Here is a 121,776-nt window from a genome sequence, read left to right as displayed (position 1 = left end):
AATTGTACAGCGCTGCGTAACCCTAGTAGCGCTCTAGAAATGTTAAGTAGTAGTAGTAGTAGTAATGAATGAGAAAAATGCAATTAAAAATTATATTAGAAAGCATGAAGTTGCCTTGGTTAACTTCTGCTTTATATCAACCAGTAGTAAATAGTAATAAACAAAAATATTAAGTGCATGTTTACCACTGCATTCTTCAAAACAGAAGGAGCAAGTTCCCACAAACCATCTAGGCACAGGTATAAATAAATAAATGTCAAATGCTCCCAGGTTTCAACCTAATAAATGTTAAATGTGGGATATGATAGAAACTCTGAATGTTAAGCACCTGATTCTCATAACATGATATGTGTTTTAGTGACCTATTACCAGGATACAAAAAAAAAATCTCTGCAGGAATATAACACGTGCTAGGGTGTCCCTGTAACCAGCCCTCCAACTGCCCACTGATTAAAGATTTATAACAAATTACTACTCTACCTATGAAACGTTACCCCGTTTTTATGGTTCCTCTGTGTACATCCGTATGCTGCACAAGCTGGCATGTTTGAAACTGTAAATGTTAAGTAGTAGTAGTAAGTGAGATTAAATAAAAGTGCTACCAACAACAAAGAACGACAACGCAGATGCAGCAGCTCAAAGGTTTGCTTGCTTTGTTTTGAGTATACGGGGATGACGGCTGGGCGGCGAAGGGAAAACTCAGATTGACCTAATTTGGCTTCAGCGTTTTGACGTCACTTCATCTCCTGTCTATTACACCTCCTTGCTCATAATGGTCTAGATAGGCTCGTGACGTCTCCTGTTCTCAATCTAACCTCCTTGGGTTAGATCTCTTTGTCCGCGTCCCACGCCCCCCCTCCCCCCCCCTCTCTCTGTCGTCCGCCTTTCTTAAACGTAACTTCTTCCTGTTTCCGGCGGAAGCCACTTGTATTGCTGCTGCTGCCGCCAGCCACCTCCGCACTGAGTTTTCACGTTTGAGGGTAGGAGGACGGAGGGTGAAGGGGGTTCAAGGAACTATGCCAGCCCTTGGAATGCATGTGAATAGGGTGCTGTGCGCGTGAGAAAGGAATGAGGTGGGAAAAGGGAAAATTGATGGAGTGAGAGAGACGGTGCGGGGTGGGGGGAGAGGGAGCCTAGAGGACTAGAAAAGCACCAGGATAAAAGGAGCTGCAGATGTGTTGTTAAATGGTGCTACAGAATTCTTAAATTCTTGTTGCATAGTAACATAGTAGATGACGGCAGAAAAAGACCTGCACGGTCCATCCAGTCTGCCCAACAAGATAAACTCATTTTAGTTGTTACATTTGTACCCCACATTTTCCCACCTGTTTGCAGGCTCAGTGTGGCTTACATGGTACCGTAAAGGCGTTCGCCAGTCGGTTGATAACAGATACAAGGTTGAATTGTGGTCGAATGTGCTACTTTTTGTGTATACCTTACCTTGATTTGTATCTGTCATTTTCAGGGCACAGACCGTATAAGTCTGCCCAGCACTATCCCTGCCTCCCAACCACCGGCTCTGGCACAGACCGTAGAAGTCTGCCCAGCACTATCCCTGCCTCCCAACCACCAGCTCTGGCACAGACCGTAGAAGTCTGCCCAGCACTATCCCCGCCTCCCAACTACCAGTCCCGCCTCCCACCACCAGCTCTGGCACAGACCCTATAAGTCTGCCCACTACTACTACTACTTAACATTTCTAGAGCGCTACTAGGGTTACGCAGCGCTGTACAATTTAACAAAGAGAGACAGTCCCTGCTCAAAGAGCTTACAATCTAATAGACAAGTGAACGGTCGGTCCGATAGGGGCAGTCAAATTGGGGCAGTCTGGATTCACCGAAGTGTAAGGGTTAGGTGCCGAACGCAGCATTGAAGAGGTGGGCTTTAAGCAAAGACTTGAAGACGGGCAGGGAGGGGGCTTGGCGTAAGGGTTCAGGAAGGTTGTTCCAAGCATAGGGTGAGGCGAGGCAGAATGAGCGGAGCCTGGAGTTGGCGGTGGTGGAGAAGGGTACTGAGAGGAGGGATTTATCCTGTGAACGGAGGTTACGGGCGGGAACGTAAGGGGAGATGAGGGTAGAGAGGTAGTGAGGGGCAGCAGACTGAGTGCATTTGTAGGTAAGAAGGAGAAGCTTGAATTGAATGCGGTATCTGATCGGAAGCCAGTGAAGTGCCCAGCACTATCCCTGCCTCCCAACCACCGGCTCTGGCACAGACCGTAGAAGTCTGCCCAGCACTATCCCTGCCTCCCAACCACCGGCTCTGGCACAGACCGTAGAAGTCTGCCCAGCACTATCCCCGCCTCCCAACTACCAGTCCCGCCTCCCACCACCAGCTCTGGCACAGACCCTATAAGTCTGCCCAGCACTATCCCTGCCTCCCAACCACCGGCTCTGGCACAGACCGTAGAAGTCTGCCCAGCACTATCCCTGCCTACCAACCACCGGCTCTGGCACCCAATCTCGGCTAAGCTTCTGAGGATCCATTCCCTTGGAACAGGATTCCTTTATGTTTATCCCACGCATGTTGAATATTTACTTTAATCGGAGCTGCTGCACTTCCAGCAGCAACAACAACAACCCCCCCCCCAAAAAAAAAAAAAAAAAAATCTAGTAAGTATCAAGTACAAAATTCTCCTTTAATTTTTTTAAATCAGATACTGTCTTTTGCTATTTTATCTAAGGGAAAGGATTTGCTCACATCTGCCCGACATCAGCAATGTATTTCATAACCCCAGTTGAATGGGATCTGAACAGGAATTGCACTTGTATTTATGCTTAACAATAATTTACTTGCAGTGAGTTTAAGCTGCTTCAATAAATTATATATACGTACATCCTCCCCCAGTTGACTGCAAATAACACTAGGAGAATTATTGGGACCGATGCAGATAGCCTCATGGTACAGCCTGTTTAATGTGCAGCTGTACTGCAAAACTCCAGCTCCACAACAATTGTAGCATGTTACAAGTAGCGAGCATGCAAATTACTATCACATTAAAATCGTAGCAGTAGGGGGTCACGTGATGCTGTGTGCAGCAGAGGACATGCACGAAGTGTGCTGCTGTGGAAACTCCCTGCCTTCACTAATTTCTTCTACTCTAAAAACAGAGATTTAACAAAATATTGATTTATCTAGTGGACCAGAGTATATGGACAAATTTTTGACTAAGATAGAGCAGCCAATGTCAATTAAACCGCTAAGAAGAGGTCCGGACCGATTGCACCCCGGCGAAGACAAAATGTCGCCCTCCCCGCCGGCCGCGCAGCCTACTTTGGATTTCATCCTTGAGCTTACAGAAGCGGTGGTGAAGGCGCTAGATGCCAGATTCGTACAGCTTTCTGAGCAAATATCAGGGATGGTCCAGGCTACTCGGAGTCGGGAGAGCTGGAGTGCAGAGTCTCTGACGCAGAAGATACGTTGCAGGCCCATGCTGAAAGCATAGAACGCCTGGAGGCGTTGACTCACACACAACAACTGAAGATCAGACTTGGAAACAGGGTGAGGCGGGAGAACCTGCGGTTTGTGAGATTCCCGGAGACAATCAAGGAGTCGACATTGTTATCATGGTTAGAGGCCTGGTTGCTGGAGAAATTTCCATCCATGGGGGAATGAGGAGCAATTCCGCTGGACAGAGCGCACCATGTGGGACCAGCTTGTGCAACTGAAGACAGGCCAAGAGTAGTGATAGCAAAATTCCATCGTTATTCTCAGAAAGCCCAGATTTTACGTCAATATAAAAGCAAGTTGGAGGAGATACAATTTGAGGGCCGCCCGGTCCGAATATTTCAGGATTATCCAGCGAATCTTTCACTGAAACGAAGAGCTTTTTCTACGCATATGCGGTTCACCCTGCAGTACCCAGCCACACTAAGGGTCCAGCACAGCAATAGTTGGTATTCCTTTAACACTCCGGAAGAGGCCAAGTCTTGGGTGCAATCCCTGGAGGGGCCAGGAGAGCTGACTTGACCGTTATAGATCAGCGAAGCGCCTGATAACACTGTTAGATCATCAGGAAGACAGCTAAGCATGTGTATCTGGTTATCATATGATTAAGAGAGAACTGTTTAAGTTTGTTCTTTAAAATGAAGGGAGGGGGTCTTGTGGTCCGTTCCCCGGTTGGGATCGCGACACTGTTTTTGATAATTGGGGTGGAATGGGGGGGGGGGGGAAGAGAAGAGGGTGGGTGGGAGGGAGGGAAGGGGTGGGTGTTGGGCAGATTTGGCTGGAATGGAGTGCGGGAGAGTATGTTTGTGGAAGTGCAAGTTTGTAGTAGACTGGAGAGCATGGCTTGGTGGCTCCTCGCTTTGGCAGAAATGGGCACATCCCTGGGGGAGGCTGGGCTTCCGGGGATTTCTTTGAGAAGGTTGGGACAGTTTTGTAGTTTCTTTGCCCAGAGAGAGGATAGGTAAACCCAAACTTCGTATAGTGTCTTGGAATGTATCGGGAATTACCTCTCCGGTAAAACGTTACAAAATACTATTGCAACTCAGACATCACGGAGCTGCTATTGCCTGTTTGCAGGAGACTAAACTGTCAGATATTGAGCATGTGAAATTGCGCCAACAGTGGGTTGGGGAATGCTATTATTCCTCCTCCGGGAATCGTCGGAGCGGAGTAGCTATCTTATTGAAGAAAGGCCTGCCATGTAAATCAGAGCTAGTGTATAAAGACTCAGAAGGACGGGTACTTTTGATTCAACTTCATTATCAAGGGCAAAAGTTTTATCTATGCGCGGTTTATGGCCCTAACACCTATTGCCCCAGGTTTTTTCAGTCGCTTGCAGCACTGGGATTTCAATACGCTGATGCACCTTAGGTTTGGGTGGGAGATTTCAACCATGTGATAGACCCTACCTTGGATAGGTCGTCTCCCCGGGCTTTCCCTGCGGTGGGAGGGGGGAAGGGGCTCCCGACATTGTGTAAAACCCTGCAGTTAGTAGATCCTTGGCGCCTGCTTCACCCCACCATGCGAGACTACACCCACCAATCAAAAGCCCATCAATCTTGGTCGCGTATTGACTATATTCTTCTCTCACAGGTGTGGTTTTTTTTAGAATTAGTAGAGCTGTCATAGGACCAATTGAGATATCCGATCACTCCCCGATTTGGGTGGATTTGGAGCTGGACCCTGGGGGCCCAGCTTCTAGATTCTGCCGATTTCCCTCTTATCTATATCAAGATAGAATTCTCTTGGATCATATCAGAGAACGGTGGAAATTTTATGATGATATAAATGCGGAGTCTTGCGAGTCACCGATAATTTTTTGGGAAGCTTCTAAAGCAGTCCTACGGGGGTAAATAATAGCCTTTATGTGTGCCCGGGCTAAACGCTTGGCAGCAGGGGTACTACAATTGGAAGGGGTTTATAGAGCAGCCAAGAAAGTATGCATAGCTAACCCTACACAGGGCAGTAAGGAGAAAATGATGTCAGCATTAGTCGCTTTAAATTCACTCATACACGAGCAAACCAAGAAGAACTTGCTCGGCGGTTACATTTCCAGCGGTTTGGAAATAAATCTGGGAGGTTATTGGCTCAGGTGGCTAGGGCAAGGGCACCCCGCCAGTTCATTGCTTCTCTTAAAACATCCACTGGGGTGCATCTAACTCAATCAGATGAGATAGTAAAAGCTTTTCATAACTATTTTAAAGCAATGTACTCTACACAGAAGGGAGAACAGGGATCTTTAATTTGGGATTACCTAGTAGATGCAGGAATGCCACGCTTAGAGCAAGTAGTCCAAAAGCAGTTGTCCTTACCCATACATGCGCAAGAATTACAACAAGTAGTTAAATCTCTCCCTCTGAGGTTGGCTCCCAGCCCAGACGGATTCTCCAATGAGTACTATAAAATGCTGTCACACCAACTATGTGGCCCCGTAATCGCGTATTATGATTCGGTGGTTGAAAGAGGGTTTTTTTCCCCCGAGTGAGAACGAGGCTCTTATTACTCTCATCCATAAACCGGGCAAGCCGCTTGACCAGGTAGAATCTTATAGACCGATCTCATTGTTAAATGTTGACATAAAAATTTTAGTGCGGGTGTTGGCGGATAGATTGGCCCAGCATATCCCATCCCTGGTGGGAGAACATTAAGTGGGATTTGTCTGAGGCCGACATGCCACTCTAAATGTTCGGAAGGTTCTTCTTTCCATTGCCCATAGTCAATCTCTTAAAGACCCACTATTGTTAGTAAGCTTAGACGCAGAAACAGCGTTTGATAAAGTTCAATGGGAATACCTATTCTAAGTTCTAAAATATGTTGGATTGGGAGGGTGGTTCATGGAGGCGCTTGAAACGCTATACCGTGGTCCCTCTGCCAGTCTGTTGGTCAATGGGATTAAATCTCTGTCTTTTGTAGTTCAGAAGGGAACTCGACAGGGGTGCTCCCTCTAGCCACCACTATTTGTTTTATATTTAGAGCCGTTATTAAGAACAATCTTGGCAGACCCAGGTATTGTCGGGGTATCGTTACCAGCGCAGCCGGTAAAAGTTTTGGCTTTCGCTGATGATGTGCTCCTCACTCTCACCCAGCCAAAGGCATCTATCACTCAACTATTAGAGGTGCTAGATGAATTTGGTTTTATCACTGGATTTTCCTTGAATTTTAAAAAATCGGTGGCTTTACCAATTCAACCCGAGATTAGAGAAATCTGGGAAGGCCCCTTTCCCTTTCAGTGGGTGTGGGATGCAATTAAGTACCTGGGAGTCTATGTTCCTGCAGACCTGTCTCAGCTTTATGCTGATAACATGGGGCCTTTAAAGCGGCGAGCGACTGAAATCTTACAGGGGTGGCAAGCGCTGCCAATAACTTTGCTAGGAAAGATCGCGTTATATAATATGATTCTTTTCCCAAAATGGATCTATATATTTCAATTGCTCCCTCTCCTGCTTCACTATAGGGATGAAAAGTGGCTTTGGAAGAGACTAAATTTTTTCCTATGGCAGGGAAAGCGGGCACGCATGATGTTACCCAGGGTGATGCTCCCGCGTGCCATGGGGGGATTGGGTCTTTTGGATCTTCGCTTGTTCTCAATAGCCAGCTGCATGCGACACCTTTCTGATTGGTTTCGCTCTACCCAATTTTTTTCCTGTACACCTAAAGAAACCTCTCTGTTATGCCCCTTCAACTTTGCATATTGGCTACATGCTTCTGCAGACAAATTAGCCCCGTTAGGATCCTATAATTTTATTTTCCGATCATTACGCTTGACGTGGCGGTGGTTATGTAAATTCTACAAATTGAACAGAGAGGTTTCCCTATTGCTTCCCATAAAGGGCAATTTGGCATTCCTGGCAGGCAGTTCCTCCCTTTCTTTTCACAAGTGGGCCTCTTGTGGGATACATTATTTATATCATGTGGTGACGGAGTGAGGAGCTATCAAGTCTTTTGAAGTGTTGTGTGATGAATTTGGCTTGGATAATAGAGATGTATTTGCCTATCTTCAAATTCGTCACTATGTTAACTCTTTGCCCTCAGCTTCATTGACTGTAGAATCCTGGGAAAGCCTCAATGAAATGCTGGGGCTAGATGCTCAAATGAGGGTACCTCTAAGATATTTCCATAGATATTTACGAGACTCAGTTGACTCGTATGATTACTGTATCGTAACCTAAAGCTGGAATCAGGAATTGATGATGAAGCTGCAACCGGAGCAAGTGGAGGCTTCTCTAAAGTCCATATATGATATGACAGAGAATGTTGCCTGGTGGGAACTACAATATAAATTGATATTTCGTCTACACATCTCCCCGCACAGAGCTTTTCGGGCCACACTGCGAGAAGCGGACAATTGTCCAAAGTGTACGGGCAGAGATGCAACTTTGGGTCATATGTACTGGAATTGCCCTTTGGTGCACCGTTTCTGGGTTGAGTTGAATAGTCATGTCTCATATATTTGGAACACCGCTTGGCAGCCAACTCCTGGACAGTTGTTTGACCATTTTAGGGTACAGAGAACAGTACCCGTGGGTTTTAAAACCTTCTTAAAAAGAACCGTCTTGATGGCAAAGCGGGTGACTCTACAACTATGGCTAACCCCAGAGTCTCCAAGTGTGTCACATTGGAAGTCGGCTATGATACAGTGTTGCTCCTTGGAGAAAAGGGGAATAGTAGACTTAGCCTCCAAGAAAGGTGATATGTTTTGTAAGACATGGTCTCCCTTCTGGGACTCTCTCACTCCAGTCACACGAAGTAGGATCTTGAATTGTTAAGGGGTGGGGAGGGAGGAGGGGGGTGGGGAGGTTGTGGGGGCTGAGGGAGTAGGGATAATCTCTATATATAAAAGGCAACCCCAACGTTCTAATGAATCCTCCTCCTCCATGAGTGTCTGCACCGCCCTCGCGTCAAAACGTGATGACGTCGAAGGCGGAGCAATGACACTCGAGGGCCGAAATGGAAACGGCACAGGCACGGAGGCGCAGCAAAAAAAAAAAAAAACCCTCCCCACACAGAGCGAACCACGAACAATCCCAATCCCCCCCCCCCCCTGTTTTGCCCTGATTACAAAAAATTAAATCTGGTGGCACCCACCTCCCACCAGCACTTCCCTGCAGTTTCCCATACTTCAAACAAAGCAGGAGCAAGTCCTTCTTGCTCCTGCCTCAGATGCCGCCATCTTCAAAATGGCAGCACCCTGCCCTACTTAGTGCATCCCTGGCTTTCAGCCCCACGTGCTTGAAGCAGTAGATCAGGGGTTCTCAACCCAGTCTTTTGGACACACTCAGCCAGTCAGGTTTTCAGGCAATCTACAGTGAATATGCGAGAGATTTATTTATTTGTTGCATTTGTATCCCACATTTTCCCACCTATTTGCAGGCTCACTGTGGCTTACATTATGCCGTAATGGCAATTGCCATTTCCGGAATGAGAAATACAAAGTGGCATTGCATTAAAAGTTCATAAGTGATAGAGTAAATTAAGCAGTCAAGTATAGAGAGTTTATTTCCGAACAAGAAATAAAGTAGTATTGTGTTAAAGTTCATTGGTAACAAGGTAAATGAAGCAGTCAAGTAAAGAGAGTTCGGTATTTGTCCAGTTCTGGTATAAGTTTCGTTGTCTGGTATTTAGGATGGATCATTGCGGTATGCCTTTCTGAACAGGTTGGTTTTTAGTGATTTTCGGAAGTTTGTTAGGTCGTGTATTTTATGGCGTTTGGTAGTGCATTCCATAGTTGCGTGCTTACAGTGGGGGAAATAAGTATTTGATCCCTTGCTGATTTTGTAAGTTTGCCCACTGACAAAGACATGAGCAGCCCATAATTGAAGGGTAGGTTATTGGTAACAGTGAGAGATAGCACATCACAAATTAAATCTGGAAAATCACATTGTGGAAAGTATATGAATTTATTTGCATTCTGCAGAGGGAAATAAGTATTTGATCCCCCACCAACCAGTAAGAGATCTGGCCCCTACAGACCAGGTAGATGCTCCAAATCAACTCGTTACCTGCATGACAGACAGCTGTCGGCAATGGTCACCTGTATGAAAGACACCTGTCCACAGACTCAGTGAATCAGTCAGACTCTAACCTCTACAAAATGGCCAAGAGCAAGGAGCTGTCTAAGGATGTCAGGGACAAGATCATACACCTGCACAAGGCTGGAATGGGCTACAAAACCATCAGTAAGACGCTGGGCGAGAAGGAGACAACTGTTGGTGCCATAGTAAGAAAATGGAAGAAGTACAAAATGACTGTCAATCGACAAAGATCTGGGGCTCCACGCAAAATCTCACCTCGTGGGGTATCCTTGATCATGAGGAAGGTTAGAAATCAGCCTACAACTACAAGGGGGGAACTTGTCAATGATCTCAAGGTAGCTGGGACCACTGTCACCACGAAAACCATTGGTAACACATTACGACATAACGGATTGCAATCCTGCAGTGCCCGCAAGGTCCCCCTGCTCCGGAAGGCACATGTGACGGCCCGTCTGAAGTTTGCCAGTGAACACCTGGATGATGCCGAGAGTGATTGGGAGAAGGTGCTGTGGTCAGATGAGACAAAAATTGAGCTCTTTGGCATGAACTCAACTCGCCGTGTTTGGAGGAAGAGAAATGCTGCCTATGACCCAAAGAACACCGTCCCCACTGTCAAGCATGGAGGTGGAAATGTTATGTTTTGGGGGTGTTTCTCTGCTAAGGGCACAGGACTACTTCACCGCATCAATGGGAGAATGGATGGGGCCATGTACCGTACAATTCTGAGTGACAACCTCCTTCCCTCCGCCAGGGCCTTAAAAATGGGTCGTGGCTGGGTCTTCCAGCACGACAATGACCCAAAACATACAGCCAAGGCAACAAAGGAGTGGCTCAGGAAGAAGCACATTAGGGTCATGGAGTGGCCTAGCCAGTCACCAGACCTTAATCCCATTGAAAACTTATGGAGGGAGCTGAAGATGCGAGTTGCCAAGCGACAGCCCAGAACTCTTAATGATTTAGAGATGATCTGCAAAGAGGAGTGGACCAAAATTCCTCCTGACATGTGTGCAAACCTCATCATCAACTACAGAAGACGTCTGACCGCTGTGCTTGCCAACAAGGGTTTTGCCACCAAGTATTAGGTCTTGTTTGCCAGAGGGATTAAATACTTATTTCCCTCTGCAGAATGCAAATAAATTCATATACTTTCCACAATGTGATTTTCCGGATTTAATTTGTGATGTGCTATCTCTCACTGTTACCAATAACCTACCCTTCAATTATGGGCTGCTCATGTCTTTGTCAGTGGGCAAACTTACAAAATCAGCAAGGGATCAAATACTTATTTCCCCCACTGTATGTAGGAGAAGCTGGATGCATATGTTGATTTATATTTTAGTCCTTTGCAGCTGAGGTAGTGGAGATTCAGGAATGTGCATGCTGACCATTTTGTGTTCCTGGTTGGTAAGTCTATTATTATTAATGACGTCTGCACGCATTACTTCTATTCTATGCAAAGGTATCTCACGGAGGATATTCTGAAAACCTGGCTGGCTAGGTGTATCTCAAGGATTGGGTTGAGAACCCCTGAACTAGACTACTCTTGTCAGCGTGAAATGTCTAAATAGGGAGCAATTGAAACATACAGACAAGACAAGATGGGTAAGGCAAGGGCACTGGATTAAGTAAGTGATTAGGCTGAGGATAAATTACGTATACTTTTCAATAAGGTATATGACGCTGGTCTCAGTTACAGTGTGTGGTATAAGCTAGTCCAGATGCAGTGTGAGTGATTGGATAGTCAACTCACCACAGCCATTAAAGGCTTGGGAGAAGAGCCATACTTTCACCTGTTCCCTGACCCTTGAGTTAGACGTAACCCTTTATGTTATGGGGGCTACTCCTGAGAACGCTTGCTGAAGGGTGTCATATCATGTGATTAGACTATAAGAATTGCCATATAGGGTCAGACCATCCAATGGTCCATCTAGCCCAGTATCCTGTTTTCAAGAGTGGCCAATCCATATCACAAATACCTGGCAAAATCCCAAAGAGTATCGAGATTTCCATGCTACCAATCTCAGTGATAAGTAGTGGTTTCCCCATGTCTTTCTTAATAGCAGATTATAGACTTTTCCTCCTTGAACACGTCCAACCCTTTTTTAAACCCAGATACGCTAACTGCTTTTATCACATCTGTCAATGAGTTCCAGAGCGTAACTATTCGTCAAGTGAAAGAAATATTGTCTCCTATTTGTTTTGGAAGACAGTCTTCTCTTAAAAACAGTCCAATTGATTTATTATTATTATTTTTTTTTTTTTTTTTGTATTAAGCCCATGTGGAGGTACAGACTTTTCTTTTAGGAAATTATCCAAATCTTATTTTCAACCCTGCTAAGCTAACTGCTTTTACCACATTCTCTGGCAACAAATTCCAGTTCCAGAGTTTAATTACACGTTGAGTGAAGGAATTTCTTCTCTGGTTTGTTTTAAATATAGTACTTTAAGTAGCTTCATTGCATGCCCCCTACTTCTAGTATTTTTGGAAAGAGTAAACAAGCAATTCATGTGTACCCATTCCACTCCACTCAGTATTTTATAGATCTTTATCATATCTTCCCTCAGCCATCTCGTCTCCAAGCTGAAGGAGCCCTGCATACAGAAGTTCAGGTTCAGAATTTTTTTTTTATATATTGCCTACAACCAAATATCTAAGTAGTTCACAGTAATTATAAAAATAATGCGGTGACGGTCAGGGAAATATCTAGGACAAATGGAGAAAACTACACACTCTTGACTGTTTTTCCCTCTCTTGTATGCAGTGACTTCCAGCTGCTGAAAATTGGATATAATATTAGCATGCCACAATGCTGACTGACACTGTTTTTACTTCAGGAGAAAAAAAGGCAACTTATCAGTGAGGTGCGTTTAGAAATGTATTTTGATCAAACCAGTGGCATCTAAAACAGTTGGGAACATTTGTCTTTCTGCTGCAGTTTCTTAGTCTCCAATTGCCTGTCCTGGTGCTTGAGGATGTTTTTTTTGTGGGATGTCTTGTGTGTTGGTGATACAACTACTCACCATCAAGCTCATTTTCAAAGCACTTAGCCTCCCAAAGTTCCATAGAAACCTATGGAACTTAGCCTCCCAAAGTGCTTTGAAAATATGCCTCCATGTCTTCTTTTTCTGTTTCAGTAATCTTAGTGCAATTGAATGTATGATTTTTTTTCAGCTGCATTTGTATTCCAATTATTCCATGTAATGCCATTTAATCAGCTAGTAAAGCTCAGCACAACTCTCCTAATTTTTTTTTTAGCTGTGTCTTGTCGAAACCAAAATGTCAGATTCTGGTAAAAAAAGAAAGCCAAAGGTCATTCGCACTGACGGGGGTCCTCAAGAAGGCAAGCGATCCAGACCTGATTCTGAGCAGGTAGAGCACTCTCTCATGTTAACTAAAATGGCTTTCTCGTTTGGGAAAACCCCCTCCCCATTGTATTAATTTAAAGCATCCTCACTTCTGTTCCCTGACTTTTGACCAGAGACATCGCATCCAGAGAAGTAATGTTGGCTGAGAGCAGGGAAGAGAGCAATGGCTTTGGTCAGGATGATAGCGGACATGGGGCTGCGAATGGTTTCTCTCTGAAGTCTGTATATGTTGCTGTTTGCAGGAAGGGAGATACTACATTGAGGAAGCAGAAGTGGATTTTCGGGACCCCAACAAAGACTATGAGCTCTACAAGCAAACCTGTCAGGAGCTGCAGAGACTAATGGCCGAAATCCAGGACCTGAAGAGTAAAGGCAGTAAAGAGAGTGTAAGGAACAACTGGATTCTATAAAAGTCACACACAATAATTAGTGGGTTCAATGATTTAATTATTAGAGCTAACGAGCACTCAGTTGGCACTGATCATGATTTGGGCCAGGCTACTCACTTTTCTGTAACAATAGGTGTCTAAATTGGATCATGTGTATCTCCAAAAGGGAGTGTGGCCATGGGCCATGGGAGAGGTATGGGTGGGTCAGGGCATGGCCACCGAGAGACTTCCCCCCCCCCCCTCAGACCACTGCGACACATTTGCCCCCCCCCCTCCCCCCCCCCCCCCCCCCCCGCTGCAACACCACATACCTTGGCTGGCGGGGATCCCCAAGCTTCGCAAGCAGAAACCTTCCTCCAGTGCTGTTCTCCACTGAGGAAAAGCAGCCGCAGGGCAGGCAATGCAGTGGAGAACAACGCTGGAGGCTTGGGGACCCCCGCCAGCCAAACCAGAGGCCCCAAAGCCCTGTGTCTGCTCCTCCTCAGCCTCTAAGGGGGGGGGGGGGCCCAACACCGAAGTTTTCTTTCTCCTGCTTCTGTCGGGACACGATCACCCGGGTCCCGTCAAGAGCAGGAGAGAGACAGACCCTGACACCGGGCACCCCTTAGAGGCTGGGCCCGGAGGAATCTTTCCCCACCCTGCCCCCCCCCCCCCTCTCGGCAGCCCTGGGTCAGGGGCGTTCACAACTGATACATGCAGTGTTACAAAATAGTGGGGATCTGCGTCCAATTTGACGTAAGTCCTCGCTTCCAAAGTTCAGTGCCAAAGTCAGTACCCGATGCTGCTCCATAAAGAACTCTCATCCCGAGGAGCCCTTTATAGAATAGTATTGAGCGCCAAATTTTATTGATGCCACTTATAGAATTTGACCCTTATTGGGGTAAATTTCTCAAAAGGTCGCCAACAATTTAGGGGCTTGGATGATGAGCACTGGGCCCGAATTCTATAACAGCAGTTCTGCATGCAACTGCCATTATAGAATACTAGTGTAAGGCTTCTGATCGCTCCTGTTGCCCCGCTCGCCTTCTGAATGCCACTGCTCCTGCTGCCCGGCCTGAACACATGCTCCTGCCTGCCCCGACACTACCTGTAAGTCCCTCTTCCCCCCCACTCTGACGAGGCCTGTTTCTTCTCTGGGTCCCATTCCTCCCCCCCCCCCCCCCCCCCCCACAAGGTCAGGGTCACTTCAACCTCTTCACACAGCTCCCTGCTTGCATGCTTGATCTGTAAGTCGGAGCAGGCAGGCAATTGGGGGGGGGGGGGGCAGGAGGGAAGAGAGGAGTCACTCACAGCCTGGGTGATTGCATTTCTCTTACCCCCCTCCCCAGACTGTGTGCTTCCTTTTCTTTGTTTTATCGTGCGATCAATCGCGCGATTAAAGATTTTAATCGAACTGCAGCCTTAGTAAGATTGCATTTTGCAGCTGATCTTATTCTATAACTCTTGTGTACCAGTTTGCATGCTAGTCAGAAATTTGAGCATGTAAGTTTATAGAATGAGGGGCATTGTGTGCTGGGGGACACAAGGAGGTTTCTGAAACCTCTTCCCCAATTACAAATCTTTCTAGGATGTTGTTCGTCTTCATTTTATTTAATATACTGTCCAAGTTGATGAATCTAAGTGGTTTACACGATTAAAGGGGGAAAGGGAGAGACAAAGACAGATACAAGACAAATTAAGAAACTTGGAGAAGAGATAATACAATATTACATGAGAGGGAGAATTAAAGAAAGGAGAAAACAGAGCGGAGAAAAAAGCTTTCTTACTCTGAAGTATGGGGTGTTAAAGTAGCCTGGTATCAGCTCACTTTGTGGTTCCGAGCTAAGTTGGAAGTGGCCTTGGTTAGTATGCAGGCCCCATGAGTCTTAATTTCCACTTCTCCAAGGATTTTCCCTCTTACTTTACATTCCCCCCCCCCCCCCCACCTCCCAATTTGCCCAACTATTGCAGCGATGGCAACTCTTGGCTGGGAGTTCAACACCAGGGACCCTGCAATTGTGGTCTCTTATGTCCAGTTACTAGGGGTGGTCTTGGAACAATGGATGATCTCCCTCCTTCCTTAGCATTTCCAGTCCTAGCTAACCTGTGAGTTAAACACAAATTGGCAAGCCAACAGATGCCACAGGGCCATGACAATAAAACTTCTCTGTCTTTGTAAAAGAATTGTAACTACATTATGGAACTTCTGTTTCCAGAGATGATTAGAGTTTAACATACTGTTCTTTCAAGCTTCTTTTTCTATCCTTCAGGCTGCAGAGATTGAGGAAAAACGCGTCCAGAGCTGTGTTCAGTTCATGAACTTAAAGAAGTTGAATCGTTTGGCTCATATCAGATTGAAAAAGGGACGCGATCAGACCCATGAGGTGGGTGTTGGGGGGGCTAGAAGGGGGGGACAGGATAGATGCATTAGGTGGGAGTAGAGGAGTCTAGGCCTATGAGCTGGAAATGGGTAGCTCCAGTGGGAGAGAGTATAAGTAGTAGTGCTTTTTTTGTAGAAAAAAAGGTGCCGGTACTCATTATGGGCGGGGTCGCCACATATGGCTCCACCCCTATGATAGCCACACCCCTTATATCAGCTATGGCACATATAAACAGACATCATTGAAAATATTATACTAGTCTAGGAGGAAAAAAACAATGTGATTTTTTTTCATTATAAATAATTTTTATAAGCTGTTACAGTGCAAAATAAGACAGCAGATGTAAGTTCTGAAATTGGACATATTTCAAACGCTAAAATGAAAATAAAATGATTTTTTTCTACCTTTGTTGTCTGGTGACTTTGTTTTTCTTTCCATTTTGGTCCCAGTCTCTGATTCTGCTTCCTTCATTTTTGCTTAACTCTTCTGCGCCATTTGTAATTTTTCTCTCCTTTTTCTTTGCTTTCTTTAATATTTTTCTGCCTCTCTGTCCAGATTTAATTCATTCTTACTATCCATTCTTTAATTTCCTTCATCTACCTATGGCTTTTCATCTTTTTCTCACCCTTGTTCTCCCCATGCCCCTTCCTCTTATTCTCCAGTCTTTCTCTACTCCCCTTTTCCATCCAGCAGCTCTCCTTTCTCTCCCCATCCTTCCAGTGTCTCCCCTATTTCTTTCTGCATTCTTCCATCCATTGTCTCCTCTTTCTCCCTACCCTTCCATCCAGCGCCTTCCCTCTTTCTCTCGCCATCCCTTCCACCCATCTACCTTCTTTCCTGATCCTTCCATCTAATGTCTCTCTCCCCCTCTTTCTATCCAGTGTCTCTCTCTACCCTTTTCTGTTCAGTGTCCCTTCTCTCTCCACATCCTTCCAGTTTCTCCCCTTTCTCTCTGCATCCATTTGTCATCTCCCCCTTTCTCTCCCCAACCTTCCATCCAGTGTCTTTCTCTCCCCATCCTTCCATCTGTTTTCCCTCTCTCTCTCCCCATCCTTCCATCTGTATTCCCTTTCTCTCCCCATCCTTCCATCTGTTTTCCCTCTCTCTCTCCCCATCCTTCCATCTGTTTTTCCCTCTCTTTCTCTCCCCATCCTTCCATCTGTTTTTCCCTCTCTCTCTCCCCATCTTTCCATCTGTTTTCCCTCTCTCTCTCTCTCTCCATCCTTCCATCTGTTTTTTTTCCCTCTCTCTCTCCCCATCCTTCTGTCTACCCCCCTCTCCCGATTCTTCCATCAGTGTCTTTCTCTCTATCCCCTTCTTTCCATCCAGGCCCGCCCACCTACCTGCCTGCCTGCCAAGTCTCCTGCGAAGCACGCGGCGCCAGCTCCCACCTCCAGCCGCTGCTGCTTCTCCTGTTCAGCAGCAGCGGCCGCTACAAAAAGATAAAGATCAAAAATGTTTTTAAAAAGCAAGGGCGGCACCGCAGACAGCCATCAGGCATTGGCTGTCGGCTCTGCAGCCGCTCCTCCTCTCGCCTCTCACGTCGCTGCATTCCTCCGGGGTCTTACTCCAGGGGCAGTGACGTGGAGGCGAGAGGAGGAGCGGCTGCAGAGCCGACAGCCAATGCCTGATGGCTGTCTGCGGTGCCGCCCTTGCTTTTTAAAAACATTTTTGATCTTTTTCTTTTTGTAGCGGCCGCTGCTGCTCAATAGGAGAAGCAGCAGCGGCCGGAAATGGGAGCTGGCGCCGCATGCTTCGCGACTTCACAGGGGACTGAGAGGAAGTGCAGGACTCAGGGGAGGGGGGCAAAAAAAAGGTACCGGCACAAAAAAAGCACTGATAAATAGTATAATATGGAAAAAAAAGTTACTGCAGCTTTTGACTCAGGTAGATTTCTAACAATGGTCCCCTCTATTGAGTGTTCGCTCTCTGATGCTTCCACCTTCTCTTGCAGGCAAAACAGAAAGTGGACGCATATCATCTGCAGCTGCAGAATCTGCTCTATGAAGTGATGCATCTGCAGAAAGAGATCACCAAGTGTCTGGAATTTAAGTGAGTGGGAGGCAGGTGTAGCGTACCTTCGGCTCTCTCAGGAGTACGCTTGCTTTTGATTCCGTCCTCTGTGTGTCCACATTCTATTAGGATTCTAAGTTTCTATTGAAAGTCGGACATTGAAGGCCTTATTTTTGAGATATTTCACCTTAAAACAGAGAAGACACTGTGAATGAGGTTCTAGGTATTAACTAATCCAAAACTTCTATAAGACACCTCTTAAGTTTCCAGTGGTAAAACTGCACTCACTATAGGAAAATTCAGCACACAAAGGTTAAGATGCCTAACTTGATTTTCCAAACTCTCCAGCCTTCTATTTAACACTTCTTGATCTTTAATAATAGCGACTTGCATTTAAAATTTTCCAGACTCTTCTTTCAGAATGGTAACATGATCTTTAAATTCCTTAACACTACCTTCGTGTGCCTGAGCCAACATTTGTACCAGCGAAGGAAGTTCCAGAGAACAGCACTGTATGGGAGCTTCTAAGCGAACCAAGGCCTCACCCAGAGTCTCGAGTGTAAAACTCTTGGAAGAAGCCGAAACAGGGGGGTCCCTTGCCTGGAGAAACCCGAGGATCCTCCTTCGGGGTCGTGCCTTGACCCGGCAGTGATGAAACTCCAGATGCTACGTCTCCAGAAGACATTCCACCTGCATCCACCTGCCGATTTTCCAACAGCAACTTCCGTTTCAACAGTGTCCCCCACAATGGCGGTTGGAGATACCTCCTCCTTCCTCGGGGTTTCTGCAGCCAACTATGTGGCCTTCGTCTGTTGGAGCAGTGGAGGAATCTGGTCGGAGAGGGACAGAGATATTTCTCACGGGACTCTGCCTGCGTCCCATGCTGAGATTCCACCCTTGTTACCTTCCCACCATGGGAGCACAAAAGAATCCAACTTCTGCCGACCAATAGGGGTAGAGGTGGTCTCGTGGGGGATAGAATCTGAGCTTTCCCTTACATTTAAAAGGTATAATAGCAATCGGGAAACAAAGATATGAGCAGAGCTAGTTCTCATGCGTCCTCTCAGTCAAACATCTTGCTCCGCCCCCTCCCCTTCCTAGTGATTCTTGACCAAAGATTATAATAATACTTGTACAATAAATCAAATCGTTCAAGTTTATTTAATATTTGATGTGTTGTAAATTGATAGCGCTAAGCAGTTTTCAATAATCATAATACTATAATAGAGAAGAGGGAAAGAAGAGAGTAAAGAAAAGCTTAAAACATGGTTTTCTACATGTTTAAAACCATGAAAGATAGGAAAGGAGAGAAGTCCTTGTTCCGTAAGCTCCAGGCTCAGTCCTCACATCCTCGAAATAGTCATCCGTATAACAACGTGAGAGAAGATGCTTCTGGATCAAAAGCTTTTATAAAGAAGTATGGTTTCAGGCCACTCTTAACTTACTTCCAGCCTCAAATGTGAGGACAGGTTATTCCCTAAAGATGGATCAAAAGCTTTTATAAAGAAGTATGTTTTCAGGCCACTCTTAACTAACTTTCAGCCTCAAATGTGAGGACAGGTTATTCCCTAAAGATGGATCAAAAGCTTTTATAAAGAAGTATGTTTTCAGGCCACTCTTAACTTACTTCCAGCCTCAAATGTGAGAACAGGTTATTCCCTAAAGATGGATCAAAAACTTTTATAAAGAAGTATGTTTTCAGGCCACTCTTAACTAACTTTCAGCCTCAAATGTGAGGACAGGTTATTCCCTAAAGATGGATCAAAAGCTTTTATAAAGAAGTATGTTTTCAGGCCACTCTTAACTAACTTTCAGCCTCAAATGTGAGGGCAGGTTATTCCCTAAAGATGGATCAAAAACTTTTATAAAGAAGTATGGTTTCAGGCCACTCTTAACTAACTTTCAGCCTCAAATGTGAGGACAGGTTATTCCCTAAAGATGGATCAAAAGCTTTTATAAAGAAGTATGTTTTCAGGCCACTCTTAACTTACTTCCAGCCTCAAATGTGAGGACAGGTTATTCCCTAAAGATGGATCAAAAACTTTTATAAAGAAGTATGTTTTCAGGCCACTCTTAACTTACTTCCAGCCTCAAATGTGAGGGCAGGTTATTCCCTAAAGATGGATCAAAAACTTTTATAAAGAAGTATGTTTTCAGGCCACTCTTAACTAACTTCCAGCCTCAAATGTGAGGGCAGGTTATTCCCTAAAGATGGATCAAAAACTTTTATAAAGAAGTATGTTTTCAGGCCACTCTTAACTTACTTTCAGCCTCAAATGTGAGGACAGGTTATTCCCTAAAGATGGATCAAAAACTTTTATAAAGAAGTATGTGTTCAGGCCACTCTTAACTTACTTCCAGCCTCAAATGTGAAGGCAGGTTATTCCCTAAAGATGGATCAAAAGCTTTTATAAAGAAGTGTGTGTTCAGGCCACTCTTAACTTACTTCCAGCCTCAAATGTGAGGGCAGGTTATTCCCTAAAGATGGATCAAAAGCTTTTATAAAGAAGTATGTTTTCAGGCCACTCTTAACTAACTTTCAGCCTCAAATGTGAGGACAGGTTATTCCCTAAAGATGGATCAAAGCTTTTATAAAGAAGTATGTTTTCAGGCCACTCTTAACTAACTTTCAGCCTCAAATGTGAGGACAGGTTATTCCCTAAAGATGGATCAAAAGCTTTTATAAAGAAGTATGTTTTCAGGCCACTCTTAACTTACTTCCAGCCTCAAATGTGAGGACAGGTTATTCCCTAAAGATGGATCAAAAGCTTTTATAAAGAAGTATGTTTTCAGGCCACTCTTAACTAACTTTCAGCCTCAAATGTGAGGACAGGTTATTCCCTAAAGATGGATCAAAAGCTTTTATAAAGAAGTATGTTTTCAGGCCACTCTTAACTAACTTTCAGCCTCAAATGTGAGGGCAGGTTATTCCCTAAAGATGGATCAAAAACTTTTATAAAGAAGTATGTTTTCAGGCCACTCTTAACTAACTTTCAGCCTCAAATGTGAGGACAGGTTATTCCCTAAAGATGGATCAAAAACTTTTATAAAGAAGTATGTTTTCAGGCCACTCTTAACTTACTTCCAGCCTCAAATGTGAGGGCAGGTTATTCCCTAAAGATGGATCAAAAACTTTTATAAAGAAGTATGTTTTCAGGCCACTCTTAACTAACTTTCAGCCTCAAATGTGAGGACAGGTTATTCCCTAAAGATGGATCAAAAGCTTTTATAAAGAAGTATGTTTTCAGGCCACTCTTAACTAACTTTCAGCCTCAAATGTGAGGACAGGTTATTCCCTAAAGATGGATCAAAAACTTTTATAAAGAAGTATGTTTTCAGGCCACTCTTAACTTACTTCCAGCCCCAAATGTGAGGACAGGTTATTCCCTAAAGATGGATCAAAAACTTTTATAAAGAAGTATGTTTTCAGGCCACTCTTAACTTACTTCCAGCCCCAAATGTGAGGGCAGGTTATTCCCTAAAGATGGATCAAAAGCTTTTATAAAGAAGTATGTTTTCAGGCCACTCTTAACTAACTTTCAGCCTCAAATGTGAGGACAGGTTATTCCCTAAAGATGGATCAAAAACTTTTATAAAGAAGTATGTTTTCAGGCCACTCTTAACTTACTTCCAGCCTCAAATGTGAGGGCAGGTTATTCCCTAAAGATGGATCAAAAACTTTTATAAAGAAGTATGTTTTCAGGCCACTCTTAACTAACTTTCAGCCTCAAATGTGAGGACAGGTTATTCCCTAAAGATGGATCAAAAGCTTTTATAAAGAAGTATGTTTTCAGGCCACTCTTAACTTACTTCCAGCCTCAAATGTGAGGGCAGGTTATTCCCTAAAGATGGATCAAAAACTTTTATAAAGAAGTATGTTTTCAGGCCACTCTTAACTTACTTCCAGCCTCAAATGTGAGGACAGGTTATTCCCTAAAGATGGATCAAAAACTTTTATAAAGAAGTATGTTTTCAGGCCACTCTTAACTAACTTTCAGCCTCAAATGTGAGGACAGGTTATTCCCTAAAGATGGATCAAAAACTTTTATAAAGAAGTATGTTTTCAGGCCACTCTTAACTTACTTCCAGCCTCAAATGTGAGGGCAGGTTATTCCCTAAAGATGGATCAAAAACTTTTATAAAGAAGTATGTTTTCAGGCCACTCTTAACTAACTTTCAGCCTCAAATGTGAGGACAGGTTATTCCCTAAAGATGGATCAAAAGCTTTTATAAAGAAGTATGTTTTCAGGCCACTCTTAACTTACTTCCAGCCTCAAATGTGAGGGCAGGTTATTCCCTAAAGATGGATCAAAAACTTTTATAAAGAAGTATGTTTTCAGGCCACTCTTAACTTACTTCCAGCCTCAAATGTGAGGGCAGGTTATTCCCTAAAGATGGATCAAAAACTTTTATAAAGAAGTATGTTTTCAGGCCACTCTTAACTAACTTCCAGCCTCAAATGTGAGGGCAGGTTATTCCCTAAAGATGGTCACACAGTGCAAAATCTCCTGCCCATGGCAGTACCTGGGTCATTGAATAGTGAAGTTAGCCACCAGAAATCAGGATTTTGACACTTACTGATGCAAGAACATAGTGGTGCCCACCCATACTTCAGCTTCTCCCAGCACCAGACGCTTAATGGACCAAAAGATGGATCCAGAATTACTCACCCACTTTTGCTATATCGTTTTCAAATTTGTCTTTTTATAACTCAACAAAATCTGAGCGTGTAGACTGCTCAGTGGATGCAGTGCACGCAAATGTCTCTCACCAATATTCATTGTGGCTATTTTGAAAACCTGACTGGCTGGGGTGTCTCCAGGACCAGGTTTGGGAGCCAGTGAAATAAGGTGATTTAATACAAGGGCCTAATCACAGGTTCTTTTTCTTGTCATCAAAAGCATGCTTGATCTGTATTCCAGATGATTTTGACTGTTAAACGTAAACCACTTAGAACTTGTCGGTAAAGTGGGTTATAAATGCCAAATTAAATATGTTTCAACGTAATCAATACTCTTAGCTTCATGACAAACACACGATTAATTCCTAATATGTTAAAATGTTATAATTAATTATCTGACTATTATATTTTTGATGTTTTTTCTTGAATGTAAGCTGCAAATTGGAAATTAAATGCCCTTTATATTGTGTACAACAGTTCTTAACATTCAGGAAATTATCTGTATGCCCCTGTTTGTACATTTTTCCTGTATTGGAGAAGAGGTGTTTCTTACCCATAAGTACTTAAGTATTGCCATACTGGGAAAGACCAAAGGTCCATCGAGCCCAGCATCCTGTTTCCAACAGTGGCCAATCCGGGTCAGAAATACCCGGCAAGATCCCAAAAATGTACAAAACATTTTATACTGCTTATCCCAAAAATAGTGGATTTTCCCCAAGTACATTTAATAACGGTCTGTGGATTTTTCCTTTAGGAAGCCATCCAAACCTTTTTAAAACTCTGCTAAGCTAACCGCCTTTACCACATTCTCTGGCAACGAATTCCAGAGTTTAATTACAGGTTGAGTGAAGCAAACTTTTCTCCGATTCGTTTTAAATTTACTACATTGTAGCTTCATCGCATGCCCCCTAGTCCTAGTATTTTTGGAAAGCATGAACAGACGCTTCACAACTACCTGTTCAACTCCACTCATTATTTTATAGAGCTCTATCGTATCTCCCCTCAGCCGCCTTTTCTCCAGGCTGAAGAGCCCTAGCCGCTTTAGCTTTTCCTCATAGGGAAGTCGTCCCATCCCCTTTATCATTTTCGTCGCCCTTCACTGCACCTTTTCTAATTCCACTATATCTTTTTTGCTCTGCTTTTTCTCTTATTTAATTATTTTGCTTTTTATGTGTTTAAACGTGTGCTGTAGAGCTGTCCTAATCTCTGTGTCATTTTAATGGGCAGTGTGGGGGTGCAATCGAAAAGAGATGCTCCAAGGCTATCCACCCTCGTGCCATTTGTTTGCTTAGGGTTGAAGTATACACAGGAACCACTAGTGACCAAATTTTTATTTTTACCTGTCTGGATATGATTTGTTCCTTCTCTGCAGGTCAAAGCATGAAGAGATTGACCTGGTGAGCGTGGAGGAGTTCTACCGAGAGGCACCTGCCGAGATCAGCAAACCTGACTTTACCATAGGAGAGCCCCACCAGCAGACCCTTGCTCGCCTGGACTGGGAACTGGAGCAGCGAAAAAGGTACATTATGGAGAGATGTACTTTCTGCTCTGACAGTTGGTTGTCTTCTCTTTTTCATGCTTGTTCTAGTAGGATGAGCTCTGCAACGTGTTTTGAAATAACTGCTAGCTCAAGTGTAAGATACAGCAGTTGGGTTGGAATAGTTGAATTTATTTGGCATTTGATATACCGCTGTGAAGAAAGTGTGTTTTAAGCCTGTAAAATGTATTGGAAATTTCCTGCATTGATTATGTTCTGAAGTGTATTTCCCCTATTTGGCCAAGAGATGGTGCATGTTTATGCTTAAAGCTGTTACAGAGGACTGACTTCTCTTTCTTTTAGTTGGCACACAGATAATAGGAAGTTCCTATAGTGATGTAACCAGTTCTTATTTGAAACGTGACTGTTCTGGGCTCCGATTGGCTTGGAGTTTTGAAATTACCCAGCAGTGGCTGGTTGTTGCTTCAGTTTCAGTCAGCGTTGCCAGGTCTGCGGGTTTCCCGCCCAATTGGGCGGCTTTCCGCGACCCGTTGCGGGCAATTTTTGCCGGCTGCGGGAAATTGGGCGGCTTTGAAAAAGCCGCGTTGCGGATTGGGTGGTTTTCTGGGGCTTCTATTGGTCCAATTTGGTCCAAAAGAAGCCCCGCAGAGGCTGGGTTAACGACGTCGTGGGCGGGGCTAGTGATGTCGGCGGCTACGTCGGGGCGGGGTTAGTGACGGCGGCTACGTCGGGGGCAGGGTTAATGACGGCAGAGGGTACGTCGGGGGCGGGGTTGATGACGTCGGGGGCAGGGTTTACCTTTGGGCGGGGAAAATGTTTTCAACCTGGCAACCCTGGTTTCAACCCAGGAGGAAAGAGAGACAGATCTCTTTGCTGAGGCTCTGTGAACAGTTATATATCCTGACCTTCCCAGGTACTGTTTAGACAGAATATAGATGCTTAGTTAGTCTTATAATTGATCCATTTTTCAGTTAACTGTTATTGTTTGCTGATTGCACATTTTTTGTTCCAGTGTGAGAGTAAACACATTTGTTCTGCCTGTCTGGACTGATAAAGAATCCTAGTGGTTTGTGTGTTGGGTCTGTGAGTGCTGTCTGGGAACTTTGGGACCACTGGGAGTGTGGCTCCAGTAACCTAGAAATCACTGGGGAGAGAGGAAGACTTGCCCAGAGGTGGTTGTGACCCAGTCGGTGGGAGAAGGGTGCTAGTGTACAGCACAAAATGCAGGTGCAGGTGGACCTGAGCTGTGCTGGGGATAGACCCTCTAAGTGGCCATGGGGTAACCCCAGGCGGGTGGCTAGGCATTTCGTGACAACTGCCTTTTGGTAAAAGCAATCAAAACACTTTACAATAAAATATAAAGTGGAGAACGTGAAAAGAACTACAAAAATCCATCAGTGCAGGGGAAAAAGAAATAAAATACAGCCAAACATCAATCGTACAGAGTGCACTGGAATGCTCCATATTTCAAAAATTGGGAAGTGCTTTGTAAAATAGGTGGGTTTTAAGGGCAGCCCTAAAACGAGGAAAAGACTTTTCAGAGTGAAGCTCGATTTAGAGGGAATTCCAAAGGGAGGGAACAACAAAAAATGAAGGCTGGGAGCAGTGTATCGGGGGAAGGAATAGATGGTAAGCAAGGGCTTAGCATAGGGCATGCACTGGGGTGTAAGGAGTGATGAGGGAAGAAAGGTACAAGGGTGTGCTGGTATGGAGTACTTTGTGTGTTGGGGTAAGAATCTTGAATTGGACATGCGAGGAAATAAGGACCCAATGGCTAGGAGGAGAGAAACATGATCAGACCAATGAGCATGGGAGACGAGCCGATTGTAGTGTTCTGGACAGTTTGTAAGTGCTTGAGCAGTATATTAGGGAGACCCAAAAGGATGATATTACAGTATTCGAGACGAGAAGAGTGGAACAAGAATTGTCATCAAGATACTCCAGAGAGATCGAATGTAATGAGGTGAGTTAAAATGTGACCTAACAATGGAAGAAATATGAGAGCTAAAAGACAGTTGCATATCGAGAGTTACCCCTAGATGTTTCAAGGAGTCATCTAATGCTATTGGAGTTTTCCAAATTGATGGGACCATGAAAGGAAAGGAAGATCGACCAGTCACCCTCAGCACTACAGTTTTCGAAGGATTCAATACTAACCTATGCAAGGGGAGCCAATTGTCTATGGCATTTAAGCCCAACTGGATAAGTCAGGATAATAAGGATCTTGAACAGAGAGTAAGAAAATATCATCTGTGTAAAAATGTGATTTGATGGAGAAGGACTGAATCAGTAATGCCAAAAGGCTCAGAAAGGTATTGAAGAGCAATGGTGAGAGCACTGATCCCCGGGGAACCTCACAGGGAAAGCGGGTAGGCTGCATAATGGGAAGAGAAACTGAGGAGTGTCCTGAGAGAAAAGATGTGAGCCATTTAAGAAGCAGTCCGGAGATACAATTGAAGTGAATGGCTGATCAAATCAAAGGCTGCTGTGAGATTCGGGGAAATTTAAAATTGTGGCACTGCCACAGTCAAGAGCAGAATAAAGATCATTAAGGCAACAACAGTTTCAGTTGAATGTCTAGGTCTAAAGCCTGATTCAAAAGGGTGGAGAAAATTTTGATGCTTCTATATGTTGTCAGTTGTTTGAAAAACATTCGGTTAGTTTTGAAAAAAAAAAAGGCTAGATTAGAGAGAGATCTGTAATGAAAGAGGGAAATGGGGTCCAGGAAGGGCTTTTTTCAGGATCAACTTGACTCCATTGGAGACATGGCAAGGGGCAGTAGGCCATGTGATGTAATGCTGATCCAGGAAGATGGGATGGGGTCAAGAAGGAATGTTTTCCTAGAGGACGACACCACTTTCTGAAACGGAGTTAGAGACAGAAGGTTAATTTGAGACCAGCTATGAGCAGAAGAGGTGGAAGGGACCAAGTTAGGGGGTGGCAGAAATGGGTAGAGGGTGACAAAGTGGAAGAGACAGGAGATGTCAAAGATGAAGGAGGTGAGGAAGGAAAAGAGGAGCGAAGTGACTTGGGTAGCAAATGCAATGGTATCCAGAGAATCAGGGTAGGGAAAGAAAGGAGAGCTGGGAAACTAGACTAAATAGCTTCTTTGAGCACTTAGAGGCCTGTGAGATGAGAGTGGTATAATACTGTCTTCTATTAAATTTAACCTGGGAGCGATAGGAGTGAAGTATGTGTTTATAGCAGTCATAGACGTCAGAGGATTTAGTCTTCCGCCAAACACATTCTGCTCTACAAAGTTGTCTTCTAAGAAGATGGAGATTGCCTTGATACCAGGCTTTCTTTACTACAGGAACGAAGAGGAATCTGGGTCGCAACCATTGTTTGAAGGGTAGAATTCCACAGGGCAAATTGTTCACACAGGGAACAAGAGACAAAGTCCTGGAGAAAAAAGGAAAATAGAGGACAAAGTGACTCTGGGTCTGTGACGCGGAAGGAAGAGTGACAGGACAGGCTGGAATAAGAATTAATGGTCTGTGAAGGAGAAGCATAAAGCTAATGAGGAAATGATCTGACCAGGGCAGCACCAAGGCAGATAAATCAGAAAGGGTAAGAGAATCTGAGCGACGAGAGAGTACGAGGTCCAAAGTATGGCCAGCTGTATGAGTAGGAAAAGGAACATGCTGCAACAAGTCCAGATCTGAAAGAAAACATATACCTATCTAGGGGCCTAGAGAGCACGGTAATGAACATTGCAATCACCCAGTATAAGCAAGTTGGGAAATCTAGTAACTGCGTCCCAATGGCAGAGCATCTTGGATACAGCTGTCAGGAGCAGGAGGTACGTAAAGCAGGAGGAAGAGAAGAGGGGTAGAAGTATTTATACGCAGCAGGTGGGGAGTCAGGGAATGGTAAGAGCTCATAAGTCAGTAATGGGGAGCAGAGGTGGGAGCCAGTAGCACCACACCTCCTCCCCTTTTGTTGGTGAACCTTGGGGTAGGCAGTATAGTCTGCTGGAAGACGTTGTGATAAGATTGCGTCTTCGCCCAAGTCAGAAAAAAGAAAGCATCAGAGTGTATAGTAAGAAGATTACGAATAGCGGCAGTCTGAGCAAGCAGCAATTCAGGAGAAAGAGAAACTACAATAGGGTCAATAAACGGGCGTGTGCAATTTTTTTTTCACAGCTTTGATATTTTTCATGTTCTACAGCCTAAAAACATCAGGTACCTAAAGTGGGGTGTTTGATTTCAGGGGTTAATTGCTTATTTGTATTGATAAACATTTCTCATTTTCTAAAAACGTAATTAGTCCATATTTGAGGTTGAAATTTTGCAGAGTTATAGCTGATATCCCTCTATCTTGTGGTATAAATAATTCACATATTCCGCTTTTGGTACCTTTTTCATTCAGCATGTCCCTATATATAAAATTTAACTTTTTATATTTCAACGGTTTTTATTAATGATGTACCACATCAAACAAAACCAATAAAGTCAAACATTTTGTAAACATTCAGTCATGTCATAATTGTACATGTGCATCTAGTCTAACATCATCATCATTATTTTACATCCTTTCCTCCCCCTCCCCCTCCCAACCTCCCCTTTATTTTACTCCTTTACCTTTATCTCCTTATTTCATGGTAATTAACAAAGATCTTTCTTTTCTTTGGGTTACCGTAAGCCTCCCTGGCCTCCCAGAGCATTAGCTCATGGAACCTATTTCTCCAGTACCAAAATAAAATTTAACTTTTTATATTTGCTGTCTGTTTGAAGAAATTCACCCACATTTTTTAATCCAGCCAAGTATGCAAAATCAAGGATGCTTGTGATTGGAAGTTGGGTCATTCTTCTCAGTATTTAATAGGCATATTGAATGGACTAAGTGGGCTTTATTTAATTTATTTATTCTTAGAAATTTATATTCCATAGTTCATGGGGGATTAAAATTCAAAAACAGACAAAACATAATTAAACCAATAACGCTACATATAATCATAAACGTAAAACAAGAGATGAGAGCTTTTTATCTGCTGACATCTTCAGCTTGTTCTGCCTTCAGACTTCTGTGGGACCTTGCCATTTTTCAAGGTGACAGGATTATAATGGCATAGGAGTCTGGGTGTAAAGTGAAAAACTGGTTTCTTACAGACACTATTATTAGAGATTTCTGCTCTGGTCTGCCTGACCAAAGTAAAAGGGAAACAGGCGATACTGTGTGTTTTGCTTACAACTGTCATGCTAACGATGTAGGTCCAAACTATTAATTTCTTTGCTTATCTTTTCTTCCCCTTTTGCTTTCTGGAGTTGAGTCTTCAATAACAGTTTTCAAGGAATAGGACATTTAGTAAAAGAAGTCTTGGACATTTCAAGCATTTACTACTACTACTACTTATCATTTCTAAAGCGCTACTAGACGTACGCAGCGCTGTACACTTGAACATGAAGAGACAGTCCCTGCTCGACAGAGCTTACAATCTAATTAGGACAGACAAACAGGACAAACAAGAGATAAGGACAAAGAGTAGCAAGATTCCGGAATCCCAAAGAGTAGCAAGATTCCAGAATCCCAAAGACTACTACTACTACTTATCATTTCTAAAGCGCTACTAGACATACGCAGCACTGTACACTTGAACATGAAGAGACAGTCCCTGCTCGACAGAGCTTACAATCTAATTAGGACAGACAAACAGGACAAACAAGAGATAAGGACAAAGAGTAGCAAGATTCCGGAATCCCAAAGAGCAGCAAGATTCCAGAATCCCAAAGACTACTACTACTACTTATCATTTCTAAAGCGCTACTAGACATACGCAGCACTGTACACTTGAACATGAAGAGACAGTCCCTGCTCGACAGAGCTTACAATCTAATTAGGACAGACAAACAGGACAAACAAGAGATAAGGACAAAGAGTAGCAAGATTCCGGAATCCCAAAGAGCAGCAAGATTCCAGAATCCCAAAGACTACTACTACTACTTATCATTTCTAAAGCGCTACTAGACGTACGCAGCACTGTACACTTGAACATGAAGAGAGAGTCCCTGCTCGACAGAGCTTACAATCTAATTAGGACAGAAGTTATCAAAGAAACACAAATGCAAACAATAAAAATGCCGGTGGCATATGAGCACAACTTTAAAAAATCTCCTATCCCAAGAACCCCCCTCGCTTGCAAATCATTGTTATAACTTGTAAGCTGGTACTTCTTGACTGCTGATCTCATATATCAGTGGTATTTGCAGCTGGTGGATATGCCTCCAGATGCCAAAAACGAAAAGAGATTGCACAGAACTGGCAAAGCCCATTTCTCCCATTGAGTCTCCTAGTGAAAAGATCAGCTGCTGTGATCCTCTGTACCCTGATCACTTGAAGAGATCCTAAAACTTAGGAGGAATCTGCATTTTATCCACAATGATTAAAAATTCTGTCATTCCTCCTGCACAGGTTGGCAGAGAAGTACAAGGAATGTCAGGCCAGCAAGGAGGAAATCCTGAAGGAGATTGAAGTGAAAAAAGAATACCTGAGCAGCTTGCAGCCTCGCCTTAATGCAATCATGCAGGTAACCTCCAGGCCACGAATCTGTCCTCAGAGTCTCTTACCGTGCATAAGGCTGGATTTTCCAGTGTGTGTGTGCACATTGCGGAGGAGCCGATGCAGTAAAGAGTGCCAGGTCCTACTTTCCAACTGTTGGAGTCGAAACCCTCTCCAGCCCATCCTGATCTGTCTTACCATATAGGGAACACAGACCGTAGACGTCTGTACAGCATTGGCCTCACTTCCCCGCTGCTGGCGTTGCTGTCAAAGCTCACTTCAGCCCATCCTGAAGTGGGTTTCGACGGCAACTCCATCAGTGGGGGAAGTGAGGCCAATGCTGGAAGGACTTCTCTACGGTCTGTCCCGTAAACGGCAAGACAGATCAGGATGGGCTGGAGTGGGTTTCAACTCCAGTAGTTAGAAAGTAGGACCAACAAAGGGCAAATCGTTTTGCGATCTGAGCCCTGAAAATGACTGGTACAAATCAGAATCAAGTATGCATATTTTATACCACATTCATATCATTTATGTATTTATTTAACACATACCCCACATTTTCCCACTAGTTGTAGGCTCAATGTGGCTTACACATAACCGTAGGTAGGCTACAGTTCAGAAAAGTACAATTAAACAGTGTAATAGAAAGATAGTAATCAAATAGGTATCATATAAAGCAGCAAAGATATAATACAAGATAAGGGTCAATGAATTTTGTTGAAACCAAGAAGAGGTAATTTAGGTTGAGTCTGGAAGGTAAGCCTTCTTGAACAAGGTGGTCTTCAATAATTTTCTGAAATTTAGATGATTCTGAGTTGATTTTAAGATTTTGGGTAGTGCATTCCAAAGTTGTGTGCCTATGAAGGAGAAGTTGGATACGTAGGTAGATTTGTATTTTAGGCTGCTGCAGCCTGGATAATGTAAATTTAGGTAGGATCGGGAGAAACTGGAACTGTTTCTGGGTGGCAAATCAACCAGATCTAGCATGTATTCAGGAACTTCTCCGTAAATAATCCTATGAATCAAGGTACAGACCCTATGTCTCAGTGGGGGAGGGGAAGACATCATAAAGCGAAACTCGGCAAGTAAAATATTGGTTCAGTAAAGATTTGACAATGACTGTGATTGTTGGGCAGACTGGATGGGACCATATTGGTCTTTATCTTCATAGAAAAATGAAGGCAGATAAAGACCATATGGAGGCATATTTTCCAAAGCACTTTGGGAGGCTAAGTTCCATAGGTTTCTATGAAACTTTGGGAGGCTAAGTGCTTTGAAAATGAGCTTGATGGCCTATCAGGTCTGCCCATCCCTTCCTCTCCTTTAGAGATCCTATGTACTTGTCCCAAGCTTTCTTGAATTCAGAAGATATAGTTTTCATCTCCACCTCCGTCATGAGGCCCTTCCACAAATTTGTCACCCTTTCCATGAAGAAATGCTTCCTTAGGTTACTTCTGAGTCTTCACCTTCATCCTATGCCCCTTTGTTCCAGATTTTCCTTTCAATTGAAAGAGACTCCCCTGCTGTGCATTTATGCCGTGTAGGTATTTAAATGTCTATCATATCTCCCCTCGCCTGCCTTTCTTCCACAGTATACATATATCTTTAAGTCTGTCCCCATATGTTTTATGATGAAGACCACTAACCATTTTGGTAGCCACCCTCTAGACCGACTCCATCCTGTTTTATATCTTTTTGAAAGTGGTCTCCAGAATTGTATACAGTAAATAAGGTCTCACCAGAGTCTTATATAGGGGCATTATCACCTCCTTTTTCCTACTGGCTGTTCCTCTCCCTATGCACCCAGGCACCGTCCTAGCTTTCACCGTCGACTTTTCTACCTGTTTGGCCATGTCTGTCTAGAACAGAAGTTCTCAACCCAGTCCATGGGACACAACCAAGCCAGTCAGGTATTCAGGCTTCCTACAATGAATATGCATGCATTAAATTTTGATACAGTGGAAGTAGTACATGCAAATCTCTCTCGTGTATTTATCATCCTGAAAACCCGACTGGCTAGGTATGTCCCGAGGACTGGATTGAGAACCCATATTCTAGAGAGAGTTTTCTTGCAACTTGTTAATGGAGAGTTTTCTGTATTATATTAGATATTACATAATACACAAACAAACGTTTCAGTCCCTTGCCAGAACCATTGTCTGAGTATAGGACCACACTGTTAGACTGTGTATTTATGTAATTAAGGTTCATTTTCCTTACCTCTGGTGTGCCTGGACAGCTGCTAGTTAATTAGACATTGGTCTGGTTTGAGTTCTCCAGTTGCATCCAGATTTTTATAAGCTTTCTGAGGAGACGCAGCTTGAGTGCTGGCACTGTTCACCTTTGTTCTGTATTTGCATTTCCTAGTCTACCTACTCAGTTCAAAAATGTTTTGCCCTTAACACACAGTACAGGGTTCCCAGTCCACTGCATTGATTATAAAATGATACAGTATATAATTTAATTAGCAATTTAAAGCCGTTATGCGTTTCCTGGCATTTTGGTTTTGAGACGCTATTGCTGTTCCAAATGCATTTTTAAATGGTCCTTCTACTTGGCCTCTTTCTTACCTGTTCCACATATCACACACTTCGCATGATTTTGGCGGGTATTGGAGGAGCCGCTCTCTCTTGCTGCCTTTCAGGTAGCAGGCATCACATGACCTCCCCAGCTCACCTAGAATGTAAACCGCACCGAACCCTGGAAAGGGGATATTAGTGGAATACACGAATTGATTTGAATTGAATTGAAAATATAAACTGTTGTAGTAATCTACTCTAGACAAAACCAGACTTGAACCACTATTCGAAAATCAGCTTTATATCAGGGGCTTAATTTTGCTCACCACATGTAACTTGATAAAAGCAAATTTGAACAACTTTAGCCACATATGCTTTTCAAGTTCAGCTGTGAATGCAGTGTTACTCCAAGGCTTTACAATCTGACCTTCAATTGGAATATCACATTCTTGGAATCTTACTGGAGGGAAAGTTGTATCATGAACCCCACGTCTTGCCAATATAATTTCAGTTTTTCCTAGATTCAGAGCTAATTTATTTTCACCCATCCAACATTGTGTGCTCTAGACATTACTGCAGTGTAATATACTCCCTGTCTCTACTAGGCCTCACTACCCGTACAGGAGTATCTGGCCATGCCTTTCGACCAGGCCCACAAGCAGTACAAGATAGCGCAGCACCTGCCACCGCCTCTCTACGTGCTGTTCGTTCAGTCAAGTTCCTACAGTCAAGCTTGTGGTGAGTACTGGAGCAGGAGAGAAAAAGGGAAAAGTTAAGGGATAGGAGTTAAAACAGAGCATGAGAGTGGGGGGAGGAATTATTGCTATTCCTGGTGTACTGGAAATGCCAGATACTGCTGTACCATCTGTCGTAGCTGACTTGATTCTGCCTTCTGACAGGATTAGTCTAGAGATGAGCTCCTGTCTCACTACAAGATCAGTGAGAGGATCAGTGCTCATCTGAATCCAAGAGAAGCCATGAAACGTATTCTGCTCGTGTACTTCCTATGATCGGGACTTTGTGAAACGCTTAGAAATGTTTTAAGAGGCGGGTGTGTAAATATAATAAATGAAATGAAATGCAGACACCAGGTATGCCCCAGACATAACCGAGGAATATTTGTCTCGGAGCGCCTAACAACCACCTGGGGCTAACCCTGCGGCCACATAAAGGGTCTGTTCCCAGCACTGCTCAGCCCGCCTGCACCTGTGCCCGTGCTCTACATTAGCCAACCCTCCACCCCACCGCACTGAGTTCCACTTGCTCTGGGCGAGTCTCCCCACCCATAAGTTATTCCCCGGTGATTTCTAAGGACACTTGGGCCACAGTCCCAGGGGTCCCACAGTTCTTAGAAAGCACCCACACACAAACTACCAGGACAGGATTCTTAGTCCAGGACAACAGAGCTAATAAACTAATGGGTTTACTATCGGAAAAGTAGAACAGTGAACAATATAAAACAGGGAGAAAAACAACAAGTAATATCAGGTAACTGAATAAGGATCAATAAGTTATCTAAACAATTTGTTACTACCTGGGTAACACCTGGGGAGTTGCAGGAAAATAACTGCTTACAGGTCTTGCACAGGGTCTCAGGGCACAGATGTTTACTCAGTGGAGTTTTTTTTTCACCCATATGATGGTGAGCCAGGCCTACGCCTTAGAACTGCGGTCGGCTGGGTGGCTATACTGATGCTTTTTTTTCCCTCCACTTACGACTGTGAGTAATTCTGTGTGTTGCTCTGTCAGTGCACCGACTTGAGTAATTATAACTTTATACAGATTTCCTGATATTTATTTTGGGGGGCTTTTGTGGACTTTTCATCACAGTAGTATGACAGCATTAGTCTGTGATACAGGTACTCTCAAATGAGTTCTACCTTTGAATCCAGTTTCAGACCCTTTGAAAATGTAGTCAAGTCTTATATGCCTCATAACCCTTTAAACCAATGTGATTTGAAAAGGGGAAAGGATTTAGCTCCCACACACCTTTATCAATAGTGACTCAATGCATGCTACATTGAAGTACAGTATTTCCCTGTCCCCAGAGGGCTTGCAATCGAAGTTCGTACCTGAAGCATGGGAGGTTTAAATGACATGCCCAAGATCACAGGAAGAGATGGCGGGATTTGAACGCTGGCTTCCCTGGTTCTCCGCCCTCTGGTCTAATCATTAGGCTGCTCCTCCTTTCAGGCTGGGGTTATGTCATATTTAAACATCATCTCTCTGATTTACTTTCTGCTTTCTTCTTTTTTTCCATATCTCTCGTTTTCCACTTTTTTTTTTATTTTCTCTTCTTTTTTTCCAACCTTTCTCTTCACACCCACACCTAACCTCTGACCTTTCTGTTCCATTTCTGCCACTTTTCTCATTTGTCTTCACTCCCTTCTCCATGTTCCTTTTCCTCACATCAGCCCAGCTGAAACACTCGTCCCAGCCCTATAGGCAGGGTGAGTATATATCTTGTCTTTGAATTTTTTGTGTATGAAAGCACAGAGTGAGTTGGAAGGTGTGCGGGGATATTTCTTGGTGACACTACTCTTTATCCTGCTGGCCTTATGTCTTTAAAGCTTTCAAGTATTAGAGTTGTACAGTTTTCCTCGGGGCTTACTATATAGTCTGTGTCTAGACCAGGGGTTCTGAACCCAGTCCCTGGTGCACACTCAGCCAGTCAAGATTTTAGAATTCCAAAATAAGTATGCATGAGAGAGGTTTGCATGAACGCTGTCCATTGTATGCAGATCTAATGTTTATGTTTGTTCATTAATTTGATATATCGCCCTATCAGCATTTGGTCAAAGCAGTTACATTTATAAAATTCATAAAATCACCAGAAAAGAATGTAATTGAAATTGATAGAAAAGTTGACAGACTCAAACTTAGGATAAAGAAGAAAGGGAAAGGGTAAAACATGGAGAAAAGGGGGTAAGGGGAAGAGATTGCTCACAAATCCTTCAGACATAGCAGAACCGAAGAGAGAGAGAGCGAAATCAGGAACTTGGTGATCCATAAGCTAGTTCAAGGTAACATGTTTTCAAGTAGGATTTACATTTTGACAAGGAGAGTTCTGATCTAAGTGCGTAGGTCGTTCCATAGTTTAGGAGCTAAATACTACTACTACTACTACTACTACTTAACATTTCTAGAGCGCTACTAGGGTTACGCAGCGCTGTACAATTTAACAAAGAGAGACAGTCCCTGCTCAAAGAGCTTACAATCTAATAGACAAGTGAACGGTCGGTCCGATAGGGGCAGTCAAATTGGGGCAGTCTGGATTCACCGAACGGTAAGGGTTAGGTGCCGAACGCAGCATTGAAGAGGTGGGCTTTAAGCAAAGACTTGAAGACGGGCAGGGAGGGGGTTTGGCGTAAGGGTTCAGGAAGGTTGTTCCAAGCATAGGGCGAGGCAGAATGAGCGGAGCCTGGAGTTGGCGGTGGTGTGTTCAGAGAGGAAAGGGCGAATTTTGCTGATGTTAAAGAGGAAGAAGCGACAGGTCTTGGCTATCTGCTGGATATGCGCAGAGAAGGAGAGAGAGGAGTCAAAGATGACTCCGAGGTTGCGGGCAGATGAGACGGGGAGGATGAGGGTGTTATCAACTGAGATAGAAAGTGGAGGAAGAGGAGAAGTGGGTTTTGGTGGAAAGACGATAAGCTCGGTCTTGGACATGTTCAGTTTCAGGTGGCGGTTGGACATCCAGGCAGCAATGTCGGATAAGCAGGCCGATACCTTTGCCTGGGTCTCCGCGGTGATGTCTGGTGTGGAGAGATAGTTGGGTGTCATCAGCATAGAGATGATACTGGAAACCATGAGATGAGAGCAGGGAGCCCAGGGAAGAGGTGTAGATTGAGAAGAGAAGGGGTCCAAGGACCGATCCCTGGGGAACACCAACAGATAAGGGGATGGGGTGGAGGAAGATCCATGAGAGTGAACTTTGAAGGTGCGGTGGGAGAGATAGGAGGAGAACCAGGAGAGGACAGAGCCCTGGAACCCAAATGAGGACAGTGTGGCAAGAAGTAAGTCATGATTGACAGTGTCAAAAGCGGCGGATAGATCGAGGAGGATGAGGATGGAGTAGTGGCCTCTGGATTTGGCAAGGAACAGGTCATTACAGACTTTAAATAAGAGTGCCGATGCTCTAGTACCTTCATAGTGCTCCTTCTTTGGAGCGGGAAGAGTGAGACGATGACCATAGAGAGAACATAAAGAGTGTGACGGGGTTTAGGGAATAACCACGCTTGACAAGTAGGAAAGAGTATCTAAGTGGTAGGCCTTAAAGACCAAACACAAGATCTTATATTGGGAGCAAAAATTAATTGATAGACTGTAAACACCTAGCTGCCATATGGCAATTTTGTGGTATATCAAATGAAATAAAATAAGTAAGTAGTAAGGGGGTAACATGATCATTTTTTTTGGGGGGGGGGGGCACAACATAGGAAACGAGTGGCAGTATTGTGTAAGGTTTGTAAATGTCGCAATTGTTGTTTGGTAATACCTGTATAAACCAAGTTGCAGTAGAGAAATTTAAGAGACTACGTAAAGAATGAAGGTGATGAAGTGTCAGAAATCCAAGTTGTACCATCGAGAAATTTGTGGTTTAAAGGTGAGATGAGAGTCCAATAATACACCTAGGTAGAAAAACAACTACAGGTGGTTATGTCCACGTCAAATAAATGTAGAACCAAAGACGGTTGTGGATGATTGCCAGGCATCCAAAAGGTTACTGTCTTTTCTGGATTTAAGACTACTTTATGTGTGTGTAACCAGTGAGATAAGGCTGACAGGCAATCTTGCAGTGGTTTAAGTTCTAGTTTATGTTATCCAAGTCTGTCAATGAGGCTGTCTCATCCTATAATGCTATACTCTCGCTCCTCCCATTCCCCGTTCTGTAAAACGTACCAAACCCCAGCTTTGGCTGACCTGTAGAATCCGCTACCTATGTTCCTGTGCCCGCTCTGCCGAACGCCTTTGGCTGAAATCCCATGCTGACTTCATACATTTCAAATTCTTGCTGAACTCCTTCCAGTCTGCTCTTTTACTTGCCAAACAGGACTGTTATATCCAGTTGACAAATTCTCTTGGCTCAAACCCTTGACGTCTGTTTGCCACACTGAACTCTCTCCTCAAAGTGCCTTCACCTCCAACTTCCCCTTCACTTTCTCCCCAGACTCTGGCTGAGTACTTTCATGATAAGGTTCACAAGATTAAACTTGAATTCTCAACCAGGTCACCTCCATCGCTCCTTCCCTTAGTCCTTTCTCTCAACCCTCCAACCCCTGCCTCCTTTTCTTCCATTTCTGAAATCACTGAAGAGGAAACTACACATGTTCTTTCCTCCTCGAAACTAACTACCTGTTCCTCTGATCCTATTCCCACCCATTCCTTTTATCTGTCATATCCTCAATCTTTCACTTTCCACTATGACTGTTCCTGATGCCTTCAAACATGCCGTAGTCACACCACTCCTTAAAAAACCTTCATTGGACCCTACCTGTCCTTCCAACTATCGCCCCATCTCCCTCCTCCCTTTCCTATTCAAGATACTTGAACGTGCTGTTCACCGTCGTTGCCTTGACTTTCTTTCATCTCAAGCTATTCTTGATCCACTTCAATCTGGCTTTCGCCCCCTTCATTCAACTGAAACAGCGCTTCCTAAAGTCTCCAATGACCTGTTCCTGGCCAGATCCAAAGGGCTCTATTCTATCCTCATCCTTCTCGATCTATCTGCTGCTTTTGACACTGTTGATCACAGCCTACTCCTTGATACGCTGTCCTCACTTGGATTTCAGGGCTCTGTTCTTTCCTGGTTTTCTTCTTATCTCTCCCAGCGTACTTTTAGTGTATACTCTGGTGGATCCTCTTCTACTTCTATCCCACTGTCAATTGGTGTACCTCAGGGATCTGTCCTGGGACCTCTTCTTTTCTCCATTTATACTTCTTCCCTTGGTACTCTGATCTCATCCCATGGTTTTCAGTATCATCTTTACGCTGACGACTCCCAGATATACCTCTCCACATCAGAAATCTCAGTAGGAATCCAGGCCAAAGTATCAGCCTTCCTGTCTGACATTGCTGCCTGGATGTCTCACTGCCATCTGAAACTAAACATGACCAAGACTGAGCTTCTTATCTTTCCCCCTAAACCAACCTTCCCCTATTCTCTATTTCTGTGGATAACACTCTCATCCTCCCTGTCTCATCAGCTCGTAACCTTGGGATCATCTTCGACTCCTTCCTGTCCTTCTCTGCACATATTCTGCAGACTGCTAAAACCTGTCATTTCTTTCTCTATAATATCACCAAAATTTGCCCTTTCCTTTCTGAGCACACTATCAGAACCCTCATCCACACTCATATCACCTCTCATTTAGACTATTGCAACTTGCTTCTCAAAGGTCTCCCACTTAGCCATCTATCTCCTCTTCAATCTGTTCAACATTCTGCTGCATGACTAATATTCTGCAAATGTCGCTGTGCTCATATTAGCCCTCTCAAGTCACTTCACTGGCTCCCTATCCGTTTCCGCATTCAGTTCAAACTCCTCTTATTGACTTATAAATGCATTCACTCTGCAGCTCCTCAGTACCTCTCCACTCTCATCTCTCCTTACACTTCTCCCCGGAAACTCCGTTCGCTGGGTAAATACATAAGTACATAAGCACCGCCATACTGGGAAAAGACCAAGGGTCCATCAAGCCCAGCATCCTGTCTCCGACAGCAGCCAATCCAGGCTTCAAGAACCCGGCAACCCCCCCCCCCCCCCCCCCGGAAAAAAATTAATAATATTCAATGGACTTTTCCCTCAGGAATCTGTCCAAACCCCCTTTAAATTCCGTAAGGCCAGCTGCTGTCACTACATTCTCCGGCAACGAGTTCCAGAGTCTAACTACACGCTGAGTAAAGAAAAACTTTCTCCTATTTGTTTTAAATCTACCATATTCTAGCTTCATCTTGTGTCCCCTGGTTTTGTTGTTGTTTGAAAGTGTAAACAAACACTTCACATCTGTCCGCTCTACTCCGCTCATTATCTTGTAGACTTCTATCATATCACCCCTCAGCCGCCTTTTCTCCAAGCTGAAGAGACCTAACCTTCTCAGCCTTTCCTCATAGGGAAGTCGTTCCATTCCCTTTATCATTTTCGTCGCCCTTCTCTGAACCTTTTCTAATTCCTTTATATCTTTTTTGAGATGCGGCGACCTCTCTTATCTGCAACCTTCTCCTCCACCGCTAACTTCAGACTCCGTTCCTTTTATCTTGCTGCACCATATGCCTGGAATAGACTTCCTGAGCCGGTACGTCAAACTCCAAGAATAGACTTCCTGAGCCGGTACGTCAAACTCCATCTCTAGTTGTCTTCAAATGTAAGCTAAAAGCCCACCTTTTTGATGCTGCTTTTAACTCCTAACCCTTATTCATTTGTTCAGAACTCTTATTTTATCATCCTCACTTTAATATTCCCTTATCTCTTATTTGTCCTGTTTGTCTGTCCTAATTAGATTGTAAAATGTGTCGAGCAGGGACTGTCTCTTCATGGTCAAGTGTACAGTGCTGCGTACGTCTTGTAGTGCTCTAGAAATGATAAGTAGTAGTAGTCTTTGGGATTCTGAAATCTTGCTATTCTCTGGGATTCTAGAATCTTTCTACTCTTTGGGATTCCGGAATCTTGCTACTCTTTGTCCTTATCTCTTATTTGTCCTGTTTGTCTGTCCTAATTAGATTGTAAGCTGTGTCGAGCAGGGACTGTCTCGTGTTCAAGTGTACAGTGCTGCGTACGTCTAGTAGCGCTATATAGAAATGATTAGTAGTAGTTTTAGAGTCAAGGTTGGATAAAGTAAAAGGTTATCATCAGCATAATAAAAGCTCTAATTTTATAGTCCTGGACTAACTGAGGAAAATGATGAATAGTAATGGGGAGAGAATTGAGCCTTGGGGAACACTACAGGTGAGTTGGTGAGAGGTAGAAGATTGTGTAGTGGTATGAACGAAAAAAGAGTGATTAAACATGTAAACCAATCTTAAACAGTGCCCCAAAGCAATATTGGAGAGCCGCGATAGTAGTAAAGAAAGATCCACAAGATCCATTATTTATTAGGGGTGGGAAGTTAACATGTTGATAACGCTATTAACGTGTTAATATTTTAACACATTAAAAGCGTTTTAATGCCGGCTGATTTTTATTTTTATTTTTTTTTACTCAGACCCATCCCTCGCCTCGCATTTACTACTACTACTACTACTACTACTTATCATTTCTATAGCGCTACAAGGCATACGCAGCGCTGTACTCCATACATAAAAGTCCCTGCTCAAAGAGCTTACAATCTAGGTAAGACAGGTAAACAGAACAATTAAGGGCAAGGGAAAAAGAGGTGAGGATAAAGGACAGGGCAAGTGAGTTAGGAATAAAAAGCAGAGGTAAAGAGGTGTTTACCTGGGCTCCAGTTTTTCCCTTCTTTCTTGCTGCACTGGAGTGGAGGAGTGGCCTAGTGGTTAGAGTGGTGGACTTTGGTCCTGGGGAACTGAGGAACGGAGTTCGATTCCCACTTTAGGCACAGGCAGCTCCTTGTGACTCTGGGCAAGTCACTTACAGTGGTGGAAATAAGTATTTGATCCCTTGCTGATTTTGTAAGTTTGCCCACTGACAAAGACATGAGCAGCCCATAATTGAAGGGTAGGTTATTGGTAACAGTGAGAGATAGCACATCACAAATTAAATCCGGAAAATCACATTGTGGAAAGTATATGAATTTATTTGCATTCTGCAGAGGGAAATAAGTATTTAATCCCTCTGGCAAACAAGACCTAATACTTGGTGGCAAAACCCTTGTTGGCAAGCACAGCGGTCAGACGTCTTCTGTAGTTGATGATGAGGTTTGCACACATGTCAGGAGGAATTTTGGTCCACTCCTCTTTGCAGATCATCTCTAAATCATTAAGAGTTCTGGGCTGTCGCTTGGCAACTCGCAGCTTCAGCTCCCTCCATAAATTTTCAATGGGATTAAGGTCTGGTGACTGGCTAGGCCACTCCATGACCCTAATGTGCTTCTTCCTGAGCCACTCCTTTGTTGCCTTGGCTGTATGTTTTGGGTCATTGTCGTGCTGGAAGACCCAGCCATGACCCATTTTAAGGCCCTGGCGGAGGGAAGGAGGTTGTCACTCAGAATTGTACGGTACATGGCCCCATCCATTCTCCCATTGATGCGGTGAAGTAGTCCTGTGCCCTTAGCAGAGAAACACCCCCAAAACATAACATTTCCACCTCCATGCTTGACAGTGGGGACGGTGTTCTTTGGGTCATAGGCAGCATTTCTCTTCCTCCAAACACGGCGAGTTGAGTTCATGCCAAAGAGCTCAATTTTTGTCTCATCTGACCACAGCACCTTCTCCCAATCACTCTCGGCATCATCCAGGTGTTCACTGGCAAACTTCAGACGGGCCGTCACATGTGCCTTCCGGAGCAGGGGGACCTTGCGGGCACTGCAGGATTGCAATCCGTTATGTCGTAATGTGTTACCAATGGTTTTCGTGGTGACAGTGGTCCCAGCTGCCTTGAGATCATTGACAAGTTCCCCCCTTGTAGTTGTAGGCTGATTTCTAACCTTCCTCATGATCAAGGATACCCCACGAGGTGAGATTTTGCGTGGAGCCCCAGATCTTTGTCGATTGACAGTCATTTTGTACTTCTTCCATTTTCTTACTATGGCACCAACAGTTGTCTCCTTCTCGCCCAGCGTCTTACTGATGGTTTTGTAGCCCATTCCAGCCTTGTGCAGGTGTATGATCTTGTCCCTGACATCCTTAGACAGCTCCTTGCTCTTGGCCATTTTGTAGAGGTTAGAGTCTGACTGATTCACTGAGTCTGTGGACAGGTGTCTTTCATACAGGTGACCATTGCCGACAGCTGTCTGTCATGCAGGTAACGAGTTGATTTGGAGCATCTACCTGGTCTGTAGGGGCCAGATCTCTTACTGGTTGGTGGGGGATCAAATACTTATTTCCCTCTGCAGAATGCAAATAAATTCATATACTTTCCACAATGTGATTTTCCGGATTTAATTTGTGATGTGCTATCTCTCACTGTTACCAATAACCTACCCTTCAATTATGGGCTGCTCATGTCTTTGTCAGTGGGCAAACTTACAAAATCAGCAAGGGATCAAATACTTATTTCCCCCACTGTAACCCTCCATTGCCCCAGGTACAAATAAGTACCTGTATACAATATGTAAGCCGCATTGAGCCTGCCATGAGTGGGAAAGCGCGGGGTACAAGTGTAACAAAAAAAAAAAGTCCTTTTTCTTCCCCTACACGGCCAGGCTCTGCAGCTACATGAGCCACATTGTGTAGGGAGTTGGGGAAAGTCTCACGGTTTCAAGTCCTTCGAGACTTCCCCAACTTCCTCCACAATGCAGCTCATGTAGTTGCAGACCCTGGTCATACAGGGAAAGAAAAAGGACTTTGAGGCAACGAGAAAGAAGGGAAAATCTGGAGCCTGAGCTGTTGAGGTAAACGAGAGGTGGGGGTAGGGGGCATGAGAGAATTTGGGTGAAAGCTGGTGAAGGGGGCACATGAGAAAGAAACAAAGGGTGAGAGAGAGATGATTGTGTTCAATAAGAGAGAGCCAGTAGGAGAGGGCGAGAAATGTCCAAAATGCATGCTGTGATTAATCACGATTAATCGTGTGATTAAATTGGCGCGATTAACTGCGGCTTTGCTTTCTTTAGGTGGTGCCCACCCCTATTATTTATCATGGATAGTCAGAAAACCTGACTGGCTGGGGTGCACCCGAAGGACTAGGTTGAGAACCACATGTCTGTAGAGAACAGTGTGGAAGAAATTGTCACTGTCTTTAGAAAGCAGAAATGTCATCAAGGAAGAAATCACAGGTTTGGCCTCTGAGGCTGAGACTTTTTTCACTGTCAGTAGCATGATAACATGAGTAGGGCCTGTATATCTGACAGTCACTGTACCATGAGCCCTGAAAGAATCTCAGGACTTAGTATCCAAATCTGAAAGCCCTTTTTTGATTGGGAAGGAGGATGTGAAGACAGTTTGGTAAAAAGAGGAGAATTCTGAGAATCTTCAAGAAGAGGCTGAAGTGTTCACCACCTCCACCACCCAGTTTTGTAACATTGCCTGTCTCCAGTGGTACCCTTTCTTTCTTGAGCCATTCCATTTCTGGCGATAGACTGGTGTCCTGATTTTCTTCCATGGTTATTTCATGCCTCTTGTCTGTCGTTCCCTGCAGATAAGAAGTTGACTGTCACAATAGAAGGGAACGTGGAAGAAGCCAAGGCGCTCTTCAAACCTCCCGAGGATTCTCAAGGTAAGCAAGCTGTAGCTTGACGTTTCGGCCTTTCCTTACCACCATCTACCTTCATACCTTTTTTCTTATGACCTCTGTGTGTTCCTTGGCCTCAGTTCCAGTTAAACAGTCATTGCACTATCTGCCTTAAAAACTCTGATATTGATATTCAAAAGCATTTAAGTAGATTGTACCCAGTGCAGTGTAACTGCATAATTGCTTTTGAGTAAACTCACACTTAACCAAATACATAATTTTGGGCCCGACAACTTGATGTCCAACCAAATGCCATCTATCTAGGAGAAGGAGGGGCACGGGCAGGACCAAAAATTATCTGAATTTTTGTGGAGAAAATTATCACACAGGTAAACATGATAGAGGTATATAAAATAATGAGTGGAGTGGAACAGGTGGATGTGAAGCGTCTGTTTTGGTTTTTTTTTTTTTTTGTTACATTTGTACCCCGCGCTTTCCCACTCATGGCAGGCTCAATGCGGCTTACATGGGGCAATGGAGGGTTAAGTGACTTGCCCAGAGTCACAAGGAGCTGCCTGTGCCTGAAGTGGGAACCAAACTCAGTTCCTCAGTTCCCCAGGACCAAAGTCCACCACCCTAACCACTAGGCCACTCCACCACTCCAAAAATAGTAGGACTAGAGGGCATGCGATGAAATTACAGTGTAGTACATATAAAACAAATAGAAAATTCCTCAGCAACCCTCCAGACCGGTCAAGACACTTGGGTTATGCATGCCTACCAGCAGAGGGAGACTGAGAACACTAACTTCAAACTGAGTACATATAACCTGTGCTAGCCCTCTATCTCCAGTATTTTCTCTGTCTCAGCAGAGGGTAGACATGCAGCCTGTGCAGCTTGTCCGGTCTGGTAGGAGTTAGGTTCCGTTTTGTGAGACTAGTTAATTTTTCCTGATTTTCTGGGGATAAGTTGGTGAAAGAACAGTTACTCCCTGTGCCTGGAACGCTGTAGTGTGCAAGGGGTTGGTAGGTCCGGTGGGGCCTGCCATTGTCCCCTCTGGGGTGTCACACCCGGGTGGCCGGGTCCCTCCCCCCGACTGGCTCTCCCGTTTTGGCCAGCGTTGTGCCTCGGCTGCAGTGTTAATCCTGCAGCCTTGAGTGCCATTCAGATTATAGCAGCAGGGCTCAAATAAAGTTGAAAAAAAAAAAAAAACCCACCTCGTGTGGAGAGCTGCAGGAGCTGCACTCCGGTGTCTCCGGAGTTGTTCAGCCGGCCTGGGAGAGCTGAGTCAGTAATCTAGCGCTGGTGAGTGTTGTTTTGCTGTCTTTTAACTTCGCCGGTTGTAATCAGCTGTTTTGTTGTTAGGCGCGAGTATGTCGGGGAAGTTACTTTGTTGCCGGCTGTGCGCGCGTCGGGGTGTTGACGCGGCTGGCGGTCCCTGCCGGTTTTGTGGAGAGCCCAAGGCCCCATCCCTCGCGCCACCGGTGTTAGCTGCGGAGGTCCCTTCTGTGGGTTCGCAGGGGAGTTGTGCAGCTCAGGTTGGCGCTTCAGCGGCGGTCCCGATTTTGGCGGGAACCGCCGCCATCTTGGATTCGGGTCTTTTGGGCGCTGAGACGGTCGTGGGGCCGCAGCCTCTCCCGATTTCGAGTCCCGCTGGGGGGGAGGCCTCAGGCAGCATGGGGTTCCCTCCAGAGTTTGTTTGGAGTTTGTTTCAGGCTTGGAAGGCGGGCCCATCGGGTGCGGAGTCCCTTAGCCCTAGGTTGGGGGGGGGGCTGCCGCTAAAAGACCACGAGTGGAGTGCTCTGAAGATGTAGAGGTCTTTTCTCCTCCGGATTCTGAGGGCGATTTTAGCCCCCTGGAAGAGGAGGAGGGGTCGGTGGCAGGGCAGGATGGGGACCTGTCTTTGCCTGGGGAAGACCCCTCAGTGGTTAGGATTTTTCACAGGGATGAATTATCGGATCTCATTGAGCAGGTGTCTGCCACTTTAAGGTTTGATCCTGCGGCAGCTCCCATTGGGGATGGGAAGCAGGTGGATCCTTTGGTCAAGGGGATCAGGCGGGTCTCTCGCTCTTTCCCTATGAATGCGGACTTGAGAGATATGATCACGCAGGAGTGGCATTCGCCGGAGGCTCAGTGTAAGGTGGCTCGAGCTATGACCAAACTCTATCCTCTTCCTCAGGAGGACAGAGAGTCTCTCAGGCCCCCGACTGTGGATGCCGTTGTTACGGCAGTGACTAAGGCTACGGCTATTCCTGTGGATGGGGGGGCCGCGTTGCGGGATCCCCAGGATAGGAAATTGGAGACCTTCCTAAAGCGGAGTTTTGATCTGTCTGCCTTGGCGCTGCAAGCGTCGGTTTGTGGAGGTCTAGTGGCTCGGGCTTGTTTTCGCTGGGCTGAGAGGCTCCTGGATAGCCCGCAGGCTGATAGGGCTTCTCTGGTTCAAGATCTGGCCAAGTTGGAGATGGGGTCGTCGTTCTTGGCGGATGCGCTGTACGATTTGTTGAGGGCCTCGGCTAAGAACATGACCTTTGCGGTGGCGGCTCGGCGGGCCCTGTGGTTACGGGGCTGGGTGGCCGATGCCGCCTCCAAGACTAAACTTTGTTCCCTCCCTTTTAGAGGCTCCTTGCTTTTCGGGGAGGAATTGGATAAGTTGGTGAAGGGTCTTGGTGATGCTAAGGCCCCTCGGCTTCCTGAGCTTCGTCCCAAGGTGTCTAAGGGGGCAGCAGGGCGGGGGCGTTTTCAGGAGGCTCGGCGGTATCGGCCCGGTAGGTCCTCTGGGGGGACTAGGGGTCGGTTTTTCCAGAGAACCCAGTCCTTTCGAGGTGGCCGTCGCGGGGGGCGAGGCGCCTCTTCGGGAGCGTCCGGTACGTCCCCGGTGTCTCAATGATGGTTTGGGGACCCAGCCTCTGGTTCGCGTGGGGGCTCGCTTACGCTTGTTTTACCAGAGGTGGGTCCAGATCACGTCAGACCAGTGGGTACTGCAGATAGTGCGAGACGGGTACGCCCTAGAATTCGACAGTCCCCTCTCCGATTTCTTTCTCGTGTCTCCCTGTCATTCAAGATGCAAGGCAAGAGCAGTACGGGCCACTCTGTCGCGTCTAATCGGTTTAGGGGCGGTGGTTCCTGTCCCCAGGTTAGAAAGAGGTACGGGCTGTTACTCCATTTACTTCGTGGTGCCCAAGAAGGAAGAGGGTGCCTTCCGGCCCATTTTAGACCTCAAGAAGGTCAATGCGGCCCTAAAGGTTCCCTCCTTTCGGATGGAGACATTACGCTCAGTTATTGTAGCGGTGCAAGAAGGAGAGTTTCTGACGTCTCTAGACCTGACAGAGGCTTACTTACACATTCCCATTCTAGAGGCGCACCAGCGTTTTCTTCGCTTTGTGGTCTTAGGGAGGCATTTTCAGTTTTGTGCGCTGCCATTCGGCCTGGCGACAGCGCCTCGCACCTTCTCCAAGGTGATGGTGGTGGTGGCGGCGGCGCTGCGCTTGCAGGGTATTTTGGTTCATCCGTATCTGGACGACTGGTTGATTCGGGCCAAATCAAGGTCAGAGAGCGAGGAGGCCACCGGCCGGGTGGTGACCTTTTTGCAGTCGCTCGGTTGGGTGGTCAATCTGGCAAAGTGTCACCTGGTGCCTTCCCAGTCTCTGGAGTATCTGGGAGTTCGCTTCGACACGAAGAAGGGCCGGGTGTTTTTGACAGCTCCTCGCATCTCCAAGCTGCAGGGGCAGATCCGGCGGCTCCGAGCGCAGAGAGCGCCTTCGGCTCGGGCGTATCTTCAGGTGTTGGGTCTGATGGCAGCAACAATAGAGGTGGTTCCTTGGGCCAGGGCCCATATGAGAGAATTACAGAGAGCTTTGTTGTCTCGTTGGTCCCCTCAGTCTCAGGACCTGGAGGAGAGTTTTCCTCTGTCGGGGGTTGCCCGTCGCAGCCTTCGCTGGTGGCTCCACTCTCCGAATCTGGCGACGGGCATGCCGCTGGACTCTCCCAATTGGACGGTGCTGACCACGGATGCAAGTCTCTCGGGCTGGGGAGCGCATTGCCTGGGTCAGGTAGCCCAGGGACGTTGGACGTTGGAGGAAGCATCTTGGTCCATCAATCGCCTGGAGACTCGAGCAATTCGGTTGGCTCTTCGGTCCTTTCACAGTCTGTTAGAAGGCAAGGCAGTCAGGGTGCTTTCCGACAATGCCACGGCCGTCGCATATGTAAATCGGCAGGGGGGAACGAAGAGCCAAGCGTTAGCTGTGGAGGCGGCGGAGTTAATGTTGTGGGCAGAAGCTCATATTCAGGGTCTCTCGGCGGGCCACGTGGCAGGGGTGGACAACGTGAGCGCGGATTTTCTAAGCAGGCACACGTTAGACCCCGGGGAGTGGTCCCTCCATCCCTCAGTGTTCAATCGACTGGTGTTGGAATGGGGTCGGCCGGTGCTGGATCTCATGGCATCGGCCGACAACGCTCAGGTCGCTCGCTTCTTCAGTCGTCGAAGAGATCCTCGGGCCGAGGGCATCGACGCGCTAGTGCTCCCGTGGCCGACTCAACAGTTGCTCTATGTATTTCCGCCGTGGCCGCTGGTGGGCCGCGTGGTGCAGCGGATCGGGCGCCATGCAGGTCTAGTGGTTCTGATTGCGCCCAATTGGCCTCGACGTCCGTGGTACGGAGACCTGGTTCGGTTATTAGTGCAGGCGCCGATCCCGTTGGGTCCCAGGGTGAGATTGGTGCAGGGGCCGATCGAGATGGCCGACCCTGCTCCATTCTCGCTTACGGCCTGGCTCTTGAGAGGCTCAGATTGAGGAAGAAAGGTTTTTCGGCCAGGGTAATTGATACCATGTTGCGTTCTCGTAAGAAGTCTACTTCTTTGGCTTATGTGCGGGTGTGGCGCATTTTTGAGAACTGGTGTCAAGAGCGGGATTATGTTCCTCTACGTGTTTCGGTCGCAGAAGTTTTGGAGTTCCTGCAGGACGGTCTTGACAGGGGGCTCTCGCTCTCTTCCCTGAAAGTGCAGGTTTCAGCGTTGTCTTGTTTCCGTGGAAAGATTCAGGGGATTTCCTTGGCGGCTTCGCCGGACGTGGGGGCGGTTCTTGAAAGCTGTCAAGTTGCTTCGTCCGCCTCGTCGGCCGACGGTTCCGCCTTGGGATTTGAATTTGGTCTTGGAGGCTCTGGTAGGCCCTCCGTTTGAACCGTTGGCTTCCATCTCGTGTAAAGATCTTACTTTAAAGACAGTGTTTCTGGTGGCCATTACTTCGGCGCGTAGAATTTCGGAGCTACAGGCTTTGTCTTGTAGAGAGCTTTTTCTCTCCTTGGCTAAGGAGAAAGTGACTTTGCGGACAGTTCCTTCGTTTGTTCCTAAGGTGGTATCCTCCTTTCATGTAAATCAGGTGATTTCGTTACCAGTGTTGGGGGATAGGTCTGGTGATCTCTCTCTACGTCGTTTGGCTAAGTTGGATGTTCGACGCATTTTGCGGTCGTATTTGAGCAGAACGCAGGACTTCGGAGCGTCGGATCGTTTGTTCATTTTGTTTGGAGGTCCCAGAAAGGGGGAAGCGGCTTCCAAGGCTACTCTGGCTAGATGGTTGAAGGAGACTATTGCCTCGGCGTATTTGTTGAAGCGTCGGGCAGTTCCCTCGGTACTGAAGGCACACTCTACTCGGGGGGTAGCCGCCTCTTGGGGGGAAAGTAGTTTTATTCCTCTGCAGGACATTTGTAAGGCGGCGGCGTGGTCGTCCATTCATTCTTTTGTAAAGCATTATAGGATTGATGTGCAGGCAAAAGAGGATGCTCGGTTTGGAGCGGCTGTGTTGTCTTCTGCTTTTAGTGGGTCCCACCCTTAATGTGTCTACTGCTTTGGTACTTCCCAAGCGTCTTGACCGGTCTGGAGGGTTGCTGAGGAAGGTGAAATTAGGCCTTACCTGCTAATTTTCTTTCCTCTAGACCCTCCAGACCGGTCAAGAGCCCACCCTGTCTCTTATCAGAAGTATTTTGCAGCCGTGTCAATTATCAGAAGTATTTTTTCAGCCGTGTCAATTATCAGAAGTATTTTGAGCCGTGTTCTGCTATGTCTGTTCATTTTATATTCAGTTTGGTCGGAGAACTTTCTTTGACTCTAATATTTTGCAGAGTGGGACGCCTGGGCGTTTCATCTGTTTAAGCACACTGTTGATGTTTAACTATTAGTTTTCCAGGTACAGGGGTTTTATTAGTTCAGAGTTACTGTTACAGGGATTTGTTTCTCTGCTTTGCTAAGTGGATACTGGAGATAGAGGGCTAGCACAGGTTATATGTACTCAGTTTGAAGTTAGTGTTCTCAGTCTCCCTCTGCTGGTAGGCATGCATAATCCAAGCGTCTTGACCGGTCTGGAGGGTCTAGAGGAAAGAAAATTAGCAGGTAAGGCCTAATTTCACCTTTTTCTTCACCCAACGTGTAATTAAACTCTGGAATTCGTTGCCGGAGAACATGGTGAAGGCGGTTAGCTTGTTAGAGTTTAAAAAGGGTTTGGACGGTTTCCTAAAGGACAAATTCCATAGACCGCTACTAAATGGACTTGGAAAAATCCACAATTTCGGGAATAACATGTATAGAATGTACGTTTGGGAAGCTTGCCAGGTGCCCTTGACCTGGATTGGCCGCTGTCGAGGACAGGATGCTGGGCTTGATGGGCCTTTGGTCTTTTCCCAGTATGGCATTACTTATATTACCTTATATAAACTGCAAATTAGTGCCAGTTAGCGTCTGATTTAACAATTAAGTTATGTATGTAACTGGCAGTATTGTATTACCTGTGCATGAAAATTGGCATGCAAGATTATAGACTGCACACTGAATACCAGATGCATTTCCAAGGGAGCTGAGTCCTCTGGTAAAATGGATGCAGTTTCTCCTCATGTGATGGTGCCCTAGAAGCTGGCAGGCACTGGTTTCAGTTCTGTTTAACTCATATATTTTTGGCAGTGTTTTGGAATAACATCAGGAATCATGTTATGGGTCAGACCACGGGCTTAGCCAGACTTTGGGGGGGGGGGGTCCAGAGCCCGAGGTGAAGGGGCACATTTTAGCCCCCCCCCCCCCCCCCCGTAAAACTGTTGTGGGTTTTTCTGCATGATATTTCTGGCTGTGGTTCCCAGCAAGATATACTCAAACAAAAAGGGCGAGAGGGTTCTCATTAGATGTCAAAAGAGATATTCAGAGTCTTTCTCTCTCTCAGCAGGAATTTCATGCATACCCTTTGTTCAGATGTTTTGTCTTTCTTTTTTTGGTTTGGCCATGCAGATGATGAGAGCGACTCTGATGCTGAGGAGGAACAGACCACGGTAAAGTTTAAAATTATTTGTATACTTGAATCCACCTCTTCAATCATATGATTTTTGTTTCCCTTCCTCCCCCCCCCCCCCCCCCCCCCCACAGGAAGTGGATTAGATATGCAACTTTTGAGAGAAAGCTAGTATATCGGATTGAATTCAGGAAAAAGTTCTGCATATTGGAATGGATTGAGAAAAACAGAGCAGAACATTTACTTTTTCCTTTCTAGGAATGTGATCATGCACGCATTTTCCTTTTCTTTTGACAAAGAAGTAAGGAAACGTATAAGTCATTTTTCTAGTTGTATGTAAATTGAAATGGCACAGCTTTGTAAACCAGAATCTTACAGTTTATAGTATCTTTTTTTTTTATTATTATTTAATTTTCATGACACATCCAACAAAACAATTCAATATCAGGAAATACAACCAAAAGACAGGAAATAATCACAAAATAACTAATGAAGAGAAGGAAAATAAACCTCTGGCTTAATAGTCTACCTGGGCTAAGAAAAGGAAAAATATTTTCTACTACATAGAAATAAATGTAATTGATGACGTTTGAAAGTTTATTTATTTATTTGTTGCATTTGTGCCCCACATTTTCCCACCTATTTGCAGGTTCAATGTGGCTTACATAGTATCGTCAAAGGCGTTTGCCTAGTCGGTTGATAACAGATACAAGGTTGTATAGTGATCGTATGAGGTATAAGTGGAGGGTCGAAAGGGATGAAGATTGCGTGTTGTCCAGTATGATTATAGTCTTGCTATGTTGCTGGGTGAAGAGGTTTATGTGGGGTCGTTATGAAGGCGTTGGTAAAGTTAATTGGATCATCTTTGGTGTGCAATCCTTTGGTGTGCCTCTTGGGCTTACATAATGAAAGTTCCCTACTTTAGGCAGCTAGTATGAGTTGTAACAGCATTATCCCAGGTTGCATTGCACCACCTACAATTTCATCTTTATTTGATATTACTGCCTATCCTAATGACATCTAAGGCACAAAATAAGGGTGAGAAACTAAAAAAAAAAAAAAAAAAAAAAAAAAAGGAAATGCAACTTATGAAAATAGAAACCAAATGTAATAATAGAACTACAGCTACAGGGGCATGAAAGGAGGGGAGTAATTATCAACAAATTAAACAGAGGTCACAGGTGCCATCATTCAGACAAGAAAAGTGAACTAAAAACTACACTGAAGAAAAACAGAAGAATTTCCATACTTGGTCAGAACAAGGGTCCATCTAGCCCAGTATCCTTTTTCCACCAGTGGCCAATCCAGGTCACAAGTACCTGGCAGAAACCTAAATAGTAGCAACATTCCATGTAGAATCTCAAGAGTAGCAACATTCCATGTAGACTCTCGAAAGAGTAGCAACATTCCATGTAGACTCTCGATAGAGTAGCAACATTCCATGTAGACTCTCAAAAGAGTACAACAAAAAAAGTGGGAGGGTGACCAAGGATACCAAAGACTGGAAGATGTATCGGCACAGGAAGAAAGCAGGCCGACTGCTGGCTAGGTTGGTTGCGGGGAGAAGTGCTCACCATAAGATTGTAGCTTTGAGCGACCAGAGAGGGGGGGGGGGGGAAGGTGCACCAAAGACATTTGTGAAATTTTCCATTCTTATTATAGGGGGCTGTACTTTGCTTCCAATGACAAGGGGTTAGAGAGCAGTTTATATTTGGATATTGTGGAACTCCCATCTCTGGGCGAGAAAGACAGAAATGCTGAATGCGCCTATAACCCACAATGAAGTGTACTGGGCAATACATTAGAGCCCTCTCTCGAAGGCTCCGGGGGTAGAGTTATTGTGCTGAATTCTATAAAATTTTGGAGGAGGAAGTTTTTAACGTAGTAATAACATCTGAATCATTACCACCTTCGCTTAACGTAGCTGAAATTATTGTACTCCCCAAACCAGGACGGGATCCTAGAATCTTATAGACCTATTTCCTTATTGAATTATGAGGTCAAATTGTTTGCCAAGATCATAACGAACCATTTATCAAAAATTCTCCTTTCCCTTTTGCATGATTCTCAAGTGGGCTTTGTTCGCGGTTTGTCTATTGCTGAGAACCTGCGTAAGATCCTGGCCACTCAAAGTCTAGAAGATTGGACATCCAAATGGCAGATGAAATTTAATGTTGACAAATGCAAAGTGATGCACATTGGGAAGAATATTCCAGATCAGCATAGTTATCTGATGCTAGGGTCTACCTTAGAAGACAGCACTCAAGAAAACGATCTAGGTGTCATTGTAGACAGTACGCTGAAATCTTCTGCTCAGTGTGCAGCAACAGCCAAAAAGCAAACAGGATGCTAGGATTTGTTAGGAAAGGGTGTAAAATAAGACTAAGAGTATTATTATGCCTCTGTATCGCTCCATGCTGCGACCTCACCTTGAGTGTTGTGTTCAATTCTGGTTGCCGTATCTCAAAAATAATATAGCTGAATTGGAAAAGGTTCAAAGAAGCGTGACCAAAATGATAAAGGGGTTGGAATTCCTCCCATATGAGGAAAGGCTAAAGAGATTAGGGCACTTCAGCTTAGAAAAGAGAGCGACTGAAGGAGGGATATGATTGAGGTCTGTAAAATCCTGAGTGGTGTAGAACGGGTAGAGGTGAATTGATTTTTCACGCTTTCAAAAAGTACAAAGACTAGGAGTCACTCAAAGAAATGACATGGAAATACTTTTAAAACAGATGGGAGGAAATATTTTTTCACTCAAAGAATAGTTAAGCTCTGGAACTCGCTGTCAGAGGACGTGGTAACAGCGGTTAACGTATCTGAGTTTAAAAAAAACATTTGGACAAGTTCCTGGAGGAAAAGTCCATAGTCCCTTATTGAGATGGGCATAGGGGAAGCCGCTGCATGCCCTGGGATTGGTTACATGGAATGTTGCCATTAATTGGGTTTCTGTCAGGTACTTGTGACCTGGATTGGCCACTGTTGGACGCATGATACTGGGCTAGATGGACCATTGGTCTGATCCAGTGTGTGGATATTGTTATGTTCTTGTGTTCTAACTCCTTTTCTGACTCTCTTCTGGTGTGAGGCAAGGCATAGGTCTTTATCATGGATATCCAAAATCTGTAGCATCTCAATAAGCTGTTCATGTTGGGTTTTGTCAAAACAGAACAAACAAAAAAAAACAGAGGGAGTGACCACTGAGGTTCCAACCTTGGGATCTTTATTAACAATTCAACACTGTACAAGAACCCTAAATACGATTCGACACAGTCCTGCGTTTCGGCGCAGAAGGAACCTACCTCAGGAGTCTTGGGGACAAATCAATTTATCAACTTGTACAGTTGTCAGAGTGCAGCAAAACATGTAATGAACACCATCGAAAAGAACAATATCACATAATTTGAATTTCAGTGCTGTTAAATGTGTATATTTTTGATCTCGTTTCATGTGGTAGTCCTATTAGGTCTCAATGTGCTGCTTTCGAGTTTTCTTCTTTCGTTCTGTCTATATCTTTACTTGTTCATTTTACTATTATGTTGTTAACAAAATCGTAAGTTTGATGTTAAACTGTATGTACTATACACCGCCTTGGGTGAATCTCTTCATAAAGGCGGTTAATAAACTCCAGTAAATAAACTGTGTATGTCAAAAGCCTTCATGTAAACAATGAAGTGGAAATATGAATCTTGATGCTTCAAAACATCTTTGTTAAAACAAGAAACAAAATATTTATATTTACCACTGATCTGCCCGAACTTTAGGTTGAATCTTATTTCTTTGCTTGTATTATTGGAACTCTTAAGAAATTTGTCACATGAGGCTGATAGTTCTGTGCAACGCTTTTCAATGGTCTCAGGCTTTTTAGGTTCCTGTAGACTTAAGTAGATCCATCCACGTCTATTGTCATAAATTTCACTTCTTAGTTGTTAATTTTCAATCCTAGCATATTTCAGACAGTGGATCCATTCAGCTGCCGTTAGATTTTAGATTTAATTAGTGCGTTCTCGACATAGTCATCAAGTGAGACAGTTTTTTCAGTTGGTGTGGAGAGATCGGCTGTCGGTTTCGGGCCTTTCTAAAGCCCTGGGGACGTTGCCTTCCTGTAAAGACCGGGAGTTGATTAGACAGCGTTGGGCCTGAGATTTATCAAGACCCAACCTCTCCTTAGATGTTAATGTTTTGACTTCTTGAATTCCTCAGATGTCTGGCAATGCCGGTTTGTGGGAATGTCAATACCGCATTCTTCATAGAGCGTATCTTACAAAAGCTCAGATCTTTAAAATGGGGGAGCAGACACTCCTTTGTGTGGGAAGTGTGAAAGGGTGCCGGGTTCCTTTTTTCATTGTTATGGGATTGTTTTAGGGTGCAGAATTTTTGGGCCTCTATTCTTCGCTATCTGATGTTCCTATTAGGTTGTAGGATTTTGTGCACTCCCTCTGGAATTCTCTTAGATAAGTATGAACTTTTTGCATTTCAGGGTGGCTCAGCCAGGCAACTGATTCATAAGGCTTGCTTGATCGGAAAGAGACTCATTTTGAGTCAGTGGGTTAGTGACTCCCCCCGCGGACTTCTGGCATTGGAGGACTAAATTACACGAGCTCATGCTTTTTGAGCATCGGGGAGTGCGGGGATCTCCTAAGCTACAGAAGCAATTCCTTGACATTTGGGGTTCATATATACAAACTTTGCACACTCGGGACAGAAGTTTAGTGGTTAATTCTCTTTGATATCCCTGGGATGTGGGAGCTTGATTGTCTTTTGGGTATGGCTGTGCTCTCTGAAGTTACCTCTCTAGAGGATTCGAAGGGTGAGATCGTGGGGTGGGGAGGGATCTGTTGAGGAGTTCAGGTACATTTATAGTTGGTCCATACTTGCCGCTTGAGAGGGGTTTTTTTTTCTCTCTCTGTTCCCTCTCAGTAGTTGGCGTGTTAGAGACGCCCTTTTATCTGCGGCCAGTAGATGCACGGCAGTTTAGAGATGGGGGATGGGGTGGGGGGAGAGGGGAGTTGTCAACCATTTGTTGGGGGATGTTTATGTGAGGTATGTTCTTTGTGGTTTGGCCTTACTTTGCTTCTGATGGTGGATTGTGCGTATATGAGTACCACTATTTTATCCTTCTGGAATTTGGGATGTGTTAACTAGTAAAGGGGGGGAGGTGTTAATGGTCAAAAGTTTGATGACAGATGTTATTTTTTGCATAGTCTTTCTCTTTGTATGAGCGTTTTCTTTGGATTGTTATCAAGAAACTGTTGGAACATAACATGAGAGGGAGGGTCGGGATATGGGATTGGGTAGGGGGAGGAGGAAACTGTTCTAAATATTTGATGATGTAATTATCTTATACTTAGATTGTTTTGTTAACCATGTTTTTTTTCTGTATATTGAATGTGGTGATTGTTTATTTTGCTGAATCATCAATAAAAATTGTTTAAACATTAGATGGAATTAGTTGCCTTTTTAAGCCCAAGCTTGACAGACATTACAGTTGAGTATACAGTAGGCATTTCTCTGCCCCAGAGTGCTTGTAATTGAAGTTGGTACCTGAGGCAATGGAGGGTGAAGTAATTTGCCCAAGGTCATAAGGTGAGGAAGCATTGCTTTGTTCCTTTTCGCTTATTTACAAGAGATCTTGTTTCATCCTAGTGCCAAGGCCCTTGGTGGCCTTTAACCCCATTAGCCTAGTTGTGTGATACAAACATATTTTTATGTAGATTCCGGGGTTACCTGAGAGTCTTTTGGGACGTGATCATTTGCATTTGTTGATGGCTTACTTGTGAGGTTCTTGTAGCCTGTATAGTTCAGTTTCAAGAGATTTATAACAGTGCAGGGCTGAGTTATTTTTAAGTTTAATTTGGTTCTTTCTGTGTGGGAATGTTGAGTAAGTTTCAGTAGAAGGAGCGCTAACGCACCTTCTCTTCGGATTGTTAAATGTACCGTGTGCAGGCATAGTCTTGGTTTATTCCCTCATCCAGGCAGTGTTTGGGATATAGAGGGAGATTGTACATATCTATGAAAAATGTGATGGAGTGTTGGGTTTGTGTTACAGAAACGCAGGCGCCCAACATTGGGTGTTCAGCTCGATGACAAGTGGAAAGAGATACTGAAGAGGCACCCGCTTTCAGTCTGTCTCAATCTCAAGTGCCAAGGTAATGGAGGGCTTGGAAGGGGACCATCAAGGGTGAAGCTCTATAAATTAATCATCTATTGTGATCTACAGAAACACTTAACCTGCATGGTTGTATCATTTTCTGAGACTAACATTTAATTTAAAATGGGATTTATGTTCTGCATGTAGCAAGAAGTTTCAAAGTGGATTACATAAGAAAATGAAGTCATGTACAGTAATATACCTAACAAATGAAGACTCAGAGGGAGTAAGAATCAAGGTCCATATTTTTCGAAAATGTAGTTAATGCTCACACCTAGTAAATGCTTGCATTACAAATATTATTACAGTTCTGACATTAACTTAACATGTTTCATTTTATATTGAGCAGTCTTTAAAAATATCCTCTTAATATACATAATAGAGTCTTTCAAAGTTTGGAGTCATTTTTCTCTGACTATCAATTTTTGGACATTGATCGTTCTTCCCTCTTAGTCTTCAAATGTTGACTATTCCAATCCATAATCCATTTTCATCGCTCTTCATAACATGATCTCGGCTCAAGCTTTAAGCAACAGAACAAGGAAACTTAGGACCAGATGTATGAAAGAATTTTTCCCATTTTGTGTGTCTGGGGAGAAAATATGTAGTACTTCCTTAGATTCCAAATTATTTGAGCTGCACCTTGTTAGATTCGTTATAAGCTATTGAACATTAGTATTTGAGAGTAGAGCAACCAATACATGTTGTACACTTTTCTGCCACAACGGCTGTGACACAGGACTGAGATTCTAAGATATTATATTTGAACGGTTTTTATTGGTGATGTACCACGTCAAACGAAACCAATAAAGTCAAACATTTTGTAAACATTCAGTCATGTCATAATTGTACATATGCATCTAGTCTAACATCATCATCATTATTTTACATCCTTTCCTCCCCCTTCCCCCACCCCCCAACCTCCCCTTTATTTTACTCCTTTACCTTTATTTACTTATTTCATGGTAATTATACTAGCAATATCTATTATAGGTCTTAACCGGTCCAAAATCCGTAGCCAATATCGGCTGGATGTCTCACTATCTCGGACGTATCCAATTTGTTAAGCACTGCACTTCTAGCCTTGTGGGAGATATTTTGTAAATATTTAGACTATATATTAAAGATAGATTCTAAGATATTAATATGGCAAACTCTCATTTTCACAGATAACAGCATCCTCCACCTGGCCTTCTATTACCTCATGAACCTGAACATAATGACCGTCCAGTCCAAAGTGACGACTGCTTTAGATCTGTCTGGGGCTATCAGTGCAGGGTAAGCTGCTTTGGCTTCAAGGTCTCCAAGACTGAGAAGACCTCATGCTGGAGCTTCAATTCTGCTGAACAACAGTCTCCAGGCAGCATATTTACTGTTGAAATCTACTCTCGTGAATGGCAGTTAAATCTTGATTCCATTATGTAGTTTCCTACTATTCCAGAACCTGTGGGATAGTTGTGTCCATCAACCAGCAGGTGAAGATAGTGAACAGAAAACTGAGCTGAGACATATCTCTCTTGGCATCCAGCTCCTCAGTATTTTCTATCTCCAGCAGGTGGATGGAAATACTTTTCAGCCTCTGGCTCTGAGTGGTTTGCTCCTGGTCCAGTTGGTCAGCTGGTTCCCAGTTGAGCTTTGCGGGTGGCTTGAGTCTGCAGAGTCCTGTCTGTCTCTGGTGCCCTGCGAATTTACTTCTTCCTCAGCAATCCTCCAGATCGTTCAAGACGCTTGGGTTATGCACTCCTACCAGCAGAGGGAGACTGAGAACACTAAAACTTCTTATACAAGTAGCCTGTGCAGACCTTCTGCTAACCAGTATTTTCTCAGTCTCAGCAGAGGGTAGATGTGTGCAGCCTGTGCAGTGTACTCAGTCTGGTAGGCCCGTTTGGGGTTTCTAGGTTGGGTTGTAAATGTTAGAGAACCCACACTTGGATCTCTATTACAGGGTGTAAGTCCTAAGGGGCTTCTTATTCCCTGTGGGGTGTCACACCCGGGTGGCCGGGTCCCTCCCCCTGTGCTCTTCCTCTGGAGGACTGCTTGACCTCGGCTACAGACCTGGTTCTGTACCCTTGAGGCGTTCAGGCATCAGCAACGAGGTTTAAAAAAAAAACGTTTTTAAAAGGCGGCTATTTTGGCCATTCTTGTGGCAGTCCAGAGATAAAATGTCTTCAAGGGCATTATTGCCTTAGGCGGTTTTGCCTATTAGTCTGTCAGAGCACAAAGCAACTGTTTTTATTGTGTTTGCGGCCATTATGTCTAAGCCGGCGAGGTGTCGATTTTGCGCGAAGCGTGGGCTTGAAGTGAAAGGTGGGCAATGTAGATTTTGTGGGGAGCCTACGCTGTCAGCGCTCTTGCCCCCCATGCTTTCCCCTGAGTCGGCGGAGGTGTTGGGCGGTGATTTGACCGCACATTCCGGGCCGGCAACGGCGGGGCCGGTTTTGGCGGGAAACGCGGCCATTTTGGCTGCGCGACCCGGGTCGGCCTCGACGGAGCCGTTTTTGGCGGGAAGCGCGGCCTGTTTCTTATGGAGCCCTCCTTTTTCAGCACAACAACCTAAAAAAAAAAAAAAAAAGAGGTTTGCTGGAGAGCGTGGGAAAGAGTATCGGTCCTGAGCCTTTCCCATCTGTGGTAAGACTTGTGGAGACTGTGAGCTTGGGGGGGGAACAGTCGGCACTGGTAAGTCCGATTAAAGTTTAACTGAGAACCCTTTGGAGGGCTGCAAGTTCTGCTTGATGCAAGGAAGGGATCCTGACTTACCACTTGGGACACATTATGCTGTGCTTGTGACAGGTGGAGTGAATAGCGATTCCTTCAGAGACAGTTAAGCAATGTTCCTGCTGTGGGACCTGCTAGCTGGTGTTGGTGTGCTGCAGTGCATGCAAGCCGGGAATCCTGCGGGTTGCAGAGGAAATGGCGGCAGCACATCTTCAGTTTTGGTGCAGCATCCGAATATGCCGGGGTCTTTGGGCTCTCCATCAGAGCCGCTGCGCAGTTTGATTCAGGAGAGCATGGGAACGGACACCATTTTGTGTGGGCCAGCTGCCAGTGTGCAGCAGTCTCTCTGCTGATCTTGCACGGAGCATAGCCACCATTTTACAGCCCCAGGGCCCGACAGAGCATTCCGCTGCATCAGCATCTTTTTTTTTTTTTTTTCTTGAGTTTATAGTGCTCTTACACTTATCTAGATTGTAAGCTCTTTGAGCAGGGACTGTGTTGTTTGTGTATGGTGTACAGTGCTGCATATGCCTTGTAGCGCTATAGAAATGATAAGTAGTAGTAGTAGTTGCTGCAAAGTGTTTCAGTTTCTCTCCCCGCTGCCCTTCCCGCTCCTAAGAGATCTTGTTTAGATCTCCAGGAGTGGGCAGATGAGGCTATCTCTGCTTCTTCCTCCTTATCTGATGTGACCTTGGTCTATTCAGAGGAGTCGTCGTTAAAGGAGCTGTTAGAGAAGGGGGATAATCTGAAAATGCTGAGGTTGTTTCATAAAGAGGAACTCAGTACTCTTATTTCTGATCACTGACAGTGCTTTCGATTGAGGAGCCTTCTGCTTCAGCGTCAGGAGTTCCATCTTCGTAGATCATGAGGTGGCTTAGATGGCCTTCTAAGCTCTTTTCAATGCATCCAGACATTCAAGACCTGATTACAGCAGAATGGGTCTCACTGAATGCGGGGCTGGGAGTGGGAATAGCTATGGCTCACCTCTGCCTGTTAGTTCCAGAGGAGAAAAATAAATTGCAACTTCCAGGGTGTGCTCCCTGTTTATAGCGGTGAAGACCACCTTTCTGGTGGAAGGAGGCATTGCCCTAGTAGACCTACAGGACAGGAAGCTAGAAAGCTCGCTGAAACAAGACTTGTTAGGATGCAGCCAGTGGAAGTGCCTCAGAACCAGAGGCTGAAAAGTGTGGCTATTCTTATGTGTCCGTCCACCTGCTGGAGATAGAAAATACTGTGGAGCTGGACTGGATACCAAGAGAGAGATATGTCTGAGCTCAATTTTAATTTCTCTATCTCCACCTGCTCGTTGATGGACACAACTGTCCCACAACGTATGGATTAGTGGAAAGGACTAAAGGAAAGAAAATTTATCAAGTAAGACCTAATTTCTCATAATGTCTTTTGTTGGGGCCTGGCACTTGGCTGAGGCTATAGCACACTGCAGAGTTGTTTTTCAATCTGGGACTGATAATGATTACACGCACCGTGGTTTGCCGAGCTGAGGTACACAGGAGCAGTGCTGGGGTAGGTCTCAGAGGGGACTGACTTTCTGACCAGCAAAAGGGACTTCAGCTGTAGAAACATGGAACTTGATGGCAGAAAAAGACTACATGGCCCATCCATTCTGTCCATCCACCCCAGAATGAATGGAGTATCTGGTCTATTTTTCTTCTGTCACGTTCTCTGCTTTATCCTAGTTCAGGGGTAGGCAACTCCAGTCCTCGAGAGCCGCAGGCAGGTCAGGTTTTCAGGATATCCACAATGAATTTGCAGGAGATAGATTTGCAAGCACTGCCTCCATGGTATGCAAATCTATCTCATGCATATTTATTGTCGATATCCTGAAAACCTGACCTGCCTGCGGCTCTCGAGGACCAGAGTTGCCTACCCCTGAACCAGTTGAAAGGTTAAGAGGTTAAAAATGCAAATAAAGTACATTTTCTTATCATCCAGGGATTTTACAAGCAAAATGGCACTCGGGCTTATTTTTTTAGGACTCCATAGTTATTACTGCTACTATGTTCATTTCTATAGTGCTACTGGATGTTCACAGTGCTGTACACTAGACATGTTTGAGACAGGTGGGCTTGTAGTCTAGATTTGACTATGGCCACAGATGGAATTTGACATACTGACTCAGAAAGTCTATCTCAGGTATACAGCACAGCAAAATAGAAGGAACAGAGTCTGGAGTTGGCAATGGAGGAGAAGGGTACAGATAAGAGAGACTTACCCAATGAACGGAGTTCCTGGGGAGGGGTGTAGAGAGAGATACTGAGGAGCTGCGGAATGAATGCACTTGTAAGTCAGTACGAAGAGTTTGAATTGTATATAGAAATGGGTAGGGAGCCAATGAAGTGAAGAATCCTCAGCCTGCTGGTGTAACGGCTAGTCCACTACTCATGCTGTCCCTTTGAAAACTAGTGCAAAGTCAATAGGTAAAAATATCTGTGGTTTATCAGTTTTTTAAAAATGCCTCCTAGTGTCTGCGGGCTTGCCTGGATCAGTCTAGTACCATACATGTGTGGCCACGCAGACAAGCCATGGAAGCCCTTGTTACTGAGATGTTTTCAGCAGGGGGAGCCGTATCCTTGCCAAGTGATTAAGTTGGTTTGACAATCATCACCTTCTCCTCAGCCAGCTGGAAGCTACATAGGGTAGCAATCTACAAAGCTTGGCCAAACGTGCATCAGCTTATACAGTTGTCTGTTAGCTGGAGACTTCAGAAATGACGGGATGTAACTTGCTTGTTCCTGGGATGTTGGCAGGGGCGTATCTGAGATTCGGCAGTAGGGGGGGCAGGGGCTAGAGTGAGGGGGCACATTATAACACCCCCCCCCCCCCACCGCCGTCAAACTCCGTCCAACTGGAAGGATGCATCATGCAGCTTTAACAGCACGAGGATGAAGATGAAGTTAAAGAAGACCTCGGCTGGGCTGGCGGGGGTTGGGGTCCCCCTCCAGCTGAAGTAATAGTTTAAAAAACCAGCAGGAGCGGACCTCGGGAGTAGGTGACGGGTAGGCGGGGAAAGGGTTGGCGGTAGGCGGGAGAGGGTTAACGGCGCTAGGGGGGTCCAGGGCGATATCTGCGGGGGCCCAGGCCCCTGTGGCCCCATGCAGATACGCCCCTGGATGTTGGTACAAAAAATTTGCGAAAACAACTGAGGCTCTAAAATTCTAATGTAATCATAGTACAGTGATATATGATATTTACAATAAAACGAGAAAAAGACCTCAAAACACCCAAATGCCTACTACAATTTTGGGTTCTTTCACTGGGGTTGTGGTATTCATCATAGGTCTAAAAAACCTCGTAATGTTTCATTATTTTTTCTCTATTTTAATGTTCATCATAAATCTAAAAAAACTCGTAATTTTCTTTATTTTTAATTTTATCGCAAAAATCACTATTCTTTAATGCAACAGCAGCTATATACTTGACTTTTTTAGATAGCAAAAAAGGTCGAGCACTTAGCTGGCACCCACTTATTTAAAATTTTATCACCAAAAGTACTCTATCTTTGTAGATAGCAAAAAAAGTCAAGCACTTAACTGACTCCTGATGGCGGCCAAACCCGTTTCACTCTAACGGCTTCCTCAGGGGTTGTGCGTTGACATTTTAAAATGACAAAGGAGAGTATCATTCATAAAAAGATCACATTGCGTTTCACTGACTGCTACCTAAGTTAACTGATGAGCTGCTGAATACCTGCAGTACCCAGGTAACTCCCAGCGGCTGCCCCCAAATCAGGATAATGTCATTACCTGATGGGGGCTAACACTGACTTTCAGGGTCTAATGAACCAGTGGCAGCCTGTGTTTAAAAAAAAACACACTCCGGCTGATATTCAGCGCAAGTTAACCGGTCAGGAACAACCGCTGCACCAGTTAAATCGCGTGGTGGCTAACCAGGCATTTTCAGCAGCACTGAACCAGTTACCTTTGCTGAACATGATCGGTTAGCGCCAAAGTGTAAGCTGGCTATGTTGGGGGCGTTTCATAAGTGTTTGCCATACTGGAACAGACTGAAGGTCCATCAAGCCCAGTAACCTGTTTCCAGCAGTGGCCAATCCAGGTTACATATACCTGGCAAGATCCCAAAACAGTAAATACATTTCCTTAGCGTCCCTCCGGACCGGACCAGGATTGGACTGATGGGTTGTGCTCGCCTACCAGCAGGTGGAGACTGAGAAAAAAACTCTGACTCTAGAGAGCCAATAGGAGCCCTGGCCATGTGACCTTAGCCTCAGTATTTTCTCAGTCTCCCAGCAGGTAGGAAGTGAGCCCATTAGTCTCTCTCCTTTTCTCTTTAGATATTACAGATATTTGTGATAATTCTTCTGTGCTTGGAATCTTATTTAAAGGCTTGACAGGGTTTCCTTTCTCTTCTTTCTTTGATAGCCTCGGGGGTGTTAAACTCGGGTGTCTCGAGTCCACCCCCCTTCCTCCCCATCTCCCTGGCTTAGCAGGGAAGGGCCGTCCCTTTCTCTGGAAAGGTGTACCGTCTTTGGGAGAGGCAGCCACTTTTAACAGGCAGCTGCTTTAAAAGAATTAAATCAAATAAAAGGAAATTCAAAGAAGCAGCCTTTCTTTCCCCAGACTTCTAAGGAGCAGGCAGCTCCAGTGTTTTATTATGATTGAGGGGTTATAAAAAAAAAAAAAAAAAGACAAACAGAAGAAAATAATTGTGTCTGTGACTTTAAACAGCGATTTTTCTTGTCAGATTTAATTTCCTCCATTTTCTTGCGTTTTGGCGGCGGCAGTTTAAACAAATGAAAAAAAAAAAAAGAAAGGTGCGAACCGCGTAAGCGCGGCCACCTGTTTTTTCCGATATGGCTTAAAAGTTCAAACAGCTGCTGTCGGTCAGCGTCGCGCAGTTCACGCAGCCGGAACGTGTAAATTTTGCTCTCCCTTCAAGGTTTCTTCGGGTCCGGTGCTGCCTCCGTTTTTTTTTTTTTTTTTCGGGGCCTTTTTTGCCGGCTGTTGTTTCTTCGCCGTTCCATTGGGCTCCGCTTGTTCGGAGGTGTCGGGCGCGCTGTCGACGATCGCCACGGGGCCAGTGGCGCGAACGGCGGCCATTTTGTTTCTCCCTCCGTCTTTTCAGTCAGGGATCTCTCTGCTGAAGGTAAGGCTGCAGTTCATAGAGCAGTTCGGCTCCAAGATGTGTACACTTTTGTATGTGCTGAACGGCGTATTCTAAAATGCTCTTCACATCAGCAGGCAATATTTGGTTGAAAAGGGGGCTCCTTTCATATATGGATATATAACAAGCTTTTCTTGTTTTAAATTTCTATGTATCACGGGGCTGTTAACACTAGTTTTTTCTGGTGCTCAGTCATTTTTCATTGCCTGGTGGAAAATCTACATCTTATCATAATATCATAATTCATTTCAAGCATTTTCCTCAATAGCTGTAGTATTATACAGTGTTTTAAGAACTTTGGAAACTTTCTCTATAGGCATAGAGTAAATTTCTGTCTTTCTCATTCCCTGGTGGATAGGACTACATTGTCTAAGAGTCAATTGATTGGTACTTTGCACTTCTGACCATAATATCTTAGTTCCTTTCACGCATTTTACTCCATGCCTATGATGTTATATAGTGTTTTAAGAACTTAACAGACAATCACTCTCAATGGCTGTAGTGTTATACAGTGTTTTCTTTTTCAGACTTTAAGAAGCCTTCTCTAGAGGCATACAGTAGATTGTTCAGATGCCATGGGGATATATCAGCTTTTTCATATTCTCTGAGGGACAGTCCTGTCTACCAAGCTCCCAATCACTCAGCTGCCTTAGCAGGCATGCTTTATTCATGTCTTCCCTTCTTTTCCTACTGCCTTGAAGCCTCTCATATTTCATTTTAGCTTTCTTCTGGGTTTTACAGGACATATGGTCACTTAGAGAATAAAGTCATCCTTTCATTTTGCATATTTCCCACTTAAAGATAGTGGAAGGTCCTCAAACCATCTACTCGTATTTGTCTCTACTCTATCAGTGCAGCATTGGCAGATTATAAACATCCTGGTTTGGTCCAGTATGCCTATACATACCATCTGCTATCTCTTCCTCTTCCTTAGAGAACTGATGTTATATCAAGCTTTCTTGAATTCAGATACAGTCTTGTCTACACTGCCTTCACCAAGTGGCTGTGGCACAACTTCACTTTTTTCGTTACAGGTATTTTCCAAGTTTGTCCTTTCATTTTCATTCTATGCGCCTTCACTCCAGAGTGTTCTTTCAATTGGAAGGGGATTCACTCACTTCCTATGTATTTATGCCATAGGTACATAAGTGTGGTTATGCTGGGTAAGGCCTAAAGTCCATCAAGTCCAGCATTCATATCTAATGGGCATAGGTACATACGTTTTGCCATTCTGGGAAAGCTCAAATGTCCACCTGTCTACAACCAGAACAGCATTAATAAAAAAAAAAAAAAACCTCTCACGAGAGTATCGAACAGAAATCTCTGCTCCAAAAGCAAGGCTTTGCAGTAATTCTGCAAACTAACGCATATAATATTTGCCATGGCTGTTCACCACTAGGAACACCGGGGACCCTGGGCCTAGGTTCGGTGTTTTAACCTGAAACAAGCTCAACATTCATATCTATTGGGTGTGAGTCTGGTACTACTACTACTTAACATTTCTAGAGCGCTACTAGGGTTACGCAGTGCTGTACAAATTAACAAAGAAGGACGTTCCCTGCTCAAAGGAGCTTACAATCTACATCTCAGTGAGGGAGGACGCATGACCGTGGAAAGTGGATTAGTGGTATGTGAATTAGGGAGATCCAAGAAATTACAGGCCGGTGAATCAGACGTTCATACTGGGACAATTTTTTTCTGTCCGGAGCGTACTACCATAGCTGGTGGACTTCTATATTCAGAACTTACCCAACTATGGAACGCCATAGAGATAGGGTTGGAGTTTGTAGCCCTATTTAACTGGTGTCCTTGGTCACCCTTCCTCTTCTCCTCAGGATCCAGAGAATGGCTAGTTTTTTGCTTATGCATTAACCGGTCATTTTCAGCAGTACTCTCTCTTCCATTCTTTTATAGATCTAAGAGGATGTTCATTGCGCTCTTAGGGTCATTTCATTCTTACCTAGACGACTGCCTAATTGGAGAAAGTCTTATCAGCAGAGTTCTCAGGTCACGCACCGGGTGTTGCATTTCTTACAGTCTCTAGGTTGGGTGGTGATTGTAGCCAGGCCTCTCTTTTGATCTCTCATTTGATCTCTCATCAGATATCTCTGATTTTCTCTTTGTTTAGTCAGGTGGGCGCACAGTCTTTTGTCTCCTCTGCAAACATCCTAGTTTATATTTTTCTTGGTGACCTTGGGCCTTCGGCCATTTCCTCGCTCTATTCTGCAGAATGCAATTTTACTTTCTAATGCCCAAGAAGGAATTTTCCTTCATCCTATTGCGAATCTCAGGGTCATCAATCGCGCTATTTAAGTGTCATCTAGTTATCTCAAGAACCTTAGTTCTGTCATTGGGATGCTTCGTGCAGTACACGTGCAGTACACTTTTTGGCAGAAGCTTGTTTGTATATATTTTTTTCTGGGGGACCTCAGCAATTCGTTTTACCTTCGGGTGAATTTTGTTTTCCCTACTGACAAACAAGGCGGAGAGAGCTATGTTGGTCCTTGCCATGGCAATGGGTTATGTCATCCGCCAAGGAGGAGTTGAGTATACTCTTGAGTTTGTAGTCATTTTTTCTTAGTTGTCTCACCCTGCATTTAGGTGAATGGACTCTCATTTTTTCAGCCTTACTTCCTCACTGTGACACTTCAGGGCTATCTCTTTTTGCCTTCAGGCTCACGAACATTTCTTGCTTCTTCCGTTCAGCAACAGTCTTGACGGAGACAGGGACAGATGCCAACGTCCAGCAGGGGTTTTTCAACCTTCTATATGCATTTCTTCCGTCATCTCACTAGGTGTTCACGCAGAACCAAGGCACCTTTCTACATCCGGACCCCCAGTCACTCAAACTTATGGCGTGGTTACTGGGTCCGCAACGTCTTTGATATTTTCGCAGGAAGTACTTCAAGTTTTAATTGCTTCCAGACAGAAATCTACATTAAAGTCCTATGAATCAAAGGGGCGACGGTTCACTCTGTGGTGCTCCTCTCGCCACTTCATTCCACAAACAGTATCCATTTCGCAAGTTTTGGAATATCTTCTGCATCTGGCGAAATCTGGTATATCTTACTCATCCATTAGAGTTCATTTGGCAGCTCTATCAGTGATGCATGATACTGTTGACAACCGCAAGCTTATGCAGCATCCACTGTCAAAGCGGTTTTCTTAAAGGAGTCCAGCACCTGTACCCCCCGCTTCGTCCACCAGCTAGGTGAACTACGTAAACAGACTCTTAAAGTTCTGATTTCTAGTAGCCATAACTTTTTCTATAAAGTTTTCCTCTTCAAGCAGTGTTTCCTAGTAGCCATTGCAGCAAGTAGATCTATGTGTGGAATACTTCTACGGTTGGTAACTTCTTTTCAGTCTGCTGTAGTTTAAAGTTTTCACCTTTCCCAATCGTTTTTTTCTTATTGGTTTTGTCCTTCTAGCCAGTAGGTGTAAAAGTTTTTCATTGTTTCTAACCCGCTATATCTCGAAGGATCAAGGAAATGAGAATGTCTATTTCTCTTCTCGCTGAGAGGGCAGTTCCACAGAGTATTACAACATATTCCACAACTTCAGAAGCGGGCTCTATTCTTACTACAGCGATTTTTGGTGCTCTCGGTGCACATTGGTAAGTTGGCAACTTAGTCCTAGTTTCATTTTATTTTGCTCATTGGGACACACTACATGTTAGTTGTCGCCAGGTGGCCTATGCGGCATGAACATTTCTCTGCAGTTTTCATAGGGTCCCTCCCTTCAGATTACTGCTTTGGTACTTCCCATCAGTCCAATCCTGGTCCGGTCCGGAGGGACGCTAAGGAAGGAGAAATTAGATCTTACCTGCTAATTTGCTTTCCTTTAGTCCCTCCGGACCGGACCAGGACCCTCCCATGTTTTCTCTACTCTTTAGCTTCTTTTATTAAGTAGGAAGTGTATTCATTCCTTTACGATTTGTGGAACAATACTATATATATACAGAACTTTACGTGGTCTATACCACTTCTCTGGTGGTTGCTGGTGAGCTCAATTGCTGGAATCTATCTATAAAACCTTAAATACGCCATACCACTTCTCTGGTGAGAGTTGTGGCTGAGCTCAGTTGCTGGAATATCTATAAAACCTTAAATATGATTTACCACTTTTCTGGTGAGAGTTGCTGGTAAGCTCAGTTGTTGGAATATATATAAAATCTTAAGTGGGCCATACCACTTCTCTGGTGAGAGTTGCTGGTGAGCTATAAGACAAGTGAGCCATACCACTTTGCTGGTGAGCTATATTATACGTGAGCCATACCACTTCTCTGGGGAGAGTTGCTGGTGAGCTATGTTACATGTGAGCCATATCGCTTCTCTGGTGAGAGTTGCTGGTGAGCTATAGTACAAGTGAGCCATACCACTTCTCTGGTGAGAGTTGCTGGTGAGCTGTAATACATATCGGGCCATACCACTTCTCTGGTGAGAGTTGCTGGTGAGCTCTGATACTTGGCATTGCCGAGTGCTTTGTGGCTGCTAGGATTCCATACGGCACAGAAGGTCTTTCTTTCTTTCCTGCTTTGTTATTCAAATACTGAGGCTAAGGTCACATGGCCAGGGCTCCTATTGGCTCTCTAGAGTCAGAGTTTTTTTCTCAGTCTCCACCTGCTGGTAGGCGAGCACAACCCATCAGTCCAATCCTGGTCCGGTCCGGAGGGACTAAAGGAAAGCAAATTAGCAGGTAAGATCTAATTTCTCCTTTATGCTGCTTATCCTAGAAATAAGCAGTGGATTTTCCCCAAGTCCATTTTAATAATGGCTTATGGACTTTTCTTTTAGGCTGCTGTCCAACCCTTTTTTAAACCCCGCTAAGCTAACTGCTTTTATTCCATTCTCTGGCAACAAATTCCAGAGTTTAATTACACATTGAGTGAAGAAATATTTTCTCATATTTGTTTTAAATTTACTACTTTGTAGCTTCATTGCGTGCCCCCTAGTCCTAGTATTTTTGGAAAGAGTAAACAAGCGTTTCATATCTACCCGTTCCACTCCACTCATATTATCTTATAGACCTCTATCGTATCTCCCCTCAGCCGTCTTTTCTCCAAGCTGAAGAACCCTAGCCATTTCAGCCTTCGCTCATGGGAAAGTCGTCCTATCCCCTTTATCATTTTTGTCGCCCTTCTCTGTACGTTTTCTAATTCCACTATATCTTTTTTGAGATTCGGTGACCAGTATTGCACGATTATTCGCGGTACGGAGCGATACAAAGGCATTATAACATTCTCATTTTTGTTTTCCATTCCTTTCCTAATATTACCTAACAATCCATTTACTTTCCATCCCACACTGCGCAGAGGGATGGAGTCTGGTTCGTTCCCAATATTCAGAGCTAACCGGCCAGTGTTAGTTGCATAAATAAGACCGCATAAATAGCAGTCCTATCTCTGTTTGCTTGAATATCCAGATTCAACGCTGGCGGCAGACGTTAACAGCGCTGCCTGCCGCTGGCTGAATATTGCACCCTGTGTTTCCTTCCATCCAGCTGTGTACCTCTGTTGGTCTCAGTCCGAATGAGTGCTCCTGGGTTACTAGGCCAGGAGAGCAGCCAGAGCTGAAAGAGCAGTCCTTTAGTCTCGGCTAACGGGAGATTCTTGTTGCCCTTCACATACATAGTTTTCATGTCCTTGGTGGAATTCACCTGGCAGCAAAGCTGCTGATTGAAATGGTGATTTGATCATCTTGTTGGACGGAAATCCTGTATGCACAGAACTGAGTTATCCTAATACAGCAGCTGTCTCTTTTCTTAACGTGTGCTCCCTCCCTGACTTTTGCTTTCATCAGTGTATGCTGGTATTTCCTAATTTTTTTCAAGGCCTACTACTACTTAACAATTTCTAAAGCGCTACTAGGGTTACGCAGCGCTGTACAGTTTAACAAAGAAGGACAGTCCCTGCTCAAAGGAGCATACAATCTAAAGGACACAAAAGTGTAGTCAATCAAATTGGGGCAGTCTAGATTTCTTGAATGGAGGTATAATGGTTATGTGCCGAAGGCGACATTGAAGAGGTGGGCTTTGAGTAAACATTTGAAGATGGGCAGGGGTGGGGGCTTGGCATATGGGCTCAGGAAGTTTATTCCAAGCATAGGGTGAGGCGAGGCAGAAAGGGCAGAGCCTGGACTTGGCAGTGGTGGAGAAGGGTACTGAGAGGAGGGATTTGGCCTGTGAGCGGAGGTTTCGGGTAGGATGCCTACCAACATCTTCAAGTGTTGTGTTACACATCAGCCTCTGCAGAGTAGGCACTGCAGTCTGGGGAGAGGACTTGTGGCCAAAAGAATAGTTAAGCAAGTGCTGAAAGCCCAACCAAAGGCTAAAAAGACTCAGGGGAGGAGAAGAGGAAGCGCAACCCAGTAAATATCAACCAAAAAAAGTGGGGCAAGTACCAGGAGGATTCCAAAGTATGCAAGGACCTTTATTGTAGCAGTCATGTAAAGGGACCCAATACGGTTGTGTTTCGGCACATGAGCCTGCCTCAGGGGTCAACAAGTCTATTAAGATGATGTTTTTTGTTTTTTTTTAGTTACATTTGTACCCTGCGCTTTCCCATTCATGGCAGGCTCAGTGCGGCTTACATGGGGCAATGGAGGGTTAAGTGACTTGCCCAGAGTCACAAGGAGCTGCCTGTGCCTGGAATCAAACTCAGTTCCCCAGGACCAAAGTCCACCACTCTAACCACTAGGCCTGAAATTGGATGGCGGAGCAGGTGGGGGAAGAAGGGTTGGTGGTTGGGAGGCGAGGATAGTGGAGGGCAGACTTATACGGTCTGTGCCAGAGCCAGTGATGGGAGGCGGGACTGGTTTTTGGGAGGCGGGAAATACTGCTGGGCAGACTTGTACGGTCTGTGCCCTGAAAAAGGCAGGTACAAATCAAGGTAAGGTATACACATATGAGTTTATCTTGTTGGGCAGACTAGATGGACCATGCAGGTCTTTTTCTGCTGTCATCTACTATGTAATGTGGCCGCGCAGGCTTCTGTTTCTGTGAGTCTGACGTCCTGCACATACGTGCAGGACGTCAGACTCACAGAAACAGAAGCCTGCGCGGCCGCATAGCTGATCTGCAAGGACAGGCTTCTACATGGAATGTTGCTAGTAGAATAGCAACATTCCATGTAGAATCTCCAATAGTAGCAACATTCCATGTAGAATCTCCAGTAGTAGCAACATTCCATGTAGAATCTCCAATTGTAGCAACATTCCATGTAGAATCTCCAATAGTATCTATTTTATTTTTGTTACATTTGTACCCTGCGCTTTCCCACTCATGGCAGGCGCAATGCGGCTTACATGGGGCAATGGAGGGTTAAGTGACTTGCCCAGAGTCACAAGGAGTTGCCTGTGCCTGAAGTGGGAATCGAACTCAGTTCCCCAGGACCAAAGTCCACCACCCTAACCACTAGGCCACTCCTCCACTCCTTAGATCCAGAAGGTGTCAAAATCCTTTGCTTTGGGAATCTCCGTGTCTTCCAAATGGAGAGTTGTTTGTTTTGCAGAGCAGTTACTCTTGTTCTTCATTTGGAAGGCACGGAGATTCCCACAGCAAAGGATTTTGACACCACCTGGATCTAAGGCTCCTTTTTATCAACATCATCTTAATAGGCTTGTTGACCCCTGAGATAGTTCCATGTGCTGAAACGGCAGTGTCTGGTCCCTTTATACGACTGCTACAATAAAGGCCCTTGCATACTTTGGAGTCCTGGTATTTGCCCCACTTTTTATGGTTGATGCTCACTGTTCTGTGAGGATTTTGTCTCCCTCCTCTTTTTTTTTTTTCCTTCTGTAACGCAGTAAATAACAGATAAAAGACCTGGATGGTGTATCCATTCTTCCCAACAAGTCCGCCAGAGCTGCAGGTTATAGTCATTCATGCTTAAACATGAATCCTGGAATGTTCTGCCAAGACAGCTTAAGGAGCTCATCGACCATCAACAGTTCAAGAAGTCCTTAAAAACCTTCTTATTCACCAAGGCTTATTCCCCTGGCTTCTCCATTGTTGAACCTCTCTCACATGTTGGCTCTTCACCCCTGTCATTTACCCGTGTCATTCCGTGTTCCTTCCCCTCCTGTCACATTCTGTTTCTGTGCCATCTCTGTGTTGCATTGTATCCTTTTGACTTAATGTAAGCCATATTGGCGCCTGCTTATGTGGGAAAATGTGGGGTAAAAATGCACCAAATAAATAAATAAATACTGGTTGGCAATGTGCCATCATGCCAACCACCTATAGGTAGTTAAATATGATGCAGTCTCGGTACAGTATATGTGAGCAATACTTCTGATTTATTTGCTAATTTCAAGATTAAGATGTCTTCCCCTCCGTGTTGAGATGCACAGCGCTCTCACTTGTAGAATATGGTAATCGAGTCTTACACAATATTGATCTTCATCTGTCTTTTGCCATTTACGGGACACAGACCTTAGAAGTCTGGCCGGCACTGGCCTTAGTTCCCAAATGCTGGAGTCGCCGAATGTACATCTGCCTTACCATTTGTTGGACGCTGACCATAGAAGTCCGTCCAGCGTTGGCCTTGGTGCAATGTGTGTGCTGAACACAGCAGCGCCCTGCATGCTGCCTTTTAATTCCCTCATCCCATGCTATATCTAAGAAGGAGAAAGGCCTGTGTGACTGCACTTTATTTCCTTTTTTTGTAAGGAAATTCACTGTAGGACTGCAAAGAGAAGCTCCTGCATGTCTCTCGTTATTGCGAGATGCTGAGAGCAGAGCCCACCTGGACCTCAGCATCAGGCAGTGGGGTTCTCATCCCTTCTACTTTTTTTTTCTTTCCAACTCGTATTCCTTCTTTTATCTCTTTCCTTTATGTTTCAATCATTTTTATTAAGTGAACATAATCAGCTGTAACATTTCACATTACATAAGCAAGTTCCATAACAGCAATTGGCATAGCTTCACATTTTGTATTTTTTTTTTTTAAATTTATTTATTTAAATTTTTCAATTACATCAAGTATTATATCTTGAATACAGATAAAGACGATTTAGTATCTTAAAAAATTTTTTTTTAAAAAATATAAACATTATAGAAATAAGTATAATTAGCAAAGAAACCATTAACATTTTGTATTTTTATTGATATTAGTATTCCCCCCCTAAGCTACTCCCCCTCCCCTCCCTGTTCCCTACCCCCCTTCCCTCCCCAAAGCCTCCCCCCCCTTTTTTTTCCCTTATATATCCAGTAACAAGCAGAGGTTACAGGAGCAGATCTCTTTCCTTTATTTAGGCTGCATTCCGTTTGTGTCCTCAGCCACCTTCTTGTTCGTTATCTTTCATTTGACCGTGTGAAGTAATTCACCTTTTCTATGAACCTTTCCTTTCTTTGTTTTGAGGTCATCTTGTTTCAGACACAGTAAGTAATAGCTCATCTGTCAGGAGTCTGGATACGTTTCTGCAGTTTGACTGCAATTAATTCTCGTAGTAATCAAAGCTTAGAAAGCACTTAGGCTAATTCAGGAGTAAAGTTGCAGTGACGGCTGATCCATGGCTGTTCCGCTCCTCTGCTTGTCTCCGATGTTGTAACACAGTCCAAAGATTCCCTGCCAGCCATAACTGCAACACTGGGGGGTCATTTTCAGTGGCGTACCAAGGGGGGGGTGTTCTGCCCCGGGTGCACGCTGCTGGGGGGGTGCCGCGGCGCGCGCCTGGCTCCGAGTTTGCTATCTTCGCTCATTCACTGCAGCTTCCTCTGCCCTGTTCTGGGGCAGAGGGAGCTGCAGCGAACGGGCGAAGTTAGCGAACTTTTCGGAGCCGACAGGCACGCGCCGCGGCACCCTCCCCAGCGATCCGCCCCGGGTGCCATCCTGGCTAGGAACGCCACTGGTCATTTTACTAAGGTGTGCTAACAGATTTAGCACACGCTAAATACCATTTCACCCTTTGTATACCTATGGAATGCACGGCACTTAACGCGCACTAAATCCATTAGCGCACTGTATGCGTCCTTGAAACAGTACCTTATTCGTTCTGGCTGCTGCTCATGAGTGTGAACTTCTTCATAGTCATGTCTTGCCACAGTCTGAGAGTCCAGCAATGTGCTTTACTTGCACTATTGTGGACCTCACAGCACTGCCCAGTCACTTACAGCTCCACTCTTCGTTTTATGTTTGGGTTCTGGAAAGGATAATTATTTATAGGTTTATCATATTTGCCCTAAGGAAAAAAGAGGACACAAAATATCACCCTGCCCTCTGTCACTTTGACCCCCCCTCCCCCACAAAGAAAGCCAGATTCCATCTCTCCCCCTCCCCATGAATATCCCCTCCCCAATTTTCCAGCCTCCCTCCACCCACATGACTCCGTTCACTACCCCTCCCCTCCTGTACCTTATTTTTGTGCCCTTCTGGTCTAGTAGCCTCTTTGGGGCAGGAAAGAGCCCCCCCCCCCCCCTCTTTTATGCCCAGTGTGGCTGCTGACCTGTCTTGCTCCCGGTGCCACTTCAAAATGGCTGCCGAGAGTTCAAGCAGTGACCTTGCAAGACTTCTGAGGAAGTCTCACGAGGCTGCCGCTTGAACTCTCTGCTACTATTTTGAAGTGGCGCCAGGAATAAGACAGGTCAGCAGCCGCGCCTGGCAGGAAAGATGGGGCTCTTTCCTTCCCCGAAGAAGTCACTAGACCACCAGGGCATGATAATAAGGTAAAGGAGGGGGAGGGGAGGATAGGACACCCTGAAGCCCACCTGCCTGTTTGTCCGCCAGCCTGCCTGCTCGTCTGCAAACCCGGACAAATGGGCAGGCTGGCAAAACCCACTTGGATGCCCCGCAGTGTCCTCAGAAAGAGGACATGTCTGGGTAAAACCAGACATATGGTAACCCTAATTACTTATGACACGCTCTCCAAGGTTTTTCATCAGTTCCTATAAAATTTCATTTCATTATTTATAGATCGCTTCCCCAAGATCCAAATAGGACTTGCCCAAACCTGTGTTTATTTTATTTATTTGATTAGTTTTATGTCCCATGTTATCCAAATAATCTTAAATGGGTAACAAAAAACTGACATAAAAGACAAAATAAAAACAATGGAAAACTAAAAACACAATTTAAAAAAATCTATCTAATTATGGTAATAAAACTTTATAGCAGTCATCCACATCTGATAAAATCAAGAATCATAATGAGTCTTTAGTAATATGCCTTCTGAAACAAATACATTTTAAGTTTTATTTATTTGTTTATTTATTGCATTTGTATCCCACATTTTCCCACCTCTTTGCAGGCTCAATGTGGCTTACAATACCGCACTAGGGGGAGATCATTCCACAAGGTTAAGTAAACAAACAATATCTAAAATCAATTTAGATTAGATTTAGCAACATGATATGTACGAGCAGAATCTGCAATCCAGTCACTTGAATGTACTGAATTAATCCTAAACTGAGCCAGGATAACTACCCTAGCAAAAAGAGAAGGTCATCCCACTTTAATATCCTAAGCCAGGTCCATTTACCCTATTGGGCAAATAAAATAAAACATTTGAATATCTAACAGACTTCAGTGAACTATGGAGAAGGCAGACCTTTCCACAGGGAAAGAACATGAGGATGAGGGGATCATGATATGAAGTTAGGAGGGAAGAAATACTATTTTACTGAGAGGGTGGTGGATATCTAGAGTAGCCTCTCAGCAGATACAGAATTCAGTTTTTGCTTGGAGCAGACCTGAGGCAGGGGCAAATGACAGAGAGAAAGAGAGTAAAAAGAGATGGGGGAACTCCCGGATTTGGGTTTATATATGGTTGTATGGGAGTCCGACCAAAGCCTGTTTTGCAGTGTCAGTGCCCCATGCTTCTAGAGAAAGTTGGCAAGATCAACACCCCCCCCCCCCCTTCCCTGAGCCAGTGGTTAGGCTTGGACACTTGAGTACATTACTACTACTACTACTACTTAATGTTTCTAGAGCGCTACTAGGGTTACGCAGCGCTGTACAAAATACACAAAGAAGGACGGTCCCTGCTCAAAGGAGCTTACAATCTAAAGAACGAAATGTCAAGTTGGGGCAGTCAAGATTTCCTGGGTAGAGGATGCCATTGCGGGGAGGAGGCAGGATGACTTGAGTACTTTTCTGGCTAATAGAAAAAATGAAGACAAGTATGACTGACAGCAGGGATAGTCTTCTCTGACATGAAGGGGCTGTGATACGAGCAGGGAAGGTGAAGATCAGAATTAGAGCAGTGTAGACGGGCAACCAGGTAGACTGGCTGAACCAAGTGGTAATCTGTGCAAACATACATTGTTCGAATGATAATATCACTTTGTTAAATCTTCTGTTTCCTTTTCTAAAGGGATCTGTTGTCGCCAGACTCTCTCTTAAGCTGTCTTTACCCAGGGGACCATGGAATGAAAACTCCAAATCCAGCCAATCTTTACCAGTTTGACAAAGTTGGGTAAGCGGTCTGTTCTTGACAATTCAGCTTAGTCTTATAGCAAAAGAGAAGACACTTGGGGGACTGTGGCAGAAGACGGTCTGAACCACAGCATCTTGTAACAGCTAGAACTTGACCTACCAGCCACATTGATTGCGGTCTTTGCTGAGATTCTTGTCTGGTGTGAAAGGATGTGAGTGATTTTTTTTTTGTTTGTTTGTTTCACATTTGTGTTTGATTACATCCAGTCTGTTCTCCACCTGCCATCAGCAGCTGGGGAGGAGGGAGGAAAATCTCAAAATCTTTTCCTTGATATTATTCCTTTGACTGGGAAGGGGCACTGCAGGGCAGAAGCAGTCTCCCCCCCTCCTCTGGGATCAGTTAAGAAATAAACTTTAAGAAATGCATGACTTTATTAAAAACTCTTTTTTTTTTTTTTTACACTGCCCTTTGATATTCATCTTGTAGATGAGAAAAAAATATACTGTTGAGTCTTGAACACATTAAAAATAAGTATTAAAAATGTGTTTTAACAGGGTGAAGGAGAGATATGGGAGACTGAGGGGAATTTTAGAGTAGGTAATAGGAGAAAATGACTGGTTCTTCTGTTTTGAATGTGTCGAGTCTTTTAAGATATATGGAGTTCTTTTCTATAAATGTTGTATTTTATTGTAAACCATCTGTTAGGCCGGGCAGTGTATCAAGTATATTAAACTAAACTATATCACCTCTGTGGTCTGTATTGGCCTGTCCTATTGGACAGAGCTTAAACTTCTATGCTTCAGCCCAACCCCCTGGGATTTCTTTTTTTGTGGCTGAGTAGAGGGGGAGTCTGCAGCTTCCATGTGCTTCAAGCCTTAATTTCCTCTCCTAACTCACCTAGGCCAGGCATCACAGTGACAGCCCTCAACCAGGGGGGGGGGGGGGGGGGGGGGGGGGGGGGGGGGCAGAAACAATGTTGTCATCACATAATGACTGATATTCCCCTCCTCCCTCCCACTCCCCAAGGGGCCATGAGTGCCGCCTCCATACCATCCCCAGCCTGAGAATCCAACCCAGGTCTGTCTTCACGGACAATGTACACAACGTCCACAGAGTCACTGGGCTGAACCCCACCCCTCCCAAAGAAAAGCAATAATCTGAACAGTTTCCATATCCATCTGACTTTTATTCAAAATAAAGAACTTAGCTATTGATTTTTGTGTTCCATCATGATATTTGTCTTGTTCTAATGTAACAGGTCGATAGAGGAGGGACCAGTGGCCAGCAATAAGTTTAGGATAATCAAATAGACAGTACAGGTCATAATTAGCATCCAGTCTGATCTCTTAATTCCAAATCACGGGATTAAGATGTTATGCTGCACCTGGAGTATTGTGTTCAGTACTGGTCTCCGTATCTCAAAAAAGATATAGTAGAATTGGAAAAGGTACAGCGAAGGGCGACGAAAATGATAGTGGGGATGGGACGACTTTCCTATGAAGAGAGGCTGAGAAGGCTAGGGCTTTTCAGCTTGGAGAAGAGACGGCTGAGGGGAGATATGATAGAAGTGTATAAAATAATGAGTGGAATGGATCGGGTGGATGTGAAGCGACTGTTCACGCTATCCAAAAATACTAGGACTAGAGGGCATGAGTTGAAGCTACAGTGTGGTAAATTTAAAACGAATCGGAGAAAATTTTTCTTCACCCAACGTGTAATTAGACTCTGGAATTCGTTGCCGGAGAACGTGGTACGGGCGGTTAGCTTGACGGAGTTTAAAAAGGGGTTAGATAGATTCCTAAAGGACAAGTCCATAGACCGCTATTAAATGGACTTGGAAAAATTCCGCATTTTTAGGTATAACTTGTCTGGAATGTTTTTACGTTTGGGGAGCGTGCCAGGTGCCCTTGACCTGGATTGCCCACTGTCGGTGACAGGATGCTGGGCTAGATGGACCTTTGGTCTTTCCCAGTATGGCACTACTTATGTACTTATGTACTTATGATAATGAGTAGGGAATGAAAGCACAGGTGTTTTGTATATTATCTCATGTTTCAAAGGCTGGCATATACAGTATTCTGAAAAAAGAGCATTTTTGGAATAAATTACTTGATGGTAACCAGCAAGAATTAAATTATTTACACTTTTACACGCGGGTGAAAGACTGGCTGTGGCAGCAAGCATTGAGGGGAACTGAAGAAGCGATGGGATTTATTGTCTGCTCGTTTTGTTCTGCTTGAAATATTCCTGTGCAGGTGAAGATCTCGGGGTTGCCCTGGCTTTAGTTTAGGGGAAGGTAGATGGGAAAATCTAGGGTGGGAAGAGTACATTAGCTTTGTGATAGTGGAGATTATTTTACATGGATTCTTGCTTTTTTTTTTATGTGTGTGTTTTTGTTGTTATTTGTCACTTTGGGTGGATATGTAGAAGTGGTTGATGAATATAAATAAAATTACCTTTCCTTCTCTTTCGTTTACGTTGTCTCTTTCAGTATTCTGACCCTGAGTGATTATGTGTCTGAGCTGGGACATCCCTACAGCTGGGTGCAGAAACTGGGTGGCCTGCATTTCCCCAAAGATCAACCCCAGGTACAAAGTGCAGCACATCACCTGTCTAAGCTGCTTCGTTCTGGCTCCTAAGCTACATTTCTGAGTGGATGGGAGTTAAAGGGGAGGAAGGGATAGAGTTTGGCTTGTAAGGGGCCCTTTTTACTAAGCTGCTTTGGCGCCTTTGTGCGCCAATTAGGAGTCACTTCCCGGCTACTGTGTGGCCCTTGCGGTCATTTTATTTTTCACGCGCTTCAGAAAAATAATTTTTATCTTCTGTTCCGCGTAGCGCACGTGCGTCAAGTGGCATTCCATGCACGTAGGTCATTACCGCCTGGTTAACGTGAGAGACCTTACTGCTAAGTCAGTGGCTGGCGGGAAGGCCTTTAACCCAAAATGGATGCGCGCCAATTTTTATTTTGCCGTACGTCCATTTTCGGCAAAAAGTTAAAGAGGTATTTTTTTTTTTTTACAGGCGCGCTGAAAAATGGATCTGCGCGTGCCAAAATCCGTGCCTACACTGCCGCAGCCCGTTTTTCAGCACGCCTTTGTAAAAGGACCCCTAAGCTACATTGCTGAGCGGATGGGACTTAAAGGGAGGAATGGATAGATGCCTGTAGCAGTTGGAGCATTTTAACGTATTGCGGCTGTTAGAACCAGGGTCCATTGAGCCCAAGCTTCCTGTGTCTGACGGTGCAGATCCAGGTCACAAGTACTTAACAGAGCCCAAGAAGTGGATTTGTTTCTCATCACCATGGCATAGGATATTCCAGTCACTTAGGGTACTAGAGAGTACTCTGCTTCCTCTTGTGCCCAGAAACTCATCCGCTCTTGCCCAAACGTTAGTTATCATGTCCGGTTTCCCTTTATAGTAGTTCTGTCCTCTACTGCCTCTGCCTGCAAGTTTAGTAAGAGGAGTCAGCGTATCTCAGCTCTGTGCTTAGAGGCCATTTCTTTTCATGGAAAGGTTGCCCTTAAGGTTTGCTGGCAGGAGGTCTTGAATATTCATTAATACTCAGGGTGACAGTGGTGCTAGGAAACTGAGTGATAAAATTTCCATAACCTGGTGCCTAATGAGTTGTTGTTTTCCTCTTCCCCTTTCAGTGTGTGGTGACCGCTGATAACTCCTTGAGTGCCAGTCACATGGAGAAGACTATGAAGTTACTGCGGGCAAGGCTGCTGTCCCGTCTTGCTCTACATAAACAGTTCTCTTCTCTAGGTAACATAACATAGTAACATAGTAGATGACGGCAGAAAAGGACCTGCACGGTCCATCCAGTCTGCCCAAGAAGATAAATTCATATGTGCTACTTTTTTATTTGTACTGTCCTCTTCAGTGCACAGACCGTATAAGTCTGCCCAGCACTATCCCTGCCACCCACCACCCGCTCTGGCACAGACTGTATAAGTCTGCCCAGCACTATCCCTGCTTCCCACCACCGGCGCTGGCACAAACCGTATAAGTCTGCCCAGCACTATCCCCGCCGCCCAACCACCAGCCCCGGCACAGACCGTATAAGTCTGCCCAGCACTAGTCCCGCCTCCCAACCACCAGCCCCAGCACAGACCGTATATGTCTGTCCACACTAGCCCCGCCTCCCAACCACCAGCTCTGCCACCCATTCTAGGCTAAGCTGAGGATCATTAGTACCGTTCTTGCTCAACTCTTCTTCATCTTTCTCACTTTTTCAGTTAGTTTGCACTCCAGTGAGGAGCCCTGGGTTTGAAGCAGCACAGCTCTCTTGTTGAGTATAAGGAGACCGCTGTTTCCAGAGTCAGAAAGAGCGGTATTACATAGTAACATAGATGACGGCAGAAAAAGACCTGCATGGTCCATCCAGTCTACCCAAGATAAACTCATGTGTATACCTTACCTTGATTTGTACCTGTCTTTCTCAGGGCACAGACCGTATAAGTCTGCCCAGCAGTTTTTCCTGCCTCCCAACCACCAGTCCCGCCTCCCATCACCGGCTCTGGCACAGACCATATAAGTCTGCCCTCCCCTATTTTCGCCTCCGAACCACCAACCCCTCTTCCCCCCACCTGCTCCGCCGTATTGAGCTCATCAGTGGCGTAGGAAGGGGGGGGGGCGGTGGGGTGGTCCGCCCTGGGTGCACGCCGCTGGGGGGGTGTCAGCTGCGCTGGTCTCCTGCTCTCTGCCCTGGAACAGGTTACTTCCTGTTCCGGGGCAAAGAGAGCAGGGAACCAGCGGAGCCGACGCAGCTCCCAGCGACATGCACTCGGGGCGGTTTGGCCCTCCCGCCTATTCCTCACCGCTTTCCCTCGTCGCCTTCCGTTGTAAGTACGCGCTCCGGAGGGGGGAGGGTGTGCCGTGCTGCACCGGGGGGGGGGGGGGTGCGTAGCGGCAACCCGCCCCGGGTGCCGGGTGTCAGCTGCCCTCGCTACGGCACTGGAGCTCATGTTTCAAAAGTAGTGCTTTTTGTTTAGCAGGATAATTTTCCAGGTTGTTTACCTGTGTAAAAAAGTCCTGTTGAAAATTATATATACATAAGTAATGCCACACTGGGAAAAGACCAAGGGTCCATCGAGCCCAGCATCCTGTCCACGACAGCGGCCAATCCAGGCCAAGGGCACCTGGCGAGCTTCCCAAACGTACAGACATTCTATACATGTTATTCCTGGAATTGTGGATTTTTCCCCAGTCCATTTAGTAGTGGTTTATGGACTTGTCCTTTAGGAAACCGTCTAACCCCTTTTTAAACGCTGCCAAGCTAACCGCCTTCACCACGTTCTCCGGCAACGAATTCCAGAGTTTAACTATGCGTTGGGTGAAGAAACATTTTCTCCGGTTTGTTTTAAATTTACTACACTGCCCAGCTACACCCCAATCTGTGGTTAAAACTCTTCATGCTGGTTACAGCGTTGGTACTTTTACCAGCCAGCAAAAAAGGGTCAGAGAGTGGGTGAGGGAGGCAGTGTACAGATGGGATTTTTCACGTTGAAAAGCCTGGCACCTGCTTTCACTGTATGTATTAGCACTTGCTTCGCAGCACGTGCAAATGGTCAGACAGGAGTCCTTTCCACACTTCTGTCTGCATTTTTAAAAAGAAACCCTGTGCAAGCTTTCCCTTTGAAAATGAGCTTATGGGTCTGGAAATCCTGTGCCCGGTGTAACTAGCCCCTTTACTGTCCTGTGACCTCCTCCACTTCAACAGACACAGTGCTGGCATCTACTAAGGAAAATGGCCGACCACAATTTTACTTTTCAGAGAGGGGGAATTAGTGGATTGCATCAGTTGGAGGGAGTAGGCAGTGACGTACTACACTGTGTTTCAAGCCAGTCTGGTGTTCAAGATCTCCTCAAAGAATATGTTTGAAATAGATTTTCATGCAAGAGGCAGTATTTGCAAATCTCTCTCATGCATATTCATTATGGATATTCTGAAAACCAGACTGGGGTAGTCTAGAATCAGTTTGAGCAACACTTGGCCTTGTTCTTTTAAGTGCGTGTCTAGTGGGAGAAAGGGAGCGTCACGTTAATAAAGAACAAAAGGTTCATCCTGACAGTCTGCTGACAAGTTTTCTTTTTTTAGTATTTCAAGGGATGATGAAGAACCACTGTTTCAGCTAAGCGCGTTTTCAGCGGTGAAAAATGTTCCTTTTGTACCTTCTCTGCTTTGTGTATCGCTGTTATAATTCCATCCTACTCTTTTACTCTGACACTGAATTCTGAAAAGAGCCCGAAGTAGAAGAATTAAGATTTGAAACCCAGCAGCACTGTGGGATGCCCCATGATTGGACTCTGTACTTGGTACTCATCTGGTTGATTTTGTTTGCTTCCAGAACATGGCATTGTGCCAGTCTCCAGTGAGTGTCAACATCTGTTCCCCACAAAGATCATGTCGTGCCTGGTGAATTGGAGCACCATCACCTTTGAAGATTACAAGGTGAGCGGCAATGCAAGCAGGCCTGTTTCATGCTCTCTAAGGATGTGGCACTCAGTTTTGGTACCTGCGCTACCTTTATCTGCCGCTGGTAGAGCAGGTACTGCTTTACATAGTAAATGAATGACGGCAGATAAAGACCTGTGCAGTCCATCTAGTCTGCCCAACAAGATAAACTCATTTTACATGGTATGTGATACTTTATATATATACCCGAGTTTGATTTGTCCTTGCCTTTGTCAGGGCACAGACCGTAAAAGTCTGCCCAGCACGGTTCTTGAACTTTCCATATCTATTCAGTTACGATCAAAGTGTAGACCGTAGAAGTCTGACCAGCACTGGTTTTGCTTCCCAATTACCAGCATCTCCACCCAATCTCCAGTAAGATTCTGTGGATCCATTCTTTCTAAACAGGATTCCTTTGTGTTTATCCCATGCATGTTTGAATTCCTTTACCGTTTTCATCTCCACCACCTTCCGCGGGAGGGCATTCCACATGTCTAGCACCCTTTCCATGAAAAAAATACTTCCTGACATTACTCCCGAATCTGCCCCCCTTCAACCTCAATTCATGTCCTCTAGTTCTTCCACCTTCCCGTCTCTGGGAAAGGTTTGTTTGCGGATTAATACCTTTCAAATATTTGAACGTCTGTATCATGTCACCCCTGTTTCTCCTTTCCTCCAGGGTATACATGTTTAGGTCAGCAAGTCTGTCCCCGTACAGTTTGCAACGCAAATCCCATACCGTTTTTGTAGCTTTCCTTTACACCACTTCCAGTCTTTTTACATCTTTAACAAGATACGGCCTCCAAAACTGAACACAGTACTCTTAAGTGGGGCCTCACCAACAACTTGTAGAGGGGCGTCAACACCTCCTTTGTATGCTTCTAAGGCATCAGCCTTCAGTCGATGGTCCCAGGATTTGGCTTTCAGCTGCCTCTAGTGTGTGATTCTAGGGCCCCCTTATTCAGCAAGGGTGGAGGGCAGAGCTGGGTAAGGAATATCAGGTCCTACTTTCACCTCTCTGCCCCCCCTCTGCTCTCCGACGTCTTACAGTTACAGTTCATTTATAGCCCGCCGTTTCCCACAAATATAGTTCACAGCGGATTACAATAAGATTCTAGAACACAGTAGTCTAGGAATTTACATAATAGAAATACAAAAGATAATTTAACCTTACAACAATATAACGTACTAATAAAAAAAAAAAGAAAAAACAAAGAGCAGCCATGAATCAGATTATTTCTTTGTCACATAAATCTGAAGCAGTAATGTCTTCAGACCTTTCTTAAAGATGGCATAATTGGTAATATTTCTAAGATTATCTGGTAAAAGTTTCCAAAATTTTGTAGCTTGAAAAGCAAACAGACAATTAAAAAGTTTATTTGAGGTTATGCCGTTGGGAGATAATAGTGACAAGCTCCGAAAATTATATAGATGGTTCGTTAATGTATAATGTACAAGATTGATTCATATATAATGGAACTTGTCCAAATGTGATTTTCTATAACAAACAACCCAACTTAAAAAAAATATCCTCATTTCAACAGGCAACCAGTGAATCTTAATAAAATAAGGAGTAATTCTATCTGTTTATGTAAGGAGAAGATTAAGCAAAGAGCTACATTTTGAATTGTTTGAATTTTTCTTATTAGGTGTTTTGGTAAACCCAGATGGATTATGTCACAATAATCAAGTTTACTAAGAATCAGTGCTTGAACCACTAATTGAAACAAATCTACTGTTAAATATTTACAAATTGCTCTTAATTTTCTCACTATATTGAGCGCTCTCCTTACTATGGAGTTTACTTGGTATCCCATAGATAATTTACTATCAAATATAATACCCCAAATTTATATGGGTTTATCAAGCACAAGTTGATTCCCATTATTCAGCAAATTTGATTTAATTCTTTGTTCTGTTTTGCCCCTGCTAATAAAAATTTAGTCTCTTCTATATTCAATTTCAAACGGTGAGATGACATCCAGTGTACAATAGTACAAAAACAGTGAGAAACCATATCAGTTAAAATCCGAAACGTAGTAGTAACAGGAAAGATTAAAGTAATATCATCGGCATAAATGAAGCTTGTATAACCCTCTTTCTCTAAGGGATAACCCAAAGAAGACCTGAGAACATTAAACAGGACTGGCGACAACGGGGAACCCTGAGGCACTCCCGAAGGTGAAGACCAGAATTCAGATATTTCTCCCTGAAATCTTACACAATAAGACCAGTGGGTCAAAAATCCTTTAAACCAAGACGAGACACTACCTGATACACAATATTTATCAAGAATCTCTAATAGGATCCCATGATCGACCAGATCAAAAGCAACGGATAAATCTTAATTGCATAATCAGGACATCTTGACCTTACATAAGTATTGCCATACTGGGGCAGACCAAAGGTCCATCAAGCCCAGCATCCTGTTTCCAACATTGGCCAATCCAGGTCACAAATACCTGGCAAGATCCCAAAAAAGTACAAAACATTCTATACTCATTATCCCAGAAATAGTGGATTTTCCCCAAGTCCATTTTAAAAATGGTCTATGGACTTTTTCTTTAGGAAGCCATCCAAACCTTTTTTAAACCCTGCTAAGCAAACCGCCTTTACCACATTCTCTGGCAACGAATTCCAGAGTTTAATTACACGTTGAGTGAAGAAACATTTTCTCCGATTTGTTTTAAATGTACTACATTGTAGCTTCATCGCATGCCCCCTAGTCCTAGTATTTTTGGAAGGCGTAAACAGACGCTTCACATCCACCCATTCAACTCCACTCATTATTTTATAGACCTCTATGATATCTCCTCATATGATCTAACAATGAGATTAGAAGGGTCTCGGTGCGGTAATCATCACAAAAGCCTGACTGTAATGCATGTTACAAATTACTTCACTGCTATCCAGCTGTGGATGCTGGTAAGCACATTGCTTCTTTGTTTGTTTGTTTGTCTTCCCTTAGTCTGCTTAATCCTTTGCCTGCAATGTTTGCTTCCTGGCTCTTGAGCTCTGTTTCTGCCAAGTTCTGTACCTGTGTGTGTTTGAGCTAGTTCTGTCCCAGTTCCCTGCTAAGCCAAGTCCCTTTCAGTATCCTGTTCCAGTGAAGCCAAGCCTGTTCCAGAATCCGGTTCCAACCAAGCCAAGCCCGTTCCAGAATCCGGTTCCAGCCAAGCCCATTTGCAGAATCCGATTCCAGCTGCTTTTAACTCTTAACCCCCACTCGCCCGTTCAGGACCCTCACCTTATCATCCTCACTTCAACTGTCTCTTATCCCTTACCTGTCCTGTCTGTCCTAATTAGATTGTAAACTCTGTCGAGCAGGGACTGTATCTCCATGTTCAAGTGTAAAGCGCTGCTTACGTCCAGTAGCGCTGTAGAAATGGATAAGTTTATTACTACTACTACTTATCAAGTGAGATGTCAGTTGTTGTGTTACAACAGTCTCCATTATCTTTACAAAATAGGGAATAGATGCCACCGGCCTATAATTGACTGTCTCTCCTTTTGAAGCTGCCAGATATTTTTTTACAATAGGTTTAAGAATAATCTTAGAAACTTTTTCATGAAAACAGTATCAAAATGTGCCTCAGTCCAATTAAGTAAAGATTTGTTAAACACTGTAGGTCTCGATTTCATCATCTGTATTGAACAACTGTCCAAATAACAGTGAGATGTAGCACATTTTGCACACATGATATCTAACTAATCCATGGTTACCTGATGAAACTTACTTCAATAAAATTATCTATATTATTATTATGTAGTTGTAGAGATTCATAAAGCAATTTAATCTTTATCTTAAAGTATTGAGCTAGCTGATTTGAAGTGGGTGATATATCTCTGGAAGACTCAGATAAATGCATTGTAATCATTAAAGAATATATCTGTGAAATATTTCCTCTTTGCGTTGACTATATCTTTCTTATATACAGTCATAGCACTTCTCCATTTCAACCTATTTAAATTAGTTTTATCCCTTCTCCATAATCTCTCCAGAACCCTACAATTACGCTTTAGGGCCATTATCTCTGATGAAAACCACTTATTACCTGCCTGTTTGATTTTTTTTTTTTTTTTTTCTTCACAAAGAGGGACTTTTTTTTTTTTTAATCTAATACTGTTATACTATGCGTATTCCAATCATTTATCCAAGCAATCTGATCTTCCTTTGTCAAAGGAATTAGTAAGTTTATATCATTCCAAAAATGAGATGGATCATGTTTTGATCTACAAAATTTTGTCATCGGGTTATGTCTAAGAGTTCTTTCTCTACCTTGCGAAACTGTCAACCAGTGTTTGGTAAAGGATGCTTGAAAATGATCAGCCCAAATAATCTGATTCCATTTTAAATCAAAAAGAGTAATATCCCTTGCACACCCATGGGAATGAGCCAGTAGATCTAACTGATGGCCTTTCTCTTGAGTTGATGAATGTATGGGCAGCATAAAATCTAATCCTTCCAGAAATGCTTTTAACTCCGCCACGTTTGTATTATTCACTAGTTCTAAATGTAAATTTATGTGCCCCTGTACTTGGAGTGCCAGGTTTCAGGGCTTGTCTGATTGTGGAGTGATGAAATCCAGGAGCATCTTGGAGATGATGTAGCCTTTTGCAGAAACTTGACAAAGAAATATGCATGAAACGTTGCTAATGTTCTCAAGCCTCAGTATCCCAGGCTCCTCTTGTTGAAGAGTTGTCACGGCAGGGCTGAAAAAGTCCTGGGTATCTACAATTTGTGATCTGTGCCTGATCATAGCCTTCCTAGGCTGGGAAGGGGATGGGTGGGAACTCTGCTGCTGCCATCCCAGGCCTGGGGGAAAGATGTGGTGAGGCTGGAGAGAAGGAAGGAAGGAAGAGAAAATACGCAAGGTCAAAAAGTGCAAAATAAGCACATTTTCAGGGGAAAGAAAAGTGTGTGTGTGGGGGGGGGGGGGGGGGGGGGAGATATTGTCCCCAGCTGTTAAATAGCTTGAGCTAGCAAATGTTTCATCCTTATGCTGCATTAGTCCCTGGATACACTTGTATGACTGAAAGAGTACTCATGCTTTCTTTCGGTCTTGCTGATGTGTCTCTTCTGAACCCTCTTGCAGGATCTGTCCTTCACAAATGAGGTCATGGAATCTGGTTTGGCTGAAGATACACACATGTACTTTTCTGCAGTGATTGAAAGAGGAACAGGTACAGGAGAGGAAGAAGTGACATGGTTGGAATAATGAATGGAAGTTTGAATCACCATACCATAAACACTCAGTGTGACCAGGGTCTGTCTGTCCAGCTGTCACTAGACAATAACAGCCCTGCCTCTTCTGTTCTTGCCGTTTGTGAATTGTCACGTAGTCCTGGTGCCCGGCCATCCTCTTTATTTCTGAAGCAGTCTTGTTCTATTAAAGTTAGCAGGTATAGATAGTTTTAAATTATTGTAATGTAAAATGTGCTATTTCCTTATCTGTTTAAAAAAAAAATGCCTACATCCTACTCCCACTGTGTCTGGATTTGAAACAAAAAGTTTTTTGTAGAGGGCCACCAGTAAGGTTTTGGTTTCCTCTGTCCAGGCCTATGGACTGTTACTTCCTCCTGCTGTGCTAAACAGTTTTGTTCCTCTGGGAGCAGAGAACTGGCTGAGCAGGCATTTGTGCTGGTGCTTTTAATGAGACGGCCATCAGCCTCACGCTTGTTTTGAGAATTCCAGTAATAATTATGGTTAGCGCTCTCATGTGTATTAACTCACTTCTCTACAGCTAAACTGCAAGCAGTGGTTGCCATGAATCCAGGCTACTGTTCCTTCCCCCCCATCTTCAGTCTGTGCCTGCACTGGAAAGGGGAGAGAAGCTCCAGCAATGACGATAACATTAGGGTAAGTTGTGAGGAGCCTCGGGGAGAGGGAGGAGGCAGAGCTTCCAGTGGGGATGAAGATTTCCACATGGGGGATGTTAGGACATCTGGGCCCAAGCCTTGGATGAGCTAGGAGTTATCCCGGCTTTTGCACACCACCAGCTACAAATGAGATCTGAGGTACATGTAGACAGTGCTGAAAAAAATATTTTTGAATCCCAAGTTCTTACCAGTTACCCTTGTTTAAATGAAACCAGTGTTTTTCTTCTACAGTAAAAAAAAAGGTACAAGTTAAAACAGTGTCGTATTTTGTGAGAATCAGTATATGAAACGGTAAATTAACCCACAATTAACTGACTAATTTGAATAAGGTACCTTCCAAGATAACACTACCAGCTGTTCAAATCAAACTGCAACTCCTCCAATCTCATTCCTATTCCTCTCTTTCCTCCCTCTTCTCTCCCTTTCTCACGTGCCCTGTGGAATGTCTGTTCTGTCTTCAACAAGCTTGCATACATTTATGACCTCTTTAATCTCTCATTCTGTTTTTGACACTGCTTTTCCCCGAACACTCTGCTTCATTACTGCCATCTGTCATTGGCGATTCCTACAAGTGCAGCTCATTGTATCTCTCATCTCTCCCTACAGCCCTTCTCGGGAACTTTGTTCATCAGAATTCACTGTTTATCTCCTCCGTCACTAAATCTAGTCTCTGTTCCTTCCATCTTGCTGTGTTGTACACGTGGAATAGACTTCCCTAAGTTGGTACTTCATCTAGGCTAAAATCCCACCTTTATGGGCTGCTTTTAAATCTTAATTCCATATTTGCCTGTTCCACTATGTAGCTTCCCACTATTTCAAAACCTGTGGGATAGTTGTGTCCATCAACCAGCAGGTGGAGGTAGAGAACTGAACACTGAGCTGAGACATCTCTTGGCATCCAGTCCAGCTCCTCAGTATTTTCTATCTCCAGCAGGTGGACAGACACACTTTTCAGCCTTTGGTTCTGAGTGACTTGCTCCTGGTCTGGTCCACAGTGGAGATTTGCGGGTGGCCTGAGTCCATAGAGTCATATCTGGAGGTCTTCATATCCCTGTCTCTGGTGCACCGCAAATTTACTTCTTCCCTCCCTTCACTTCTCCTCTGTTTCCTGTGGAGCTCTCATTTTCCAGCACAACAATCTTAACAATCTTTAAAACAAAACAAAAAAAAAGAGAGGTTTACTGTAGAGCGCGGAACAGAGTATCAATCCTGATTCTTTCTCTTGACGGGGATGGGACTTGTGGAGTGTCAGCTTTGGGAGAGCAGCCGGCAGTGGTAAGTCTGACTAAAGTTTGACTCAACCGCTTGGAGGGCTGTAAGTTCTACTTAGTGCAAGGGAGGGATCCTGACTCATTGCTTGGGACCGTGTTGTGTTGCGCTTGTGACAGGGTAAGTGGCAACTCCTGTACAGACAGTTAAATGGTGTTCCTGCTGTGCGATCCTCTGGCATCGAGACGCTGCAGTGCATGCACGCCGGGAATCCTGCAGGACACGGAGGAAACAGTCGGCGGCAGCATGTCTTTGGACTTGGCTCAGCATCTGAGTATGCTGGGGACTAAGGCCTCTCCGGCAGGGCTGGTGCACAAATTGATGCGTGAGAGTGTGGGAACGGGCACTGTTTTGTCAGGGCCGACTGACTGAGGAACAGCCTCTGTCTGATCACGCATGGAGCACAGCCGCCATTTTACAACCTCAAGGCCTGACAGAGCATTCAGCTGCATCGGGATCTTTGTTTTCTCTGGAGTTTATATTGCTATTACATCAGGCCTATTTACCAAAGCAGAGTGCTTCAGTTTCTTGTCCCACTGCTGCTCCAGCTGCTAAGAGATCTCATTCTCACACATCCAGGAGTGGGTGGATGAGGCTGTCTTTGCCTCTCCCTCCTTATCTGATGTGACCTCAGTCTGTTCAGAGGGGCTATCGTTAGACAAAGGTGAGCTCCCTCCTGAGGAAGGGGATTATCCGAAAGTACTGAAGTTTCAAAAAGAGAAACTCACTACTCTTATTTCTGAGGCACTGTTGGTGCTTCCCATTGGCATCAGGAGTCCCATCTTCATTGGTCATGAGGAGGCTTAGAGTTCCTTCTAAGGCCTTCTCTATGCATCCAGATATTCAGGACCTGATTACAGAAGCATGAGTTTCGCCGGACGTGGGGCTGAGAATGGGAAGAGCTATGACTCGCCTCTACCCATTGGTTCTGGAGGAGAAAGATAAATTGCAGCTTCTCAGGGTGGACTCCCTTGTTACGGTGGTAACTAAGAAGACCACCTTGCTGGTGGAAGGGGGCATTGCATTAAAAGACCTACAGGATAGGAAACTAGAAAGCTCGCTGAAACAAGCCTTTGAAGGGGCCTCTTCAGGCCTTCAAGCGACAGTGTGCAGCTCATTCTTGGTAAGAGCATGTCTGAAGTGGCATCCACAACAAGAGACGAGCTCCATAACGTCCAGCTGGATGCGGGGTTAGCCTGCTTGGCAGATGCTATTTATTACATGTTACGTGTTACTGCCTGCACTATGTCTTTTGGCTGTCACGGCATGTCAACAACTCTGGTTGCGGCATTGGGCAGCAGATGCAGCATCAAAGTTACTTCTAATGAAACTTCCTTTTCAGGGCAAGTGACTGTTTGGAGAAGATCTCAGTAACTTGGTGAAGGAACTGGGGGAAACAAGTCAAAGTGGTTGCTAGAGGATAAGCCAAAAGCCTCCGGTCATCCGTCTTCAGTGGGATCTCGAGGCAGCAGATGGTACTGACCTGGTCATCAGCAATATGGTCAGAAGTCCCACTTTCGGGTATGCCAGTCTTCCTTTTGTGTAGACTGAAAGTCCTTCTCTGTCAGCTAGTGCATCCAATGCCTCCTGAACTTTGCATTGATGCAAGGCTGGTCTACTCTTCTCGTTCTCTGATGGGAGGACATCTTCAGAAGTTTCAGAAGGAGTGGGCCAAAATCATGTCAGACCAGTGGGCTCTGGATATTCTTACAGAAGGTTACAACTTGGAGTTCTTCCGCCTGGTCGCTCCTCTCCTCTTGAAGTCTCATTGTTGAAAGGGGAACCAAGATAGTCAAGGTTCAGGCCACCATAGATTCCTTGCTGGCACTCTGGGCCATTGTCCCAGCTCCCCAGGCCGAACAAGGACAAGTCAGATACTCTATCTACTTCATTGTCCCAAAGAAGGAATGCACCTTTCGTCCGGTCTTAGATCTCAAAGGTCTAAACCACTGCTTCCACGTGCCCTGTTTTGCATGGAAACACTAAGAGCAGTCAGCCTCAGTTCAAGTAGGAGAATTTCTCACCTCCCCTGATTGCAAGGGAGACATACTTGCATATACCCATATGGCCGCCGCATCAGAAGTTTCTACGTTTTGTGGTGCTGGGCCATCGCTTCCAGTTCAGAGCTTTGCCCTTCAGTCTCGCCACAGTACCTAAATGTTTGTTATGGTGGTGGTGGTGATGGTGGCCTTCCTTTGGTGCCAGGGAATCAGAGTTCACCCATATCTCAATGACTGGCTCATTTGTGCGTTGTCCTATTTGGACAGCATGGTGGCAACAGACAAAGTTGTCCATCTTCTGCAGTCATTGGGTTGGGTGATCAGTTTCAAGAAGAGCAGACTAACTGCATCATAGACACTGGAGTATCTGGGCGTTCTGTTAGACACAGAAAGGGAGAGGATCTTTCTAATGGAACACAGGAGATCGAAGCTGGTTCAACAGATTTCTCTTCTCCTTAGTCAAGGCAGGCCCATGGTCTGGGACTACATCCAGGTTCTGGGGTTAATTGCGGTGGTGGTGGATGTGGTGCCATGGGCAAAGGCTCATATGTGGCCGTTACGGAAGTCTCTTCTCAGCTGCTGGCTCCGATGTCACCAAAGTACAACCTTTTATCCTCCTTGGACACTTGTTGCCAGACGGAGTATGTAGAGCTGGTTGTCACCCAGAAATTTGACCATCGGAGCTCCCTTTCCGATTACACAATTGTAGGTGGTGACAATGGATGCCAGCAAGTCAGGCTGGGGAGCTCATTACAAGTTCCACCTGACACAGGGCATCTGGATGGAACCAGGAATCTCAGTAGTCAATTAATTCGCTTGGAGCTCAGGGCAATGCCTTACTCGACTTTGCTCCCTTTTTTGGGGGCCCCAGTCCAAGTTTTCTCCGACAATGTGACGGCGGTGGCTTATATCAACAAGCAAGACAGGACCCAAAGCCATCTGATGGTGGTGGAGGCAGCCTCCCTCATGAGTTGGGCAGAGAAAATTCTTGTCTGCTTGTCAGCAGCTCACATCGCTGGGTCCTTGAATGTGGAAGCAAACTTTCTCAGCAGGCACTCCTTGGACCCAGAAGAATAGGAACTATCCAGGCAAGGTTTTCATCTAATAGTGGACCAATGGGGTTCTCTGCTTCTGGATGATGGCAATGAAAAGAAATGCCAAGGTGCCCAAGTTCTTCAGGTGTTGGAAAGAGCTGGGCTTGATGGGGATCAATGTGGTGCTGGCCAGAGACACATCTACTGTATGTCTTCCCTCCTTGGCCATGGTAGGCCGCATGTTGAAAAGGACTACATTGTATCGGGGTCAAATAATTCTTGTAGCCCCAGATTGGCCACAGGGTCTGTGGTACGCGGGCCTGATTTGACTGCTGGATGGGGAACCTTTCTGTATTCCGTAGGTACATGACCTACTGAAGCGCTCGCGGAGGATCCATGCCCCTATGGTCTTATGACTTGGGGTCATTGAAAGAGTTCATTTGAGATGAACAGGTTATTTTGATTTGGTCATTGATACCTTGCTTCAGGCTTAGAAACGTTATACATCCATGGCTTATGTGAGGGTTTGGAGGGCGTTTGAGGGCTGATGTTCTGAGCACAGACTTTCTCAAAGTAAGATCCTCATGCTGATTGTTAAGCATGGTGTTGGGATGCTTTGCTGTATCAGAGTTTGGGTGGCTTGCCATTACTGATAGAATCATGAGTTTTGCTTTATATCAGACAATTCTAGAGGAAAATGTCAGGTCTTCTGTCTGCGAGCTGGAGCTGAGTCAAAAATGGGTCAAGCAGAAAATGGTGACCCTAAACAACCAAGTAAATCTACTACAGAAGAGGTTTCATGTTTTGAACTGGCCAAGTCAGAACTATGACCTAACTTCTTTTGAAATATCATGGCAGACCTGAAACTATTTGTTCTTGTAAGGTATAAGTCAAATGTCATAGAACTGAAGCAGTTCTATATGAAAGAATGGGCCAGAATTCCCCAGGGCCAATGTGAGTTATAGAAATGTTTAATTGAAGTTATTGCTGCTCAATATTCACCTACTTTTTTCACACAAGGATACTTATTGTTGAACTAGTAAAAAGGCCAGTTTCTGACAGAAATGAAACGGGCGCTAGCAAGGTTTTCCTCGGAGTGTGTATGTTTGAGAGAGTTTGTGTGAGAGAGACAGATTGAATGTGTGTGGCTGCAAGTGTGTCTGTTAGAGAATGTTTGTGTGTGAGATTGACAGTGTGTTTGAGTGGATATGTGAGCCACAGTGAGAGTGTATGAGAGTGAGAGAGTGTTTGAGAGTGACTGTGTGACACATAGTGAATGTGATCCAGTGTGAGACATAGCGTGTGTTGTAGACAGTGTTTGAGAGTGAGAGAGACACAGAGTGAGAGAGAGAGAGAGAGAGAGAGAGTGTGTGTTTGAGAGATAGTGTGTTTGACAGAGATACATCCCCCCCCTCCCTCTCTGTGTTCGAAGAACCCCCTCCGTCTGCCTGTGCCACTGTGTTGTCGCAGGATCCCTCATCTCCCTGTCTGGTCAGTGTTCCCCCCCCCCCTCCTCTTATGTCTCCCTGCTGTCCTCCTGTCAGGGCTGTGGATCCCCCTCCCCCTTCGTCTGTGCTGTGAGGACCCCCTCCCCGCCTCCATCTGTGGTCTGTAGACCTCTTCCGGCCCTCATCCTCCCCCTCCTTGTGCCTGAACTTTTGCTTAAGGGACTTTTGGGGAGGTGGGAGGGGGGGGACCTGTGGACAGTACTGGGCAGGCACTGTGGTTTATGCGAGTGCCAACGTTATTCAGCACTGACCACCCACATTGCTCACTGGGTTAAATTAGGACAGCTCAAAATTGCTTAACTCTGATTCTCTCAAAAATCCCCTGATCCCCTCCTGCCACTCCCAAAAGCTCCTGCCCTTTCCTGCTTTCCCTCCAGCCAGCCAGACCCAACACCTCATCCCTCCATGGGCTGCCATATAGTTTTGTTGTGGGGGGGGGGGGGGGGACGTCATTGAGCGTTTTTGCTGCATGAGTGTTATTGCTCCGCCCTCTGCGTCATCATGTTTGACGCGTGGGCGGGGCAGACAGTCATGGAGCAAAAAAGTGGTCTCAGCTGCCTCGCTTTCGAACGTTGGGAAAGTGAGGCTTCAATGGAACGTTGGAGGTGCGTTTTATATAGAGAGATCTTTTTGTTGAATAAGCGGTCAAAATGTCTCCTTTTCGTCTGAGTAAATCATCGGGGTTATTTTTCTCGCATATCAGGGTTTGGATTAGGATCTAATCATGCTTTGCGTATAAACTTTGCTAAAGTACAGACCATCCTAAAGGGTTCACAGTTTTTTTTTTTCGTAGTACTGTATACTGTGTTCTGAAGGTAGCAGTGGTCTATGGGGAATGGTGCTGTAAAAGCTGAGGTATAGAGGGGATGTGCTGAGCCTAATCAAAAGCAAATCCCTGTGGCTGAAGGACATGTGGTACCTCAGCTTTATACCCCATTCCCTTTCATAAACAACCACAGGCAGGGTTTAAGCAGGTTCAGACTGTGCTGGAAGCTCAGGTTTGGAGGAATGTGAATTAGGCCCCAAAATTAAAAAAAAAAAAAAAAGAAGTGTGAAAATGGGAAAGAGTGAAACAAGCAGATTTTTCCTAGATTAAAAAAAAGGAAAATTTAGAAGATTAAATGGCGAGAAAGAATACTAGCAGGAAGATGGGAGTTTTTGTAGCAACTGTTGTGTAATATTGAGGGGGAGAAGATGATACAACCGGGGATGGAATGTATATTGGTGGATGCAATAAAATGCAGTGAGGCAGTTTGAGTATAGAAAAGGACAAACGTTTGTAAGGGAAGGGCTGATTGTACATCCGAGATTCCTGCTTTTACAGCAGATGTGTAGTTGTCCTCATGCATTCGGTTGAAGTGTGGATGAAATAGAAAGGGGTAGGTCCATATGTTGAAGTCTGACTTTTTCTTTCTTGGTCTAGAAGGAGACTTTCTTGTTGATAGGATCCATTTTTCAATGCAGGCCCTAGAAAGTGAAGTGAATGTCTACCACAAGGAGCTGTGTGGGCCCAAGCCAGGCTACCAGCTCCTGACCAATCAGCTGCAGCGTCTGTGCATGGGACTCGATGTGTACCTGGAAACAGAAAGTTATGACAACAGCGTGGAGGGGCCCAAGGAGTTCCCTCAGGAGAAGATGTGCCTACGCCTGGTCAGGTGAGATCAGCTCTTCTGCTGCCTCCCATACCGCAGAGCCAGAGAGCCGTATCCTGTTGTGGAAGAAAGAGGAAGCACAGAACAGAATTAAACACTTCATCCCAGCTTCTGAACCCTGGCAGAGAGGGGTGTTAGGATGGGTAAAAGTGCAAGCATGAGAGGAAAAGGATTAATATTAGCTCAGTACACTATGGGGGGAAGTCATCAATGTGGGCTACCATTAAGATGTATTATTGTTAACTCCAGTGCTAAAATAGCATCAGTTGTAGAAAAATAACCCACCTTAACAGTAGCCCAGCATCTCTCGGCAGCCATTTTGTCAGAGCAGCGGCACAGGGCAGAAACGAATGGGGGTTCCTGCTGCTGAAGAGGCTACTAGACCACCAGGGCTTCCTAAGGTAGGCCTGGGGAGGGCTTACAGGTGGTTGGGTGGGTTGAGGGGGGGGGGGGGGGGTGCCCAGTCTCCACCCCACTTGGAAAAAAGGGACTGTTCCACTATTGTGAAATGAAAACATACTCTGGGGTGGAGACCTGAGCACAGTGTTATGTCATTAACCTGTACCGAGATACCGCAGGTTAATAATATGCAGTATGCTAAAGTGCGATAAAAGGCCAACTTTCACCCTAAGGGGCCTTCATACCTTACGGGAAGTATCCCAGTATGCCCAACATGTTTCTGGACTAGGGTTTTGCACAGTATTTCAGGTATGCATATTGTGCACATTACCTGAATGGGAGCTTTCAAAACCTCTGTCTCAAGCTGAAAACCTCAGTACAGGAAGAGCAGAACAGGCAAAGCTTGGTACATGGAGAAACAGGAGCTAAATCTAAATACGTTTTAAAAAAATCAGTTTCACAAATAGAGGGCGAGGGGGGGGGAGTAGGCAAGTAAAAGTTTGATGGGTATAGCAGTGTTGTTGGGGGGGGGGGGGGGGGAGGGACTTATTACGAACTATGGAGGATAACGGTGAACGTTACTATTGTGTGGTTATGACATGTTACCTAAGGAGGTTCAAATTGAATTGGTAGACTGTACTGTAAATGTTGAATTATTAAGATAAATTGTTGAACCATAAGAATCCAGGCTCTCTACGCTTCTTTTGAATGATGATGGTTACAGCAATTGATTGTGATGGTGAGTTTTAGTTGTTTGAAATATACTTAAAAGTTAATAAACAGCGTGGCATATACTCTGAGGGGGGGAGGGGGAGAAAATGTTAAATATTTTGATGATGAGATTTCCGCCATGCTGGTACTCTGTTTGTCTTGTTTTCCAATTAATATATATTGAAATTGTTGACGGTTACTTTTGTTATATCATCAATAAAAATTGTTGAAACAAAAAAAAAAAATCAGTTTCACAAAAGAAACAGTGGGAGTTTAAATTTTGTTTTTGAATTTCCCAAGAATGAGTAAAAACCATCATTAAATGCAGAGATTTGATGTTCTGTTGAATGTTACCCATCCTTTGACACCTTTTCTTTTCATTTCTTCTCCTCTAGGGGTCCAAATCGAATGAAGCCTTTTAAGTTTAACTTTCCCCAAGGGTTCTTCAGTCACCGCTGACCTGTGTTGGCATCTTTAAGGGGACAAGGCCTAGGTCGCGCTAACCTGTTCTTAAAGACTTTGCCATGGCCTCTGCTGTGACACCTCAAGGGATGCACGATTTCCCTCCGTTGTTGCTCATTCGCATTGTCTGTTTTGTTTTTGTTTCTTATATGATTGAGTTCGCCCAATTAAATTTTAATAAGGAAGAACCGAGGCTTCTATTTTGTCATTTGCTTGAACCATGTTAATTGAAAAGACAAATGTATTCTTTAGTCATCTTTTTTGGGGGAGGGGGGGGTAACTAGAAATTGGCGCACTTCACTCTGATGTTTACGGGCTACGGTCTTGTCAATCTACCACATGAAGTCATAAGTACATAAGTATTGCCATACTGGGAAACACCAAAGGTCCATCGAGCCCAGCATCCTGTTTCCAACAGTGGCCAATCCAGGTCACAAGTACCTGGCAGAAACCCAAAGAGTAGCAACATTCCATGTAGAACCCCAAAGAATATCAATATTCTGGAATCCTGAAGAATAACAAAGATTCTAGAATTCTAAAGAACAACAAGATTCCATTCAGAATCCCAAGTATATAAGTATTGCCATACTAGGACGGACCAAAGGTCCATCAAGCCCAGCATCCTGTTTCCAACAGTGGCCAATCCAGGTCACAAGTACCTGGCAGAAACCCAAAGAGTAGCAAGATTCTAGAATTCTAAAGAATAACAAGATTCCATGCAGAATTTCAAAGTGTAGCAACATTCCATGTAGAACCCCAAAGAGTAGCAACATTCCATTCAGAATCCCAAGTACATAAGTACATAAGTATTGCCATACTAGGACGGACCAAAGGTCCATCAAGCCCAGCATCCTGTTTCCAACAGTGGCCAATCCAGGTCACAAGTACCTGGCAGAAACCCAAAGAGTAGCAAGATTCTAGAATTCTAAAGAATAACAAGATTCCATGCAGAATTTCAAAGTGTAGCAACATTCCATGTAGAACCCCAAAGAGTAGCAACATTCCATTCAGAATCCCAAGTACATAAGTATTGCCATACTGGGACAGACCAAAGGTCCATCAAGCCCAGCATCCTGTTTCCAACAGTGGCCAATCCAGGTTACAAATACCTGGCAGAAACCTAAATAACATTCTATGTAGAACCCCAAAGAACAGCAAGATTCTAGAATTCTAAAGAATAACAAGATTCCATGCAGAATTTCAAAGTGTAGCAACATTCCATGTAGAACCCCAAAGAGTAGCAACATTCCATTCAGAATCCCAAGTACATAAGTACATAAGTATTGCCATACTGGGAAAGACCAAAGGTCCATCGAGCCCAGCATCCTGTTTCCAACAGTGGCCAATCCAGGTCACAAATACCTGGCAAGATCCCAAAAATGTACAAAACATTTTATACTGCTTATCCCAGAAATAGTGGATTGTCCCCAAGTCCATTTAATAACGGTCTATGGACTTTTCCTTTAGGAAGCCGTCCAAACCTTTTTTAAACTCTGCTAAGTCTGGCACTTGAGATCTCCCACTGCTGAAGGAAGATTTACTGCTCATTATCATGTGTGCCAGTCTAGTGAGGCAACTCAAGGAAATGTAATCACAGACATGTACTACTACTAGTACTAATCATTTCTATAGCGCTACCAGACATAGACAGCACTGTACACATTATATGCAGGGATTGCAATCTTAAGTTTTTGTACCTGGGGCAATGGAAGGCTAAGTGACTTACCCAAGGTCACAAGGAGCTGCAGTGGGAATCGAACCTATGTTGCCAGGATCAAAGCCCGCTGCACTAACCATTAGGCCACTCCTCCACATGGCCTCATTAAACAATGTTTCTCCATATGGTTGTTGACTAGTTATATATATAATTTTTTTTTTTTTTTGGGGGGGGGGGTATTCATTTGAGAGCATTGGCTTCTCTTCTGATGCTTCTCTTCTGGGCTACGTGGTCTGTAAAGGTTAAAAAAAGAAAAAGTTGTGAAATTTGGCTGAAAAAGTGGAGAAGGCTCATAGTTTAGCTGGATTTTTTTAAGGCTTGGAGAAGTTTCTAGAGAACAGATCCATTCATAGTTATTAGCCAGTTCGTCGTCTTTTCTAGGAATGAGCAACAGGGAATGGATCGTCTTTAGGACCTGCTGAGTACTTCAAGCAACTCAAATTGGCCGCCCAGGAAAAGGATCTAGGTGTCATTGTTGATGATACATTCAAACGCTCTGCGCAGTGTCAGGGCCGCCGAGAGCCAGGCCCGGGACAAGGCCACCCCCGGCCCCCCCCCCCCCCGAGGTTGCCGCCCACCTGAAGTCGCCGGGCCCCCCTTCCACCCGCTACCGGGCCCGGAACTAACTTTAAGCCGCCTCCTTTCACTTCGCGCAAACAGCAGCAGGGCAGACCTCTCCTCCTTCCTTCCGTGTCCCGCCCTCACGGACGTTACGTCAGGCGAAGGCGGGACACGGAAAGAAGGAGTGGCCTGCCCTGCTCGCGCGAAGTGAAAGAAGGAGGCTTAAGGTTAGTTCCGGAGCGAGGTGGGCTCCCCCCCCCCGGAGGCCCGGGCCCGGGGACTTTTGTCCCCCCTGTCCCCCCCTCTCGGCAGCCCTGCTCAGTGTGCAGTGACAGCTAAGAAAGCAAATAGAATGTTAAGAATTATTAGGAAAGGAATGGAAAACAAAAATGAGAATGTTATAATGCCTTTCTATTGCTCCATGTTGCGACCACACCTCGAATGCAGTGTGCAATTCTGGTTGCACCTTAAAAAGGAATTAAAAAAAGGTACAGAGAAGGGTAACAAAAAAATAATAAAGGGGATGGAATGACTTCCCAATGAGGAAAGGCTAAAGCGACTAGGGCTCTTCAGCTTGGAGAAGAGATGGCTGAGGAGGTAGACATGAATAGAGGTCTATAAACTACTGAGTGGAGTGGAATGGGTAGCGGTAAATCACTTGTTTTACTCTTTCCAAAAATACTAGGACTAGGGGGCATGAAATAAAGCTACTAACAAACTGAAGAAAATATTTCTTCACTCAGTGTGTAATTAAACTCTGGAATTTGTTGCCAGAGAATGTGGTAAAGCAGTTTGCTTAGCAGGGTTTGAAAAAAGGTTTTGGATAATTTCCTAAAAGAAAAGTCCATAAGCCATGAGAAAGTTGAAACTGTTACTAACGAAGTATGATTTTCAGATTGTAGTTCAAAGCTTAGTGCTTACAAAGGTAGACTATTATAATAGTCTCTTATTGAGGATTTCAGAAGCCAAACTTCATGCCCTGTAGGTTGTTCAGCATGCTGCAGTACACATGATCTTTGGTTTGGATCATTTTGAGTCTGTAACAGGTGCGATGAAAGCTCTTCATTGGCTGCCAGTTTCTTATAGAGTTTGTTTTAAATTGTTTTTATTGATTTTTAAGCCTTTATATGATTTAGTTCCTCCTTATTTTAAGAAAGCGTTGCAGGCCGACACGAGCGTTACACTGTGAAAACACACAATGATTGATTGTTCCATCTTTGAGTTGTTTGCATTCTTCTGTACAGCGAAGACAGTATTCTCTTATGCTGGTTCTGTTGGGTGGAATGAATTACCTTTGAGGTGGCTTCTGTTGCAGAACCTTGATATTTTTATTTGCACAGCATATTTTGGGATTTAATTCAGTGTGTACTTTATTCTTTTATGGAGATGAAGATATGATGTTTATATTATATATGTTGGTATGTATGTGATTTGTTTAAATTATTGTGCTTGTTTATTTTGTAACCTGCCTAGTTAATAGGCAGGCTGTACATGTTTTAAATAAAATCCACCGCTTATTTCTAGGATAAAAATTATCACTGAGTGTGTATGGATGAGTAACCATAAAACGAGAGCTGTTGAAATAACTAGGTGGATTAGAGTCTCATATATTGCACACGATTATTCACATCTCACCCAATGGTGGATCACTTGTACGTGCCTGTTTGCTAATCATTGACTCAACCTCCACCGCCCTATGGCTACCAATTCATTCAGCCCCGTTAGTACAAAATTATTGAGGCTGGATGATGCAAGAAACTTGTGACTTTTAAAGCACTCGATACAAAATATACTCAGCACTTCACTTGTGCAGGCTGGCGAACTCTTGCACCCCGACAGGTCCCCGTTTCGTTAATCTTTTTCAAGGGGGAGTATCGCCGCATCGGATTTCAGCATGTCGTGGCTGTGCGTGCTCAACCGCTTCTCGCACACACAGCCACGACATGCTGAAATCCGATGCGGCGATACTCCCCCTTGAAAAAAACGAAACGGGGACCTGTCGGGGTGCAAGAGTTCGCCAGCCTGCACAAGTTAAGTGCTGTTTGAAAACAGGATACTGGGCTTGATGGAACTTCGGTCTGTCCCAGTATGGCAGTGCTTATGTTCTTATTCAGATTTTACTGATTATAACTATAGGGCACTTCAGTGGAGGAGTAACCTAATGATTAGTGAGCTGGGGAACTGGGTTTGATTCCCACTGTGGCTCCTTGTGACCCTGGGCAAATCACCTAACTCTCCACTGCACCTGTATAAAACTTAGATCATGAGCCCACTAGGGACAGAGAAAGTACCTGTATATAATACATAAACTGCTTTGGTTGTACCAGAGAAAGGTAGTGTATCAAATGCCTCACCCTTACTTTTGTGTGTCAACATGAATAGGGAAGTCTGCAAATCATCAGAATTTAACATAATATGTATTTTCTCTGGTCCCAGTAGTTTCATCTTGCATGGAGGAGTAGGCCTAGTGGTGAGAACATCACACTGAGATCCAGAGAAGCCAGGGTTCAAATTCCATGTTACTACTACTACTATTTAGCATTTCTATAGCGCTACAAGGCATACGTAGCACTGCACAAACACAGAAGAAAGACAGTCCCTGCTCAAAGAGCTTACAATCTAATAGACAAAAAATAAATAAAGTAAGCAAATCAAATCAATTAATGTGAACGGGAAGGAAGAGAGGAGGGTAGGTGGAGGCGAGTGGTTACAAGTGGTTACGAGTCAAAAGCAATGTTAAAGAGGTGGGCTTTCAGTCTAGATTTAAAGGTGGCCAAGGATGGGGCAAGACGTAGGGGCTCAGGAAGTTTATTCCAGGCGTAGGGTGCAGCGAGACAAAAGGCGCGAAGTCTGGAGTTGGCAGTAGTGGAGAAGGGAACAGATAAGAAGGATTTATCCATGGAGCGGAGTGCACGGGAAGGGGTGTAGGGAAGGACGAGTGTGGAGAGATACTGGGGAGCAGCAGAGTGAATACATTTAGAGGTTAGTAGAAGAAGTTTGAACAGGATGCGAAAACGGATAGGGAGCCAGTGAAGGGTCTTGAGGAGAGGGGTAGTATGAGTAAAGCGACCCTGGCGGAAGATGAGACGGGCAGCAGAGTTTTGAACCGACTGGAGAGGGGAGGGGTGCCTAAGTGGGAGGCCAGCAAGAAGCAGATTGCAGTAGTCTAAACGAGAGGTGACAAGGGTGTGGATGAGGGTTTTGGTAGAGTGCTCAGAAAGAAAGGGGCGAATTTTACGGATGTTGTAAAGAAAGAAACGACAGGTCTTGGCGGTCTGCTGGATATGAGCAGAGAAGGAGAGAGAAGAGTCAAAGATGACCCCAAGGTTTCGAGCTGAGGAGACAGGGAGAATGAGAGAGCCATCAACAGAAATAGAAAACGGGGGGAGCGGGGGAGGTAGGTTTGGGGGGGAAAATGAGAAGCTCGGTTTTGGTTATATTTAATTTCAGGTGGCGTTGAGACATCCAGGCAGCAATGTCAGACAAGCACGCTGAAACTTTGGTTTGGATGCAAGGTGAGATATCAGGGGTAGAAAGGTAGATTTGGGAGTCATCAGCATAGAGATGGTAGGAAAAGCCATGGGATGAGATTAATGAACCAAGGGAAGAAGTGTAGATAGAAAAGAGGAGGGGACCAAGAACAGAACCCTGAGGTATGCCGACAGGCAGAGGGATAGAAGTAGAAGAGGATCCACCAGAGTGAACACTAAAGGTGTGGAGGGAGAGGTAGGAAGAGAACCAGGAAAGGACAGAGCCCTGGAATCCAAGTGAGGACAGGGTATCGAGAAGTATGCTGTGATCGACACTGTCAAAAGCAGCAGAAAGATCAAGAAGAATGAGGATGGAATATTGACCTCTGGATTTAGCCAGTAATAGGTCATTGGAGACTTTAGTAAGCGCAGTTTCGGTTGAGTGGAGAGGGCGAAAACCAGATTGTAATGGGTCAATAGCATGTGAGGAGAGAAAATCAAGGCAGCGGCGGTGAACAGCACGCTCATGTAATTTGGAGAGAAAAGGAAGGAGGGAGATGGGTCGGTAATTAGAGGGACAAGTAGGGTCAAGTGAAGGCTTCTTAAGGAGAGGTGTGACCACAGCATGTTTAAAGGCAGCAGGGACAGTCGCAGTGGAAAGTGAGAGGTTGAGAATGTGACAGATAAAAGGAATAAGAGTAGGAGAGATGGCATTAAGAAGGTGGGTGGGAATGGGATCAGAGGAACAGGTGGTACATTTTGAGGAAGAAAGGAGAAGTGTAGTTTCCTCAATAGTAACTTCAGGAAAGGAGGAAAGGGAATGAGGGGAAGGAGAGAGAGGAGAACGGACTAGTGGAGGGAGAGGTGGCGAGGTAGAGAATGCAAGGTTTATCTTTTGAACCTTGTTGTGAAAGAATTCAGCAAGGGTCTGAGGAGATAATGAAGGGGGAGTTGGGGGAGGGGGCACCTTGAGGAGAGAGTTCAATGTGGTGAAGAGAAGTCGAGGATTAGAGCCAAGAGAGTTGGTCAGTTGGATATAATAATCCTGTTTGGCATGTAAAAGAGCAGATTGGAAGGAGGTCAGCATGAACTTAAAGTGTAAGAAATCAGCAAGGGCCCGAGATTTCCGCCAGAGGCGTTCGGCGGAGCGGGTACAGGAACGTAGGTAGCGGATATTAGAAGTCAGCCAAGGTTGGGGTTTTGTACGCCTTACAGGGCGGGTCATCAAAGGTGCAAGAGTTTCTAAGGCAGAGGATAGAGTATTGTTGTAAGAAGAAACAGCCTCGTTGACAGACGTGGATGGTGCCACAGTAGAGAGGAGGTTTGAAACATGGGAGGATAGAGATGAAGGGTCAATATCGTGAAGATTCCTAGATAAATTAGATAGGATAGGAATACACACAAAAAAAAAAGCACAAAGGTCCTTCAAAAATGGTGCAAGCGTTCTTTATTAGTGACCCGACACTGCTGTGCAGTGTAGGTCTCCCCTGTGTAAGCTACCAGAACCTGGCTAAGAATTGACCACTGATGCAGGTGGTGTTTTAACGCCAAAACACGGCCCGTGTCAGGTCACTAATAAAGAACTCTTGTACCATTCTTGAATGCCCTTTGTGCTTTTTTTTTGTGTGTGTGTGTTGCTGTTGTTGTGTACTCTGATCCTCTCCATTGTATGCTGCTTCTGCCTTTGGAAAATATCTGCTCTTACCTGATTGTAAATTGACTTGAGGTTTGGAAAAACAGGTAGTCAAATCTAAAATACAAATCATTTGATCCAGCACCATAAACCTTCCTTCATAACAATCTCTAGATTTTTCCATGATTTTCACATCTCACCCCCCTCCCAACTCACTTAACTCTGCCATTGGAGTGACAATTCTTAGTTGGGGGCTGGGCATCAGGGATCCCTTTGGATTCCTGCAAACATAGGGGCACTAAATCCAGCCATGAGATTGTCAACGTTTTACAGTGAAGAACTCTTTCCCCATCATAGGCTGTGAATGGTACTTCGGCAAAATCTCCAGTCCTGATCAGTGGAAGACCTGACCCTGGAATCAAACCCTAGTCCTGCGCAGCAATGCCACTGAGCCACAAGGCTGGTCTCTTTATAATTTTATTAATGACAATTTCAAAATGTCACAGACACTCATAGTAATGCTTGAATGTTTTCACTTATATACACTGTCAGCACATTTGCTTATTTCCGATCTGACGAAGAAGGGCAACCTTCGAAAGCTAATCAAGAAATGTGTTAAGTTATGTCCAATAAAAAAGGTATCATCTTATTTCTTTTCCATGTTTTATTTTGTTTGATTTCTATAGATTCTACATGGAATGTTGCTATTCCACTAGCTTGTATACACAAACCAGGACTCTTAGCCACCAACTTCAAGAAAGTGCTAGCAAAACAGTTCACACCAGTATAATGTGGCAGATCTATAATTTATATGTATAGAGTACCCTCAGATATAAACCACTGTAACTGCAGTCAATAATGCTGCTAAAAAGTGGCATAGCACTTCTTTCATTGGGTAACTCTGACAATTTTTTGGGGAGAGCAACATATGCTCATTTTTTTATGCATCCCAATCACCACAGTGCTATAAAATCACTTGTAACTTTTAAAATAGTATATACTAGGTGAAAACTGTGCACTTATCTTTTGAGTTCTTGCCTCCCAGGCAGAACTATCTTGCCTTGTTAAAACATTTATCAGTTCCAGGGAAAGGCAACTGATAAATGTTTTAACAAGGCAAGATAGTTCTGCCTGGGAGGCAAGAACTCAAAAGATAAGTGCACAGTTTTCACCTAGTATATACTATTTTAAAAGTTACAAGTGATTTTATAGCACTGTGGTGATTGGGATGCATAAAAAAATGAGCATATGTTGCTCTCCCCAAAAAATTGTCAGAGTTACCCAATGAAAGAAGTGCTATGCCACTTTTTAGCAGCATTATTGACTGCAGTTACAGTGGTTTATATCTGAGGGTACTCTATACATATAAATTATAGATCTGCCACATTATACTGGTGTGAACTGTTTTGCTAGCACTTTCTTGAAGTTGGTGGCTAAGAGTCCTGGTTTGTGTATACAAGTGGTTGAATGTTACCAGAGACATTGATATTGTAAAAGCTATTCCACTAGCAACATTCCATGTAGAAGTCGGCCCTTGCAGATCACCAATGTGGCCGCGCAGGCTTCTGCTTCTGTGAGTCTGACGTCCTGCACGTACGTGCAGGACGTCAGACTCACAGAAACAGAAGCCTGCGCAGCCTTCTACATGGAATGTTGCTAGTGGAATAGCAACATTCCATCCATGTAGAATCTCCAATAGTAGCAACATTCCATGTAGAATCTCCAATGGTATCTATTTTACTGTCATAGTAATGCTTGAATGTTTTCACTTATATACACTGCCAGCTAGCATATTTGCTTATTTCCGATCTGACGAAGAAGGGCAACCTTCGAAAGCTAATCAAGAAATGTGTTAAGTTATGTCCAATAAAAAAGGTATTATCTTATTTCTTTTCCATGTTTTATTTTGTTTGATTTCTATAGATTCTACATGGAATGTTGCTATTCCACTAGCAACATTCCATGTAGAAGTCGGCCCTTGCAGATCACCAATGTGGCCGCAGGACGTCAGACTCACAGAAACAGAAGCCTGCGCAGCCTTCTACATGGAATGTTGCTAGTGGAATAGCAACATTCCATCCATGTAGAATCTCTATTGATAAAATGTCACAGAAAAAGAAACAAAACTACTAAAAATGAGAATGCAGCTACTTCTCATCTTTGTCACCTTGGACGTATGCCTGGGGCCATCAGCCTCGGACCAAACTTCTGCTGCCTGGTCTTCCCCAGGTAATTTGCCTCCAATCTGTTCCTCTAATGCCAACCTCTCCTTTAACCACACCCAGTCTTCCCCTACAGTTAAAACTTGGACTTCTTAACATGCGTTCACTTCGTGGCAAGCACTTCTTTTATCAGGGACTTCATTTTATCTGACAAACTTGATATTCTCTGTCTAGTTGAAACCTGGCTCACCGATGTTTTACTAGCTTATCTTGCTCAATCTGCGCCTCCTGGTTACTCTTTCCTTTTCCACAGTTATGCAGACCTACGTACACTCATCCTCCTTTGGAGACACTCATCTTCCGCATTCAGACCCTTCCCCCTTTAGGTTTTCTCCTTTACCATCCCCCTCCACTGTCCACCCATTCAATGCAGCTTATATGGCACGTGCTTATGGATCACTGCCTGCACCATCCTAACCCCATCATGTTTGGTGATTTCAATCTCCCATGTAGATGACCCAACTTCACTTTTCTCTACTGACCTACTCATACTTATCTCCAATCTTGATTTAAGACAACCAATTAATGAACCAACCCATACAGCTGGACATACATTAAACACTACTCTTTGTCCACTTCAATCACATGTTAATTTTTACTGTCTCTCGATACGATCTTACCCCTGGACTGATGGCAGCCTGCTCTCTTTCCTCCTAACCGATCTTGAAGCCCCAACTTGCTGACACATTCAGACTCACCTTTCTCAAGATCTTACCAAATTGACCTCTGAATCCCTTCAATCAACCCTAGACCTCCAGCTTGATGACTTCCCCAAACTCTCCATTGATGAGCAAGCTATACAATGGAATACTTCTCTTACCAAAGTCTTTGACACAGTTGCTCCTCTACTTCCCAGCCTCCATTCTACCAAAGCAAATGAACCATGATTTACACCATCTTTAAAACTATTGAAAACCCAACTCGGACAAGCAAAACAACACTGGAGACATCACTGCTTTCCCAACTCACTTGCTGTCTACAAATCCTCTATTACTAATGCAAAAAAAGATTACTACTTAAAGCGTATCAATAGGGTTTCCAACACTGCTGCTCTTTATTCTCAAGATGCTCACCACCATTTCTAACAGTTTTGGTGCTTTCTTCTCCAATTATCACCCTAAAGCCAATCTACTGTTTGGCAAAATTCACTGAGAATATTGTCTTTCACAACTTAATGATTTTATAGGAAAAAAAACCCCAATGTGTTTCACCTGAACCAGACTAGCATTTGCTGGCACCATTGCACAGAGACAATCCAGCTTGGTGTCGCTACTTTTCTCAAATCCTTCCTAGACCGCTCCAAATCTGTATTACTTCTCTCCTTAGACTTGTCTGCTGCATTTGACCTGATAGATCATTCTATCTTTAGTGGTTACAAGATATTGGCATCACAGATTTGGCCTTGGATTGGGCAAATCTGTGATGCCAATTTTTGGCCATCAGGGCGTACGTTGTACATTTCAACAACAGAACCTCTGCACCTTTCTCTACCAACTGTGGGGTGCCTCAGGGTTCTATCCTGGCTCCCACACTTTTCAATGGCACCTCTTTTGACCCTTATTCAATCTGTTGGCCTTATGGCCTATGTCTTTGCTGATAACATTCAGATTCTTTCCCCTCTGGATTCTTCGGACCCGCACAACATAGTAGATGATGGCAGATAAAGACCTGTAAGGTCTATCCAGTCTGCCCAGCAAGATAAACTCATGTTGTAATATTTATACTTGATCTTGATTTGTCATTGCCATTGTCAAGGCACAGACTACAGACGTCTGCCTGGCACTGGCTTTGTTCTCCAGTTACCGAAGCTGAATCTGTTCAGCCACGATCACGGTACAGACCATAGAAGTCTGCCCAACACTGGCTTTGCGTCCCAATTACTGGTGTTGACATCTAATTACCTCTAAGCTTGTTTTGGTTCCATGCCTTCTATACAGGATTCCTTTATGTTATCCCACAAATTTTTGAATTTAGTTACGGTTTTCATCTCCACCACCTCCCGTAGGAGGGCATTCCCGGTATCTACCACTCTCTCTGTGAAGTCTAGTGGGCAGCAGGTACCAACGGTTAAGGAACTAGAACATTATTTCAAGAGTAAAGTGGAGAATATAAGGGTGCAGTTACCAAAGCATAATGATTTTATTAAGGATATAGTTTCACTTAATCCTGCTGTTTTGATAGTTAGGGTATGGTTGAAATTTGATGAAATTACTATTGAAGGTACCAAGAAAGTATTACAGAAGTATGCTAAATCTTCATGTAGTTTGGATGCTTGCCCTGCACACCTAATGAAGTATGCTTCTCCTCTATACTTACATTCACAAATTAAATGGATTAATATTTAGTTTCAGAAGGGTGATTTTCCATCTGATAAAGGTAATATAGCCCTCACTCCGATTCCTAAGAACCCAAATGGAAACTTAAAGGAGGTTAGTAATTATAGACATGTCGCTTCCATACCATTTGTAACCAGGTTAATGAAGGATCTTGCCATTCAGCAACTTCAGAGATATTTGACTAAATATGATATCCAGTCTGATTTACGAAGGCATTTTAGCACAGGGACCGTTGTAGGTTCAATTATTGCTTTAGGTAAAACCTTGTTGAGTCAAGGGAAATGTGCTATTTTGGTCCAATTTGACCTTTCATCTGCTTTTAATTTGGTTGATCACAAGATCTTGTATATGTTAAGTAATTTTTGAATCTCTGGATCAGTATTAAAGTGGTTTTCTCACCAGCAGGTCTTATTCAGTAGGTGGAATAAGGGAATGTCAGCTTGTTGGAGATTGCCTTGCAGTGTTCCGCAGGGTTCACCTCTGTCACCTACTTTATGTAATGTTTTATTACAGTCTTTGGGAGTTCTTTTGGAACAAGCTAATCTATCTTTTTTTCATTTATGATATATCAATTCTTTGTCCTGATTGGTCTGTAACTCTTGATGGTTTAACAAATTGTTTTACTATAATAGAAAATTGGGTTGTGGTTCATAGGCTTAAGCTAAACAAGGAGAAAACAACATTTCGTTGGTTGGGATCTATTGATCACCCTTTCAGCTGTCTTAATGCCTCTAGTTGGTCGATGTTATCTGCTGCCAAGGTTTGGATTGTGGAACAGTTTTCTTTACAAGGGAGAAAGTGTCTTTGACCTTTTCACCAAAAAGATTTTCTCTTGTGCATGTCATGTCCGTTAAGCATTCTCGCACATCTTGTAGACCAGAAGCTCTTGACCAGGCCATTCTTCTTGCAGCTACTGCTAGTATTGACCCTCTAGATGATGTGTCATATGCATCATAGACAGATCTAATTAGATATTTCACACGTTCTTCTAAATCATAAAGACTTGTTTGATCCACTGCCACTGAAGCTTCAAGTGATATATTCATATCTTCAGTCTTCTCAAGGATTGAACTATAAAAAACCTGCAGGATCTGAAACTGATGGGCTGCTGTTCATGCATTCAACATTATGTTCTTAAGTAGAGGAGTGTGGTAGCCGTGTTAGTCCACTCTTAAGGTTATCAATAGAAATCAAACAAAATAAAACATGGAAAAGAAAATAAGATGATACCTTTTTTATTGGACATAACCTAATAACCAATAAAAAGGTATCATCTTATTTTCTTTTCCATGTTTTATTTTGTTTGATTTCTATTGATAATATTATGTTCTGAAAGATTTTTTTTCCCTATGGTATCCAGTAATCTTGAATGGCTTCTTCATTGACTTTTCCAATAACCGTGTCACATTTAGTGGTCCTTACTTAAACTTGACTGCACCATCTTGCTGAAATTCCTGTAGGCTTTTCTAATCTTGCAGATGTTTTGGATTTGGACTTAGTTCGGGCCTTTTCAGTTGTAGCTTATGGTGAGTGACATTCAGGCACAATAGGCATTTCCAGTGTTTACAATCTAAGTTTGTATTTGAGGCGGTGGAGGGTTAAGTGACTTGGCCAAGATCACAAGGAGCAAACATGGGATTTGAACCCTGGCCGCCCTGGTTCTTAGCCCACTGCTTTAACCATTAGACAACTACTCCACCCCAATATAATGTCCATAGATGTCGGTTGTGCTGTCATGTTTCCAATTTACTACTGTTCAGGGGCGTAGCTACGGGTGGGCCTGGATGGGCCCAGGCCCACCCAGTTTTGTCTCAGGCCCATCCTCACCTTCTCCCACCCCTGCCTTAGCGCTGACTCCTCTCCTGCACTTCACGGTCTCTGTCTCCCACCCTCGCGGCAGCGCTTTCAATTTGCTATCAGCGCTGCCTGCCTGACAGCTGACAGACGCAACGCGACGTCCTCCTGCTCCGGGGCCTTCCCTCTGCTGCATTGATTCAACTTCCTGCTTATGCAGAGCAGATTGCATGTGGCAGAGGGAAGGTCCCGGAGCAGGACGTCGTCGCGCCGCATCTGTCAGCTGTCAGGCAGGCAGCGCCAATAGAGCGCTGCCGCGGGGGTGGGAGACGGAGACCATGAAGTGAAGGAGAGGAGGCAGCGCCACGGTGGGAGAAGGTGAGTGGAGGCAGCGCTGATAACTTTAAATGTGCTGGACCGTGTGTGTGGGGGTGGGGTTGTAGTGCCCACCCATCCAACCTGCTGGCCCACCCAAAAATTGTCTTCAGGCTACGCCACTGCTACTGTTATGCTGTTAGTACAATGTAAATTGTTTATATCAAGCTGTTCTTGTTGTACACCACCTTGGATGAATCTCTTCATAAATAGGCTTAATTATTATTTTATTTATTAAGATCTAAATAACTTTGTAGCACCTTCTCTGCTGCAGTCTAGCTCCAGTTTCCTAAAGCTTCTAGCTCTTTATTTCTTGACGATGATTGTGCAGTGGGATTTTTTTTCTGTGTGTGTGTCCTTGACCTGTTTCTGCCCTTCTTCTCTGGCTTGTTTCATATTGTTTTTATTGGTTTATAGAATGTTTCTTCTCGTTCTCCTTGGGCTGCAGCTCATTGGCCCTTCTTCACAGTCTTCTTTCAGGCCATGTGCTGGAGATAGAAATAGCTATGAATGAAGCCTAAACTGTGCCAGCCATGAAATGGGCATTCTTTTTCTGTCTGAAAGTGTGCCAGGTGACTCAACAGAAAATCGTTCTGCATGAGAATGACTAATGCATTTAAAAGGGTTGGTGTCATTAGGATGATGTAAGCATCAAACATGCTTTTAGAAGAGTCTTAACCGCTTGCATGGATTAAATGGCTAGTCTCTACTAGCAGACGTCACCGCAGAAGCATCGGTGGTGAAAGGGGCTGTGGGGCAAAGGGCCCCTGCATAAAGCACTGTATGTTCCTATAAAACTAAAGTATATGGGATTATAATACATGGCACTATTCAGCATTTCCAACCTAACTTTAAATACAATCTCTAGCTGATCTCATCTTTCTTGGAGAGGAACATTGTCTAATAGGCCTCGGCCTTGCATACAGGCAAGAGAACACTGCCAAGGGTGCCAGTGTACCAGAATAAAAATGTTATCATCAACACTGACAAGCAACAAAAAAGCGGAGAGGAAAATCCTCACGCAAATCAAGGACAAAGAAAACAAAAAAGTGAGGACAAATGTAGAGGCGATCCAAAAAAACTTTATTGATAATCGGATAACGACCCGACACGGCCGTGTTTCGGCATCAAAGCCTGCATCAGGGGTCAAACAAATCTTATACGTATTTCGTTTTCGTTATCAACACTGACGTCATGGCCAGACCAGCGAAGGACTATCGGAATTTCCCTTGCAGGCGGACAGGTGCTGTGGCTGCAAAAACACCGCACATTGTTCATGAATCCCCGGCTGATTCTCAAAGTGACCCCTTCAATGTGGTGTCAGTGAGACAATATTGTGGCTTCTCAAGTCACAATATTTGGGCTAAATAGTTATCTACAACAAGGCCAGAGTGCATATCACTAACCCAGCTGCAGCTTGTGATTTCTGTATAAAAGAGGCTCATATCTGAGGGAAAAAGACTGCATTCTATCTGAAGTGGAGCCCCTGCTCTCTGATTGACCTGTCTGAGGAACACACTACCATCTGCTGGATGTCCGGTACCATCTCCAGTCAGGTTGTATAGTTGCCATGTATAGTTGGTTTGTAAGTGCTGTGGGTTTAGAGTAACTGGTCGAATTAGGAGCCAACCTTAGGGTTTATGTGCATTTACTCTGTGCTATTTTCATGATAAGACCAATTCTGTTTCATGACTTGATCTGCAGCCCCTCCCTACCTCTCTACCCTCATCTCCCCTTACATTCCTACCCGTAACCTCCGCTATCAAGACAAATCCCTCCTTTCAGTACCCTTCTCCACCACCGCCAACTCCAGGCTCCGCCCTTTCTGCCTCGCCTCACCCCATGCCTGGAATAAACTCCCTGAGCCCATTCGCCAGGCCCCCTCCCTGCCCATCTTCAAATCCTTGCTCAAAGCCCACCTCTTCAATGTCGCTTTCGGCACCTAACCACTTCACCTCTACTCAGGAAATTTAGACTGCCCCAACTTGACATTTCGCCCATTAGATTGTAAGCTCCTTTGAGCAGGGACTGGCCTTTTTTGTTAAACTGTCCAGCGCTGCGTAACCCTTGTAGCGCTCTAGAAATGTTAAGTAGTAGTAGTAGTATTTTGTTCTTGTTGCTATCGTAAATAAATAAGTAATTATTTTTACAATACCCTTGGAGTTAGTTATGTTATTATTTGGGCGTTATGAATTCGGGTCTATAAATAAAGGGAACAATTTCCTTCCAGATACTGCATTGTCAAATACCAGAACGTAGTAGTGGAGTCACGTTATTCTTTAATCTATACTAAATGCCATGTTCCCAATAATACCCCAAAAGAGTGTTATCTGTGTATGCCCCGCAGGGCGTGTATCAGATTCCTGATGATCATCAGTTCAGCAGCACCATGATTTACTAGTTACTGCACCAATGACAGCGGCTAAGCAGGAGTAATGTACATCGATCTCATAACTTATTTCAGCTCCAAAATGAAATAACAACAAGGAAGAGTGACTTTTATTGATTGTTCTTCTGCCTGAAGGCTTTGCGTTCCTTGGGTTTTCCCTATTTGTGCTGCTACCTCTGGATACAGCTGCATTGACTTGCAGTCTGCAGATCAGGCTGCTTTAATTTCGCACTGCAGTGACTTCAGTAGGAGGGGAGGGGGAGATCCTATACAGCAGAAATAGGGGGGAGTGGTATGCAATGCGGAAAGGTTATTGTACCTCAGAGCAGCAATTCCCCTATAAAATAATCTGCATTGCTGGTAGGAACCTTTGCTCCTTAAAAAAAAAATTCATCTGCAGTGCCGGAGAGCTGCGGCATCACTTCCTGAGAGGAGAAGAGCAGAAAGATAGGATCAGTCTTTATCTTTCACTTTGATTAATAGACATGCATTATTGCACAGAATGATTAACCTCATGGAAAAGATCTGCCTTGGACTATACTTGTGTATCTGACCAAAGTGCTTTTTGTCCTTTGCCAGCAGAGGGTATGAACTGCTTATTCATGGCATAGCTGTCAGACTTCTGACTGAGTACAGACATTTATAGATGAGGTGTTCTGAGGAGTACTGATGGCCTATTACCGCCATCAGAGGTTATGAAATGTGGCAAATACCCAGCACTTAAGAGCAGGTGCTGTGATACTACTGAATAGGATCAGCGGCCAACAAATGTTTGTGTTTTATTGTTGTTGATTTTCTGGAATGAATGTTGTCAAGAGTGCGCACTCTTTGCAAAGGAATGGGTGCTGTATGTAAAGAGCGTGCCCTCTTTTCCTGCATATGCACACAGAGGCATGCAGTTTTCGAAAAATGTATGTATTTTTTAAAAGTGTTCCCTCTTAGCACATAGTGTGCATTCTTTTCCCAATGATATATGCATGCGTAAGCGTTCATGCAGTATTGGAAAAGTGTATGCATTCTTTAAAAAAAACTGTGCGCCCTTTTCCCAGCAGTGTATGCGTCTGCATGTGTTCTCGCAACAGAGTATGCACTCATTAAAAAGTGTACATGCTTTGCATGTAGTGTGCATTCTTTTCCTAATAGTAACTTGTAACATAGTAGATGACGGCAGAAAAAGACCTGCATGGTCCATCCAGTCTGCCCAACAAGATAAACTCATATGTGCCACTTTTTGTGTATACCTTACTTTGATTTGTACCTGTCTTTTTCAGGGCACAGACCGTATAAGTCTGCCCAGCACTATCCCCGCCTCCCACCACCGGCTCTGGCACAGACCGTATAAGTCTGCCCAGCACTATCCCCGCCTTCCAACCACCAGCCCTGCCTCCCACCACCGGCTCTGCCACCCAATCTCAGCTAAGCTCCTGAGGATCCCTTCCTTCGGAACAGGATTCCTTTATGTTTATCCTATGCAAGTTTGAATTCTGTTACCGTTTTCATCTTCACCACCTCCTGCAGGAGGGCATTCCAAGCATCCACCACTCTCTCCGTGTATGCATGCACACTTGTTCACGCAGTACTGGGAGTATACATTCTTTGAAAAAGCATGTGCTCTTTGCACATAGTGTGCGTTCTTTTTCCAATAGTATATACAGTGGGGGAAATAAGTATTTGATCCCTTGCTGATTTTGTAAGTTTGCCCACTGACAAAGACATGAGCAGCCCATAATTGAAGGGTAGGTTATTGGTAACAGTGAGAGATAGCACATCACAAATTAAATCCGGAAAATCACATTGTGGAAAGTATATGAATTTATTTGCATTCTGCAGAGGGAAATAAGTATTTGATCCCTCTGGCAAACAAGACCTAATACTTGGTGGCAAAACCCTTGTTGGCAAGCACAGCGGTCAGACGTCTTCTGTAGTTGATGATGAGGTTTGCACACATGTCAGGAGGAATTTTGGTCCACTCCTCTTTGCAGATCATCTCTAAATCATTAAGAGTTCTGGGCTGTCGCTTGGCAACTCGCAGCTTCAGCTCCCTCCATAAGTTTTCAATGGGATTAAGGTCTGGTGACTGGCTAGGCCACTCCATGACCCTAATGTGCTTCTTCCTGAGCCACTCCTTTGTTGCCTTGACTGTATGTTTTGGGTCATTGTCGTGCTGGAAGACCCAGCCACGACCCATTTTTAAGGCCCTGGCGGAGGGAAGGAGGTTGTCACTCAGAATTGTACGGTACATGGCCCCATCCATTCTCCCATTGATGCGGTGAAGTAGTCCTGTGCCCTTAGCAGAGAAACACCCCCAAAACATAACATTTCCACCTCCATGCTTGACAGTGGGGACGGTGTTCTTTGGGTCATAGGCAGCATTTCTCTTCCTCCAAACACGGCGAGTTGAGTTCATGCCAAAGAGCTCAATTTTTGTCTCATCTGACCACAGCACCTTCTCCCAATCACTCTCGGCATCATCCAGGTGTTCACTGGCAAACTTCAGACGGGCCGTCACATGTGCCTTCCGGAGCAGGGGGACCTTGCGGGCACTGCAGGATTGCAATCCGTTATGTCGTAATGTGTTACCAATGGTTTTCGTGGTGACAGTGGTCCCAGCTGCCTTGAGATCATTGACAAGTTCCCCCCTTGTAGTTGTAGGCTGATTTCTAACCTTCCTCATGATCAAGGATACCCCACGAGGTGAGATTTTGCGTGGAGCCCCAGATCTTTGTCGATTGACAGTCATTTTGTACTTCTTCCATTTTCTTACTATGGCACCAACAGTTGTCTCCTTCTCGCCCAGCGTCTTACTGATGGTTTTGTAGCCCATTCCAGCCTTGTGCAGGTGTATGATCTTGTCCCTGACATCCTTAGACAGCTCCTTGCTCTTGGCCATTTTGTAGAGGTTAGAGTCTGACTGATTCACTGAGTCTGTGGACAGGTGTCTTTCATACAGGTGACCATTGCCGACAGCTGTCTGTCATGCAGGTAACGAGTTGATTTGGAGCATCTACCTGGTCTGTAGGGGCCAGATCTCTTACTGGTTGGTGGGGGATCAAATACTTATTTCCCTCTGCAGAATGCAAATAAATTCATATACTTTCCACAATGTGATTTTCCGGATTTAATTTGTGATGTGCTATCTCTCACTGTTACCAATAACCTACCCTTCAATTATGGGCTGCTCATGTCTTTGTCAGTGGGCAAACTTACAAAATCAGCAAGGGATCAAATACTTATTTCCCCCACTGTACATGTGCATGTGTTCTTGCAGCATGGAAGAAGAGTATGCACTCATTAAAATGTGTACACGCTTTGCACATAGTATGCATTCTTTTGCACATGCATTCACACAGTATTGGAATAGAGTGTGCAACATTTTTGTTAAAGTGTGCCCTGTTTGCACATACTATGCATTCTTTTCCCAATAGTGTACGCATGCACATGAATTCACACAGTATCGGAAAAGGATATGCACTCGTTAAAAAGTGTGCCCTCTTTCAACATAATGTGCATTCTTTTTCCAATAGTATATGCATAGCACACATTCATGCAGCAGCAGAGAAATATATGGTACAAGTCTTGCAGTTGCCACATCTTTTATGTCTCAGCACAGACTTGCTAGACTTAATGGAAATTTGTCTTGACTCTAATAATAAGGTTTTGTGCCCTAGAAAAAAGCAACACGAAACTGTTGATCTTGAAATACAGGATGAGTCTTCATAATGTCCTAATTCCTTCTGATGACATTAGCCACCATTTCCCTACCCGTCGAAAAACGTAGGACACGTGGTTGAATGGAACTATCTTCACTCTTGGAATTAGAGTTCTGAAACAGTAAATCACGATTGCAGTATTTAACACGTTTATATGCCTTTTTGAGGACATGATCCAGATACCCTCTCGGACAGAGATCCCATGAAAATATCTTCAACTGTGTTATTTTAAAACAGAATCCTTCTAACAAATCTATTTATATCGCAAAAATTGCGAATATGGAAAACTGTCTCGTAGTTTTACAGGATGACAGCTCCCATATTCCACCATCGTGTTCCTATCAGTTTATTTTTTGTACACTTTCATTATAAAAGGAATTGTCAAAAAGATTCAACTGAACATCCCCCCCAAAATTCACATTAGCAGTAGAGAATGAGTAAGTAAAATTAACTTGCTCGTTGCAAGAATTCAACCAATTCACAAATATATGATGAAATTCATCCTGCGATCCAGAGCATGAACACATCAACAATTGTAAATCCATCTGTTGGTCCATCTCTTTTCTTTTTCGTTGCTTCCTGGGCGGAGCACCCCCTCCTCCAGGCACATCCCCCTGCCCCCCTCCTCCGAACAAGGGGTGCACTGAGCAGCACTGTGGCTGCCTGCTCTGCCGGTCCCCTACCCCCTCTGACATCAACTTCCTGTTCTGAGACAGGGGACTGGCAGAGCCAACAGCCATGCTCAGCGCACCCCCTTGCTGCCTGCACCCAGGGGAGACTGCCCCCACCGCCTCACCCTTGGTACACCGCTGCATTCTTGCATCAGTTCTTGAAAATATTCAAACAGATTTTGCTATCAGACGAAAAATTGTTAGAACAACAACAGACAATGATTGTAATGTATCCCATTATTATCCAAAAACAAGTTTCGGTTCAAAGTGGCTTAGAATTTACATGTTGGTGGAGTTACAATAGTGTTGTGCAATGTGGAGAGGACATCTATAGTTTGTGTGCTTATTCATTGAGTTTTTGAAGAGATAGATTTGAAGTGGAAAAGGTGGTGGTATCTTTTGTGTTCAACTGTAGAGTTTTGGTAATATTTATTCATGTAGCTTTTGAAGAGGTAGATTTGAAAGGAAGGTGACGATATCTTTGTGATTAGCTGTAGAATTTGTTTTGAAGAGGTAGGTTTTCATTTCTTTTCTGAATTGGAGGAGATTTGTGATGCTTCTTATGGTTTTTGGTATAGAGTTTCACCATTTGGAACCCAGGTAGCTAAATCCTGCTAAATTCTATGTGATTGGACAGCATGTCAATGATGATAAAGATGGATGTGATAACTTAGACAGGATTACGTCTAATGCAGATGATAATGTCGATGATGATAAAGTATTCTTTGCTATGAGGAAGTCAAGTGTTTCAGAGAGAGAGAGAGATTCCCTTAGTCAATACCTGCAGACCCAGTCAGAAGACTCAGTTATTGCAGCCTGGTCTGATTTGAAGAAACTTCTTATTGGACTGAACAGTCTACTTCCTGATAGGGCAGTTGTTGAACACCTTTATAGTTGTCGTGGATTAATGACTCACAAGCGCAATTTCACTCATTCTCAAAATTTACTTTTACTATAAGTAAAGGGCATTCGATTGTAGAGCAGTAAAGTTATCGGGATAAAAAAGTTAACATTAGTTGCATTCATTGTAGTTGCAGTACTTTTACTTTTTACTCAAAGTATTAGGGAATAACCTTTTTACTTTCACTTAAGTAAATTTTGTAATGTGTTCATCCATAGGCGCCCGGTATAAGAGGCTTGGAGAGGCTAAGCCTCCCCCCTGCTGCAGCAGAATGGATCAGCTGTGGAGTCCAGCTGCTCTGAGGGGATTAAATTGTTGATTTACCTCCATCCTCACAGCAGGAGCTGCAGTGAAAGCCTCTAGCAGTTGTAGAAATTGGTTTATGGTTTGTTTACCTTACTGCTGGGAAAGCAGGGGGGGTTGGCTGGAGGTGTCCTGGGTTGCCAGGGAGATATTTAATGAGGATGACTTCCTGACCTGCACTGAGGACAGATTAGCAGCAGAACAGATACTGGGCCAGCATGATCAGAAAAAGTCACCAGACAACAAAGGTAGAAAAGATCATTTTATTTTCATTATAGTGTTTGGAATATGTCCACTTTGAGAATCAGGTGCTCAACATTAAATGTTTAAATTTATTTACTTATGTATGGCATTTTATCCCACATTAAACATGAATTAGGATGTTTTGTGGCTCTACATGAGAATTGTGATGATATGATCCCTTGTTTCATATTGTTGACGGTCTGCATTTTCCGTATGGGTGGTATATTGGTGTATTAGGTTCTGCCCAGTGTAATATTTATGGTACAGTAAGGTTCTGAGTGTGTTTTTGCACAAAGTTGTGCATAGTGTTTTGTAGTTGAGCGATTGTGGTTAGTATATGCTTTGAGCAAACACTTTATT

General features: G+C 44.4%; 1 protein-coding gene across 5 annotated transcripts; it reads left to right on the top strand.

Moving 5' to 3' along the window:
* The first annotated feature begins 903 nt into the window (after window positions 1–903).
* On the top strand, window positions 904–99,279 carry THOC5 (THO complex 5). 5 transcript variants are annotated; one of them, XM_030219221.1, is made up of 22 exons: window positions 904–980; window positions 12,239–12,338; window positions 12,733–12,846; window positions 13,085–13,228; window positions 15,481–15,594; window positions 17,546–17,643; window positions 23,658–23,804; window positions 30,195–30,309; window positions 33,406–33,538; window positions 35,215–35,250; window positions 44,049–44,126; window positions 51,343–51,383; window positions 57,390–57,489; window positions 58,661–58,769; window positions 77,657–77,758; window positions 80,211–80,307; window positions 81,370–81,484; window positions 84,070–84,173; window positions 89,273–89,360; window positions 89,921–90,036; window positions 97,332–97,522; window positions 99,025–99,279. In XM_030219221.1, exons 3-22 carry the CDS (start codon window positions 12,754–12,756, stop codon window positions 99,086–99,088), a joined length of 2,085 nt encoding a protein of 694 aa, XP_030075081.1. In that variant the 5' UTR covers window positions 904–980; window positions 12,239–12,338; window positions 12,733–12,753; the 3' UTR covers window positions 99,089–99,279. The 5 variants fall into 5 exon arrangements, with proteins under 5 accessions (XP_030075081.1, XP_030075085.1, XP_030075083.1 ...); XM_030219223.1 differs by lacking the exon at window positions 904–980 and adding an exon at window positions 984–1,073; XM_030219222.1 differs by lacking the exon at window positions 904–980 and adding an exon at window positions 10,969–11,078.
* Window positions 99,280–121,776: the final 22,497 nt, after the last annotated feature.

This window comes from Microcaecilia unicolor, chromosome 11 (assembly GCF_901765095.1).
Source record: "Microcaecilia unicolor chromosome 11, aMicUni1.1, whole genome shotgun sequence".
NCBI lineage: Eukaryota > Metazoa > Chordata > Amphibia > Gymnophiona > Siphonopidae > Microcaecilia > Microcaecilia unicolor.
This window is presented reverse-complemented; position numbering and strand designations above follow the sequence as displayed.

What these genes read in the sequence shown, in the direction of transcription:
- THOC5 (XM_030219221.1), top strand. Translation starts at nt 12,754, where the DNA reads ATGTCAGATTCTGGTAAAAAAAGAAAGCCAAAGGTCATTCGCACTGAC. An exon ending in ACCAAGTGTCTGGAATTTAA is followed by an intron (nt 17,644 to 23,657) that starts GTGAGTGGGAGG and finishes CCTTCTCTGCAG; the next exon opens with GTCAAAGCATGAAGAGATTG. An exon ending in TACCAGTTTGACAAAGTTGG is followed by an intron (nt 77,759 to 80,210) that starts GTAAGCGGTCTG and finishes TGTCTCTTTCAG; the next exon opens with TATTCTGACCCTGAGTGATT.